Below are 120,258 nucleotides of genomic sequence, written 5' to 3'. Positions count from 1 at the left end.
CCGCTCCTCCTAAGCTTCAACCCTCTCGTTCTCGTACCACTTCCTCTGTCAAAGTAGTGGACCCTCCTGTTCGCCCTGAAGTTGACCGCCCCGAGAAGCCCAACGAGGATCCTTCAGCCGGCGAGAAGAAGAAACAAATGGCTTCGTCGGCTATGTCTGACCTTATTTACGACCCTGACATGAAGTTTCTACAGGAGGTTTACGACAAAGCTCCATCTCTGAAGTCCCGTGCCTTAGAATCCTTAGTAACCTTTAGCTCCAACAATTTTCTTGCCCAAGATCCTCTGTGATGCTGAATGTCTCTATGAACTTGTCTCTCCAGCAACATTCCACCTTAATGTGCCAGGTAAATCTCTTGTACCTCCTTAGTTCGACCTCCCTCTTGCTCCGAGGTTTATTTCTAACTGGGTTCTTTGATTTTCAGGAGGTCAATCGACATATGGCCAGCCTCGTGGAGATTAGACTGATCCGTGAGAAAGCCAAGAAGGATGAAGCTCAAATAAAAACCTTGGAAAAGGAACTCAAAGAGGAGAAGGAGCACTCCATAAAGCAAAGCCAGAAGATAGAGAAGCTTTTAAGTAAGTTCCCTAACTTCGCAGATTCGTTTTCGACTTTATCTTTACTTCTGTTATTTTCTTATTTCGTATTTAGTCAAGCTCGGTGCATGCAACGCCAACCGAGTGCCTCTGAAGCATCTGCCTCATTAGAAGATCTTCGTGCCGAGAACATGAATCTTGTGACCCAGAATGAATGTTACGTATCCGAGAACACAATTTTAAATGAGAAAGTCGAAACTCTTTTTCGCAAGTGGATCGTTTGTCCATTGATTGTTCTCGGAATGAGGAGCTGAATCTCCATCTTCATGACGATAATGAGCGCCTCAAGCTGGAACTTCAACGAGTCAACAATTCCCTCCTTACTTCAAGGAGTCTCCACCTCTCATCATCCACTGCCTACAAGATACTGGAAGGAAAGTAGAACTCCTCCAGGCTCAGCTAGATAACTCATCTCGCCCGAAGTCCATCAAATCTTCCTCTCAATCCAAGTCCATCGAACCTTGCAAAAACAAGGGTGCTCTTGTCATTAAATTCGGCAAAGATACCTCGAAGTCGGGTGATAGACACATTTTTGTGACCAAATTGTCCTCAATTTTCAGTATTGTTGGTACTCGATTTTCTACTTATTATGGTGTTTTATGTGTTTGTAGGTATTTTTGGAAAATAAACATTTTTGGAATATTCGGCTCGAAAAGTTGGTATAGGCACCCGGAGGACACATGTTATTCGAACTCTCAGTTTTGGATAAGGGGCACCTAACTGATAAGGGGCACTCCAGGGAGCCAACTGCTAATCGCACCCCATTACTGGTTAAGGGGGCTCCATCTTCTTCCTTGATTTGAAAAGAAAAATTGGCGCGAAATTTGGTTTCAACGGTAAAGGATTTATTATCTTTAAGATAAGAATATCTTCTTGCCTTACAAACATGAAGTTTTGAAGAAAAAGGAAGTTATCTTGTATTAAACAAGAAAGATATCCTTAGAAGATTTTATCTTGGATTTTATTCTGCGAATTAAAGAAGATATAGGTTTGGTAAAGACATATATAGAATAAAGAGAAGGAAAAATTCCTGAAGATATTTTTAATTAAAAAGAAGAAGATTTTGGAGTTATGGAAGAATATATTTGAGTGATGTATATTTGTGTGTATAAATAGAGAGCTAGAGAGCACATTTGGGGACGGAGAGTTTTGGGAGAGAAAAGAAAATCACTGCTTTAATAATTTTCTCACATTTTCATCATTTGTAAACCACTTTTTGAGCCATGAATAAATATTTTAAGTGTGTTTTCGACGTGATGAGCTAATCCCCAACACTGGGACGACGGAGGAAGACGAGTGTCATACATGGATAAAACTATTTAATTCTTTTTAAGACTTTTGCATTAATTTTAATTGAAATATGATTTGAATTAATTGGTTGTCATTTAATTTGATGAAGTATGCTTAGCTTAAATGTTTTGATACATCATGCTTAGGATTTACAACTAATCTTTTGAGAATCTACCTTGGCAAAATCAGAGTCCATGTTAATTTTATTTATTGAGATTTACTTGTTGAGAATAAATAAATCGAACCCTATGTTATGAATTCGACGAAATCCTAGCCTCAGTAACTCTCTTCGTCTTGTGACAATATTTTGTATATATTTTTATTTTATTTTAGTTTATTAATTCTTAAACTCAATCTCATCAAGTCCGAATGAACGACAACCTATTTACCACTACATAAAATATCATCAATTTTGGCGCCGCCGGCACGGACTTGTTTATAGATTTGTTTTTAGGTTTTATTTTTATTATTTCTGTTATTTTTAACGACTTTTAGTATTTCTTGTTTGATTTCAGATTTGGAGCTGAGCTAAAGAAAAAGGGAGAAAGTGCTGAAAACAAAAGCGAAACCGAAGAAGGAAAGAAAAGAGGAATCCAAAAGGAGTGAAGAAGAAGATTTTTTGTATATATATATTTTATTTTATTTTTAGAAACTGTAAATAGAGAATTAATTTTTGTAATTTTTTATTTTTGGACCTTTTGAACTTTATTTTTGGAACATTGGACATTATTATTTTTTAAGCCCTAAGGAAGGGTTTATTTAAATAAAACTGCTGCAGGGAAGGACGACAGTTATGATACTGTCTCGGCCCCTCAGGTTCGTACACTGGCATTGGAGTCGGTGGCCTGAGTCGACTTCAACGGTTCATCGCCCGTTTGGTACGAGAGGTAAGACTCTATCCACCCACGAATCCCCTGTCAGTGGGTTTTATTTTGTGTTAAAAATGTCGAACTGGTATTATAATAGCCAATACAACGAATATCCGACTGAAAAAAATGGACATTACTACTTTGACCATAGTGTGAATAGTGATTGGGAACATCAACCTATTGAAAGTTGCTCATACCATGGTGAGCCCAATTACTATTCGCACACCTCCGGGTTATACGAGCAAAACGATCCTCCTATTTATCTAGAAGAGTCTCTCAAGAGTTTCAGTGAGTCAGCACAGAAGTTTCACTTATTTATGAAAAAGACTTATAATATTCCGCTTCCAGAAGAGTCCGTAGAGCAGTCAACTAAGATGTCTCTAGAAGAGTCCCTCAAGCAATTTACTGAGAGTACAAATAGGATTGTGGAAATTTTTTCTCAAGATAGTCTTAAATTCCAATATAGTGTGCCCAATACCACCCTTAAAAATAAGGATAGTTTTTATTCACATAATCAAGATGACGAGGTTAGAATTGGTAACACTGCTTGTTTAGATGAGGTTCGATCATTTTCATATGATGATGATTATGATGAGGATAGTATTGATGAAGAATCTGAAATATGTAGGCATAGTGATCAGGAATTTGTTACTCTGGTTGAGTTTTATAATGATAATATTATTTCTAGTACAAATCCAAATAATTTTAATAATTATTCACGTATTCAAAAGGAAGAGGATTTGACTAAAAATATCCCCGTTTGAGACGATGTAGTTTTTCCTTTTCACGAAGCCAATGAAGGTTTAGAGGAACGAGTTTATTTTGAGTCTAGCGATTTAGAAACAATAGTCTTAGACAAAGAAAGTGAACTCGTAGAGATGAGTGAGGATGAACCTGACTTAGAAGAATCAATTGACCATTTCCCGGAATCTGATGACCTAGAAATTAGGGAAGTTGTGACTAGTCTTTCTAGAGACACTGAAAACTCTAAGTTTGGGGTGATTATCATTCTCTGTGTGCTTTAACTCTTAGAAAGGTCCCTCACTTGGGACTTGATATATGTGCCTCAACCATTGTGCCAGATTACCGTCATACTAGCTCTCCCAAACCTAATAATGTTTAGGAAGAAGTTCAGTTGTTAGAAACCCATCTTCTGGTTGATGTGGTTTACCCAGGCTATGATACCCAGATTGATTTTGTTTTCCCACCAAAAACTTTTATTCCAACTATGGGAACGTTTGAATTTGAAATGTGTCAGTTATTGAGTTTTGAGACTAAACCTATACTTTAAGAGATTAGGGTCGACACATTTATTTAAGGAACACCGCGACTCTCATTGTGGTCAGATGTGTGTGTCAAATCTGATTAACTTAGAGGATCCCCAGTTATTCAGGTTATTATTATGTGCTTCTAAGTTTTTATTTGAGTTTTTCCTGACTCTAGAACCTGAACATTCGGATCTAACTTATGAGGAAACACAACCTATGGAAATATTTTATCTAGACCCTGTTATAGAACCTGAACATGAACCACAGCTAGATGTAGTTGTCTTAAACAAAAAGGTTGTGCTTTATTTGTTAATTTTCTTGGCATGTTGCAGATTCATTTTACTTGTGATAGTTCTATTTGGTTTTGGTGATCCGCAGTTATTCCGGCTATTACTTTATGATTCTATAAGGTGACTGATCCTTTCTTGGTATGGTTGAAGACGTTAAACTTAGCACTTCTTGGGAGGTAACCCGATCTCATGCAATACAGTAATATCTTTCCTTAACTCTTTTGCTTCAAATGGTAACAGTTTCTCCTTGTTCATATGCTTTTAATTTTATCTTTAGAACATTGAGGACAATGTTAGATTTAAGTTTGGGGGAATTGGAGAAACTTTTTAGTTGCAATAAATAAACTCCAGATCCTAGAAATTTATGTTTATTAAGGATGGCACTAACCAATCTAAGTGGATGGAAGCATCTTGATTATAGGATTTGAGGAACCAATCTGATTAGATGGAAACATATAAAGAGTCTATTCATAAAAGCACAGAGCTCAGGTGTTAGAATTTTTTTTTTAAAAAAACATGGTAGTTTCGCCATATCTCGTTGAATCCTTTTCACCTTCTATTTTTATTTTCTTATAAGTGATTGGGTGAAATAGAGTGATTGAGAAAAAAAAAATGAGACCAGACCATCAGACTAACCGGAATAAATTCAATAAAGTCGAACACTGGAGTCCTTGTATATGCCAGTTGTGTTGACCTAGAGTTAGGATTATCACCCGCTGGTTCCCTTGTATATGCCAGCTATGTTGATATTAGTCAGACCGGTATCTCAGTCAATTAGGATAGGTTCACCTTAGCCAACATCACAACCATCTATGTTTTTCTCTACATCCATCTTCTTAATCTTTCCATGTGATTGGTTGACTCCAGTTATGATGTACAGAAACTATCCGAGTAGAGCTCTGTCACTTATATGAATTTTAGTATGCTTGAGTGCAAACTCGTGTACAACAATTGGAATTTCGCATCAGGGTACTTCCTCCAGTAGTCAATGAGAGTATGCCAACCAAGGGGATTCTTTAGTGCCTTCCAATGTTTTGCGTAGATAGCTAGGGTCCGGAGTAAAGGTTTTGTGGGTACACCTCTGGTAAACACTCCGGAGACAACACTCCGCCGCTAGGGCCACCTGCGGTTTAACGGCTTGCTGCACGTGCTAAGTGTAGTCATTTTTGTTTTTCTAGATTAGATTTGCTCGAGGACTAGAAAATAATAAGATTGAGGGTATTAGGTAGTGGAATATTGGAACAAATAAATGGGTCCACATGAATATCTTATTGGAGGGAGAAAAATGAATTAAAAAGATTTTGCTTTCTCACCCGTGGGATTCTTTTTAAGTCTACCAAATATGCACGCAAGCAAAATGAAGAAGAATATATATGGGGAGATCACATTGATGACCACCATGAAAGTTTCAATTAAGAGAATGACGACACGCCTTTATTTGGTATATATTTTCTGTATTCTGAAGAAGAAAAAGGTGGGTTCTGGTGACTGTTTTGGGAGGCCAGTTTTGGGAGCTCTCTCTTGCGAGAGGCCGAAACCAGAGAAGAGAAAAGAGAGGCACGGGTATGGAAGTGAAAATAAGGGTTTGCAATTCTTGTGATTTCATTTCCATTTTGATTTGCTAGTGGTTCTCTTTGATTTGTTTATGCCTTTTGAGAAAGTCATGTCTAGCTGAATCCTTATAACTATGGTTTATGTTGAAACCACTTAGAGTATTAAGCTATTTTCATTTGAATAATATTTAGAAAAAGACTATTATGATTTGATTAGATTAATTCTTGAATAATATTTATTGATTAATCGAAATACAAGTTGTTGCTTCACCGGTTTTAAAACCTATGTGCGTAATCGATAGTTTTACAAATATGTTTGTCTTATTATTTGATGATCCATGATTGGTTAATTTCTTTGATGGGTTCTGCTTAGAAAAGCCAAATAAAATTTGTGAACTTATATTTAGTTTCGTGTAATTTTATCGCTAACGCAATTTGATGGTGCATGCTTTGGTTTAGTCTTTTGATGTACCATGCTTAGGGTGTCCCAGCGATATTTGCGACTCGAATACTTATAATAGGTGATGTCGATAGAACGAACAATAGACAAATATTCATGGATTATGTTTCATTTCAGTAATTGAATAAAAGTTGTAGTGGATACTATAAACCCTGGTTACTGACTCTCCCATTGAATTTATTTTAATACTTTAGTTTAATTTTATTATTTCATTTTACATTTCTCAATTATAAAAATCTCAAAAAAAAACATTATTTCTGATTATTAGAGATATTGATTACAGTATTTCCACCGCTCTTCGTGGGAACGACCTGTACTTTCCTCTGTCTACTAGTTAGACACCGTGCGATTGGGGTTATCATATAGGATTTCCCGAAATCCTAACAATTTTTGGCGCCGCTGCCGGGGAGCGGCTGAGGAATATTGTGATTAGTATTTTTTATTTTGTAAATAGTTAGGTTTTTTATTTATTTATTTATTTTTATACAGTATTTTTATTTTAGTATTTCTTTTTTAATTTGACTTGTTTTATTTTTTAGAATTTTGTTTCAGGTACCTTTTTGAGGATGATGGCTTTTTTTTTCAGGAGACGTCACCTAATATGACATTGGCGGAATATAAGCGTAGAAATTCAAATTATCAGACAACCTCATCTGAGATGACGCTTGGTGAATATATGCATAGGCAACAGTATGGAGTTTTTGCTCCACATGTAGTAAGTGAAGAATCGCCTTTAACGATACATGAAAAGTATTACAAGCATACACCACTTAGTTTGGAGCAAAGGTTGAGAATTCTGGCATGCCAAGAGTTATATGCAAATGATAATTTAGAGGAACCTGTTTATACAGAGGATACTATTGTTGAGTCTAACGACTTAGAGACAGTAGACATTCATAATGAGGTACCTTCTAGTCATTTGAATAGTGAGATTCCTATAAATAACTTAGTCGATGAGTCGATTATTCATGATATTGTTGCTCCATTGAGCTCATGTGATGCTGACCCATCTTATGATCTTCTAATTGCTGATATGAATGTTAAACAGGTTGATACTGGTATTGCTGATTTTGAACCAATCTCAGTTTGTTTAGACCATTTTGCAGACTCCGAAGACCCCATGCTTATTGACATTGTCAATGCATTGAGGTCTCCAATAAATAATATAGGCAACTCAGTAAAGGAAGCTATTTTCTCGGATTTAGAACCAGATTTAGAGTGTACAACGATTGTTGAATTCTCTAAACAATTTTTACTCACTATCCGTGATTCCGATTTACTTCAGATAACCACATACGACGAGGAAGGTTCAAATTGTTTTTCGAGTAAGACTGAATTCAGTTTTCGCTCTCTGGGTACTAATCAATATTATTGTTACAGGGTCATCTTTTCAACTAACCTGATTTGTTGGATTGATCCCAACTTTTCAGACTGTATATATATGCTTTGCAACTTAATTTGGTGTATCATCACCTTGTTCGAGAGAGCAGATACACAAAGATTATGCTTTATGGGAGTCAACCCATACGATTTCGCTTCATGGGAGTCAACCCATCATATTTGCTTTCTTTCCTCTATCTTTTATTTGTTTGCTTGAATTTCCCATCTTAATTTCTACGTTGGATGATTCAATTACATTGAGGACAATGTAATGTTTAAGTTTGGGGGAGTGGCATTTTCGTTAGGCTTAAAAAAAAACATATTATGACCAGCTGTTTAGCGGGTCTACATAAAAAAATAATCATTTTTAGAGTATTTTCTATGACGACCTGTTTAGAAGGTCTTTCTGTCTAGCTGTTTAGCAGACATATCTTGATCTTGTTGTTTAGCAGACATCTCCCGGTCTTGATATTTAGCGGATCCTTCTCGCTGTTTAGCAGACACACTCTTCATATCCAGCTGTATAGCAGATATAATTTTCTTTGTTTTGCTCGAGGACTAGCAAAATATAAGTGTGGGGGTGTTGATAAGTACGTATGTGCTACATTTTGTACCCATATTTATATTAGCTAGGACTCGATATTGTTGCTAATAATACTATTTTAATGCTTTTGTAGAAAGTAGAAGTAAATCCAATCATCCAAAAATAAATGGCGAAATGTGAAACTAAAACAGTGCTTGCCACAAAAAAAAACCCAGCAAGGTTACCCGAGACACCAAAACGAGATAGAGAAGGGATGATACACAAGTGGGACGGTCTAATTGAAAACAAGGAGGTCAAGCACGTACACATGCTTTCCCCTGAATCATGGTTTTGTGGGGCTCATAAGAACAGTCGTGTGATTTTCAGCAAATTGCAAGCAGAAAACATTATAGTGGGTTACTATGCCATGTGTCGTCGCATATTTACACATCCAGTTTTGGGAAGTTGAAAAGGCATTAGCTGTTAAGGAAATCTTGTTAGGTAGTGGAATATTGGAAAAAATAAATAGGTCCACGTGAATATCTTATTGAAGGGAGAAAAATGAATTAAAAAGATTTCGCTTTCTCACCCGTGGGATTCTTTTTAAGTCTACCAAATATGCATGCAAGCAAAATGAAGAAGAATATATATGGGGAGATCACATTGATGACCACCATGCAAGTTTCAATTAAGTCTAATTAAGATAATGACGACACGCCTTTATTTGGTATATATTTTTTGTATTGTGAAGAAGAAAAAGGTGGGTTCTGGTGACTGTTTTAGGAGGCCGGTTTTGGGAGCTCTCTCTTGCGAGAGGCTGAAACCAGAGAAGAGAAAAGAGAGGTGCGACTACGGAAGTGAAAAGAAGGGTTTGCAATTCTTGTGATTTCATTTCTATTTTGATTTGATAGTGATTCTCTTTAATTTGTTTATGGATTTTGAGAAAGTCATGTCTATCTAAATCCTTGTAACTAGGGTTTATGTTGAAACCACTTAGAGTATTATGCTATTTTCATTTGAATAATATTTAGCAAAAGACTATTATGATTTAATTAGATTAATTCTTAAATAATATTTATTGATTAATCGAAATACAAGTTGTTGCTTCACCGGTTTTAAAACATATGTGCGTAATCGATAGTTTTAAAAATATGTTTGTCTTATTATTTGATGATCCATGCTTGGTTAGTTTCTTTGATGGGTTATGCTTAGAAAAGCAAAATAAAATTTGTGAACTTATATTTAGTTTCGTGTAATTTTCTCGCTAACGCAATTTGATGGTGCATGCTTTGGTTTACTCTTTTGATGTACCATGCTTAGGGTGTCCCAGCGATATTTGCGACTCTAATACTTATAATAGGTGATGTCGATAGAATGAACAATAGTCAAATATTCATGGATTATGTTTCATTTCAGTAATTGAATAGAAGTTGTGGTTGATACTATAAACCCTGGTTACCGACACTCCCATTGAATTTCTTTTATTTATTTAGTTTAATTTTATTATTTCATTTTACATTTCTCAATTATAAAAATCTAAAAAAAAACATTATTTCTGATTATTAGAGATATTGATTACAGTATTTTCACCACTCCTAGTGGGAACGACCCGTACTTGCCTATGTCTACTAGTTAGACACTGTGCGATTGTGGTTATCATATAGGGTTTCCCGAAATCCTAACATCGGGTCATGGTAAAGGCTGGGACAATGCATATCACAAATTATGTGTCCGACTTCAAGAATCGGATCTAGCGATCTCCAAGCTGGATCATTTGTATGCTGACATTCAAGAAACCTTGAACACTACTATCTTGCAGATGGAAGGTAGATTTAGGTGCCACGCATAACATCGCTGATTACGTCGAACTTTTAGTTTCTGATGAAGTTCTGTTTGGTTTTGCAGAGTCCGAAGAGCGTCATAAGAGCCAAGTCCTTCGCCTTTCCAGGAAAGGGATGAATTTCGCACGGAGGTTTCTCGCCTCAAGACTGAGATCGATGATTTGAATGTCGATACGGATGAGATGATTGAGACTTCTGCGAAGGTAGCGAAGGCATCTCGCAAGAATACTCATAACTACCTGACCTTTCTCTTCGGCAACTACTGCGACGAGCAAGGCATCCCTCATCCTACTTTTCCTCTGGAGGTATTCTTCGATGACGAGCAACCAAAGGATGATATGGTCATCTTGGGTGAAGAGGATAGACTCTCTGAAGATGGCGAGGAGCGGAAGGTTGATAATGCAAAAGTTGAGGAGGAATAGTCTAGGGGTGCTTCTGCTAGTACTGGTGCTGGTCTTGCTGGAATGGATGATGAAATCCATGGGACAACAGTTACTGACGACGTCCTTCCTCAACAACAGTCTTAGTTTTCTTCTTTCATATTTTGGTTTTATGCTTGACATACCTTGGTTTTATGCTTGACTATCTTGGAAACAATTTGTCTTTCTGGGCGCTCCCAATCTTGGGGGGCAAAACATCTTAACCTTTTGGGTGGAACTTTTGATTAAATTTTATGTCCATGATTTTTATCATCCATGATTTTTATTTCTCCAAGTATATACTTACCGAGGGAATACTCAAAAGAATAATGAATTTTGAAGTATATACTTGCCTCTTATTCTTTTGTGTGTTTCCGAAGTGGGGTAAGTGGTATCTCGCCGCATCTTATTTTTTACTTCTCCTCCATATGTCATGTCTATCTTCAATTTTTTTATTTATTTTGCCCTTGCCTTTGTTTCTGGGCTTTGCCTTCGCTCTTCTCGTCGAGGTGAAAAGTCAAGTCCTTCAAGGACATAAAACGTAAAATCATTGCCTATTCTTTATCATTTTGTTTCCACCACACAAGCTTTGAAATCCGTGAAGCATCTTGCATTAATTCATTTTCTGACTGTTTTGTGTTACTTTATACAAGGTATTATCTTGCCTCCTAATTAAGGTCTTATTTTGCCTCATCCTTTTTGAAGGAGTTTAATTCGACGAAGTATCAGACGCTTATTACCCTTGCGAATAATAATCCATCTTCCTCGCCTTAACATTTGTTTTATTTTTCTCCGCGACAATGCGACAGGCCTAGCTATTCCCATGAATATTAGCCCCATGACATTTCCGTCTTTTTTGGTCACACATCTCCCTAATCTGGAGGGTGCCATCCCTTTATATTCCCCCTGATTTCCCCTTCAAGGAGGGTAACCCTAACATGAATGTTGGTCTCCTCCCATCCAGTTATTACGACAGTCAGTTGTTTTCGTGGCTTCTTATCTCCTTCGCCGATATGGCTTGGGGTTACGAAGCCACACCCTAAGTGGAGTTTCTTTGGGATTGAGTGCATCGTAGCCAAGACTTGCCAAAAAGACATGGTCGGTAACGCTCCAGACGTCCCAGGCACCCGCAGCTCAACCGAATACGTCGGCGCCTTGGTCATATTTCTGCACCCCTTACTGAAGGCTATCATAAAAAGGGACCCTCAGCGTATATGCCTTATCATTGCCCCTAGCTTATCTCTCTGAGAGTTGTTCACGACATTCGTTAGGTCTTTCCTCTTGCACTTTCATGCGAACTAGGGTGCATGCCGTGGATTCTCAGCCTTCCTAGGCGAAGGTTTTAAGTTTCCCTAGAAACTGTTTATTCATGAATTTTATTTGCCTCCTAATGTGAGGTCTTACCTTGCTCTTGTGAAATTCATGTTCATAATACGATTTATCAAAATTCATAAAATTTTCATTGATATCCTTTTGAAATTCGATACATTATCAATTGATAGATTGAATTAAGTATATTCATCTGGTTTCTATCACTCTTCCTCCATTATCAGCGTTCTTCTTCCATGCGAATGTGCTCATAATGATACCTTTTTAATTCCTTCATCTTTATTTCGTTTCTGATCTTAAACAACGTCATGAATAATGGCTGCCTAGTTGATAACGCATAGATAAATGAGCGCACTAACTTCTGAAATTCTCCCTTTTAGATCCCTGCAAATCGCGTCCCATCTTGCCACTAGACTTCGCAGATTTTCATTTTCTCTTTGCCTTAACGAGAACAGTGTTGCTACTTCTGGTTTGCATGGTTTGCTATTTGCACACTTGTTTGTTAGCTTGGGTTGCGGCCCGGTTGCCTTTTCTTTTATTTGGGTGTTGTTTCCTCTCCTGCCGGCCATCATCGATTGCTGCGTTAAATACTCTCCTTCTCTGAATTCCCTCCTGCTATTCTCTATATCTCTCTTTAAGTCTTCTCGTTCGTTTTGTTCCCCTCGCCCCTTGCTATCTCGCCGGTAATCACGACATCCTTCAGCTACCCTTTTTGGAGCATAATTTCCTCTTTGCGTACTACTCCCCTCTTGCTTCCTTTTTAAATGATTATTCTTAATTATAAGTTTCTCATTTTGTCTTTCCAACCTTATGCGTTCCTTCACTAAGTTTTCCTTCTTCCGTATCTCTTGGTAGAGTTCTTCCTTCAATCGCTCCATTTCTTCTTCTTCGCTAGCCTTCTTCCCTTTAACATGCAATTTGACGTTTTCATCAGCCTCTCGTTTCAACGCCTTTTTACGCTTAGAAGTGTCTGTCTTTACTCCTCCTCTCGGGGTTCGTTTTTCTTTAACGGCTTCTTTCTCACTTCTCGATGCCTCGCCATCTTCAGTCGTTTTTCTTTATTTACCTTTCCACTCTACTTTATCTCAGCTTGACCTTCCTTTTCTGGAGTCATCTCGTTCTCCTTCTCGTCATCACTTATCTTTTCTACATCCTCGTCTAAGTCCCTTGGTGTTGCGCTCAATTCTTCACATGTCCCGATTGTATATACCATCAGTTGCGCAACTCTTCTTTCTTGGCATGCCTTCTTACTTTGTTCGATTTTATTTCTTTGTTTCTCCTCATAGTTATGGACATCCTTCCTAATGCAATCTTGCGCGTCTAAGATATCTCCTCTTATCTCACCAATTCCACTTGGCATAGGAAATCGTATTGCTTGATGATATGTAGACGCAATCCCTTTTATTCCATGTATCCAGGGTCTCCCTATGAGGAGCATTGTAAGGTGAATCTATGTCTATCACGCAGACTGTGACTTTCGTTTCCAGCTCGCCAACAAACTTTTTTACCACTATTTCTCCTTTCGGCTTAGATGCAACTCCATTAAACCCATAAATGTTGTACGTCGATGGCACGAGATCAGAGTCTTTGTACCCCATGGTTCTGAAGGCGTGGTAAAAGTGTATATCGACCGAGCTCCCTATATCCACTAAGATTCTGTCAATTTCCCAGATTTTCTTCTTTTCGGCTTGATCTTCTTCCCACTTTGAGTACTTGCCAAAATTCAGGGTTACAACCAAAGGGTTCGTGTGGGAGTTTCCTCCTTCAGGTGCATCCTTTGCTGAGAATGTTATCTCCCTTTTCTACCATTCTTCTAATGGTTCTTTTGTTGTAACATTGAATATTTCATTTCCCTCAAAATCCCTCTTATGTACTCTTTTAAGTATGTTGTCATGGAAATTTTGGATGCTCTTCGCTGCATGTATTATTGTATTACAATTCAGCTTTTCTGTTCCCCGATCTATTTCAATTCGGTATATTTTCTGGTTGTCACGAGGTGGTGGTGGTGGTAGTACATAGCCTTCCAGAAAATGTGCGAGTTTTCCCTGCTCTATCAAACGAAGTATAATCCGTCGAATGTTTCGACAGTCCATTGTGTGATGCCAATGAAAATGATGATATCTGCAGAACTCATGACTCCTGGTCCCTGGGGGTGGTTCTCTTTCCAAATTGGGTGGTGGTGGGATCTCCTCTGTTAATACTATTTCCTCCCATATCTTTTCTACAGTTGTGTTAAGCCTAGGGAGCTTCAAATCTTCAAAATCTGGTGCATTTGGTCTTCGTTCTCCAAATCTAGGTCCTTGATTATTCCTTTGTTGATATCCTGTATTGTAACTTCGCAGCTCATAATTCCTTCGTCTTGACTCCTCGTACCTCTGTTGATCGATCCATTCTTGATCTCCACTTGACACATCTACAAGCTTCGTTGGAATTGGATTTGAAGGTTCTCCCTTCTCTGGATTTGAATCATTCTTCACGGCATGCACTGTCCTCGGTAATAACCTTGAATTTCCTTCTTTTGCTGGAATCCACGCCACTTCGCTAACTTGCCTCTGCTTTTCTTCCAAGGCTATGTATTCCTCTTGGTACTCTCTCAATTCATTCATCGTTAGAGAGTTTCGAATAATGAATATTTGAGTGTATAACAAGTCAGTTGGGATCAAAGCGTTCACGAAAGCTAAGATGAAATTTTTCTCGTCAACTCTCCCTGCAAGCTCGCTACATACCGTTCTCCACCTCGTCACCAATCCTCGCAGGCTTTCTGTGGGTCTCCTTATCAAATTGAAGAGAGTCTCAATTCCTGGCCTCAACATGTTGTTTGTTATATAAGTGGTCAGAAATATCTTTTGTAAGTCTTTGAATGACGAAATTGATCTTTCCGGTAGTCCATCAAACCAAGCTAACGCTTCCCCGGCCAAGCTCTCGGAGAAGTATCGACAAAGTACCGCATCATTTCGCCCCCATTGCATCAACGAAAGGGTATATTGTTTCAAGTGTTGCACAACGCTTTCAGACCCGCTGAATATGCTCGTTAGCGTCGATAGCACGCATTTCTCTAGGATATCCGCATGCATTATCTCATAGGTAAATGGAGATTTATCGGCCTCTTCTATTGCCTCCACCAGCTGCACTCTGCTGCCTCTTCACGAATTTTTTATCAGTGCTCTCATATCTCGAAGTTCGTCCAAGACTTCCTGGTTCAGGTTCCCTTCGTTTCTCTCTCCCTAGGATCTCTTCTCATCACACTGAGCCTTCCTTCACCGTGTCTCCTTTCTTCCCCATCTTCCCGGTTTTAATTCGCTTTCATTTTCTCTTCTCCTCTCATTTTTCCGTGCCTCCGTTCTTCTTCGTACCTACGCCTTTGATCTTCCCACCTTGATATTTCCAATGCTCTCCCCAACTCTCTCTCTTCGCTGATTTCTCTTTGTTTCCGTTTTCTTCGTTCTCCTCCGTCTTCCTTGCGAGTGTTCCTTCCTTGTCGTAACTCCCTTTCCCCTGATGATGTCGTGTTCACCTCTGAATCCGTGACTTCGGCTGCCATTTTCTCGTTCCGCTGGCGATTCTGCAACACTAATATGGCATTTTGTCTTGTCAATCGGGCATGTTGCTATGCTAAATTCCTATCTCGCTCCCTCTCAAGACGGAGCGTCTCCCTTAGTTGCTCCAACGTCATGTCTTCTTCACCAATGTTCTCCTCTACTTCCTCACGAGTCATCTCTTCTCCTGCAACAGTTTTCGTGTCGGAAGTATGTACAGAACCCTCTCGAAAACGATCTTCGTTGACCTCCTCAGTCTCCCGCTGGTTCACGTGTTGTCTCTCTCTTGCAGCTGATGTTCCTCCCCTTTCCAATCTTCCTCATCTTTTGGCCTCCAATCGTTTTCTCCTCCTCGTCGCTATCATGTGTGCCGCTTGATCTGGTGTTCTAGTCATCAATCTATCCTAGTTTCACTACCGGATATCCTTTAAACCCTAGTCTTAAATAGGATGTCTCACTAAGATCTCTCTCTCCTACAACTTCAGCTTCTCTCCACTCCTTAGATGAGGATGAATCCCCAATCTAAGTTCCCTGTTTCTGGACGCCAAAATGTAACTACTGGAAACCCAGTAGCACACCCAAAGTGATAGTAACCAAGATCTAAGTTATGCTAAGTAATATAAACACAAAGATTTTTATTGATGAAATCATTCAAAGTAACAAAGATACAAGTTCTTCAATACAAGGAAACCCTAATCTCACTCTAGACTTAGCTCCCCCACTCCACTAAAATCCGATCACCCTAATCTTGCCCAAGGGCCTTTATTTATAGGCTAATCAACCCTAATGGGTTACAACTCATTTTACTTCGCAACATTCTCACGGAGATGCTTTATACTTCGCCCGGACCATTTTCCATAAAGTTTTTCCCCTTCTTTCGCTATTCTCACATGGGTCTGTCGGGACACCTGTCTCTTTTCTTGCTCCATAATTTATCTATCTCGCGGATTATCTTTTCAGCCAAGTAATCCTACTTCGTCCGTTACGACTTCGTCTTTGATATCTTGTTGGATACTTCAACTTAGTGCGGGTTTCTTCGCTTCAGCACTCACTCTTTTCGTACTTCGTAGGGACGATCAACTGACGAGATAACTCTGACACTTGAATTGACAAGTCTCTGACTGTAACCTTTCAGTGAGATTTTCCATCCCCATCTCTTCCCTTTATGTTCAACACGTGGAAAACCTATTTCGTGTACCTACACTACCAGTAAAAGTAAGGATGTACGGTATCACCAATATACTTTTTCTCTGGAAAGGGTTCGTCTTAATGCAACCAAAAGCGCGTGCACAGTGCAAATTTTAGTATATATACTAAGAATTATGGTAGTGAACTGTTATCCACAAAAAGGATATTGCGTATCCAAATATGGCCCTAGAAACTGGTACACAATATCCAAAAGATTCAGTGCAATTGAAAGAGCAAGTTGTTTTGGAGAAAAAGGGTGACTTCTGGAATCGTGTGAACTTAGGGACACTCATAGTGGAACATATAGCGGTTTTGTTTGCTCCTTTCTACTTCACTTGGAATGCATTTTGGATGGCAGTGATCCTGTACCTAGTGACATTAAATCTAGGAATAAGTCTTTCTTATCATAGAAACCTTACCCACAAGAGTCTTAAGCTCACGAAATCACTTGAATACTTGTTTGCTTATATTGGACTTCATTGTGCACAGGTTAGCTAGCTAGTTACATTTCTCTTTTAGTAACTCATTTCTTTCTGTGTTTGCTCTGCATGCATGTTTATTGTTGACGTCGTTGAACTTGCTCATCAGGGAGACCCTATGTTTTGGGTAAGCAATCATCGTTATCACCATCAGTTCACAGATTCTGTTCGAGATCCTCATAGCCCTATCGAGGGATTTTGGTTCAGCCACATAGGTTGGGCTGCATAACAACTATCTCCGAGAGAAGGTCTGATTCTATCCCCGTTGTTTAATAGTATTAGCGCAAAACAAAAGCGGTTTTTTTACTTTAGGTTATGAATGGTATACATCTCTCAACTATATCGGTATCTGTTTGATCGACAAAGGTACAATATTGATGATATGATTCAAAAATATGATAATTCTTTGGTGATATTGTCATCGATATCATGTTTTGCAGGTCGGAAAATCAAACAATGTCGTGGATTTAAAGAAACAAGCCTACTACCGGTTCCTTAGGAGAACACATCTACTTCATCTTGTTGGACTGGCTCTTCTTTTGTACGTCTTTGGAGGGTTACCCCACCTTATCTGGGGAAGGGTAAGTTAGTAATTAACAGTCTACATGTAGATGGGTACGATTCGATTCGGGTACGAAATTTTTCCTGTTTGGACTTCAGTACAGTACTGCACGTTGACTGTTACTATATCCTTTGATCCGACTTTAATCTTACTTGTTAAACTCCTGTTTAGACAATCTTTTGAGACTTTTGGAATAGAATTGATTTTACAGTTTTGTTTTAATTAATGTTGTACAGGGTGTTAGAATAGCTGCTGTGCACCATAGCACGTTCATAGTGAATTCATTGTGTCATACATGGGGAAAAGGCCATGGACCACTGAAGATCTATCCAAAAACAACTGGGCTGTGGGCTTATTAGGATTCGGGGAAGGTTGGCACAACAACCATCACGCCTTTCAGTTCTCAGCTCGGATAGGGCTGGAATGGTGGCAGCTTGACATTCCTTTTTTTTTTCTTTTTTATAACTGGAGAATTTTATTTATTATATTTTGTCAGCCTCAAAATACCTGGATAACAAAGGTACTATAAGCAGTTTATCATGACTAAATTCCTCAATCACTAATCTATTTTTCCTAACTGACTTCAAAATAGAATCAGCTATTTGATTGAGATTTCTACTAACATGACTAATCTTCGAAAACTGAAACGAATCTAATAAGAGTTTTATATCTCTTAAAATTTTCCTATTTTCCCATCTCACAAGAAGGGAATTATTAACAACAGTTTCCGCGTCTACAACCAGGTGAATCTTGTCTATCTCCATCGCTTTAGCCAATTGAAAACCTTCCAACACTGCTCTACATTCTCCAGCTTCAGCATCGATCACTCCAGCTACATAGGATCCTTTGAAGACGGCGCAATCACCAGTAGTATTGAATAAAACAATACCAGAACCACAATCATTAGTATCTTGATCAAAAGAAGCGTCAACATGAAATTTAAAAACTTCTTCCTCTTTCCCTGAAGTGCACATTAGAGTTATTGCTAATATGACTATCATGTGATTCTAAACCTGAATGATCAGTTGGAATACTATTAACACTATCCTGCACAAAAGAACTGAAGCTATGCAGATGAAACACTGATTCCTATAATGGCATTAGACTCAAAATGCTCAAGTAGATTTATAATATACCAAGCAATGTCAATCGTTTCAGATGCATTAGAAACTGTCTAGCTAGTTGATTATTATTCGAATGTATGAGAATGGAATTCCTCCAATCATTCATCTGCATGATAACGGCATTAGCTACAGAATCAATATTAGGATTAACACCATCAAAGTTTTTAGCACATCTTGCCTTCCATATATACCACATACAAAAAGCTACGATTTCATACTTTTTAAAATCTAGAACTAAAGAGTTACTACCTGTTGAAAAGAACTGACACACCCATTGATGCAAATCATTAGCTAAGAGCAGATTAAACATGCTAGTATCAACCTTGTTCCAGATATCCATTGCAACACTACGGGAGATAAATAGATGTGTAGATTTTACATTCTGATTACACATAGGAAAAAGATTGCACTGGTACTTAATGATTCTAGCAAGTTTATACTTAGTTGGCAGACATTTATGTAGAAATTTCCACATAAAATGTTGGACTCTAGGTAGCAGGTTATGTTTCCAGAAGGAACTCCATTTAATACTCATGTCATTTTTACTGGGTTTGAGTAAGAGTCTATCAGTTAATATCACTTTATAAGAAGATTTAACTGTAAAACTATCATTACTACTTGGTTACCATCTAAGCTTATCTTCTCCATTGAAAGGGATTCTAATCTTTAGAATTTCTGTCACAGTATTTCTATCAAAGAAAGCATTAACGATATCCAGCTTCCAACACTTCATATCCTGATCAATTAATTGACTCACATGCACCATATTAGAAGAGTAAAATTGAGTTGAGGGAGGTCTGTGCATATTTGGAATCCAGTTGTCTTTCCAAATATGTACAGACTTACCATTACCAATTTCCCAGACATAAAATTTTTTGATTATGTCCGGGCATGTGCAGATTCCCTTCATATCCAAGAGCCCCGTTTAGAAACACTGCCACACAATGAATTAGAATTCATAAAGTACTTACCCCTAAGAATACAGGCCCATTTATCATCAGGATTCTCCACCATTCTCCAAGTTAATTTTGCTAGAAGAGCAAGATTTAAAATATAAGTTTTCCTGATATTCAGACCTCCTGGCTCTTTTGGAAGAACTATGTCAGTCCAACCCTTAGTAAAACAACCTTTTTCTCCTTCTTTTTTACCCCACCAAATCTCATATGAATACTGCCCAACTTGTTAGTAAGCTCCTTTGGCATAGGAAAAACAGCTAAGTGATGGATAGCTAAACTTCTTAGTACTGGTTGGTTCTGTTGATGGTGGTTTTTAGTTCAGGGATAAATTTGTAAAGCCTTACATTTAATGTGTCGTCATTCTGCAAGGAAACGAATCCATGTGAAAGTGATGAGTGTTCAACCTCTTCACTGGCGCATTTATTAAGCAACTCAATATTTTCTCATGAAATTTGTCCAGAATGGTGCATGTTGCAACAATCCCAGATATTCTGTAAATTTTGGCACCTTGCTTGTATTATTCAATTAATATAAGTTCCTTTGAATGCATTTTGTGCTATGTTCCCCGGCTGAACCCTTAATGTTGATATGGCATGACAATTTGTGTTCACTCGCAGCAGAGTAGCATGAATTTCCAAGTATCAAGGATAAGGTCTTTTCATAAAGTATTCAATCGGAAAGCATACTGCTCTCTGGAAATGAACTTAAAGAACTCTGTATCAACACGTATAATTCAATCAATTTTGTGATAATTCACAAGATTCAGATATTACCCTGACTAATTTGCAAAAATTAGGGTTTTGCGCCTCGCGCAGTATATCAGACCTTGCCTGTCGAAATTAAGCCTAGGCAAACTAGATAATTAAATCTGCCATGGATTAGTGGGCGCAAAATCTTTCCCAGAATCAGAAAACAAGAAATAAAGGAGCCGCAGAATAGGAGCAGCAACAAAGGGAGGCGTAGCCATGCTTTAGGCCAGCCGACGCCATTTGCCATTGGCCACACCCCATGTTGCCGAAACCGGCCCTACTTCCCTCGACCAATCAGGTTGCCTTAAATCTGCCACACGCACATAAGTTGTGGTTGGGCCCATACTTGCCGGCCCTATTTCCTATCGACCAATCAGGTCACTTTAAACTTGCCACACCCACGTTAGAAGTGTGTCCACGCCCATGCTTGGCCGCTCTCTCTTTTTATTGACCAATTAGGTTGCTATAAACCTGCTACAACATTAAGAGAGGTAGAATTGCGCCATAGGGTCATAAAGCCAATTGGATTCCCAAAAACCGCACCAACATGCCAATGGCATGCTAAATGCACCATTCCATTCCGCATACTAATGACATGACAAACATGCCATGCCGAGCCGATGCGCTAAATGTGCATGCCAAAGGTGCTACTTTGCTGCAGTAGCAAGCCAAACGTGGCAACATACCATAATTAGTGCACTAACGTGCCAATCCACCTTCTGTTCGTGGCCAACGCCATAACAGACTTCAACGTGGTTCTCCTATCCAGTAGCACGACCTTTCTCTAGTGGTGATGGATGAAACCCTAATTTCCAGTCGTGGCGTAAATTATGCCACTTCGGGCCCCACAACATTCCACGAGACGTACAGACTTATAAAACCCTAATAAAGGCGCCATACCATAGCCACTCGTGGAAATACTTGCTCCTGTGGTAATTTCCACATGATGGCCTGGATATGATTCCTTTGGCATGGCTCTGGCATCACTTGCACAAAACTCCATTGTGCCACGGTCACATGCCGCACGCCGCATGTGCTAATTAGGGTTTCGGCATGCCAAACCCTAATTTAGGTAAAGTTTCTACGCAACCAATCCAAATAATGTTCCACAGAACATTAGGATTGATATGGATACTGGAACTGATGTTTCCACACCACATTTGAGTCCAACACCAATGTGCCAAAATATGGCGGCCACGGCTACGCCAGGCGCCACTTGCACCATTGTGTTACTGGCATGCGCTGACCATGCCAACCATGCCACCGTGCCACTGGCATGCGCTAAAAGCGCCACTATGCCATTAACATGTATCAATGGCGCCACTGTGCTATTGACAGGAGCCAACAGGATGTGGCCATAATCAATGGCCACCCTTTCTCATGAGATAAAATCTTATCCGTCCAAATTCGCCATGGAATTGACAGGCTTGTGGAAAGTTTCTGGCGACTAGCCAAGACAAGCCTAATCGCACCACATGCTATTTTCCTATGCCAAGTCTCTTGACTTTGACTTGCCACATGTAGCAGACTGCTACACGTTTTCCACGAAAAAACTCGAGACATCAAACATGTCAGAAACTGGGGGATACTCATCAGGGTATTGCTCTGGCGGTTTACAGCGTGCGGCGTGCAACACGCCCATTATAAGAAAGTGTCAGGAAACATGGCAGTTAGAGGTGGCAAGAAGTAATGGTTGTAAACAAATCTGTTTCCTTCATCGTGGAAGCCTGGTTTCTGGCGGTTACACATTACTCTACTATTTCATCACTCAATCACTCCCACTTCCTACGAGACCAGGGTGCGTTCAATTATGACTTGTATAAATAGATTTCACCTATTTCCACAAAACAACAAGTTTTGGGGAGAACAAAAACACAGTATCCAGAAAAATACCAAAGAACTGATAGCTTTCATTCCGCAAGCCAGTTCCAAATTCGGATACAAGTCATAAAATAGCCACGCCTTCAGAATTAACCATTCTGGTCTCAACACCTTCTTCGCTTCCCTCCCTAAGACCAACCCTTCTCCTTCACTTTGTGACCGAAGCAAGACTGGAACGACCATTTCTTGGTTTAGTCCAGGATTGTACAGATTGATTTCTCGAATCTAAAAGTACTCCCATGCAGTGCATTTGTTTTAGGTTTAGACTCGTTTCTCATCCACGCACCCAAATTACTAAAATCAGCAGAAATAGTTTTTAACCATAAACAACTGGCGACCACAGCGGGAGATTAAACTCTCGGTTGCAATTCCAATTTAAAAAAGATGGTTGGTCTTAGAACTGAATCCACAAATTCATGTTCCGCTCAGAACCTGGAAAATGACGACATATCCCTTCCTAACGCTATACCCAATGGTGCAGCCAATGAAAAAAATCCCAAGACTGATCGAGTTGGCACGAGTTCAGGAGATCCACACAAGAAACATGGACCTGATAAAGGAGGCGATAAACAACATACTCGATTTTCTTGTCAGATTGACATCATATTGGAGCGGTTCATGATGCGTGTCGTGAGTGCAATCAAATTAAATCACTTATTTCCACATAATTAACTGGTAATATAATGGAATCAAGGATCGTTCCCACGAATAGCAAGGAGTTTAGTTGTCAAAAAGGTCACAAATGGGGGGTTTTGGCTTTTAGATTTCAAAGTAAATAAACAAAGCAATTGAAAGATTAAGTTGTAAGCAATAGAGAGAGAGAGAGTTGATCGAGGAATCCTTCTTCGTTACTAAACCGTCATCCGGTTATTATATCAATCCATTCATCCTTAGTACAGATTATCACCAACCGTAAAAAAATAGCTAAATTAGTGTTATCTCCTAAATCCCTTAAGTCACTGGACACGGAAGTTCTCGACTACCAGATTCTATTCAATAAGCCACCAAGTAGTAGAAAACTCAAGGTGTAACCCAATCAAATTATTTAAGCTCTATGAATTTATAGATTAATCCTACTAGTTAGAGTCTTAGATCAAGGTCCACTTTTTAGTGTTGTTTATACACACAATTTCTCTACAGAATCCCTTTGCAAGGTCTCGTGTTTTCTACTTATGTACGATTTTTTCGACGATTACTTACCTCCTAACTCAATACTAGTATTAGATTAAATCAACTAATCAATTCAGTTGTCCACCTAAACGATCAATCAATCAATCATAAAAATTCTTTTTAGTATGAGCAAACGATAATCATATGAAGAACTTCAAAATAGATTAATATAATAACTCAAATCTTGTCTAGAACTTAGAATTCATCCTCAATCAATTATGGGTTTAGCTACTCATGGATGTAGAAGCATCCATGTTAAACATATAATAAAAGTAAAGAGATATCGTTACGATTGATGAGAAGCGCTCCGAAACCCTAGCTCCGTTGTTGTTTCTCCTCTCCAAATTTGCAAAGTTGTGTAAAAGATATCTTCTTAATGTTTGAGAGGTCCTCTTATATAGTTTTCAAGAGATCCAGGTATTAGAATCCATCCGGGACCAAGTTTCCTTGATTTGGAAGTCAAAATACGTCAAAACGAACCCAATAAGCTTGTCTCAAGTTTATTGTCGAATTCCCCAATGCAATACCGAAAGTCGGTATCTAAAATACACCTTCTCTGCCCTAAATATGGTTACTTTCGGTAATTCTTTACCAATGCCGAAAGTGGGGGTCTAAAATACATCATCTCTGCCCGAAATATGGTTACTTTCGGTATTGCTTTATCAATGCCGAAAGTGGTGTTGTAGATTGCCAATTTTCGTCTCAACTGTTTTGGCCGTAACTTGTTCGCCCAAACTCGGAATGACCTCATTATTTAGCCGTTCTCTTTATAATTGAATTCTCTTCAATATGGTGATAAGAAATCCCGAATTTGGATGAGTTGAACTTGTTCTTCTAGTCCTTATTATGGTTTCGACCTTCTTTGCTTCTTTTCGTCGCTCTTCTTCCACTTCTTTCGGCTTTAGACACTTGGATCTTTGGAGAACTTCACTTTATAGCTATTTTGTAGCCTTTTCCATTGTCTTTGAATGATTCACCTAAAGAAACAAATAAAATGGAAAACAAGAGTAATACAAAGATAATATGCAAGAAATCTAACTAACACAAGCATGGAATTAACACTAAAATCATGTGAATTATGTACTTATCAAATTCCCCCATACTTAGATTTTGCTAGTCCTCGAGCGAACTACCTAAAATACAAAAACTCCATGTCGTCGAGGATACAGATGCACTTAGCAAATGAAACATTCCTTTAAACCCCTAGGTGTCCCTAGTGGACGAGTTATAGTCTCGTGAGGGCTTACGAGAGATATACCCACAAAACCTACTCCAACTTCAAAGCGTTCCAGCTTCCCAAACATCCAAAGAGCTATGAGGACATAGAGTTTCTGCATGATAGTAATAAGAAGTTAGAAATACCAAAGAACATATTCTCATTCTTAAATGTTGAGTGAGAAATAACCACACCATAATGAGAGAACGCGTGTTTGAGAGCGATCAATAAGCATTTCGCTTCGACTTCTGCCTCACTTAAAAGGATTTTATGATAATTGCACTCAATAAGACGGCTTTTTTATGGGTCTCACATGTGTGTAGGTAGGAATGAAGAGATAATTCTACATACGTTGAATGGTGGGAAGGAAACCTTCCGAATTATTTCTGGAGACCCCACAAGATCGTGGGAAATAAAAAACTTTTTCTGATGATCTCTAAGAAAGGAAATCAACCATTATTATTAAAAATAGAGGATGAGAGTACTTACCACCTTCACATATGATTGCAATGATGATAACATCACTCTCACAGCATCCAATAGAAACGTAGTCTTCAGCTCGTCTTTTTCATCTTCTTGGTCTTCGGTCTTCAATTATTGATGATAAACTCTTGAACTTCATAAAACTTTGACAATTTGTAACTCTTTCTCTTCAATTTCCTTGTTGCCTGAAACTTTCTTATATATATATATATATTTTTTGAATAAAAAGATTGCAACTACAATAATAACAAAATTAAAATTAACATGGCCATGAAAGAAGTACTTTACCACTTTGTTCTTCACAACTTGTATTGTCTTCGTATCATAAACTTCAATAACTCTCATATTTTGATTTTCTCCGCTCTTGTACTTAGTCTTCCACTTTGATATAGAATTTTTCTCCTTGTATTGTAAGTCTTCAACATGTATATAAAAATCTGCTCATTGTATGTTGCTTTACTTGGATATGAAATTTTGCTCTTCCTTGTATTGTTGCTTGTAAATCTCAAACGTCTTCAACTTTCCTTGTAGATTTTGATGTCGCTCCCATGCTGATGATGATGGTGTTTCTATGGATATGTTGTTGATGAGAGAGAGAATGGTGCTAACTGCAAATCAAACTACAAGAAGGGGGTCTTCATCTATAGACGTCACCCTCATGATTGACAAAATTAGCACTCAAGAGATCAAAGAGTAGTGCTTCTATTGGTGGGAGGTTGGGTATCTCACCATTCTACCCGGAATTAACGTACGTTGACACACACTCAAAAGAAAGCTCTTTAGTCAGCTACAAAGAAATCTGGTCTGGTGCCTCAGTTGATTTGAAAATAGGTAGTCTCCACTAATGATTGATCAACAACTCTAATAATGCATTTCTCCCTGCTCCTAATTTGCATCACCGGCATGATTAAATCCATTATTTAACACTCTAACAAGCAAGAAATCCAATGTAGTTCCCTAACACTTCCAAGTTCAGTTATGTCGGTCAGAATTCTCTATGTAAACATACCTAGAAGTATGATAATGACTCTAAAATCTCTACAAGTTGGAGGTTTTATGCAATTTTTTTGAAAAACTCTATATGAAAAATATCCAAACACTCTCCCACACTTAAACTTTACATTGTCCTCAATGTAATTGACTCTTCCTAAGTAAATTCAAGGTGGGAAATCCTAATATGATATGTAAAACGAAGAAAAATAAATAAGATAAAGATAGAAATACAAAACCGATGGGTTGCCTCCCAGTTAGCGCTTAGTTTTACGTCCTCGGCCCGACTTGGCATTCTTCAAACTACTCCTCCAGAGGGAGTAAATCACGAAATTCGAGCACATCCATATCTACATACGCAATGCTTTCGTAATAAGGTTTCAATATGTGGCCGTTGACCTTCGAAGTTGTCCCATCTCGGAGACTAGTTATATCAACTACACCATGAGGATAAACATTAGTAACAACATATGATCCAATCCATCTGGACCTTAGCTTACCAGGAAATAGTTTAAGACGAGAATAAAATAAAAGAACTTTTTTCCCCACAACAAAATTCTTTCGAGAAATTATCTTGTCATGGAAAAACTTAATATTTTCTTTGTAAATCCGGGAACTTTCGTAAGCATCATTACGTATCTCCTCGAGCTCATTAAGTTGTAGATTTCTTTGCTTCCCCGCATTGTCATAATCCATGTTGCACATCTTTATCGCCCAATAAGCCTTGTGCTCAAGTTCAACCGGAAGATGACAAGCTTTGCCATAAACCAACCGATATGGAGACATACCAATTGGTGTTTTATGTGCCATTATATATGCCAAAAGTGCATCGTTGAGTCTATAACTCCAATCTTTCCGTGTTGTGTTAACGGTTTTCTCCAAGATGGATTTAATCTCACGGTTTAAAATTTCAGCTAGCCCACTAGTTTGTGGGTGATACGGCGTACCTACCTTGTGAGTTATGTTGTACTTCTTGAGAAGAGCATGAAAGGATTTCTTGAAGTGCGAGCCTCTATCAATGATAACCACTCTTGGTGTACCATGTCTAGAGAAAATATATTCCTTCACAAACTCACAAACAACTTGAGAATCATCAGTAGGGGTGGGTTTAGCTTCCACACATTTTGAAACATAATCCATAGCAAGAAGTATATAAAATTTTCCATTCGAATTGACAAAAGGGCCCATAAAATCAATTCCCCACACATCGAAAATTTCTACAGCAAGAATCGGTGTGAGTGGCATTTGATCTCGAGCACCTAGATTGCCCGTTCGTTGACATTTATCACAAGATTTACAAAAGATATATGCATCCTCAAATAAGGTGGGCCAATAAAATCCAGTCTCAAGAACTTTGAGAGCGGTACGCTTAGAACAAAAATGACCTCCACATGCATAGGTATGGCAAAAAGTAAGGATGGAATGGAATTCAGAATTAGGTACGCACCTGCGGATTATTTGATCGGAACCATATTTCCACAAGTAAGGATCATCCCACACATATTTCTTGGATATCTTCTTAAGCTTAAGATTTTGAAAATTAGAAATTGTACTACGTACTTGCCTTTTAACCAAGTAATTCACTATATCAGCGTACCAAGGTGTTGAATCTTCAATTGAGAAAAGTTGTTCGTCTGGAAAATGATCTTGTAAAGGAAGTTCTTCTTCGGAAACAACAAGTCTACTGAGATGATCCGCAACAGTATTCTCAACACCTCTCTTATCCTTGATTTCATAATCAAATTCTTGCAATAACAAAATCCACCGTATAAGTCTTGGCTTAGCTTCTTTCTTATTAAGTAGGTACCTAAGTGTTGTATGATCGGAATGTACAACCACTTTTGTACCCACCAAATATGATCTCAATTTTTCAAGTGCAAATATTATAGCCAAAAATTCTTTCTCGGTGATAGAATAGTTGATTTGAGCATCATTTAGGGTCCTAAATGCATAGTAAATCACATGGGACAACTTGTCCACTCTTTGACCCAAAACAGCTCCAACCACGTAATCACTTGCGTCACACATCAATTCAAATGGCAAACTCCAATTCGGTGACTTGGTAATCATCACAGTTGTCATTAATTTTTTCAATTTGTCAACGGATTCTTTGCACTCCTTGTTGAAGTCAAAAGCAACCTCTTTTTGCAACAATTTGCACATCAACATTGAGATTTTGGAGAAATCTTTGATAAACCGCCTGTAAAAACCTGCATGACCAAGAAACGAGCGAATATCTCTCACCGAAGTGGGGTATTGTAAGTTCCTTATTAGGTCTATCTTTGCTTTGTTGACTTTGAGACCTCGAGAGGAAACACTGTGACCTAGCACTATACCATGGTTTGCCATAAAGTGAAATTTCTCCCAATTCAAAACAAGATTAATGTCTATGCATCTTTTTATCACAAATTCAAGATCGTGAAAACAAATATCAAATGAATTTCTATAAACACTAAAGTCGTCCATAAATACCTCAATGATGTTTTCCATGTAATCATAAAATATACTAACCATACATCTCTGAAAAGTGGCAGGCGCATTGCAAAGACCAAACGGCAACCGTCTAAGGAAAACGTACCAAAAGGACAAGTAAAAGTGGTCTTATCTTGATCCTCCGGTGCAATAACAATCTGATTATACCCCGAATAACTTCCCAAAAAGCAATAATGTGAATGTCCCGTTAACCTCTCTAGCATTTGATCACTGAAAGGCAAAGGAAAGTGATCCTTTCTTGTTGCGGCATTAAGCTTTCTGTAATCTATGCATACTCTCCATCCTGTTTGAAATCTTGTAGGAACAAGTTCATCATATCGATTTCTAACAATAGTTACACCCGATTTCTTAGGCACCACTTGTACCAGACTAACCCATTTGCTGTCAGAAATTGGGTAAATTACCCCCACAGTTAGTAATTTGAGGATCTCTTTCTTTACGACCTCCATCATTGGGGGATTAAGCCTATGCTGAGCATCACGTACCGGCTTGCTATCATCTTCCACAAGGATTCTATGCATGCAAATTGATGGACTAATGCCTTTGATGTCAGCAATAATCCAACCAATGGCCGTCTTGTGCTCTTTCAGAACCCAGAGTAGACGTTCTTCTTGTATGGCAGTGAGGTTCTTTGCAATAATCACCTGAATCTCCTCTTTATCACCCAAATATGCATACTTTAAGTGATCGGGAAGAGGCTTCAATTATAGCTTAGGTGCCTGCACAATAGAAGGTAAAGGAACCTCATTAGAGTAAAGAAATATAAGAGATTTTACCCGTTTTAGATTCTTGTAATGTTGTTAAAGCACCACACATATCCACTAGCTCCTTGACTAAATCGACGTCCAAATTCGGCTGCCCATGAATGCCCAAATCAATGCTATTTCGAAACACGTCTCCAAGTTCATCTTCATTGCTCAAATCAAACATTTGTTGTGCTAACGAATCAATAACATCAATAGAAAAAGCGGAGTGCACATCACTAGGATAACGAATGGATTCAAATATGTTGAAGCGAATGATCTCCTTATCAAATTTCATAATGAGTGTACCATTGTCAACATCAATCTTCGTCTTTGCAGTTTTCATAAATGGTCTCCCAAGTAATAACGAAGTAGATGAACAATTATCTCCATTATGCATATCCACAATGTAGAAATAAACCAGAAAAATTAACTGATTCACTTGAACTAATACGTCCTCCACGACTCCTTTAGGATATATATTGGACTTGTTTGCCAATTGAATAGTAATCTTTGCTTCTTTCAAAGGTCCAAGATTTAAAGAATCATAAACATCGGCTGGCATAAAAATTATGGATGCTCCCAAATCAAGCAAAGGACGCTCAAATCGTCGTTTACCAATAGAAATTGGCACTGTGAATCCAACCAGATCTTCACATTTTGCAGGCATCTTCTTTAGTAACTTAGCTGTAGCACTTTCGCCCACTTGTGTAATCTCGTTGGAAATCAACTTATCCTTCCTTGTGCACAAATCCTTCAAAACCTTAGCATACTTGGGTACTGTTTTGATGGCCTCAATAAATGGGATGTTGATTTGTATCTTGCTAAAAATATCCATGATCTCCTTGTCTTGAGCTTGCTTCTTTGACTTGGCAAAACGACTAGGGAAAGGAGGTGGTATGGTAAAAGTGGGAACCGTATCATTAGGTTGGCCGGTTGAGGTTGTCTTTTCCTTTGGGACAGTTTCCTCCTCTACTTCCTTTTCGATGTCGTTACTAACCACTTTTTATTGATGTTGTTGTGGTTCCTCAGTTTGTCTCCCACTTGTTTGAGGGTGAAAACTTTTTCTGCTGATTTTGGTAATTTTGGGTGTGTGGGTGAGAAACGAATCTAAACCCTAAAGAATGTACTGCACGGGAGTACTTTTGATTCGAGAGATCAATCTGTACAATCCTGGCCTAAACCAAGAAATGGTCGTTCCAGGATTGCTTCGATCACAAAGTGAAGGATAAGGGTTGGTCTTAGGGAGGGAAGCGAAGAAAGTGCTGAGACCAGAATAGTTGATTCTGGAAGTGTGGGTGTATTGTGACTTGTATTAGAAAGTAGAAATGGTGAGCCGGATGGAAAGCTACCAGGTGATTTCTAGATACTGTGTGCTGCCAACCAAAAAACTTGTGTTTTGGTGGAAATAGGTGAGACCTATTTATACAAGTCATAGTGAAACGTACCATGGTCTCGTAGGAAGCGAAAACAATTGAGTGGTGGGAGAAAAGAGTAACGTGTAACTGCCAGACATTATGTTTCCATGATGAAGAAAGTGAATTCGTGTAACCACCGGTCATTACTCTTCCATGATGAAGGAAATGAATTGTTTACACTGTTACTTTTCACCACCACTAATTATCCTACTTCATGACACTTTCTTGTAACGGGCGCATTGCACGCCGCACGCTGTAATACCCTGATAAGCATCCCTCAGTTTGTGACATATTTTGATGTCTCGAGTGTTTTCGTGGAAAACATGTAGCACTTTGCTACATGTGGCAAGTTAAAATTGAGAGGCTTGCCGCAGGTAAATAGCATGTAATGCTAGGCTCGTCTTGGATAGTTGCCTAAAACTTTTCGTGAGCTCATCAGTTTGGTGGCGAACTTGGATGGCTGAGATTGCATCTCATGAAGAAGGATGGCCATTGATTACGGTCACATCTTGTTGTATAGTGAAGTGGCGTCAGCCACATGCTAATGGCATGCTAGTAGCCGCGGCATAGTGGTATGCTAGTGATGTTGCGGCATGGACAAAGCTAAAAATTGGCTCCGCAGCCAAAGTTAGGGTTTGGCGTCGTGGAAGGATTTGGCGTGGCCAAGTCTTGGCGCTGTTGGAAGGACTTGGGCGTGGAAAAGTCTTGGCGCTGCACAAATATGGAGTCTGGTGATATGGTTTTTGCAGTGTATGTGGTGGTTGAAGTTAATTAGAAGTAAGTCAGTTTGGTGGCCATAGCTTGGAGTTGAACCACAGTTGGTGGTGATAAACTGATATGGAAGTGGTGATGTTCCAAGTGTTGATTCAGATTCCACACTACATCAAATTCCCGGATTAGTAACAATAATTCGTAACGGCTTATAGGTCGTTACAAATTTTCCGTTACAAATGGCCGTTACAAAAAATTCGTAACATGCTGAAGTCGTTACTAATTTTTAAGAAATTCCTAACAGGGCTAAGACGTTACGAAATTTTTTATAGCCATGCCATTCACACGCTTGGTCACACTAGGGTCATAACAGGCATATTGTCGCATGTGCCATTCACTTGTGTGCCATATTTTTTTCCACCCAATATTGGTTGAACTAGTGGATATCTCCTCCCCCTACTTAGGTATTCCCTTCTCGACCATTCATTTCCTTCCTCTTCATTTCTCCCTGATAGTCACATTTTTGTGTCCGATTTGTCTCGATTGTATATATTGTTAGGGCTCATTTTTTGTACTTATTATGGTGTTTTATTTATTTGTAGGTATTTTTGGCCAATACACATTTTTGGAAAAAATTGGCTCGAAAAGTTATCGGAAAGCACCCGGAAGACATTTGCTATTCGGACTCTCACTTTGGATAAGGGGTAACCTAATTACTAAGGGGCATACCATTTCCAGGCAGTTGCTAATCGCACCTCTACCCTGGATAAGGGGCAGCCATCTTCAACATTTCAAAAACCAGGTTTTGCGGGAAAATAGGTGCAGTGAAGAACAGTTTTGGCAATCGTGATTTGGAGGAGTTTGAGGTCGATTAAACCTCTGATTTTCATAGGATAGACTCCTTATGGGTCTAGGAATCTGATATGGGTGTTTAAATCGATTAGACTGGGCTCAATCGACGGATTTTTCTCACAACAGAAAATATGGAAAGTCACGTGTGTGACCTGTTTTAGGGAATTTTAGAGAGATTAAAGTGCTGTAAACTTTCCCAAAGATTTGTATCTAACTAAGTAAGAGTTTAGAATAAAAAGGAAAGCTCAAAAACGCGTAGAAATTCTAAAACAAGAAATTGCCGCAACTTGGCCGTGAAGAGAAGGAAAGAGATTTTGGAAGATTTGGGAGAGATTTAATCGGTATTTTTGATATAAATAGATGTCTTGGGTCATATAGAAGAGGTGTCGAGAGTTGGGGAACCTAAGGAGAGCCAGAGAAGAAGAAATCAGAGCTTTACCAAACTCTGTTTCTGCTGCTGCTGCTGAAGAGGAAGAACGCGAAGAACATTGACGCACAGGAAACAGTCGCAGAACAGTGTCGTTTTTTAACAGCTGAAGAACATTAAGCTGTGCAGGACAGTCGTATTCTAGGGTCTTAAAATCAGCGACAAAGCAACAGTAGTTACAACAGTTTTCTGTAACAGTTCCATTATAACAGCTGTTTTGCAACACCAATACACTGTTGCAAACAGTCTGTGTTATTACTTTTCACTCTTTTAATCATCTTTTGGGCAACAAACACATATTTTGAGGTCATGATTAATATGAGGAGCTAAACCCCATTGCTGAGGCGATAGAGGAATCTATTTGTCCAACAAAAAGTGGTATATTCTATTTTATCTTTTTATTTGCAATAATTATATGATTATTTTCCTTGAACTATTATTGAATATGATTTTTATTTGAGTGATTGTGATCTATTTTGATGGAGTATGCTTAGTTTTAAGACTTTTGATGCTTCATACTTGGTATTTACAATTACTACTTTTGAAAAAATACTTGTTGCAATATTTTAGAATCAAATTAAACGAGAAATTGCATAAATATAAGTATTGGTTTAATCACTTTGAACTTGGAAAATAGTGGAATCTTAGCCTCAGTGTTTCTTTTAGTATTGATATCATCTTTGATTGAGTTTGCTATAATTTTTAGTGAGTTTTCTATTTTAATATTAGAATTTAAGTCTAATTAATATCCTTCACAAGTCTGAGAATCGAACCACTTTTACCACTATCTACAAATCACATCAATTTTTGGCGCCGCCTACGCGGACTTGTTTTTAGGGTTTTAGATTTTATTTATTTATTTTATTTATTTATTTTTATTAGTTTTGTCCTTTTTTATGTTTTTGGGCATTTATCTTGTGTCTACAGGTTCTGGATCATAAAGAAAATTGAGCCAAGGAGTTTGGTGATTTCATAAAGACTTGGAGCTAAAGATTAAAGCAAAAAGAACAGAAAAGAATACAATTTTATTTTAGACAATTTTAGTTTAGGGTTTGTTTATTTTATTTAAAAAAAAAACAGTATTAGGATTTATTATTTTTGTAATTTTTCTTTATTTTTTTGGACTTTTGGACTTTGGGACATTATTTTTTTTATTACCCTACAGAAGGATACTTTAAATATAAATTGTTTGCAGAGAAGGAGGACAATTACGATATTGTCTCTGCACCTTGGGTTCGTACACTAGACATCGGAGTCAGTGGCCCGAGTCGACTTCAACCGATTCATCCCCCGTCTGGAACGGGAGGTAATATTCTAAACACTCGCGAATCCCCTGTGAGCGAGTTTCTGGACTCCTTCGTATGCATATATGTTGAGGACTGAATACGGAAATTTATTTTTCTAGTAAAGGGCAAGGCCTGACCATACAAGATAAGGGTTCGGATTTCATCACCGTTCTCTTCTTGCCCGCTTTAGGAACACGTAACCTACGCGAACCTAAGCTTAAAATTTTGACTAGAACGAGACCGATAGGGTAACGAGCTTAAAAGGAAAGTCATTCGAAAAATATTGGTTACTCTTTTAAGCATACTTCGAAGTTCTTGACGGTTTCTGTAAGTTGAATGCGTGACTGTGCCGCCTTGTAATACCGTTGAGGCCTTGGGTATCAAAGCTCCACCGAGCTTCCCTCGCCTCTATTCAACTTACGTTAACTCGGATTGATTCCAGAGGGGTTTGCTTAAATTGTAACGAATTCCCGTTCGAAGGATTAGAAGCTGGTCTATAAACAATCTAAGTGGAGCCATCATGCTTTTTGTTTGATATAAATCAATTGGTTTGATTTGGTTGAGTCGGCCATGATCTGTGTTTGCTTACCCTTCCAATTTAGAAAATTCTATTGTATGCCTGAACGTAAAAGAGACGCACTAGGTAGATTTGTTAAAGAGAAACTTAGTAGTTCGAAGCGTCTCGATTACCTTAATCTAGAAAGTCTGACTTTTGAAGAGTCTGTTTTTGAACGTCCTTTGACTGAGGAGAGAATCCATGTTGCTCCGATAGCGCCAGAAATGGAAACTTTGTTGAATCCAACTAGGACTACCCGTCCTTCGTGTATTGAGTTAGCTGAAACGGAGGCACCCTATGAACTGAAACCTGGGACCTTACAGATGCTCCCAATCTTTTTAGGGAAAGAAAATGAAAACCCTTATTACCATGTTAGAGATTTTGAGGAAATTTGTAGTACTCTAAGAATAAGAGGCTTAGATGATGATGCTTTGAAACTTAGGTTATTCCCATTTTCCCTGAAAGATAAGGCCAAGTCGTGGCTGTATAGTTTGGACTCCGAGTCAATTGAGACATATGAACAACTTACATCTGCCTTTTTCAATAAGTTTTTCCCTAGGCACAAAACATCGTCTATTAGGACGCAAATATGCACATTTTCACAACAAGAGGGAGAATCTTTATATAGGTATTTGGAAAGATTCAATGATTTATTATCCCAGTGTCTTCATCATGGTTTAGAAAAGGTTAGGCTAGTTCAGATCCTTTATGAGGGTTTAGATTATTCCACAACGACCATGGTTGAGTCTCTATGCACTGGTGGATTTGAAAACCAAACTGTTGATGCGACGATGAAATTTTTGAATGAAATCGCCGAAAAAACCCAGCAATGGGAAAATAGTAGGGCACCCCAGAAAACAATTCTTTTAAGTAGAGGAAACGTTAATAGGGTAGAAGGAGGCTATGAATCAGATGCTAAAATTGCTGCTATAGCAAAAAGGTTAGAAGCTTTAGAAGTGGGCCAGACTAGTGGTAGAGTGGAGCCTTTTTGGGAAGGTCATAATATTGAAGAGCAAGCCAATGCTCTTTATAATAACACTAGATTTGATAACCGTCAAAAGATTGACCCATATTCAGAAACCTGTAATCCTGGTTGGAGAAACCATCCGAACCTTTCGTGGTCTAAGGGCCAAAGTCAAGGTCAGTTTAGTAATTCTAATGCTCCCCCAGGTTTTGGCTATACTAAGAATCCTTCAGGACTAGCACAGTTTCAGAATCAATCAGATAAGAAAATCCTAAGTTTAGAGGGATATCTCGCGTTGTTAACTCAGCAAACTGCAAAATTCCAGTTATCCGTAGAACATAGTCTACAAGTTAGTAACAATATAGGACAAGAAAATAGTCAGGCTCTTACCGAGTTAAAAACCTAGGTTGGTCTGATAAGTGATTCTTTGAGAGAAAAAGGTAAGTTTCCTAGTCAAACACAACCCAACCCTAGAGGAGTTCATGAATTAGGTGCAAAACCATCGAATCAATTGAATGTTGTTAGAACCCTTAGAAGTGGTAGAGTTGTAGACAATAAGGTAACCATGCCCGATAGTGAACATACTGTAGTTCACCCCTCAGGATCTCACCTCTCAGGACCAGTAGCTGAAGAGACTGATAAAGTTTCTGATGGTGAATTCGGTTCCTGAAAGGTCTGATTTTAGGCCTAGAGCCCCATTTCCTCAGCTATTAGTACCAACAAAGAAGGAATCGAACTTTAATGACATAGTGGAGGTTTTTAAGCAAGTTACCATAAACCTTCCCTTATTAGATGCAATTAGGCAAATTCCTGCTTATGCCAAGTTCCTTAAGGATATGTGTACGCGAAAGCGAAAACTTAGCGTCCATAAGAAAGCCTTTTTAGCTAGTCACGTAAGTTCAATCATTCAGAACACCACAACTCCAAAGTACAAAGACCCAGGTTCTCCTACCATTGCTTGCACAATAGGTAACTTCCGGGTAGAAAAAGCTTTACTTGACTTAGGAGCCAGTGTGAACTTACTGCCATTCCATGTATACTTACAGCTAGGACTTGGTGAAATGAAACCTACTCAGATGACACTGCAGTTAGCTGATAGGTCTGTTAAAATCCCTCGAGGTGTTATCGAGGATGTTCTTATTGAGGTCGACAAGTTTATTTATCCAGTGGATTTCGTGGTCCTAGATACCCAACCTGTCCCTGACCCAGAGAACCAGATACCTGTGATTTTAGGTCGCCCATTTTTAGCTACGTCTAATGCGATCATTAACTGTCGAAATGGTGTGATGAGTTTATCTTTTGGTAATATGACTATGGAGATGAACATTTTTAATGTCAGTAAGCAACCTCATGAGCTAGATGACACATGTGTTGAGGAGGTGAACATGATAGAAGCCTTAGTTCAGGAGTCATTACCAAACATCTTGTCTGAAGACCCATTAGAAAGTTGTCTATCCCATTTTGGTTTAGATTTTGACGACGATAGCACTATTGAACAGGTGAATGCTCTATTAGATTCTACCCCTGTGTTAGACACTGATAGATGGAAAGCTAGGTTCGAACCGTTACCAGTTTCTGAGACTACCCTAATTCCTTCTTTAGAAGAGCCCCCAAAGTTGGACCTTAAACCACTACCCGATACTCTAAAGTATGTGTTTTTAGGCCCATCTGAGACTTTACTTACTGTGATTGTAGCTTCCAATTTGGATAGTGATCAGGAAAGTAGGCTAGTAAATGTACTTCAAGACAATAAGGAAGCTTTAGGGTGGACTATAGCAGACATTAAGGGTATAAGTCCTACTGTGTGTATGCATCAGATTCATTTAGAGGAAGACTCCAAACCTTCTAGGGAGATGCAACGTCGACTGAACCCTAACATGAAAGAGGTAGTTCGAAAAGAGGTGCTTAAGTTGTTAGATGCGGGTATTATTTACCCAATTTCAGACAGTAAGTGGGTCAGCCCTGTTCAGGTTGTCCCCAAGAAATCAGGTATCATTGTAGTCCAGAATGATAATAATGAATTAATCCCAACCCGAGTGACCACGGGATGGCGTGTGTGTATTGACTATAGGAAATTGAACAAGGTCACAAGGAAGGATCACTTTCCCCTTCCTTTTATCGACCAAATGCTAGAGCGATTAGCTGGACATAGTCACTATTGCTTCTTAGATGGCTACTCCGGTTATAATCAGATCGTTATTGCCCCAGAAGACCAAGAGAAAACCACTTTTACCTGTCCCTTTGGTACCTTTGCGTATAGACGCATGCCTTTCGGGCTATGTAATGCCCCTGCAACTTTTCAGCGTTGTATGATGAGCATATTTTCTGATATGGTAGAACGGTTCTTAGAGGTCTTTATGGATGATTTTTCAGTGTTTGGTTCATCTTTCGATGAGTGCTTGCATCATTTGACATTAGTGTTGACTAGGTGTAAGGAAAAAAATTTAGTGCTTAATTGGGAAAAATGCCATTTCATGGTTAAATCAGGAATTGTTAGGGCACATCGTCTCTTCAAAGGGTATAGAGGTAGACAAAGCCAAAGTTGACCTTATTAAGACTTTACAGGTCCCAAAAACCGTAAAAGATATTAGGTCATTCCTAGGGCATGCAGGTTTTTACCGTCGATTCATTAAGGATTTTAGCTTGATTTCTAGACCTCTTTGCAATTTGCTTGCAAAAGATGTTAAGTTTGTCTTTGATGATGCTTGTTTAGAGGCTTTTGAGAAGCTTAAAACTTTACTCACTACTGCCCCGATAGTCCAGGCACCTAACTGGAACCTACCCTTTGAGATTATGTGTGATTCTTCAGATTATGCTATAGGCGTCGTTTTAGGACAACGAGAAAACAAATTACTTCATGTGATTTATTATGCTAGCAAAACTCTGAATGATGCCCAAATGAACTACACAACTACCGAGAAGGAACTTTTAGCCATCGTGTTTGCCTTGGATAAGTTTAGGTCCTACCTATTAGGTTCTAAGATCATAATCTATACAGATCATGCTGCTTTGAAATACCTTTATCTAAGAAGGATACCAAACCTAGATTGATTAGATGGATCCTATTGTTACAGGAATTTTACTCAGACATTAGAGAAAAAGGGTGCAGAAAATGTAGTAGCAGAGAACAGTCTAGGCTAGTTGTTAGTTCCCCTAGTGATTCCCTTCCTATAAGGGATAGCTTTCCTGATGAACAATTGTTCTCTGTTTCCCAATCACCTTGGTATGCAAATATAGTGAATTATCTTGTTACTGGTCGAACCCCTCAACATTGGGGTAAGCAAGATCGTTCTAGGTTTTTAGCCGAGGTTAAGCATTTCTTTTGGGACGATCCTTATCTGTTTAAGTATTGTCCGGACCAGATTATTAGGAGATGTGTATCTGAGAGTGACCAGTCTAGTATTATCTCCTTTTGTCATGAACATGCATGTGGGGGTCATTTTAGTGCTAAGAAGACTGCTGCTAAGATTTTGCAGTGTGGATTTTACTGGCCTTCGTTGTTTAAAGATTCCCATAGTCATTGTGTTTCTTGTGAGCGTTGCCAGAAGTTAGGAACCATTTCCCGTAGAAATATGATGCCTTTGAACCCTATTTTAGTGATTGAGGTCTTTGATGTGTGGGGCATTGATTTTATGGGTCCATTTCCTATTTCGTTTGGTTATCTTTACATACTTGTCGTTAGACTATGTGTCTAAGTGGGTTGAGGCGGTTCCGTGTAAACGAATGACCACAGGGTCGTAGTCCAGTTTTTGAAAGAGAATATACTTACACGTTTTGGTACGCCGCGAGCTATAATTAGTGATGGAGGTTCACACTTTTGTAATAGACCGTTTTCTCTTTTAATGAAACAATACGGTATTACCCATAAGTAGCAACCCCATATCACCCTCAGACTAGTGGTCAGGTAGAGGTTTCCAATAGGGAAATTAAACGTATTCTAGAGAAAACAGTTAATCCAAATAGGAAAGACTGGTCGTCGAGGCTTACTGATGCCTTATGGGCTTACCGTACTGCGTTTAAGACACCCATTGGAATGTCACCTTATCGTTTAGTGTTTGGCAAGGCATGTCACCTGCCTGTTGAGTTAGAGCATCGAGCCTATTGGGCTATTAAGAACTTAAACTTTTCACTTGACAAGGCAGGAGCTCAAAGAAAGCTCCAGCTCAATGAGTTGGACGAGATTCGTAGAGATGCATACGATAGTGCTAAGGAGTATAAGAACAAAATGAAACTTGTGCATGATAGGAATATTTTACGAAAGTCATTTTCTCCAGGTCAAAAAGTTCTTCTGTATGACACTCGTTTGCATCTATTCCCCGGGAAGTTGCGCTCTCGGTGGACCGGTCCTTTTGTGGTCCGTACTGTTTTTCCTCATGGCGCTGTTGAGATTGAGACACCAGATGGTAGTAGTTCTTCGAAGGTTAACGGTCAGCGATTGAAGCCCTTTTTAGAGCCTTTTCCTACAGGTGATGTTGAGGAGGTCCCTCTGGAGGACCCTGTTTACCTTGATTGACCATCGAGGCGATTTTGTATGTTGTATAATATTTTTGTAGGTTTTTGGTTACACTTCACCCAGGTACTATCTTTCCGACTTCTCTCTTTACTATTTCCTCATGTTACTTATATTTTTGGTACTGTTCTTTGATTAGAAACATTGAGGACAATGTTAGATTTAAGTTTGGGGGTGGGGTAGAACTTTTTGTTACCTTTTCGTTGCAATAAATAAACTCCAGAGCCTAGAAATTTATCCCTATTAAGGATGGCACTAACCAATCTAAGTGGATGGAAGCATTTTGTAGGAGTTGAGGAACCAATCTGACTAGATGGCAACATCTAAAGAGTCTATTCATAAAAGCACAGAGCTCAGGTGTTAGAAATAACATGATAGTTTCACCATATCTCGTTGAGTCCTTTTCACTTCTGTTTTTATTTTGTTTTGTTTTTAAACTATGTTTCTCTAAGTGATTAGGTGGGGCTCACGATTCAAGTTGTTACCAATGCTAGGGTGAATTAGAGTGATTGAGATACAAAAAAAAAAAAAAAAAGAGACCAGACCATCAGACCAACTGGAATAAATTCAATAAAGTCGACCACTGGAACCCTTGTATATGCCAGTTGTGTTGACCTAGAGTTAGGATTATCGACACTGGTTCCCTTGTATATGCCAGTGTGTTGATATTAGTCAGACGTATCTCAGTCCATTAGGATAGGTTCATTTTGGCGGAGGCCTTCAGACAGATATGAGAAACACCGTTCACCTAGTAAACATCAAAACCATCTATGTTTTTCTATATCCATCTTCTTGATCTATCCATGTGATTAGTTTTGACTCCGGATATTGATGTCCATAGTGCGACTATCTGAGTAGAGCTTTGTCACTTCATATGAATTTTAGTATGATTGAGTGCAAACTCGTGTACAACAATTGGAATTTTGTATCAGGGTACTTCCTCCTGTAGTCAATAAGTATGCCAACCAAGGAGATTCTTTAGTGCCTTCCAAGGTTCTGTGTAGATAGCTAGGGTCTGGATTATAAAAGTTTTGTGGGTATACCTCTGGTAAGCCCTCCGGAGACAACACTCCGCCACTAGGGACACCTAGGGGTTTAAAGGATTATTGCATACGGTAAATGCAATCGCCGATGCCTGCGACAGTGAGTTAGGATTTTATTTCTATTTTATTTTTGCTCGAGGACTAGAAAATAATAGGTTTGGGGGTATTTGATAGACACATTTTTGTGTCCGATTTGTCTCGATTCTCTATATTGTTACGGCTCATTTTTGTACTTATTATGGTGTTTTATTTATTTGTAGGTATTTTTGGCCAATAAACATTTTTGGAAAAAATTGGCTCGAAAAGTTGTCGGAAAGCACCCGGAGGACATTTGCTGTTCGGACTCTCACTTTGGATAAGGGGTAACCTAATTACTAAGGGGCATCCCATTTCCAGGCAGTTGCTAATCGCACCCCTACCCTGGATAAGGGGCAACCATCTTCAACATTTCAAAAACCAGGTTTTGGCGGGAAAATAGGTGCAGTGAAGAACAGTTTTGGCAACGTGATTTGGAGGAGTTTGAGGTCGATTAAACCTCTGATTTTCATAGGATAGACTCCTTATGGTTCTAGGAATCTGATATTGGTGTTTAAATCGATTAGACTGGGCTCAATCGACGGATTTTTCTCACAACAGAAAATATGGAAAGTCACGTGTGTGACCTGTTTTAGGGAATTTTAGAGAGATTAAAGTGCTGTAAACTTTCCCAAAGATTTGTATCTATTTAAGGAAGAGTTTAGAATAAAAAAGAAAGCTCAGAAACGCGTAGATTCTAAAACAAGAAATTTCCGCAACTTGGCCGTGAAGAGAAGGAAAGAGATTTTGGAAGATTTGGGAGAGATTTATTCGGTATTTTTGATATAAATAGATGTCTTGGGTCATATAGAAGAGGTGTCGAGAGTTTGGGAACCTAAGGAGAGCCAGAGAAGAAGAAATCAGAGCTTTACCAAACTCTGTTTCTGTTGCTACTGCTGCTGAAGATGAAGAACGCGAAGAACATTAACGCACGGGAAACAGTCGCAAAACAATGTCGTTGTTTAACAGCTGAAGAACATTAAGCTGTGCAGGACATTCGTATTCTAGGGTCTTAAAATCAGCGACAAAGCAACAGTAGTTACAACAGTTTTCTGTAATAGTTCCATTGTAACAGCTGTTTTGCAACACCAATACACTGTTGCAAACAGTCTGTGTTATTACTTTCCACTCTTTTAATCATCTTTTGAGCAACAAACACATATTTTGAGGTCATGATTAATATGAGGATCTAAACCCCATTGCTGAGGCGATAGAGGAATCTATTTTTCCAACAAAAAGTGGTATATTCTATTTTATCTTTTTATTTGCAATAATTATATGATTATTTTCCTTGAACTATTATTGAATATGATTTTTATTTGAGTGATTGTGATCTATTTTGATGGAGTATGTTTAGTTTTAAGACTTTTGATGCTTCATACTTGGTATTTACAATTACTACTTTTGAAAATCTACTTGTTGCAATATTTTAGAATCAAATTAAACGAGAAAATTGCATAAATATAAGTATTGGTTTAATCACTTTGAACTTGGAAAATAGTGGAATCTTAGCCTCAGTGTTTCTTTTAGTATTGATATCATCTTTGATTGAGTTTGCTATAATTTTTAGTGAGTTTTCTATTTTAATATTAGAATTTAAGTCTAATTAATATCCTTCACAAGTCTGAGAATCGAACCACTTTTACCACTATCTACAAATCACATCACTCCCCTCCTCCCAAACTTCATTCCTCATCTCCTCCTCCCAAACCCTAGAGCGGCGGCAACTGATGGAGAGATTGTTCTTCAACGATTCTGATTTTTCTTGAGCAATCAATTATCAGCATCGAAGGTTATGTAAAGGATGGAGATTGTTCGAGAAAGATTTGGAAATCGACAGATAAACTTAGATCTAGTTTTTCTGTTAGAGATAAAGTTTGTTTTATTAGATTAGTTTTATTTGAATTATCTTACTATGCAAAGGTTTGATTTCTATTTATCTCGATTTTATTAATTGATTTTTGGAGATGAAAGTGTTTGCGTGTTTAATCGAGGGTTATAAGTTTCTGATGCAGTGATTCTGATTCAACGATGTTTGCTTGCATAGCATTTCATGTCCGAAATTCAATCGACGGAGATTCATTTTAACCGATAAGAGTGATTGAACAAGAAACCCTAATTGCTGGTAATCAAACTTACCTTTATTTGTGTGTTTAGAGGTTTGGGGCTGGTTTGATTTTTTAGTTTAGGTTGCGGTTAGATACAATTTTGCTGTTCATATCTGACGCCAAGTGTGGTGGTTGTTTTGGTAGAATCATGACTTGGGTGTATTTTACGGAAGTGAATGGTTTATTGCCAGCTACATCTTATGATAATAAGCCTCTAACTGACACTCTTCGCAGGAAACCGTCCTTCTAGTATCACCTGAGTGAGTGACAGGGCCTGGGGGGAGAAGTGTTCAAAATATCTGGATATTCTTGTGTTTCTAATCTACAAAGAATAAACAATGGTCAAGAGCGCTTAACTTTGAGGTAAGTGTTTTTATTTTTCACATGAATTTTAACTTTGAGGGCTTAGTAATCTGTTCTCCTTTTACTCTAATTAAGACTTCTGAGAATTATTTGAAATGAACGCAGGTTTCGTGCTAGGGGAAGTCATCACTCCGGCAGTTGTTGCATTTGTGGCATCAATGCAGGTTCCTTTTACTCTAATTAGGACTTAGTACATTACTTTATTTCTTTGTAAGTATATCAAATGCTTAATATAGTTAGTGAATCTTACTCTTTTGACTCTATGTTATTGAATCTGATATATGCCTTCAATGCTACCTATAACAGTGATGTGAGAGGCAACAATATAACTGGTACAATCCCTGAAAACATCAGAAAATGTACAAGTTTCGAGATCTTGTAAGTTGCTTTACTGTTTGAGATTTTCTAGGTAATTATGTCTAAATGTGTGTTTGTTAGGTTTTGTTATAGATCTTTGAGTATAATGGAAGTGCAATTGCTGCTATGGTGGAAAAGAACAGTTTCACTATTGCTAGTGATCATCGTTTAGGTGTTCAACTTCCAACTATTGCAACAAATTTTCATTATATCTTCAAAATTCATGAGAAACTCTATTTTGGTGTAGCTGGACTTGCAACTGATGCTAAAATTCTATTCATAAATTCCACTCTTTGAATTTTAGGGTTACATTAGTGAAGATTATATAATGGAAATAATATCTATTTGTTGTTTTTATAGGTTTGGTTCATATTTCTGTTAGCCTGTCATTGCTAGTTTAGGAGAATATGGTAAGCCCTTTATCTGCAGAGTGGATTCAATTGGTGCCAAGTATGCTGACATCCCTTTATCTCCATATATTGAAGCTACAATTTCTGTAATTTTCTTTAACACTTTTCTGTTTTGGGCATTACTTAGATGGTTCAGTTGGTTGATTCAATTTCCTTTCAGGGGTTTGCCTTGAAGTTCAGTGAGCTTGTTAAATACATCCATGGGTATTCAACAATGTTGCTGAAATTATGGATGATGGTTCCGCACATGTATGCTTTTCTTTGGTATAAAAGTACCACTGTCTCAATGCTTTGGTACTTACATTCCTCCATGCTTTTCTCTGCTACGTGGTTCTAGTAGAGGCTTATGTAGGCAATGATGTCCTCTACCATGCATAACCGTGGGCTGTTAACTTGTTGGTTTGGCTAAGAAAGTGTTTATGGACTGTTTTTCATTGAATTTCTCTAACTGAAATAATTTGAAATCCTTGGCACCAGTTGGACGTAACTTTGTTCTCTTTTTTGTATTGGCTTAGGTATCAACTCATTTCCTCTAGGTGCTGAGTCGTATTGTTGGAGCAGGTGAGGTGAAGTGCTGCAGATTTGCAATAGAAACATTATGCAAGAGAATGCAGAGACTGTTATGCGGTGCTACAGATTTTCAATAGAACCATTACGCAAGAGAAGGAAGAGACTGTTATGTGAGTTCCGCATTTGTTAGTTTTATCTTATATGCTCTTAAGTTATAAACAAATGTTGTATGAGCTTTGGGCCGCACATAACTTAGGCATTCTCTTATATAAGTTTCTAAGCAGATGTTGCATTCCCTCAAAACTTAAGAATTCTCTCAAGTTGTTGAAAGAATAGAACAAGTTATTATTATTATAAAATGTATAATAGAATTTGTATGGATTGAATGGCAGACTTGTGCAGCTAATTGAATTTAGAATTCCGACAAAAAATGAACTGTCGGTCATCCTTGACCTGGTCAAAATTGGTCAATATTGACCAGGTCAATGTTGACTGGCAGTAATTTTTTACTGTCACGAAAAAATTCGTAACGACTGTAAGTTGTTTCAACCTGCCACGTAGTAACGGCTTTGGCCTGTTACTAATTTGCCACATAATAACTGCTCTGGCATGTTACGACCTCGTTGTTACAAAAAAATTCGTAAAGGCCCTGAGCTGTTACCACGTGTCAATTTGTAACGGCTCGCAGCTGTTACTAAGGCCGTTACAACCAAAATTCGCAACCTGTTGCCGTTACAAAAAAAAAATGTAACACCCATTTTTGCAACAGGCAAGAGCTTTTAGTAACCGCTCATTTCTGTTTCTAATCCCAGAATTTGGTGTAGTGCCAGAAGAATCAAACAAGGTGTTATTGGAATGGGGATTATAGTTTAGGTTTATGTTGATGCTTAAGGTTTTGGTGGCTTGCTTTGGAGATGGTTGGATTACTGACAGATGCAGGGAAGAAATTTTGGTTGTAGTTTAAATTATAATTAAAGGGTCATGATGGTGAAAGTTTGTAAATGTAGGTGTTGGATTAAACTGAATTGCAGGTAGGATGAAGATGGTAATAAGGTCAGTTTGAAATGTTATTGCAGGTGTTGGTGTTGTCTGTTAAATCATGAAGTTGGAAGGCTTGTACAGTAGGTGCTGTTGTAAGAAATGAGATTAAGTCGGGGTATTGTGCAATTGGAAGTGGAGATGGAGATAGTGATGAAATTTTGGTAGAATCAGTTGTGTGTGTAAGATGTTAAGTGTTGTGTTAGTCGAGAGGTTTTGGATATTGCTTAAAGCTGCAAGTGCAGGTAGGCATACTTTTGTTTGTAAAACATTTTGAATTATAATTTGAGTGAATGTTTGATTCAATGAATAGATTGAAATTGAACTTGAGATAGAGCTGTAGAATTAGAGTTGCAGTTGTGTGAGAAGAACCTTTAGCCTGTTTGACTGAGCTTATTCAGTCTGACTCAATTATGTTATTGTCTGACTTAGATCATCTGACTGAGTTAACTCGTGTGACCATTTACCAGGACATTGACTTGACTTTGGACGTTGACCGTGAGTTGACCTCGTTGACCGTTAGTTTGACTGTTGATTAACCCTAGTGGACCAGGCCTTGTGTAATAGGCTTATTTAGTGGATTTGGGCTTAGGATTAGTTATCTTACTTTTATATTTTGGACCTCTTGTGGTCTGAATTAGTCTTTGGCTTATTCTACAAGTTGTAGATATTCATAAGACTTACCTAATGGACTATAGAACAAACCCAACTCAATTAATAAACCTTAGTTATGCTAAAGATAGATAAATAAAAGATGTAGAACCTTAAATGGGCCTAGAATCATTAGAAAGACTTGTATGATTCTTGTGTGAGCCTTTTGGCTAGATTCTTAGAGTGATTAACAGTTAGTTATTAACAATGATCGATTCAAAGGATGAACTAGTGTATCGTGGATCTCGAGGTAGGCGTGGCTTGTCATCAAAAGAGGTGGGAATGCATTTAACTCTTTCGAAACCATTGTTGTGTCTTTTACAAAAATTTATGTTTAATGAACTCATGCATTGTCAGTTTGTGCTTTCCATGCGTTGGTTATTTGTATTATGATTATTCTGTTGATTCTTTGTAATCTTTCCATGGTTTGGAAAGAACTTGTAATGTTTGAATGTCAATATGAATTTTTATGGGAAATAAGAATTTCCACTTGTGGTATATAGGATACGCTCCTTCACATTTATACCTAGAGATTTTATGATATATTGGTCGGCAGTTTGCGAGTTCGGAACTGTCGACATCCATACATACGATTAGGTGTGGATTTGCGAGTTCGGAATTTCAAAACCATAGTATACATTGTTTAAAGAAGTAGTTTGTCCATATACATGTTTGTGTATTTCATGTGACTTGGTCACTTGTTGATGTTTGGGAGAACATGAATTGTTTTCCAAATCTTGCTCATGATTTCTTTAAAGTTAAATGTTATTCCTGCTGGGCACCCCTTCTAGGGATGATGTTCTCACCCTTTCCCACTTTCAGTTTCAGAGACATATCAGAGTTGCGCAGCGAAATCTTCGAGGAGTTGACTCCGTTAATTAGTTAACTTCTGCTATGTTTATTATGTTGTGTATTCTATTTGCAAACCAAATGACTATTTTATATGTATCACTTGAGAGTGGTTCTTGTATAAGTATTACGGAGAGGGGATAGTTTTTGGGTTAAGTTTTATAGCAGATTTCTTAATTGAATGTCTAAGAATATGATTTAGATTCTTATTGCCTCTGTTTTTAGTTAATCTCTTGGATTAGTCACCTGCTAGCTTTGGGGGCGCTTGGAAGAATTCTTCGTGGAAGAATTAGGGCTTGGCGTGGCCAAGGCGTCGTAGAAGAATTAGGGCTTGACGTGGCCAAGGCGCCGTGGAAGAATTCTTCGTGGAAGAATTAGGGCTTGGCGTGGCCAAGGCGTCGTGGAAGAATTCTCCGTGGAAGAATTAGGGCTTGGTGTGTCCAAGGTGTCGTGGAGTCGGACCCACATGTGGCGTGGCAACGTTGGCCTTGTTGCCACGCCAATCCCGTTGCTCTGGGAACATTATTTGGCTTTGGTAGAAATTTTCTTAAATTAGGGTTTGTGAATACCCTAATTAGTGCATGTGGCGTGCGTCTGCGGCATGGCGCTACTTTTGTGCAAATGGCGCCATGGCTATGCCAAAGGGACCATGGAAAGGCCATAGTGTGGAGACGGACACATGATAGGAATTGTGGTGTGATGGCTATTTAAGGCAGGTTGCCACGAAGTGGCATATTTGCGAGGTAGCATGTTGCGAAGTTGTCGCGGTAGGGTGCATTTGGCCTTTAATATATGGTGGAAAGTTTAGAGCAACCAGATTGGCCACAAAAGGGGGCCGGCTAAACATAAGGCACGACCACACTTCTGGTGAGAGTGTGGCGCCTTTAGGGCGACCTGATTGGTCAATGGGAAGTGGGGACGGCAAGCTAGGGCGTGGCCGCAATCCAGTGCGTTGCGGCAAATTTAATTAATTTTGACAAGCAAGGTCTGGTGTATTGGGCGAGGCGCGAAACCCTAACTTATGCAAGTTAGTCAGGATGATTGATTGAATTCTATGTGTCGACACGGACTTCTTTTAAGTTCGTTACAAGAGAGCAGCATGCTTTTCTGAATGAATACCTTATGCAAATATCTTATTCTTGATAATTGAAGATTCGTGCTACTCTGCTTCAAGTGAACACAAATCGTCATGCCATATCAACATTAAGAATTCATCCGGGGAACATAGCATAAAAGGCATTCAGAGGAACTTATATTAAGTGAATATACGCGAGGCGCCGAAATTTACAAAACATCTGGGATTCGCCAGTCTGGATAAATTTCATGTAAGTATGTTGAGCGACTCAATAAATTTTCCATTGGAGAGGTCAGCACACGTGGCTCTGTTTCCTTGCAGAGTGACGTCACATCAGATGCAAGGTTTTACGATTTTGACCCTAAGCTAAAAGCCACCATCAAAATTAAGTCCCCTGCTTAGCACGTAACAGTGGCGTTGTTGCGGGGTAAGCATGAGATGGTGACGGACAAGAGCAAAATCGAAGAGGGAAAGGCATGAAGAGTTTTCCAGGGAAATTCAACTAACCTTTAGCGTATGACATGAGGAATCTGTGATCCTTGTATTGACGACTTGGCGCATTTTGACCAGGGGGTGTTGGCATAGAGTTTTTCTTCCAAGAACATTGGTGACAATTTGGGCCATGGGGTGGTGAAGATGGCGCTTCCGGCTTGGGAATGGCAGACGGCGCGGCTTTGAACGGCGAAGATGGTGCTTCAATCTTGGCCGAGCGAAGATGATTATGCGAAATTGCGAGTAGCGCGGCTAGATTGGAAAGGCCGATGGCATGACTAGCTTGGAAGGGCCAATGGCATGGATGGCTCGGAAGGGCCGATGACGTGGCTAAGAGGGACCATGGAGCGTTGGAGATGGAGCCATGGAGTATTGGCTTGGGATGCGGATATTTCGCTGTCTTGAACGGCCAAGATGGCGCCGCTTTGAACGGAGAAGGTGGCGCTGCTTTGATCTTGGATGTGCGGAGATGGCGCGACTAGTTTTAGAATAGCGCTATTAGCTTGGACGCGTACTTCTGGCACAGGCCTGGTGCGACTTACTTGGAGTAGCGGATGGCGCAGCTAGCTTAGAGTGGCGGATGGACGCGACTAGCTTTTAATGACAATGGAGAGTTGGCTTGGGAAGGACAATGGAGCGTTGTCTTGGGAAGGAGAGGATAGCGCTGGTTAGGGCTCGGTTGCAATGTGGAGATGGCGCTGGCTAGGAGCGAATTCTTGGGGCTTGAACGCGGACCGTTGGCGTTGGCGTGGAGCAGTAGAGATGGCCGTTTGGGAGTGAACTGTTTGGCATTGTCTTGGCCGCGGACAGGTGGCGCCATGGAGCGTTTCCTTCGCGGGTCCGGCTGCCTTTTTCCGTGCATAGCTTAAACGAGAAACCTTCCTTCTTTCTAATTCCAAAAGTGCGGTGCTTATAAAAAGAAACCTTATTCCACCCAAACTCCAAAGTAATATGTGTATAAAAGGGGTCGCACATCTTTTTTTTTCTTTTTTTTTTTGTAATATTGGCTTTGTTTTCACCTCTCCGCATTAGCAGCAAAGCAGAGAAGTAGGCGAGCGCACTCCAGGTATGTGTCCCAATGTTTCTTCTCTTCTCTTTTTTTTTTGTTGTTGGTGTAAACCCTATCCATAGACATATTCTCCATGAACTCGTAGAAATACTTTTGTATGAATGATTCTTCCCTGCTAGCAGTATCGTAGTAATATTAGTCATCACAATAGTAAGGAGGCCAATTATTATGCAAAATAGGCGCGCGTGAATGGGTGGATGCCGTTAGTTCTTCTCCCGTAAAAACCTAGCTTCAGGGTTTCCTATTCCTCTTGTGGCCGTGTGCACAGTTTCCGTGGTGGAAACATTCTCCTTTTGACCGCGAGCATATTTCCCATGACCAAACGTAACTTGGTCGAGGTCATACTTTTCGCGGCTTCGCATGTTCCATGCGGCATTGCCTAGTTTCGGCCAAGAGCGTACTTCCCGCGACGTCACGTGCATCTCGTTGAGAAGTCCCCATTCCTTTAGTCGTGAATGCCATGACACGTAGCCAAAAGAGAAATTTTCGTAGCAAATGTGTTGTTGACCCTTGATTGTGGTAACCAATTTTTGATAAAATATCCATGTATGCTTTTATTCAAAGTAGTAATTCTTTGCCTTTGCTTCATTGTAGTTACTTCAAAAGCATAAGGGATTTTGTTAATGTGTCACCTAAAAGTAGTTCCGCCGCCGTGTTGAGGAGTGTCAACAACTCCAAACCGAACACAGATGATGAGTTCTTTATGAAGTCTGCTACGATTACAAGGACCCATCCCAAATTCGTGGCAACTCTTCTGACCGATTCAGAGAATGATGGAAGAGTCCAATCAGTCTTCCCAGGGCGTATAATGAGGTTTTGCCTTCAGAAGAAAGAATATCTGGCTTCTCCCATAGACTTCAAAATCTTCCTTAGTCCATTGCGCTCTTATGATAAATGGATGAAGTTCATGATGAGCCGCGATCACGTGAAGGCCAACTTAACTGAGGCGCAAATCATGCATGCTGTCATGGCGCCTGCGGTACTTCAAATTAGAAAAGATGTTGCAGGCTTGATTACTTTCATCTCAAGGTGGTGCCTAGAAACTCACACGGTTATATGTAGATGGGGTGAGATGACTATTTCTTTGGAAAGCGTAGCCATTCTGTTGAGTCTCCCGATAATTGGTAATCTTGATGTTGTTTTGTCTGGGGAAGAAGAAAAAATACATGCCACTTTGGTCACAAAAGCAACGGGATATGTTCGAAATAATTATGAGGAGAAGTGCTTCTATAACTGGTGGGTGTCTGAATGGTTCCCTGCAGAGCCGGAGTTGGATCTAGTGCTAGATGATACGCTCCATGTCGCTGCATTTTTAGCTCTGTGGCTGTCCAGAGATATTTTCGACGATGGCTCTGGTAAGAAGAAGATAAGACAGGATCTTATCAAATTTGCCATCAAATTGGCGAAATGCGTCGTTCTTCTCATTGGTGTCTTGTTTCTTGGCTCTTTGTACACCCATTTGGATCATCTGGTCGCGGACATGTATGCTTCAAATGGTCATATAAAAGTGGACTCATACGTTCACGTCGCTTTTCTTCAAGCGTGGTTGTGGGAGCATTTCAAAAATTACGCTCCTAACCCGAGAACCTTTTTTCCTGATGCATATGGAGGTTCTAGGATACTCCGTTGGTTGGAGAGGCGTCCAAGACCTGGCATAAAGCTCATTGATTTCCTTGAAAAATCACATGCAGTTAAATTTCATCCTTGGGCCCCGGACCATGCCTCCATAGTTCAGCCGAATACTTTTGCCGCTGCTCCGAACTTGACTTTGTTATTTGCTGGAGAGAACATGAGCGTTGAAAGGTTGTATTTATGCGAAGCTGTATCTCCGGACACGTGCCATCCTTCTTCCGGGGTTTTTCAAGGAGGTCCCTTATAATATTGATAGAACGGCCCGGCATATGGGATTTGACCAAGGGGTCCCATTTATTCGTCGGCCGGTTGCTCCGAAAGAATTGTTACCAGCTTTTCTTGATGCCAGTGTTCTTGCGCCATGTAAAAGCCTTCCTTTCTTGCTCTCTGAACGAATACCTGTGACGACTCCCAAATATAATGTCTTATGGAAAGATGAATTCCTAGCCATTCATCAGTTCGTGCAGGATGTTGTGACAAATCCGCGTGGTAAACCTTCCTCTGCGGTTCTAGCGAAGCATAAGTTGTTGAAAGAACTTCCTTCGGGCAAACAAAAATCCTTTATCTTGGATGCAGACAGTCCCCAGAAGAAGGGGAGAAGGTTGAAAAATCGTGCAGGTGGCTTCGAATCAGATTCGACGGCCCTTGTGACCTTCAGTTCTTTCAACACGCAGGTGTGTATGATTCTCTTCACAGACTTGGCTGAATTCCATAAATTTTCCATTTCGTTACTGACTCTTCTTTTTGACTCAGGGTCTCGGCAACTCGAATATCTTCACTAGACTTGCCCACGGCCAAAAGACGGCGCCTCTTGAGGGAGGAAGCAACAAGACTGAATCTCTTGAAGAAGAATCCGAAAAAAAGGAAAATTCAAGATCCGGTGATGAGAGGAGTACTTGTGAATACAACAGCGAGTCTTCTTCCAGTGGGACAACAAATGAGTCGGTGAGTTTTCCACATCCTTCTTTTCTTCAGGTCATTTATTTATTTATTTATTTATAACGAATAAATAATTGATTGGCGATATTTACAGGAAGAGGATGCTCCCAAAAATAACTCTGAGATGGAGATCCACGGTAATGAGGGTGTAACGGTATCTCCAGTCACCGGCTGCGGGCGCGATTGTAACCAAAGAATTCTTGCTGGCCGTAGAACCGATTGCAGGCGCCACTTTCGACCCTCCATTCTTGATTCCTCATGAAGATCACGTGTTGATTGGAGGCTTCAGTGTGCTGGCTAAGCATGAGGAGTTTTATACCAGAATATGGGAGAGACATGGAAACATCGCAACAGCCAATAAGATCACTAGAAGGTTCTCGTTGGTTAAGCGAGTGGAAGAAATATTATCTTCAATTCGTGATATGTGCAAGGTGACTGGTCACACCGATTCTGGAGATGTAATCTCAAACTGGTAGTTCCACCGGGATATGTGTGTAAATTTTGAGTTTAACGCTTCCTGGTTCTGTGAAGGATTTTCCGAGATCCAAAGGATGCAGGCTGAAGCGGTTGATGGTCCTTCCGCAGATTTAATTAATCAACAGGAGGTAGAAGTCGAGAAGTTGTCCCAGGAATTGAAGCTGAAGCATGCGGCTCTTCAAAGTATGAAGGAAATTTTCTCCAAGAAGAACGAGTCGTTATTAGGAAACTTTCCTTGAATATTTTCTGAACTTCTTTTCTTAGGTTTTTTTTTTAAAAGGCAGAAGAAACGCCTAGTTTATGGTATGGTTTTCTGGTTTTTGGATTGATAGATGATTTTTTTTGTAAGAGTTTTTGGATTATTTTTGGAGTAATGGCTTTTTGATCAATTGATATGTCAAAATCTGTATTACGAATGTAAGTAGCAAAATCATTCAGGACCGTGAACGTTGCATGAGAAAGGAAGAGACATGAAATCTTGGGATGATTGGGTCATCGGCTTCCATGATAAATGTGGAAATCTAAACAATAGGTCGTGTAAACATCATCTGGCAAACTTACTCGCTTTAGGGTCTTTCACCAAAACCGAGTCTTCAGGTAGTAAATCCGAGTCTTTACGTAATTCCCTTGTCGCCACCGGAAGTCCCCGGACGTTCTTTATTGTCGGTGGAACATCTTTATGTTGATCCGTAGTAAGATGGAGAATCTCTAGTTCCCAGACGTAATTCTCCTGAAACCACTATTTTCTTGGATGATGCGCTTCAAAGCATGGCATTCACTGGTAGGATGATGGAAACGAGAGTTGGATTTGTAACCGAGAGATTAATATCCCACTGTGGTCGCCAATTGTTTGAGGGTGAAAACTGTTTCTGCTGATTTTGGTAATTTTGGGTGTGTGGGTGAGAAACGAATCTAAACCCTAAACAATGTACTGTACGAGAGTACTTTTGATTCGAGAGATCAATATGTACAATCCTGGCCTAAACTAAGAAATGGCCGTTCCAGGCTTGCTTCGGTCACAAAGTGAAGGATAAGGGTTGGTCTTAGGGAGGGAATCTAAGAAAGTATTGAGACCAGAATAGTTGATTCTGGAAGTGTGGGTGTTTTGTGACTTGTATCAGAAAGTAGAACTGGTGAGCCGGATGGAAAGCTACTAGGTGATTTCTAGATACTGTGTGTTACCGACCAAAAAACTTGTGTTTTGGTGGAAATAGGTGAGACCTATTTATACAAGTCATAGTGAAACGTACCCTGGTCTCATAGGAAGCGGAAACGATTGAGTGGTGGGAGAAAAGAGTAACCTGTAACTGCCAGACGTTATGTTTCCATGATGAAGAAAGTGAATTCGTGTACCCGCCGGTCATTACTCTTCCATGATGAAGGAAATGAATTATTTACACCGTTATTTTTCACCACCACTAATTATCCTACTTCATGACATTTTCTTATAACGGCCGCATTGCACGCCGTATGCTGTAAACCACCAGACCAATACCCTGATGAGCATCCCCCAGTTTGTGACATATTTTGATGTCTCGAGTGTTTTCATGGAAAACATGTAGCACTTTGCTGCGTGTGGCAAGTTAAAATTGAGAGGCTTGCCGCAGGTAAATAGCATGTAATACTAGGCTCGTCTTGGCTAGTCGCATAAAACTTGTCGCTAGCTCATCAGTTCGGTGGCGAACTTGGATGGATGAGATTGCATCTCATGAAGAAGGATGGACATTAATTATGGCCACATCTTGTTGTATAGTGAAGTGGCGTCAGCCACATGCTAATGGCATGCCAGTGGCGTAAATAGCGGCATGCTAGTATCCGTGGCATAGTGGTATGCCAGTGATGTTGTGGCATGGAAAAAGCTAAAAATTGGCTCCGCAACCAAAGTTAGGGTTTGGCGTCATGGAAGGATTTGGTGTGGCCAAGTCTTGGCGCCGTGAGAAGGAATTGGCATGGCCAATTATTGGCGCCGTTGGAAGGATTTGTCGTGGCCAAGTCTTGGCGCCGTTGGAAGGATTTGGCGTGTCCAAGTCTTGGCTCCGTTGGAAGGACTTGGGTGTGGCCAAGTCTTGGCACTGTTGGAAGGACTTGGGCGTGGCCAAGTCTTGGCGCCGTTGAAAGGACTTGTGCGTGGCCAAGTCTTGGTGCCGTTGGGAGAATTCTTCGTGGAAGAATTAGGGATTGGCGTGGCGAAGGCGTCGTGGAAGAATTCTCCGTGGAAGAATTAGGGCTTGGCTTTGCCAAGGCGCCGTGGAAGAATTAGGGCTTGGCGTTGCCAAGGCGCCGTGAAAGAATTAGGGCTTGGCGTGGCCAAGGAATCATGGAATAATTAGGGCTTGGCGTGGCCAAGGCGTCGTGGAGTCGGACCCTCGTGTGGAATGGCAATGTTATCCCTGTTGCCACGCCAATCCCGTTGCTCTGGGAACGTTATTTGGCTTTGGAATCAATTTGCTCAAATTAGGGTTTGTCGAATATCCTAATTAGTCACGTGGTGTGCGGCTAAGGCATGGCGCTAATTTTTGCAAATGGCGCCATGGCTGTGCCAAAGGGACCATGGCAAGGCCATAGTTTGGAAATGGCCACAGAAGTAGGAATTGCTGTGTGGTGGCTATTTAAGGCAGGTTTCCACGATGTGGCATGTTTTCGAGGTAGCATGTTGCGAAGTTGCCGCGGTAGGGTGCGTTTGGCCTTTAATGTATGGTGGAAAGTTTAGAGCAATCTGATTGGCCACAAAAGGGGGATGGACAAACATAAGGCGCGGCCACACTTCTGGTGAGAGTGTGGCGCCTTTAGGGCGACCTGATTTTTCAATGGGAAGTGGGGACGGCAAGCTAGGGCGTGGCCGCACTTCCAGTGCGCTGCGGCGAATTTAATTAATTTTGACAAGCAAGGTCTGGTGTATTGTGCGAGGTGCGAAACCCTAACTTCTGCAAGTTAGTCAGGACGATTGACTGAATTCTATGTGTCGACACAGAGTTCTTTTAAGTTCTTTACAAGAAAGCAGCATGCTTTTCTGAATGAATACCTTATGCAAAGATCTTATTCTTGATACTTGGAGATTCGTGCTACTCTGCTGCGAGTGAACACAAATCGTCCATATCAACATTAAGAGTTCAGCCGGGGAACATAGCATAGAAGGCATTCAGAGGAACTTATATTAAGTGAATATACACGAGGCGCCGAAATTTAAAGAACATCTGGGATTCGCCAGTCTGGATAAATTTCATGTAAGTATGTTGGGCGACTCAATAAATTTTCCAGTGGAGAGGTTAGCACACGTGGATCTGTTTCCTTGTAGAGTGATGTCACATCAGATTCAAGGTTTTACGATTTTGACCCTAAGTTAAAAACCACCATCAACACCACTTCTTAAAGTCACTGCAGTAGCGTGCTCTATTGGGTTCACAAAAGGTTGTGATGGTAATTTTGTTGATTTTTGTGCTTTTAGTAAATTCACATCCGTAGCCAATTGTCCCATCTGCATCCTTAAGTCCTTAATATCCATTTATGTTATTGGTGATTTTGTTGAACCGTTTCCTTTAGACTTTGGGTTGTAGATGCGACACCCTGCATTCTTTGCATTAGCATGTTGAACTTTTCATCGATATAAGTCCCCTGCTCTTTAACTTGTTGTGGTTGTTGAAAGTGTTGTTGAAAACCACATTGTCTTACATAAGGATTAGGAACTGCAGCTTACTTATTTACATAACTGAAATTAGGATGATCTTTCCAACCAGGGTTATAAGTATTTGAGTATGGATCATACCTTGGCCTCTAAATAGGGAATAAAGCATTTACCTCGGCCTCCTCTTCGTATGGTGGAGCAACCACCGAAGCTATACGATGAATTGCCTTTTCAATGGTGTTTAACCGGTGCTCTATATTTGGAGATTCTCCCATCTCGCTAACTCTTCTAACATTTGAGTCATTCCTTGTATAAAATTGTTGTGCACTTGAGGCCATACTCTCAATCAGACTAGTTGCTTGCGAGATTGTCTTCTCAGTGAGTGAACCACCGGCTGCAGCATCAATCAAATTCCTATGTTCTGTAAGTAATCCTTCATAGAAGTATTGAATGATAACTGTTGAGGATATATTGTGGTGAGGGCAACTCGCCAGTAACCTCTTGTATCTCTCCCGGTATTCATAAAGAGATTCTCCGGTGATCTGTAGAATACCACTAATCTCTTTACGAGCAGCAGACGCCTTAGAAACAGGAAAGTACTTCTCCATAAATAGCTTTTTCATCACAGTCCATGTTGTAACACTCCCTGAAGGAAGATAATACAACCATTCTTCTTCTAAGTCTTGTAAGGAGAATGGAAAGGCTTGTAACAAAGTAGTATCCCTATCTTCGGTACTTTGCCTAAGACTTGTCATCTTGTGTTGAAACACTTGAAGATGACGGTTCGGATCTTCACCAGGATTCCCCTTGAATTTCGGTAGATGATGAAGTAGATTCGACTTCAGCTCCACTGGGTTAATGATTGTAATGCCCAGTGGTTGCGAATCTAAGCATTGAGATGTCAACTCTCCTAACTTCCTCTCTGCAGGTGGAGGTGGTGGTTGATTATTTGTACCACCTACCATTGTTGATGTAGAAGGTTAATCTTACAACTTTGGACGTGCTTGTAGTATCGTTCCTTTTAGAGTTCGAATTCCGCACCTCGGGTAATCCCAATCCTTCGATGCCAGAGATTAAGTACCTAAAACAAAAATCTAAAAGAAAAAAAAATTAAAAACTAAAAACAAAATCTAAAAACAAAATAAAACTAAAAGAAACAACTAAAGCTACCGACTGTTCCCCAGCAGCGGCGCCAAAATTTGATGCGTGTCGTGAGTGCAATCAAATAAAATCACTTATTTCCACATGATTAACTGGTAATATAATGGAAGCAAGGATCGTTCCCACGAAGAGCAGGGAGTTTAGTTGTCAAAAAGGTCACAAATGGGGGGGTTTTGGTTTTTAGATTTCAAAGTAAATAAACAAAGCAATTGAAAGATTAAGTTGTAAGCAATAGAGAGAGAGAGAGTGATCGAGGAATCCTTCTTCGATACTAAACCGTCATCAAGTCATTATATCAATCTATTCATCCTTAATACATATTATCACCAACCATAGAAAAGCATCTAGATCGGTGTTATCCCCTAAATCCCTTAAGTCACTGGACACAGAAGTTATCGACTACCAGATTATATTCGACTAAGACACCAAGTAGTAGATCACTCAAGGTGTAACCCAATCAAATGAGTTAAGATCTATGAATTTATAGATTGATCCTACTAGTTAGACTCTTAGATCAAGTTCCACTTTTTAGTGTTGTTTATACACACAATTGCTCTGGAATCCCTCTGCAAGGTCTCGTGTTTTCTACTTATGTACAATTTATTCGACGATTACTTATCTCCTAACTCAATACTAGCATTAGATTAAATCAACTAATCAATTCATTTGGCCACCTAAACGATCAATCAATCAATCATAAACATTCTTTTTAGTATGAACAAACAATAATCATATGAAGAACTTCAAAATAGATTAATATAATAACTCAAATCTTGTCTAGAACTTAGAATTCATCCTCAATCAATTATGGGTTTAGCTACTCATGGATGTAGGAGCATCCATGTTAAACATATAAGAAAAGTAAAGAGATATCGTTACGATTGGTGAGAACCGCTCCGAAACCCTAGCTCCGTTGTTGTTTCTCCTCTCCAAAGTTGCAAAGTTGTGTAAAATATATCTTCTTAATGTTTGAAAGGTCCTATTATATAGTTTCCAAGAGATCTAGTTATTAGAATCCATCCGGGACCAAGTTTCCTTTATTTGGAAGTCAAAATACATTAAAGGGACCCAATAGGCTTGTCTCAGTCGGCATTGTTGAATTCCCCAATGCAATACTGAAAGTCAGTGTCTAAAATACACCTTCTCTACCCGAAATATGTTTACTTTCGGTATTTCTTTACCAATGCCGAAAGTGGTGGTCTAAAATACATCATCTCTGCACGAAATATGGTTACTTTCGGTATTGCTTTATCAATGCCGAAAGTGGTGTTGTAGATTGCCAATTTTCGTCTCAACTGTTTTGGCCGTAACTTGTTCGCCCAAACTCGGAATGAACTCATTCTTTTGTCGTTATCTTTATAATTGAATGCTCTTCAATATGGTGATAAAAAATCCCGAATTTGGATGAGTTGAACTTGGTATTCTAGTCCTTCTTATGGTTTCGACCTTCTTTGCTCCTTTCCGTCGCACTTCTTCCACTTCTTTCGGATTTAGACACTTGGATCTTTGGAGAACTTCACTTTATAGATATTTTGAAGACTTTTCCATTGTCTTTGAATGATTCACCTAAAGAAACAAATAAAATGGAAAACAAGAGTAATACAAGGATAATATGCAAGAAATCTAACTAAAACAAGCATGGAATTAACACTAAAATCATGTGAATTATGCACTTATCAGTTCACCTGTCCAAGAAATTCCAATGTTGGGGACTGATGCCCCAGATGATCGCCCTCAGATCAATAGTTTCACTACCAAACAGAGGCCAGTGGACCAGGAAGCAGCCTCTTTGGTAGAAAGTTTATGTGAAATTCTACACCTTTCAAGGGATCAGCGAGCTGAGACATTTGCTGCAATCAATCAAATAGCCTTGGATGCGGATTTGGCTCCTTCACATCCAGAGACCTCAATAATGTCAGATATGTCCGTCAACAACGTTACATTTACCGAAGATGACATGATGGTAGAAGAAGGCCATAATAGAGACCTACATGTCACCGCACGAATTAAGGTTTCAGAATTCAAAAGAGCTCTCATCGGCACAGGAGCATCCTCGAATGTTATTACTCTTAAAACACTCAAGACATCCAAGGTGTGGCCAAATGAAATCGTACGACAGACTACCACAATGACAGATTTCGAAGGAAACCAGACCAGCGCATATGGACATATCAGTCTGAATCTGTTAGTAGGACCAGTCCAGTCGAAGGTAAAATTCGAAGTAATAGAGAACGATCCGGACTACCACATGATACTGGGAAGACCGTGGATCCATGAAAACAGGATCATCCCTTCAACGTATCACCAATGCCTGAACACCATAATGAACGAAGAAGTTGTCCGCATTCCCGCGCCATTGTATCCTTATGCACCTATTTGTGGCGTGGAGCTGTTTGGGCCAAAGGAAAATTCACGAATCTCGTCAGGAAAGGTTTACTGCACTCCGTTCCCTACACGGACATCAATTGAGGAGGAGGACAGACTTGCCTCTCTAAACAAAGGGACCCAGTCTTATGGCACACCTCCACCCACAAGGCACGCCAATTTCCCCTCATCAAACGTAATTGTGGCTCATCCTCATACAAAAAGAGTGCGGGCTTTTTTTGCAAGACGTGATGAGAAAGGGAAAACTATATATCGGCGCCGCTGTTAGCAATTAGCAGGGGAAACTACCATCCAGTCTCTCCGTTCAATGGAATGCAATCATAATGACAAGATACAAGAAGAAGTACCAGACGCTCCTCGACAGTTACAAGACGGCACGAATTCCACCACGGATGAACTCGAGATTGTCAACAAAGGAAGTGAAGAATCCCCGCGGCCCGTCTCTATCAGCTCGGCTCTATGTACAGACGAACGCACAAAACTTGTGAACCTTCTTAAGGAATATCAAGATGTATTCGCATGGACATACGAAGAAATGCCCGGCTTGGATGAAAAACTGGTTACTCATCATCTACACATAATACCCGGATCCAAACCAGTCAAGCAATCTCCAAGGAAGTTCAGACACGATGTGGAGGAACAAATCAAGACTGAGATTCAGAAATTTCTAGCCGCCGGTTTCGTAAAACCCATTCACCATCCTACCTGGTTGGCCAATGTGGTCCCTGTAAATAAGAATAACGGTCAAATCAGGTGTTGTGTCGATTTTAGGGATCTGAAGAAATGTTGCCCCATGAACGGGTACAGCGGATATAATCAGATAAAGATGTATGAGCATGACGCAAGTAAGACAGCTTTTCGAACCCCTCTCGGGAATTTTTATTACAGCGTGATGCCTTTCGGTTTAAAAAATGCTGGTATTACTTACCAACGCGCCATGACCGCAATTTTCCACGACATGATGCATCAGCAAGTTGAGTATTACGTGTATGATATAGTGGTCAAATCAACAACCCGAGCGGCACACACAGAGGTTCTGCGGCAAGTGTTTGAAAGATGTCGCGAGTACAAACTGAAAATGAACCCTTTGAAGTGTGCTTTTGGCGTCTCTTCAGGCAAATTTCTGGGATTCCAAGTGACTGCTGAGGGAATCAAGATGGACCCAACCAAGACCCAAGCCATCCTCACGATTCCGCCTCCTCGAACGGTGAAAGAACTCCAGAGCTTCATGGGAAAGGTAAATTACATTCGGCGCTTTATACCTGGTTTAGCGCAGCTTATCTCTTCGTTCACCCCCTTATTGAAGAAAGGATAAAGTTTCGTTTGGACCGCGCTACAGCAAGAGGCGTTTCAGAAGATCCAACAAATATTGTCATCCCCAGCAGTCATGAAGTCTCATGTACAAGGAAGACCATTGTGTCTCTACTCCGCTTTCAGTGATATTGTCGTTGGATCTCTCCTCGCTCAAGAATATGATGAAGGAATTGAACATCCTATACACTATTTAAGCCGAACTTTAAGGGATGCTGAAGTCAGATATCCCAAGGCAGAAAAAGCGTGCTTAGCCCTAATTTACTCCATTCAGAAGTTTAGACATTATTTGATGTCGAACAAACTGGTGCTGATATCTAAGGCTGACCCCATCAAATTTTTGCTTTCAAAACCGGCCTTGATGGGAAGGCCGGCATAATGGCTCCTCCAAATGTCAGAGTTGGATATAACATGCGCTTCCCCAAGGGCCATCAAAAGATAAGAATTCGCTAATTTACTAGTAGCTTTCCCGGGAGAAGGAACCACCGCACTACATGAAGACCTTCCTAGAGAATTCCCGGAAATCTCTTTTGTTAAATAAGAAGCGTGGCTACTGTATTTCGATGGGTCTGCCACCCCTAGCAATAATACGGAAAGAGCGGGTGTAATTCTGGTGTCTACTACTGGTGAAGTCTTTTTCGCATTCCTTCAAGTTGGACTTTCAGTGCACCAATAATTCAGCGGAATATGAAGCATTTCTCATAGGGCTGTCGCTAGCCAAACAAGCAGGCTCCATGCACCTGGAAGTTAGAGGCGACTCTAAGTTATTGGTTAACCAGGTGAATGGAGTATACGCACTAAAAGAGGTAACGTTGGCTCCATATAGGTCTGAGGCGCAAAAGTTATTGAATTACTTTGTTGATGCAACCATAACTCATGTCGTTCGAATTAACAACAAACACGCTGATGTCCTAGCCACATTGGCCTCGAAGCTGCAATTCGAAGGTTTAAAATAAACCCTAACAGTGAGGAGACGGACTGTAGCATCCACATGGATCTTACATTCCAAGGATGCTGAAACAAATGATTGGAAAATACCGATTATCCAAGAGCTCAACAGTTCACTTTCCCAAGGAAAGGTTAGTCTCAAAACCCTACAGAATTTCTTCATGCTTCACGGAGTATTGTATCATCGAAACCCAGATGGCTCCCTGTATAGATGTCTCGGCGATGAAGAAGCAAAGCTAGAGCTTAACCACGTTCATGGAGAAGTTAGTGGATAAATGTTGGTGGTAACTCTTTACCGTCGTCTCAAACGCCTTGGCTACTAATGGTAGGATATGGAAGTTCAGTCTTGATTGCTCCAAGGGTCTTGCTCCAACTGTCAAGCACCGCCACATCAATTGGAGATCTTTAACATTGACCATGCTGGGGACTGGCGAGATCCATACATCAATTACCTCCACGACGGTGTACTCCCTGCTAATAAGAAGGACACAGCCAAGATGAATCAAAGAGCCAAAAGATTTGTGTTTCATGAAGGAACTTTGTACCGTAAAAGCTTTGTAGGTTATCTTTTACGATGTCTGGCAAAGGTAGAGATCCCAATTAAGTTGAAAAAGACGCATGAAGGTGAACACCAAGGAAAGAAAAAACTATTCCTCTAGATACACGAGAAATATTACTGGCCATTTTACAGCTGGAAGATGATGCAGCGACGTTTTTTCAAAAATATCACGAGTGCCAAATTCACGGAAGCTTCATCCACGCACCTTCTACTCCCTTGCACTCAGTGAGTAGTCCGTGGCCATTTTACAGCTGGGGACTTGACATCATTAGGAAGATTAACCCGTCATTATCAAAGCAACATGAATATATCATAACCTCAACATAGTACTTTACTAAATGGGTTGAAGCCATTCCTTTGAGAGGAACTACTGGAGCGACAATTGCAGCATTTATTAAGAAATACATCATTTGTCGTTTTGGCGTGCCTAAGCACATCATTACTGATAATGGCACTCCCTTCGTCAACAAGCAAGTACAATAGTTACTCGAAGAATACAGAATTAAGCAAGTCTTATATACTCCTTACTATCCCCAAGACAATGGGAAAGCTGAGAGTACCAACAAGACTTTAATCTGAATTCTCAGTCGAACAGTGCATGATAATCCACAGACATGGCACGAACAACAACCCATGGCACTATGGGCATATCGAGCGGCACCTAGAATCTCCACAGGCATCTCCCCATATTCACTTGTCTATGGCGCGGATGCAGTTCTCTCGGCAGAGATTAAAATTTCGTTGTCCAGAATTGCAGCAGCAAGTGGAGTTCAATGGGATGAAGCCGCAGCATCAAGTGCCAGAATAGCAGAGCTAGATACTCTGGACTCCAAGAGAACTAAGGTGGAAGAACATACTCAGGTATACAAAAATAGGGTTTCCAGGGAGTACGATAAGGCCGTAAAACCTCGAGTTTTTCAAATAGGAGATCAGATATTGAAGACTGCTAAGAACATTCAATAAGACATGTCTGCACCGAAGTTCTCTCCAAAACGGGAAGGGCCTTATATGGTTACCAAAGCGTATATAAGTGGGTACTACAAGATTGTCAAAGAAAATAGAGGCAAATTGGAAGCGGTCATCAATGGAAAATGGCTCAAGGCGTACTACGTGTGACCATCACTCTATCTCTCGACGTTTCACGACACGGCCAGCTAGGTATTTTCCGTTTCCCTCGTTTTTGAGTTATAAAAATTTTCATTTAGTCAGAACGTATTAATGAAAATTCCATTTGCTTTTCCAAAAACCAATACAATTCAAAAAAAAAAATGTTCAGAACCCAAAATAAAAATCAGATATTCTCATGGCTGCACATTCAAAATAACAACTCAGAAAAGATCATCCAATAAGTTGTAGTTTCTTGAAAGCATCATTTTCAGCCTGTTTTGGTACATTCAAGTCCTACTCTTCAAGTCCCGTATTGCCTGTTCCACCTTTTAAGATTCAGCAGTCAGAGCCTTTTCCTCTTCCATAATAGCCTTTGTAGCAGGAACGACGTTGGAAAATATGCCAGCTCGATCAACTTTAACGATGTTAAGACGGTGTCGTAGCCAGCTTACATTAAACTTCAGGGATTCGCAGGTAGATACCATGTTTTCCCACTCTTCAACAGTTATTTCAGTGACATCGTGAATGGATGTGCCTTCCATTTCAACAATCATGGGCAGAAGACAGTTCACTGTGGTGACCAACGCAGACGATCAATGTTGCACCACGTTCCTAGTTGCAATGTGGCCGTATCTCCTCCATATTCTCATGTACAAAGCCAAGAAATCCTTCCGCACCAAGAATCTACCTACAATTAGGTAGCTAGAAGATAAACACTTCATGTGGATATCGAACGACAAACCTGCATTGGGATATTCGTAGCAAGAAATACCCAAATCAGCATTTTCCAGGTCTGCAGCAGTTGGCGTACTCGAGTTTGAAGGAAGAGGTGTGTTCAGATCGTCGTCATCAACCATCGTCACGCATGTTCCAACTGGGTACCTCTACAAAAAAAAAAACTCTATTTGTTAACTACTGATGGTGGCAAGCAAATGTCTATTTGTCAGAGAAAAGCATACCGTAATGATCTTCTTCACTCAGATGACCCGGATGGGGGAGTTGTCACAAGACCCGGGAGTTTTCCCACTCTGAAAGAAATATAAGCAGCGATGTTATGAGTAAAAGAGGAATTATCACTTCAAAAGCAGGCGATAATTAGAATCATACTCTGGAAACGAGCCGCCTGTGTTTGACTGAGGAATCTGGCTGACTCGAGGATGATTCACTTATGTTCGACATAATGAAGATATATGGATTCAATAAGAAGGGACTTTATTCTGAACTGAGAGGAACAATCTAGTTTCATCTGTGTATATATTGAGGAATCCCTAAGAAGAAACGGATGCTGAACAACCCCAACGGGACTTATCCGATAGCCGAGGGTTCAATCCTGACTGGGTAACGTTTCTCATCGAAACCCTAAGGAAGACCGGAAGGAAACGGCCAGATAGTCAAAGGACAGATGCGTCTCCAGTTTGAAGCCCTGACAGCCACTTTCCTGGTAATATTTACTTACTCTAGCTAGGCCTTTTATCGCTTGTCTGTCACCATCTCATTCTTACCCCGCAACAATGCCACTGTTACGTGCTAAGCAGTGGACTTAATATTGACGGTGGTTTTTAGTTCAGGGCTAAATTTGTAAAGCCTTGCATTTAATGTGTCGTCATTCTGCAAGGAAACGGAGCCATGTGAAAGTGATGAGTGTTCAACCTCTTCACTGGCGCATTTATTGAGCAACTCAATATTTTCTCATGAAATTTGTCCAGAGTGGTGCATGTAGCAAAAATCCCAGATATTCTATAAATTTTGGCACCTTGCATGTATTCCTCAATTAATATAAGTTCCTTTGAATGCGTTATGTGCTATGTTCCCCGGCTGAACCCTTAATGTTGATATGGTATGACAAATTGTGTTCACTCGCAGCAGAGTAGCACGAATTTCCAAGTATCAAGGATAAGGTCTTTGCATAAATTATTCAATCGGAAAGCATACTGCTCTCTGGAAATGAACTTAAATAACTCTGTGTCAACACGTAGAATTCAATCAATGTTGTGATAATTCACAAGATTCAGATATTACCCTGACTAATTTTCAAAAATTAAGGTTTTGCGCCTCGCGCAGCATATCAGACTTTGCCTGTCGAAATTAAGCCTAGGAAAACTAGGTAATTAAATCCACCATGGATTAGTGGGCTCAAAATCTTGCCCAGAATCAGAAAACAAGAAATAAAGGAGTCTCAGAATATGAGCAGCAACAAAGGGAGGTGTGGACATGCCTTAGGCCAGCCGGCGCCATTTGCCATTGGCCACACCCCATGTTTCCAAAACCAGCCCTATTTTCCTCGACCAATCAGGTCGCCTAAAATCCGCCACACGCATATAAGTTGTGGATGGGCTCATACTTGCCTGCCCTATTTCCCATCGACCAATCAGGTCGCTTTAAACTTTCCACACCCACGTTAGAAGTGTGGCCACGCCCATGCTTGGCCTCCCTCTTTTTTTATTGACCAATCAGGTTGCTCTAAACCTGCCACAACATTAAGAGAGGTAGAATTGCGCCAGAGGGTCATAAAGCCAATTGACTTCCCAAAAATCGCACCAACATGCCAATGGCATGCCAAACGTGCCAATGGAATGCTAAATGCATCATTCCGTTGCATACTAATGACATGCCAAACATTACATGCCGAGCCGATGCACTAAACGTGCATGCAAAAGGTGCTACTTTGCCGCAGTAGCAAGCGAAACGTGGCAACATACCATAAATAGTGCACTAACGTGCCAACCCATCTTCTGTTCGTGGCCAACGCCATAACAGACTTCAACGTAGTTCTCCTATCCAGTAGCATGACCTTGCTCCAGTGGCGATGGATGAAACCCTAATTTCCAGTCGTGGCGTAAATTATGCCACTTCGGTCCCCACAACATGCCACGAGCATACGGACTTAGGAAACTCTAATAAAGGCGTCATACCATAGCCACTCGTGGCAATACTTTCTCATGTGGCCATTTCCACATGATGGCCTGGATATGGTTCCTTTGGCGTGGATCGGGCATCACTTGCACAAAACACTATTGTGCCACGGTCACGTGCCGCATGTCTCATGTGCTAATTAGGGTTTCGGCATGCCAAACCCTAATTTAGGCAAAGTTGCTACGCCAACCAAGCCAAATAATGTTCCACAGAACATTGGGATTGATGTGGCTACTGGAACTTATGTTGCCACACCACATTTGAGTCCAACACCAATGTGCCAAAATCTGGCGGCCATGGCTACGCCAGGCGCCACTTGCACCATTGTGCTACTGACATGCGCTGACCATGCCACCGTGCCACTGGCATGCGCTAAAAGCGCCACTATGCCATTAACATGTATCAATGGTGCCACTGTGCTATTGATAGGCGCCAACAGGCTGTGGCCATAATCAATGGCCATCCTTTCTCATGAGATACAATCTTAGTCGTCCAAATTCGCCATGGAATTGACAGGTGGCAAGTTTCTGGCGACCAGCCAAGACAAGCCTAATCGCATCACATGTTACTTTCCCATGACAAATATCTTTAATTTGACTTGGCACACGTAGCAGACTGCTACACGTTTTCCACGAAAACACTGGAGACATCAAATATGTCAAAAACTGGGGGATACTCATCAGGGTATTGGTCTGGCGGTTTACAGTGTGCGGCGTGCAACACGCCCATTATAAGAAAGTGTCAGGAAACAGGGCAGTTAGTGGTGTAAAGAAGTAATGGGTGTAAACAAATTATTTTCCTTCATCGTGGAAGTGTGGTTTCTGGCGGTTATACATTACTCCACTCTTCCATCACTCAATAACTCCCACTTCCTACGAGACCAGGGTGCGTTCAATTATGACTTGTATAAATAGGTTTCACCTATTTCCACAAAACAACAAGTTTTGGGGAGAACAACAATACAGTATCTAGAAAAATACCAAAGAACTGATAGCTTTCATTCCGAAAGCAGTTCCAAGGATACAAGTCATAAAATAGCCACGCCTTCAGAATTAACCATTCTGATCTCAACACCTTCTTCGCTTCCCTCCCTAACACCAACCCTTCTCCTTCACTTTGTGACCGAAGCAAGATTGGAACCGCCATTTCTTGATTTAGGCCAGGATTGTACAGATTCATCTCTCGAATCTAAAAGGATTCCCGTGTAGTGCATTTGTTTTAGGTTTATACTCGTTTCTCATCCACACACCCAAATTACTAAATTCAGCAGAAACAGTGTTTACCCATAAACAGGTTCATAACAGTTATTCCTGGTGGTGCTAGGTAAGTTGGTTTCCTTTGAGCAAGTCTACCCTTAGAATTTTCAATCAAATGTTTGAAAGAATCAAATTTTATTTTTTGTAAAAGAAGAGGAACACCTAGATATTTCTCATTTAAAGACATTCTTCTAATTCTAAGAATATTGGCAATCTCATTCTTCACATTATTAGGGACTTTTTTACTAAACCTAAAGCTGATTTCTCAAAGTTAGCAGCTTGCCCTGAAAACTTACTAAATTGCTCAATGATACTTGCTAAGTTTCTAGCATCTATAGCTCTTGCATTTATAAAAATAAGGCAATCATCAACAAAGAACAAATGGGAGATTGAGGGACAATGTTTATTGGCTTTAAAACCATGGATGAGATTATCATGTTCAGCTTGTATTAAACTTCTAGACAAAGCTTCCGTACACAGGATAAAGAGGTATGGAGACAAGGGATCTCCTTGTCTCAACCCTCTTTGGGGATAATAAACTTTACCTGGAGCGCCATTGACAAGGATGGAGTTGGAGATAGTGGAGATGCACTGGTTGATCATACTGCACCAATCTGAAGAGAAACCTAGCTTCTTGAGACTTTCTAGGAGGAAAGACCATTTTATTCTGTCAAAAGCCTTAAACATATCAATTTTGATAGCAACACAACCATCTTTAGCCTTAGTTTTCTTCATAGAATGAATCAATTCATGTGCAAGGACTATATTATCATGTATTATCCTACCAGATATGAAATTTGTCTGAGATGGAGATATAATTCTTTGTAAAACTTTCTTAAGTCTAGAGGCTAACAACTTAGATATTATTTTATAAGACACATTGCATAGGCTAATGGGCCTAAAATCTACAGCATTTCTAGGGCAATTACTCTTAGGAATGAGGGTGGTGAAGTTATGGTTCAATTGTTTCAGAATGTACTTAGAATGGAAAAATGATTTCACCATTTTGACAACTTCGGGTCCTACTGTTTCCCACATTAACTGATAGAAACCAGGTGGAAAACCATCTGGACCCGGGGTTGTCCAAGGCTTCATATCAAAGATAATTCTTTCAATTTCTTCACTAGAAGGAATTTCAATTAACATAAGGTTATCATGTTCAGTTATGATATTTTCTAGGCTAGCAAGATAAGTATCAGAGCTAGGGGGATGTGTTTTTCAACTCATGTCACTGAAATGTCTAAGAAGCTCAGTTTCAATTTCTTGTATTTCATCAAGCCAAATACCTATATTGTTTTGTAGAGACTCATTTTGAGTTTTTTGTTTTCTAAAATTGGCTTTTTGATGAAAATAAGTTGTGTTCCTATACTTATAAATGTTATAAAATCACTGTTACAAAAGCGGTTACAAATTGCGTCACAACGAACAAGCCCCCTACTTTAGTCGTCACACCACTGCTGAAGCAGTCATCTAGTATTTATATATAGATAACTGGTCTTGGAGGAGCCAGATATCTCTTCCTATTTTACCTTGATTTGTTTGTGTGTTTTAAATTTATCAATATGGTTGTATTAAATATAATTTGTATGATTTGATTTTTCAATAGCACCATTCTCTATGTTTTAAATTTCTATTGCTTGGTACATTATAAAGCTACTTGAGCATCTTGGATCAGGAACAAATGTGAAAGTCCCTACGGAGATTTAGAAACTAAAATTACCTTTCAGATTTCATAATAAATCTTCTCAGTCATGAAAAGCTTTTGTCAAATTAGATTACCCCTCTTTTGTACGAGTGAAAGTGGGAAAATATGAGATATATATTCTAATCACCAAAGAATGATAAAAAAGTACGAATCTCAAATAGTAAGCACTTCTTATGAATTTGACACATTTAACAACTTTTTAATTTGAAGAAAAGGATCATTCAAATCTCTACTGGTAGTTTCCAAGGTAGCTAAATTACTCTTTTCTTGCGTTCATGAATGTTTTTCCCTCTCTATTCTCCTTATTTTTTATAAATCATCGGGTTTTGTTCATCATTTTTCTCACTTTTGGATTTTCAGGCACACCTAGCGGTCCAAGCTCGTCATCTGGCTCTTCGGTGTCCCGCGACAAAGATATCAATACCTCTCAGCACCAAGTCGCGTCTAAGGTTAGAGGAAGGGCCTGATATTTTTACTTTATTCTTTCATAAATCCGCGTCTTTATTAATAACTGGCTTTATTATCAGACTATGGGTAGTAACCGCAAGGAAGGGAGCAAACCTGAAACCCCTGGAATTGATGTCGGCCGCCGCATAATCGCCAGTAGTGATATCGGCTCCAAGTGCCCTCGTAAAGATGGCGTCGGATCTCAAGCGAATGTGCAGCCACCCGATGTCCAAGCAGAAGTCTCTCATACTGATACAGGTGCGGAGCTCCAATTCCCCATGGTGGTGGAGTCCGTTGTAGTTGGGGTCGACCCTTTCACTCATACTCTGGTTTATGGGTTTTGGGTTCTGTACCCTTTCGCTGCTGCGTACAAGGATATTGTCGAGCGCACTGGTGGAAATATGGTCAGTGTCGGACTATTGGATATGAGGACGCTATGCTATATGACCAAAAATCTGTTGGAGGTCGCCGAAGAGCTTACTAAAGTGGGAGATGGTCCCATTTATGTAGCTAAGATTAGCAGCTGGGAAGCGTCTTTGCGGACATCCACCAACTTGAAGTTTCCGATAGGTTGGCTGGAGGCATTGTTAGTGCAGGTGAAGAATCGTAAAGACCCCCGCGTTCAACTTACCGCTCGGGTAACCAAGCTCGAGGAAGAATTGAAGAAGTGTTCTAGGGTGACCAAGCAGAGGAAAGAGGTGCTGCACCAGCTTCTTACCCAGGTGGGGGCGGCGAGCGATGAGCTACTTCGTGCAGAAACTGCAGAGAAGGGTGCCCGAGACGCTCTTGAGCAGGCGCAGCAAGAGTTGTCCTCCCTTCAATCAATCTGATGCACTTTCTTTACTTTTTATCTTATGAACAATTTCATCTTTTCCGGCCAATCTATTTTTAAGCCGGGTTGTTGTATTACTTCTTCTTTTTTTTCATTTTAGACTCTTGACGTTTTTTTAAGTTGATGGTGGTTGAATCTTTTGATTGTGCATGCTTCCTATTATGCTTTGTTATTTATTGTTTTGAAAACCTCAAGCCATAGATGATTGTCGTCTTTCTATTTCTGAGCGGGGTTTTCCTCACTTGCGCGGTTGTACTTTAGGCCTTGTAGCGGTTTCCGCGCTTGTTCGCTCCTTTGATATTCCTGGAAAATTGAGGCGCTTGCTCCTTCTGAGGAGGGAGATAGATATGTTGTTGGATTCTCGAGTAGCGCACGTGGACAAGATTCCATGATTTACCATGGTCGAGACGAAATGCTAGCTGTTTCTCGCAAATCAAAGGTTCCCAGCGAAATAAAGGGGCTCGCTGAATTGGCTAGTGAGGCCGATTATGCATTAGCTACTGATATTGATCAGCGTGAGGAAACGCTCTTAATGGTGCAGTCTGTAGGTGCATATGTTGATCATTATCGCGCGTTACTATCAAATGATGAATGAGTGACGGACGACTTTGGATTTGTACTCAGGGAATTTATTCTATAGAGTGTATTTCACTTCAACGGGAACTGGAAGGACGGTGTGTGTATGTTAAACGCGCTTATTCTCTCTTCTTTTTTTCTCAATTGGGAGGGCGGGATATATGTTAAACGCGCCTACTCCCCCCTCTGTTTTTCTTAAGGGTAACTGGGAGGGAGAGGTGTATATGTCGAACGCGCCTACCCCCCCTCTTTTTTTTCACAACGGTAACTGGGAGGGCGGGGTGTATGTGTTGAACGAGCCTATTCCCCCTCTGTTTTTTTTTCAACAGGGAACTAGGAGGGCGAGGTGTATGTGTTGAACGCGCCTACTCCCTCCTTTTATGGATTAGCTTGAGGTGTGGGTGGGTGGGTGGGGCATAATATGAATGCGCCTACTTCTTTTCCTCTCCTTTATCCATTATCCGAGTCGTTATTTTTTAGTTGAGCAGGCGTGATTGGCGTTCCTACTACCTTTCATTAGTCAACCGTACACCATTGGCGTTCCTGAAAATGTTTAGTAAATCGATCGGACGTCATTGACGTTCCGCAATCTTTTGTCAGTCGATCGGGTGCCCTTGGCATTCCCGCAACCTTTTGTCAGTCGATCGGACGTCATTAATATTCCGCAACCTTTTGTCAGTCAATCGGGCGCCATTGGCTTTCGCTCAACCTTTTGTCAGTCGATCAGACGTTATTAACGTTCCGCAACCTTTTGTCAGTCAATTGGACGTCATTAACGTTCCTCGACCTTTTGTCAGTCGATTGGGCGACATTGGATTTCCCGCAACCTTTTGTCAGTCGATCGGACGTCATTAACATTCCGCAACCTTTTGTCAGTCGATCGGACGTCATTAACGTTCCTTAACCTTTTGCCAGTCGATCGGGCGTCATTAACGTTGTGAGACCTTTTGTCAGTCGATCGGGCGCTATTGGCTTTCCCGCAACCAATTATCAGTCGATCGGACGTCATTAACGTTCTGCAACCTTTTGTCAGTCGATCGGACGTCATTAACGTTCTGCGACCTTTTGTCAGTCGATCGGACGTCAACATTCCGCAAGCTTCTGACAGTCGATCGGACGTCATTAACGTTCCTCGACCCCCCCCCCCCCCCCCCCCCCCCGTCAACTCTAGAGAGATTTATTTTTCTTTTGGAATTTTATTTTATAAGGGAAATACATTACAAATTATATATATATATATTATTTTATTTTTTTTCTTTTACCCGTTGGTTGCTATCGAGCTCTTACATTTAGCTCATCGGCTTCCTTCATTCTTAGTGACGCGGGAAAGAGTCTCGCTCGATCATTTGCCTTGCTTCCTCAAGCCCTCCAGACTCGCGTTTCCTTTCAAATATGCTTCTTATCGCGAGACATTCCACTGTCGGATGTCATATTCTCCTATGATAATGGCAATACCTTGAAGCGTCCTTATTCATTTTATTGACATCCACCACTGTCGGCGGAAATTGAACCTCACCCTAGGCTACCCATTTGTTGAGGAGACGAACAGTCTGTTCTCTTCCATACTGTAGTAGAGGAGGGGACGATCTCGAATCCCTTCTAATCCATCTATTTTTCCTTTGGGTGAGGTATCCTCCTTGTTGTCGGCTTCCGCTTCCCTCTTTGTTATTAGGCTTGTAGGGGATTACGGATGTGGTACTTACAATATGACGCCAGTTAACCTCTGCGGGTAACTCTTCCATGCAGTCAGCGATTCTTTCAGCAGCTTCTTCTAGTTCGACGAAGGTTTGAAATCTGAAGTTGATCAAACTCCCTTTGAAGGACTGAATCATTCCTCGTACACATATTTACACGAGTGCTTCTTCACTAATATCTTCATGACAATCCAGTGCCGTCCATCGGAACCTTGTTACATATGTCCCTATTTATTCACCTGTCCTCTGTCCGCTTCTACTCAGGTCTATGGACGTAACTTTCCGCTTGGCTGAATAGAATTTTCCCATAAACATCGAGTACATAATGGGCCAAGAATATATGCTTCTTTCCTTTAGGTTATCGTACCAAATAAAGGTTGTTCCTGCCAGTGATTTGGGTAATTCTCTCAAACACAGTTTCTCGTCGGAAATTCTATCATTCATGGCTGAGAGAAAACGGCTGACATGTTCCCGCACATTTTCCTGTCCATAGTAAGTCTTAAACTTGGGAGAAACATAGCCCTCGGGTATTGATATTCCCGGATACTTAAAGGATATGGGTTGTTTATTTGTTGGCGGTTATCTTGCTTCATGATATGATGCCTATGCTCCAGCTACTCCGCCATTTCCTCTTGTGTGATTACTGTAGCCTTGGTATTCTGATGTTTTTCCGCTTCGGTTGCTTCCCTAGGGGCACTTTGGCTTGCAATCACAGCTTGTGTTATCCATTCTTCCAATGCTTGCCTCTTTTGCAATCGCTCTTCTAATTCTTTCTGAATACCTTGCATGCCTGGGGTTGCATGTCTTGATTGTTGAACCATTTGTACATCTTCTTTGCGCGTGGTATATTGGTGAGCGTCTTCAGATCGTTTGTTTGCGCTTTGATGTGGTGTTTCTTCCTCGCTATCCACTTCTTCTATGATGACCTCGTAGAGATCCATAGGGCGGTTAGCTGATTGATTTCCTGCCGCGCCAGGATTACTGTTATTTGGCTGCATTATGGTGGGCGAGGCACGAGTCTCCGGGTGTGGTCGCCAAATATTAATACCGGAATTCTCGTTGGGTTCTACCCGTCCTAGTGTACCAAGATGACCTCACTTTTCATAGAATAATGAGGGAGAGTTGTCTTTTCATTGTACCTTGTCCTTCCTTATATAGACTTTCCAAAAGCCCCTTCTTTTATGACATCTTGTCATGTGTCCTAAACCTCCTTAATTACTGCTAATGCGATATCTTTTCTAATATAACCTCCTTTTTCCTTGTTAATTTCTCCATTGACCCTTCCAACTCATGGATACTTCTTCGGTGGACTTGGGCCTTAGTCCCCATGTCTCATATGTGGCCTTTCCCCTCTTTGGGGCACCCTCACCTAGTTAAGGAGAATTATTTTTCATGTATCAACAGGTAACATCTTTCACTTTAGTCAACATTTGCACACTTCACTTTTCTATTTCCATCTTCTTATCTATCCATGTGATTTCAGTATGCGAGTGTTGTGGCAAACATCACAACAAGTACGATGACTATCTTAGTAGAGTTTTGCAATCAGGTTGAATGACACACATAAGTAATTATTTATGTGTGATGATTGGAATGTATGTGGGATGTTTGCAGCTAAAGAACATATGCAAGCTAATTATTTGGCTTTTTTCTTTGTGTCTATCCTTAGTGGTTCTTACAAGGCGAGAAATTGGAGTAGGTTTTGTGGTTATACCTCTTGTAAGACCTCACGAGACTATAACTCGTCCACTAGGGACACCTAGGGGTTTAAAGGCCTGTTATTCATGCTAAGAGTAACCGTATCCTCACGACATGGAGTTGTTGTATTTAGGATTAGTTTTATTTAGTTTGCTCGAGGACTAGCAAAATCTAAGTTTGGGGGAATTTGATAAGTGCATAATTCATATGATTTTAGTGTCCATTCCATACTTGCTTTAGCTATTATTCTTGCATATTTTCGTATTATTACTTTGGTTTTCTATTATTTGCCTCTATTAGGTGAATCATCCAAAAAGGAGATACAAAGTGCTGAAAAGAGCTAAGAAGAGAAGTATTCCAAGTATCCAAGTCCCAAGTCCAAGAGAAGTGGAAGAAGTGCGATGAAAGGAGCAAAACGCTCAAAATCAAGAGAAGGGACAAAGACTGATCTTAACTCATTCAAATTAAGGATTTATCATCATCATATTGAAGAGAATTGAAAGATAAAAATAATTCAAAAAGAATGAGGTCATTCTGAGTTCGGATGAAGAAGTTGTGGCCAAAACAAGCTTTTATTGAATAACGAAGATAGTAAAGTTCGGGGACGGGTTTCATACTTTAATTCAGAAAATATCTGCTGGAATCTGAAGTTCGCGGACTGGGTTTGCGTACTTAGCAAGTGGAAAACGTTTATGCACACCTTGGAAATCCTAAGGGCACGTTTGGAGTCGTTATTTCATATTTCGGGTCGGGTTCTTGAACCGAACTAAATACTTGAAGACCAAGAAATGTACACCTATAAAAAGGTATTAGGTTACGTAAAAATAATTGATGATCGATCTCATATCACAAGTTCTACATCAAAACCTAGGGTTTACCCCTTTAGGGGGGAACCACCATTATTCATCTTCTTTGTAATATGAGTAGCTAAATCCTTTGTTGATTAAGGATGAATTCAATGTTCTAAGCGTGAAGCTTTATTAATAATACAAACATATTCAGAGTTTTTATCATCATCGTTTGTCTTTACCATATCTAGGGTTTATGAGTTATTCTTAGATTGATTTGGGATGCATAATAGATTAGTCTATTGATTATTCTATTGCTAGTAGAAGTTATGAGATAAGTAATCGTCGATTAACTCTCTACACAAGTAGAAATCGCGAGACCTTAGAGAAGGATTCTGTGGAGAAATCGTGTGTGAAGACAACACCAGAAAGTAAACCTTGATCTAAGAGTTTAACTAATGGGATCAACCTAAATTCACAAAGATTAAGGCGTTCGTTAGATTACACCTTGAGTGATCTACTACTTGGTGGTTCGTTGAATAGAATCTGGTAGTCGAGAACTTCTGTATTCAGTGATTGAAGGAGTTTTGGGGATAACACTAATCTAGATGTTATTCCACAGTTGGTGATGAATGGTTCTAACGAAAGATAGATAAGTATACTAATCCGGCTGTCGCTTGGTAACGGCGAAGGATTCCTTAATCATCTTCTTTATTATTGTCTTTATATTTATCTCACAACCAATCCCCCATTGTTATTTACTTTATTTTGTTGATCAAATAACCTATCAATTACAAAGCTCTCTGTGGGAACGACTTCTTACTACCGCTATATTACCAGTTAATTAGTGGAAAATATATTTATTAATTTGTTGAGCCTACGACAGCCCATACACTCATTGACGGTTTATTAACGAAGAAGGATTCCTCGATCATATTTCTCTCTATTGCTTACAACTTAATATTTTCAATTACTTTTATTTACTTTGTTCAAAATATAAAACAAAACTCCCTCTTTGTGACACTTCGACAACTAAAACTCACTGCTCTTCGTGGGAACGATCCTTACTTCCATTATATTACCAGTTAATTGTATGGAAATAAGATTATTAATTTGATTGTACTAACGACAACCATGAAATTTTGGCGTCGATTCCGGGGAGCAGTCGGTAGTTTTAGTTGTTATTTCTTTTAGTTTTATTGTTTTTAGAGTTTATTTGTAGTTTTTAATTTCGTTTTCTAGAATTTTGGTTTCAGGTACTTCATCTCTGGCACCGAAAGATTGGGATTATTTGAGGTGCGGTATTTAAACTCGCAGGGGAATGGTACTACAAGCACTTCAGCAAACACAACAAGAACCTCCTTCAGAAGAGATGGTAGATGGTACAAATCCACTTCCTCCTACGCCTCAGGAGAGGAAGCTGCGATAGCTGACATCTCCATGCTTAGATTCGCAACCACTATGTATTACAATCACTAACCCAGTGGAGCTGAAGTCGAATATACTTCATCATCTACCAAAGTTCAAGGGACTTCCAGGTGAAGATTTGAATTGTCATCTTAAAAAATTTCAACAGAAGATGACGAGTCTTAGGAAAAGTACCGAAGACAGTGATACAACATTGTTGCAAGCTTTTCAATTCTCTTTAATAGATGCAGCGGAAGAATGGTTGTATTACCTTTCCCCTGGGAGTATTACAACATGGAATGAGATGAAAAAACTATTTTTAGAGAAGTATTTTCCTACTTCTAAGGCAACCTCTGTTCGTAAGGAGATTAGCGGTATTCTTCAGATTACTGGGGAGTCTCCTATGAATACTGGGATAGGTACGAAAAGTTAGTGGCAAGATGCCCTATCACAACATATCCCCAACACTCATCATTCAATAATTATATGAAGGGTTACTTCCAGAGCAAAGGAACTTGATTGATGCAGCCGCTGGTGGTTCACTTACTGAAAAGACAATCTCGCAGGAAACCAGTTTGATTGAGAGCATGGATTCGAATGCTCAACAATTTTATACCAGCAATGACTCAAACTTCAGAAAAGTTAGCAATATGGAGGAAACTTCACAGTCATAGCAACGGATGAACAATATAGAGAATGTAGTACAAAAGATGGAAGCAGTGATTATTCCATCATACGAAGATGAAGCCGAGTTAAATGCCATATTTCCTAATCAGAGGCCAAGGTATGATCCCTACTCTAATACTTACAATCCGGGTTGGAAATACCACCCAAATTTTAGTTATGCTAACAAGCAAGCTGCAGTTCTTAATCCTTATGTGAGACAAAATGGATTTCAACAACAATAATTCCAACAGCCTCAACAACCTCAGAATCAAAGCTCCAGCCTTGAAGATTTTCTGAAAACCTACATACAGAAACAAGATATAATTTTGCAAAGACAGGATATGGCGATTAAGAACATTGAGACACAAATTGGTCAATTAGCCACTTCCGTAGGTAAGTTAGAAGCACAGGCGGCTGGGAAACTACCATCTCAACCGTTTGTGAACCCAAGAGAGCAGGTCAATGCAGTGACATTAAGAAGTGGAAGGCAAGTTGAGGAGCCTCAAAAACAAGGTTCTAATCCGGATACAGGGACAGTATGCGTACCTAGTAACGATGTTGAGAAGGAAGTAGAAGCGAAAACCATACCTAAGGAAAAGCCAACCTAAGGACACGGTTCCCACTTTTACCATACCACCTCCTTTTCCAAGTCGTTTTTCCAAATCCAATAAAGAATCTCAAGACAAGGAGATCATGGATATTTTCAGCAAGATACACATCAACATTCCATTTATTGAGGCCATCAGAACCGTACCCAGGTATGCCAAGGTTTTGAAGGATTTGTATACAAGGAAGGATAGGTTGATTTCTAATGATATTACTCCGGTGGATAAAGTTCTACAGCTATGTTACTAAAGAAAATGCTTACAAAGTGTGAACATCCCGACGGTTTCACAGTTACCGTTACCATTGGTAACCGACGATCTAAGCGTGCTTTGCTTGATTAGGGAGCTTCCATAAGTGTTATGTCAGCCGATTTTTATGATTCTTTGAATCTAGGACTTTAAAAGAGGCAAAGATCACTATTCAATTGTCTAACAAGTCCAATATATATCCTAAGGGAGTCGTGGAGGACGTGTTAGTTCAAGTGAATCAGTTAATCTTTCCGGTTAATTTATACATTGTGGATATGAACAATGGAGATAATTGCTCATCTACTTTGTTACTTCTTGGGAGACCATTCATGAAGATTGCAGAGACGAAGATTGATGTTGATAGTGGCTCACTCACTATGGAATTTGATAAAGAGATCATTCGCTTCAATATTTTTGAAACCATGCGCTATCCTAGTGATTCTCACTCCGTTTTTTTCTATTGATGTTATTGGTTCGTTAGCGCAACAAATGTTTGAGTTAAACAGTGAAGATGAACTTGCAGTTGTGTTGCGCAATAGCATTGATTTAGACGTTCATGGGCAACCCAACCTGGACGTTTTATCCAAAGAGCTAGTGGAGATATGTGGTTCTTTAACAGCATTACAAGAAGCTAAACCGGGTAATATTTTTTATATTTCTTTACCCATAACTAATGAGGTTCCATTACCTTCTATTGTGCATGCGCCGAAACTAGAATTGAAGCCGCTTCCAGACCACCTAAAGTACGCGTACTTGGGTGATAAAGAAGAACTTCCGGCGATTATTGAAAATAATCTCACCCCAATACAACAAGAACGTCTACTTAGGGTTCTGAAAGAGCACAAAACGGCTATTGGTTGGACAATTGCTGATATCAAAGGCATTAGTCCATCCATTTGCATGCATAGAATTCTAATGGAAGATAATATTAAGCCTGTACGTGGTTCTCAACGTAAGCTTAACCCCCCAATGATGGAGGTCGTGAAGAAAGAGATCCTTAAATTACTAAGTGTGGGGGTGATTTACCCAATTTCTGACAGCAAATGGGTTAGCCCGGTACAGGTGGTACCTAAGAAAGCAGGTGTCACTGCTATTAGAAATCAAGATGATGAACTTGTTCCTACAAGAGTTCAAACAGGATGGAGAGTGTGCATAGACTACAGAAAGCTTAATGTCGCAACGCGAAAGGATCACTTTCCTTTGCCTTTCATTGATCAAATGTTAGAGAGATTAGAGGGACACTCACATTATTGCTTTTTGGACGGTTATTCCGGGTACAATCTGCAGATTGTTATTGCACCATAGGATCAAGAGAAGACTACTTTCACTTGTCCTTTTGGTACGTTAGCCTATAGACGGATGTCGTTTGGTCTTCGCAATGCGCCTGCCACTTTTCAGAGATGTATGGTCAGTATATTTTCTGACTATGTAGAACGCATAATTGAGGTATTTATGGATGATTTTAGTGTTTATGGTGATTCATTTGATATTTGTTTACAAAATCTTGAACTAGTGCTTAAAAGATGAATAGACACTAATCTTGTTTAAAATTGGGAGAAATGTCACTTTATGGTAAACCATGGAATAGTGCTCGGTCACATTGTGTCCTCTCGAGGGCTTGAAGTTGACAAATCCAAGATAGACTTGATAAGAAACTTACAGTATCCCACTTCGGTGAAGGAAATTCGTTATTTTCTTGGTCATGCAGGTATTTACAGGCGGTTTACCAAGGATTTCTCCAAAATATCAATGCCGATGTGCAAATATTGCAAAAAGAGGTTTTTTTTACCTCAACAAGGAGTGCAAGGATGCCTTTGATAAATTGAAAGAGTTGTTGACAACTGCACCAATTATCAAGTCACCGGATTGGAGTTTGCCATTTGAATTAATGTGTGATGCAAGTGACCATGCAGTTGGAGCCATTTTTGGTCAAAGAGTACACAAGCTGTCTCATGTGATTTATTATGCATCGAGGGCCCTAAACGATGCACAAATCAACTATTCTACCACCGAGAAAGAATTTTTGGCTATAGTGTTTGCACTAAAAAAATTTAGGCCCTATTTGGTGGGTTTAAAAGTCGTTGTGTATTTTGATCACGCAACACTTAGGTACCTATTAAAGAAGAAGGAAGCTAAGCCAAGACTGATAAGGTGGATTCTACTATTGCAAGAATTTGATTATGAAATAAAGGATAAAAGAGGTGTTGAAAATACTATTGTTGATCATCTTAGTAGACTTGTTGCTTCCGAAGAAGAACTTCCCTTACAAGATCTTTTTCCAGACGAACAACTTTTCTCAATTGAAGATTCAACATCTTAGTACGCGGATATAGTGAACTATTTGGTTACAAGACAAGTACCTAGTACAATGTCTAATTTTAAAAAGCTTAAACTTAAGAAAATAGCCAAGCAGTATGTGTGGGATGAGCCCTACTTGTGGAAATACGGCTCTGATCAAATCATCCGCAGGTGCGTGCCTAATTCTGAATTTCAATCTATTCTTACTTTTTGTCATACTTATGCATGTGGTGGTCTCTTTGGTTCTAAACGTACCACTTTCAAAGTACTTGAAAGTGGCTTTTATTGGCCTACCCTATTTGAGGATGCAGATATTTTTTGCAAATCTTGTGATAGATGTCAAAGAACGGGCAATATAGGTGCTCGAAATCAAATGCCACTCACACCAATTCTTGTTGTTGAAGTATTTGATGTGTGGGGAATTGATTTTATGGATCCTTTTGTCAATTCTAATGGAAAATTTTATATACTTCTTGATGTGGATTATGTTTCTAAATGGGTGGAAGCTAAATCCACCCCTACTAATGATTCTCAAGTTGTTTGTGAGTTTGTGAAGGAATATATTTTTTCTAGACATGGTACACCAAGAATGGTTATCAGTGATGGAGGTTTCCATTTTCAGAAATCCTTCCATGCTCTACTCAAGAAGTACAACATAACACACAAGGTTGGTACGCCGTATCACCCACAAACTAGCGGGAAAGCTGAAATCTCGAACCGTGAGATTAAGTTCATTCTTGAGAAAACCGTAAACACTACACGGAAATATTGGAGTTATAGGCTTAATGATGCACTTTGGGCATATAGAACGGCGTACAAAACACCGATTGGTATGTCTCCATATCGGTTGGTCTATGGCAAAGCTTGTCATCTTCCGGTTGAACTTGAACACGAGGCATATTGGGCGATAAAGATGTGCAACATGGATTATGACAATGCGGGGAAACAAAGGAAGTTACAACTTAACGAGCTAGAGGAGATACATAATAATGCGTACGAGAGCTCTCGTATTTACAAGGAAAAGACGAAACTTTTTCATGATAAGATGATTTCTCGAAAGAGTTTTGTTGTGGGTCAAAAAGTTATTTTATTTTATTCTCGTCTTAAACTATTTCCTGGTAAGCTAAGGTCCAGATGGATTGGACCGTTTGTTGTTACTAATGTTTTCTCTTATGATGCAGTTGAAATTTCTAGTCATAGAGATGGGACGACTTCAAAAGTAAACGGCCATAGATTCAAGCCATATTATGAAAACGTTGCCTATGTGAATATGGATGAAATTGAGCTTCGTGACTTACTCCCTCTGGAGGAGTAGCATAATTGGAATGCCAAGTCGGGATGAGGACATTAAACTAAGTGCTACTTGGGAGGCAACCCATCGGTTTTGTATCTCTATCCCTTTTGTTTTTAATTTTCTTAGTTTTGCATATCATATCTTGCATTCCCATCTTATATTTACAAAGTCCTATATCTATAATGAAAGTCTTGACGAATTATCGTCAGAAAATTCTGATTGCGCACTTATCACGAGAATAGCTCTCGAGACTTCATACGGAGTCCGATTTGAGTGGATGACCCCAACTTTTAAATAGGACAGAAATACCTTTCGTTTCCAAAAAGAAAATTTGAATTTAGAGTCTGTTAAGTTGGAGATATAGGCCTGGACATTTGAGTTTCGATATTTTTACAGAACTTTTTCAGATTGCATGTCAGTCAGTCCGGAGGCCATAAAAGTCAGACCATTTAACGAAACACTGTTCCCTTTTGAAACCTTATATATAATACATAGGAGAACAAATTTTATTTAGGATGTTTTTCCTAGTTCCCTACCCATTTGTACAATTTTTGAGTACTTCAGGGCTGTTATGTCATAAATCAGAATTTTCGGTTTTGAACATTGAGGACAATGTTGAGTTTAAGTGTGGGGGAGCATTTGGTATCTACTATTTGCATATACACATAAAAAAATAATACTCTTTGATTTCTTGCACTCTTGAGACTTCATTTTTTGGAGTTAATTATGAGCTATTTAGGATGATACTTTATACCTTTTCAGGTTGAAACAGTTCTCATGGATGTAGATTGAGTTCCACTTTATCGTTCTAAAATACTTAAATTTATACGTTCATAATTGAATGCAAAACGCAACTATGGTAGTCGTTTGAAAGATTCATCCTCGCAATTAATCATTACTGAATCACTTTATTTTTATTTTTGTAGTTATATGTTTTTCTAAAGTGATTTGGTGGGATCCTGATACTACTGTGGATGTTGCAGCAAGGTAATCATTGGTTGAGTATATAAAAGCCCCATAAGACAATTGTCTTACACTCATAAACAGTGAGCCAAAAAAAAAATATATATATAAGGCTCCTCTTCTTTTATCGACACTAATAAATGATAGGTCCGGAATTGCGGATTAATCATGTAGTCGATGAAAACAAAAACCTATCATCATTATATAGCAAGTCAAATAGACTATTGATGAGGTTCTTGACACATTTTTTATAGCAGTATGTGTGAAACGTTGTCCCTGTCTCCGTCGCCTAAACAAGAGCGGAAAGCAGGATCCAAGGCAACTATCACATACTTGCTGAAAAGGAACATGCGCTTAGAGTATCTAATCATGTGGTCGAGTTAAATGGGTGCTTCTCTCAATTATTGTGATATAAATAAGAATCCTTTGACGAAATTCATACAAGTATTGTGGGTAACATCTTTCACTTAAGACAACATTTGCACACTTCACCTTTCTATTTCCATTTTCTTATCTATCCATGTGATTTCAGTACGCGAGTGTTGTGACAAACGTTGCAACAAGTACGATGACTATCTTAGTAGAGTTATGTAATCAGGTTGAATGTCACACGTAAGTAATTGCTTGTGTGTGACGATTGGAATGTATGTGGGATGTTTGCAGCTAAAGAACGTATGCAAGATAATTATTTGTCTTTCTACTTTGTGTCTATCCTTAGTGGTTCTTCCAAGGCGAGAAATTGGAGTAGGTTTTGTGGGTATACCTATTGTAAGCCCTCACGAGACTATAACTCGTCCACTAGGGACACCTAGGGGTTTAAAGGCTTGTTATACATGCTAAGTGTAAACGTATTCTCAACGAGATGGAGTTGTTGTAATTAGGATTAGTTTTATTTAGTTTACTCGAGGACTAGCAAAAGTTAAGTGTGAGGGAATTTGATAAGTGCATAATTCATATGATTTTAGTGTCCATCCCATACTTGTTTTAGCTATTATTCTTGCATATTTTCGTATTATTATTCTTGTTTTCTCTTATTTGTATCTATTAGGTGAATCGTCCAAAAAGGAGTGTGACTACTTTTTTTCCCGTAGTCTACGTAATGTATACATCTCAGAGGATCTGATGCTAAGTAGTATCGATACCTCTGTTGAACTGATAATGCTAAGTAATAAAAGATATTCAAGATTACAATAATAACGAAGAACACAAATATAATATAAATCTTCTAAGTTATCATGAGACACAAGAGATTACGTGGTTCGGCATTTGTCTACGTCCACGGGGTAATGAGTGATTGTTTTGTATTAAGTTATGGTGGTTACAAGAGAACTTAAATGCTTCCCAAAGTAATAGAGAAAACTCAAGTTGAAGTAATACTTAAGTTCTAAACATTAAAGAGGTATAATCTTAAGACTAGATCATCTCTCCTAGATATTGAATGCCTTTAGTTTGTTGGTGAGGCTTGGTATTTATGGCCTCTTCTGCTCCAGGTATCTCTTTGCTGCCTCTGGGTCCATCGTTTGCTGATATACCTTTCATACCAATGGTAACTTCGTCCACCGCATACCTTCTCCAGTCGTATTCCGCCACCTCAGATGGCCCACGTTCCTTCGGGAACTACCCAACCTTAGTACAGGTTGTACCTTCGTTCACCGCTAGCTTCTGCCAATCGGGTTCTGTCACGCCTTCTCTCTCCACGTTCCTTGATTCATGCGTGTATATAAGAGATTTGTGCATTTAATGTTGATTAGATGCGTCACCTACCTCTGTCCCTTCGCCAGCTGCCTCTTTGTAGACTAGGATTTTACTCTTCTCATTTTAACCGTTTAGGCCTTCTTTCTTGGGATGAGATAAAGTAGATCTGCGGAGGTATCCTTTGCTACTCAGGCTTCTCTGTCTAGCGAAGGCTGCACAGTTGAATTCGTATGTGGCCACTAATATCGTGACACGTGCTCCACGGAATATTGGTATTCACAGTTTGCCCCTTTTCTTTCATATTCTACCGTTTGGTAGATGTGGAAGAAAACTTCCGTTACGCCGCCATTTTTGCACGTACCAATTGGGTGGTCCCTACATGTCGTTTCATGCAATAACTTCTGCTTGAATTTCGGGACATCCAAATTTTTAGATTCTCCAGCCGCCTATAAGAGGGGAACAAAGAGAAGGAATTTTTATTAATTCCCTTTCTTCTTCTTCGAAATTTCGCTCTCTATCTCTTTCATTGAGATTCTTCTCCTGCTGCTAACTGCTCCTTATTCCTTTTGATTCTTCGACTGCTTTGGCTCCACAGTTGATCGTACAAGTAAGTGATACTCGCCTTTTAGTTTTGATTTTCTTCATGCTTGTCCCTGTGTCTCTTTATTTGACTAGGGGATTACTGATGTTGATGTTATAATTGCATGTGAGAATTATCGTTCTTTTTTACTTGCTCATGTTGTATGGGACCTTGGGTTTTGTTCCATTTTGATTTTTGATGATGATTTCGCCATGATCGTTCTTTGCCTACAATCTTGATTTTCTTGATGTATGATATTCATTTTCGCCTTATGATATGTTCAAACCGTTTCCTTTGGTTGGTTTAGTAAAACCCATGCCCAAAGTATGTCGGTTTTTGCCCTTTTTCTGCTTTTGGAATGAACTGTGATTTTCTTCTGCCATTGTTGATGAAGATATTCTTCCTGTTGATGTTAGGTATTATGACGATCCCAAAGAAGCCTACGCGTAAAGGTACGAAGATATCCTCGTCGAAGGATCCTCCTCCTCGAATGGATCTTTCTGATGCTACGCCATCCCCTCCCCCTGAGGACTCAGAGGTGCCTGCTGGTACTGAGGTGGCTACGCTCCCTGAGGATGTTGTGGACCTTAATGTTGAAGTATTTGTTATCGAGGATCTTCCACCTCCTCCTCCTTATTATGAACTGCAAAGGCTGACACTTCGTGACAAGGATAGTTATTCTCATCTGACTTTGGATGAGATTCTAAGTCTTTTCGTCTTCACAAATTTGAGATTTCCTTTGCCAACGGCCCTGATGTTCTCACCGAGTCTCTTATTCGATATTTTCCTTTCGATGAGAATAATCTTCTGATTAGTGTTGGCCAATTGGCCACAGGTATGCTCCTTCTTTTGTTTAGTAGAAAGGATCCTTTCTACTACGACGTCTTGTCTACCAGGGATGACCCGGAAAATAAGACTCAGGTCCGAGGAGTCATGCAGTATACTGGTAATCACTTGTGTTCCCTTCGTGAGAGTTGGTATCGTACCAAGGGAAAGACTACTTTGAAGTCTTATGACCCCTTTGCTGAAGGGAGATCTAAGAAGGAGGATTATACCCTCGCCAACTTCAATGCTACATATGTCGATGCCATTAAGAAAAGTAGCCTTCTTCCTTGGAGTGTTGTCCCTCGTCGTATTCATGTTACTGCTAGGCAGATTAGGGAGGGTAACAGCCTTCGCTTGCTGGAGGAGATTGATAAGACTGGTTTGAATACCATCCCTTATTCTGCTAGGCTACCTTTTCCGAAGTCTGACCGCATCCGTCTTGATCATGATGATCTTTGGGCTCGTAATCCTCTTCGTGTTGTTGGTTCTTGGGCCTATGGTTTCACCACCACAGATCCCTCTATCCCTCGTTCAGCTCGTTCTTTGCCCGAGAAGTATGATGCGTATCGGCCTTGGATTTTTAATCCTGTTGCTTCTCATGAGGTACCTTTGCTTTTAATATCTTTGTCTGCTTTGATATCTTTGTCTGCTTAGGTGTCTTTGGATGCTTAGGCGCCAAGCTATTTTTCTGATGGTTTTCTTTTGCAGTTTGCCCTGCTTCTTCTGCTGGGACTGCTCCAGGCTCTGCTGGTAACTCTGTAGCCACAAGGACTAGGAAGAGGAATGCTTTGGTTGAAACGCCTGCGGAGGTAAGGATCATTATCATACCTTTTTTCTTATAAGTTCCTTAGTGCATTGCCCCTGATTCTTAGCTGACGCATGTGTTTCTTTATAGTCTTCCCAAAGGAAGGGTAAATTGAAGACTGTTATTAATCTTGATGCTTTGGATGGGGATCCAAAGGCTGCTGGCGAAGTACCAGGAGACGAAGACATGGAGGATATCGAGGATACTGGCCTCAGTCCTCATTTGGATAATATTGAGGAGGATTTTTCCAAAGATAACCCTAGTCCTGTCCGAGCTGCCTCAGTTGAGGGTGGGAACCTTCTTGTTGGTACTGGTGCTCAGTTGGTCGAGCCTGTTAGCGTTCAAGCCCCTGCTCCTACACTGTCTTTGAAGATGCCTTCGTTTTCAGCTCCTAGAAAAGCTTTACCCGCTATTTCTGCCACTGCTGGAGTTTTTGTTGTGGCTTCTAAGAGTCTCTACTCGTTTCCCGCTACCTCCCTTTAATCGAGTGGTTCGTTTGCTAAGGTTGTTACCCCCACGGTGAGGGGTGGCAGCTCAGATTCGCAACCGAAGAAGAAGGTTGTGATTTCACTAGCTAGATTCTCCTTCAATACTGCTCCTGCTTCACTAGGGAGTGCTCAGTCTGTCTCTATTTCCCCTGTTAGCAAAGCTATTGGACCTCCACCTTCGTCACCAGACTGGACCGTACTGGGTAATGTTCCTTCTGCCGGTGACATGGATTTGGGCGGTTCTCAATCTTTTCCTTCTGTTCCTAGCTCATCCACCATGCCGTCGCTTCGTCGTGGTGAGGGTTCAGCAGTCGTGCCCCATGTTCGTGCTCAAATGAACGAGGGAGTTGCTGCTGAATCTAGCCAAGGTAAGCTGTCGGAGAGCCTGAGCTTAGGTAGTTCTGATGACGCTATTCTCGAAACCATCATGCGGGACTCCAAAGGTCCCTTTTCTGTTGGAGTTGATCATCATCATCTTGGTAGTTCTTTCGAGATAGCTTCGCAGATGGATGTGCTATCTGCCCTATATCGTGCAGCTAAAGACTTGTTCTTTGACCCTGATTGTCTTCGCTCCAGTCAGATTTTTGGTGAGATCCGCATGGGTAGCATTCAAGAGATGGAGGCTTTCATGGATACCTACGCCAATTTCCTCCCTCTTCTTTCAGCATTCTCAGTAAGTGGTTCTTACCTCATTGCTTTTCTACTTAATTTGATCCTCCGTATGCTCATACATCCCTTTGTTTTGCAGCTTTGCAAGCAGATCGATGTTGGCTATACCTTATTCAAGGTTTATAGAGCTAAGTGTACCCATTTGAGTGCTCTGTTGGAACATGCTCTTCAAGAATATGTGCTTGCTACCGCACAACTGCCTTCGTCGAATGATGTTGTTTCTGTTGCTAAGATATCTTCGTTGGAAGATGATCAGAGGAAGACTCGGACATCTCTGGAAGCTTGCTTATTGTCTCTTGAGAGAGCTAATAATGCTGCCAAGGTTGCTGAGGATGGGTGTAGAGCTGTTGATTCTTCCTTAGACGCTGAATCCTCTAAAGTCATAGGTTTGTTTCTTCTTCTCCTTAGCTTTTTCTCCATTCGTCTGCCAGACGGTAGCTCTATTGAACTTAGATATCTCCAAGATCAAGTGGCCATGTTAACCTCCGATGTTTGGTATTATCAAAAGAAATCTGATAGGCTGATGAACGTAACCTTCCATAATGAGGCCCAACTTTCCCTCGAGTCTGCCCATAATGCTGACTTAGTGAAGCAGATGGCTTTGCTTCGTAAGGAGTGTGACGAAGCCCTTAGATGGAAAGAGAGTCTCATTTTAAAGCAAAAGGAGGATATTTCCTTAGTCGAGAAACGTTTCTCATCTCAAGAAATTATTCGCAAGAAGTATCATGCAGATTTTGAAGATGCTTGTGCTTCCTTAGCTAAGGTTACTGCGGAGCGTAACGTCTTAACTTCTGAGGTCTGTTCTCTTAAGAACAAACTTGTTGATGCCAGCTCTGTGCCTTCTTTCATGTCTCATGCATCCTTAGTAAAAAGGTTTGAAGAGTTAGAGAGTGTGTACCAAGCTTTATCCTCTGAGAATGCTTCGCTCCGGATAGATATTGATGATCTTCGGACGGAAAGGGATATCCTTGTGGAAGATCTCAATGCGGCTGAGGTGGATCTTGTTGAGGCTCAACATAGTTTAGAAGAATCCCTTAGCCATGTCGTAGGTAGCTTAGGATAATTATTTTTCCGTAGTATCCTTTGTGTCTTCAACTGCTTTTTCTTGTTGTTGATACCCTTCATATCCGCAGGTTTCGAGGAGCAGTTGGCGGGTGCAAATGCCAAGATTAGCCGCCTTGAGGGTCAGGTATCTGCGTTGGAAATATCTTGCCAGTTTGATGCTGCTGCTAAGTTTAAAGCTGAGGCACTTCAGCAATCTAATGATCCGCTTAGTACTCAGATTATGGAGCTCCGTCAGAAGTCGGCTTCGGATCTAGAGGCTCAGGCTTCACAGATGAAGGTGCAATTTGAGCGTTCTGCCATTGATTATATCAATGATGCTTTTACGAAGGCCGAGCTCCAGGCTGAGGGAGTTGTCTTTCCCCGTCTTTCTTACCCATGATCACGTTACGCTGGCTTTGTTTCCAACTGAACTTCTTTGTTGTATTATGCCCCTACCTGAGGGGCCTTTGTTGTCTCCTTTCCTTGAAACAACTCTTTGTTACGTTTTGAACCTTTGTCATCTGCAAATTTTAAGACATGTTAGTCATATTTTGGTAACACAATTATGGTACCTTTATTATTATATGAATATATGTAGACGTGTTGTGTCTAATCGTGTTCTGTCGTATTTTGGTAACACAAGTATCCAAGTGCCCAAATCCAAGAAAAGTGGAAGAAGTGCGACGAAAATGAGAAAAACACTCAAAATCAAGAGAAGGGACAAACACCGATCTTAACTCATTCAAATTAATGATTTCTCATCACCATCGTGTAGAGAATTAAAATATAAAAAGAATTCAAAAAGAATTAAGTCATTCCGAGTTCGGACGAAGAAGTTGTGGCCAAAACAAGTTTTTATCGAATACCGAAGACGGTTAAGTATGCAAACGGGTACGCATACTTAAGTTCCGAAAATTTCTGCTGGAATTTGAAGTGCGCATACTTAAGGAGTACGAAAACGTGTATAAATACTCGTGAAGGCCTAAGGTCACGTTTGGGGTCGTTATTTCATATTTTCGGGCCGGGTTCTTGAACCGAACTAAATACGTGAAGGCCAAGCAATGTAAACCTATAAAAGTAGGTATTAGGTCATAAATTTAACATCATTGAGAGGTCACGAAATTGTAAGTCTTGGAGAGGAGAAACATCACACGGATCGAAAGCTAGGGTTTCGGAGCGATTCTTCAATCATAACGATATCTCTAAACTCTTCTTATATGTATATCATGGATGTTTCTACATCCATGAGTAGCTAAACACCTATTGATTGAGGATGAATTCTAAGTTGTAAACAAAATTTGAGTTATTATATTAATCTAGTTTGAAGTTCTTCATATGATTATCGTTTGTTTATATTATAATGAATATTTATGATTGATTGATAGATTGTTTAGGTGGGCAACTAAATTTATTTGTTGATTCAATTTATTGCTAGTATTGAGTTAGGAGATAAGTAATCGTCGAATAACTTGTACACAAGTAGAGAACACAAAACCTTACAGAGGGATTCTGCGGAGCGATTGTGTGTATAAACAACACTAAAAAGTGGACCTTGATCTAAGAGTCTAACTAGTAGGATCAATCGATAAATTCACAAAAGATAAAGCATTCGACTAAATTACACCTTGAGTGATCTACTACTAGGTGGTTTAGGTGAATAGAATCTGGCAGGCGAGAACTTCTGTATCCAGTGATATAAGGAATTTAGGGGATAGCACTGATCTTGCTGTTATTCCACGGTTGGTGATAATCTTTGATTAACGACGAGTAGGAAAGTATAATAACTTATTGACGGTTTATTAACGAAGAAGGATTCCTAGATCATATTTCTCTCTATTGCTTACAACTTAATATTTTCAATTACTTTTATTTACTTCGTTCAAAATCTAAAACAAAACCCCCCCTTTGTGACACTTCGACAACTAAAACTCACTTCTTTTCGTGGGAACGATCCTTACTTCCATTATATTACCAGTTAATTGTGTGGAAATAAGATTATTAATTTGATTGCACTTACGGCAGCCATCACTCCACCGTTAGATGGTCTTAGCTTGATATATATAAATGAAATATACCTATATTTAGATATGGGTAACCGTACCTAAACGTGTATATTAATTTGGATCAATAACAGTTAACTGAAGTTAGCCATATGAACACTTTTGGCTTAACCATATTCATCTAACATTTTTAGACCAAATATGATAATCAATTAATCATGATAGATAATCAAATGAGTCTAAATGTGTTTCAAGAGAGTTGTTCAAATGTTCACTATTTCATAAAATATTCAAAAACAATTTGAAGCAACAACAGTTTGGTTTTTAATTGTACAAAATACTTATACAAGAACCAATTCATGAACATAATGCCATGGTTTACAAAGTTAATTTTCATTCCTTAAATCATTAATCGTTCCAGGGACTTTAGTTCGCAAACTGAGTTCACAAACGAACCTGAGTTCATGAGTATGAGTTTTCATACTTACCGATTTTAGAACCCACCCATTGTGTTCTCCAATTGGGTAGGAGAACAACAGTTCTGGAATTTAGCATAGTATAGCCGTTCGCAAACCCAGTTCGCAAACAACAGTTCTAGACCTTTAACAGGTAAACTCTTTCGCATACAAGAGTTCCAGACTTGGTCACAAACAAACTCGTTCGCATACTAGGTAAGTATACAAGATTTCGGGACCTGAACTAGCACTTTCACAGTTCCCAAACTAGGTGTGCATACTGTGTTATTTCCAGATATTGGTAGTAGTTCTAAAACTCCCATTAATCATTGAAACATCCTTGGAAGACGACAATGGTGATCTTACACATACCACTAGCTTCAAGTAATTTTTAAGTCATTAATCAACCAATACGAAACTTCCCAAGCTAACATCAAATGATTGTCTCACACAATTCATGTAAGATGTTTAAGGTAATTTTCATATGATCATCTTGACTTAATATTTAGTTTCCAACAAATAAATTGTTTTCAACTAAACTAGTCAAGTAGATGATGAACTTAATCTAAATCTAGAAATCTTCTAACTTGTATTTCGGGAGATAGATATTCAAGATATACTCAGCTAGAAATTTTGCTTGTATATAACACAAAGTCTACATAGCTATACGACTTAGTATCATTAGAAGATAGAATAGAATAGACTTCTGAGTGATAGATAAGTTTTAGTCTCCAAATACCTTTTGTTGATGAAGTTTCTCCAAGCTCTTCAGTAGATATTCTTCTTCAATCGGTGAACGCCATGAAGTTTAAATCTCAACTACACATTATATCCTAATTCTAGATATTTCTATAAGTAGACTAGAAATCAAGTATATAGTTTTGATCAACTAAACTTGACAAACAAGCTTGAGATAGTAACGCTTGCGAGTTCGACCAAGCAGTGCTCTAACAGGTGCCTCCCATGTAGCGCTTGGTTTAACGTTGTCAGCCCGACACTATCGTTAAGGTTATTTAGTTTCTGGTACTGTCCAAAATTAGTGTTTGGTCTAATATTTGTCCAACTTAGTGTTTGGTACTTGAAAATAACATTGACTGGTTTTGACTGTCATGACCAAACTTTAAATGAATGTATAAAATAAAAATACCGAGTTTACAGATGTACCCCTGAAATAAGCCTATGATCCAATGACTTTATTGTTTTAGCATACGTAAAGATGAACATCCATCGCCCTTAAAAATATGATCAGGACCAAGCAAATTTAAAAATCGTTCTGATACGTTTGATTAGCCGAAGTTGAAATAGCATACTCGTTGGATGGTAAAACTGGAACACGTTCACGTAGACATGATAATAAATTAGATGAATGAATATTTACATCAAAACTTACACATAATGAAGATGCATCATCTTTGTAACAGAAGCTGGATTGGTCACAAACAAACTTCACGCATCCAAACTCGTTACCAAAACCCAAAATCCCAGATTGTTTACCAAGTCAGTAAAATCCCAGTAACCAAAACCTCAAATCCCCGAAAATAAATCCCAAATACGCAACCCTTAATCGTAATTCAATTAAATTTTTAAACAGACAAAATTTCAATCAACCATTCAAACTCTCCTGCTTTAACAAACCCAACAGTCAAAATTAAAAAAATAAATAAGGGTTACTACATTGAAAATATGGGGGTCTAACAACCACACCAAATATTTTGTTTAGGCAATATATATGGACAACTCCAATATACTTCCAAGAGAATCAACTAGACAGTCAGACTCAATCAAGGAAAATACATCCAAGAGTTGTATCTCAATTTCTCAAATCAATCTGCAATCGATCAGATAGAAATCTGTGAGCCAGATTAATATGAGAAAAAACTTGAATGGTATCAAATACCAATGTTCAAGTGTAAATCAATTTCAATCAACAACCAAAGGTTGGATTTACCAATTGATTGAACTACGCACAACATGTGATATTACAATTATATAAACAAATATAATGCGGAAAATAAATAACAAAGACACCAGAAGTTTTGTTAACAAGGAAACCGCAAACGCAGAAAAACCATGGGACCTAGTTCAGAATAAACACACACTGATTATAAGATGTTACACCAATTTCCTACAACCTATTCGGACTAGATGTAATACCTGCTTCAGTTGTATTCAAGCACTTGTAAAAATCCTAGTAGAGCACCGATTCTCTTTAGGAATTCTTCTAGTAAATCTTCTAGCAGAACACAAATTCTCTTTAGAAGTTATTCTCGAAAATATTCTGGCATAACAGAGTTCTCTTCAGAAGCACTCTCAAAAATCTTCTAGCAGAATGTTAGTTCTTATTAGAAGATACAACAACACGGTTGATGCATTCGTTCTTTTGTATTCACAAAAACGCCTATTTGATTCCCCTTTAGATGTGAATCAAGGTTTTGGAAATCTTGTATTTGTTTTGAGAAAAACAAATACTGGGTAAAAGTAATATTAAAACAAACTTGAAGATTAGGGTTTATCATACTCTTCAAAAATAGGAAGAGAAACCTAATTATTCTACAACAAGAACAACTAGAATAAATTTAGAGATATCTTGTTTAAAACTTCTTAAGGATTTTTACGAGATATCTTAATCGAAGTTTTCTTTCTAGTTCCGATTTCGACTACAAGTGTTGGTACACTATCGAGAACTGAAATCTATCAAAACCTAGGATTTATGATCAACAACTCTTGAATGGTCTTATATTAGAAGAGAAGACCTTAGAATAGATAAGAGGTGAAAAACCTAAATTACAAGTTGTGCAACGATCACTAAGATTATTATCAACTCGGCTTTGTGATCCCCAATACAAATATTTTTATCTCAATCTTGTTCATGAAGAAAAGAAGACATGGAAAACAACCTTATGAAGCTTACACCAATTTTCCAAAGGTGATAAAAAGTGTAGCACTCACGAACCCTTTATTTATAGTGAATAAGGTAGCTTGAAAGCTAAGCAAAGCTATTTTCCTTTTTCAAGACTCTCCTAATTTTGGGAGTCTTTCCTAATTTACAACTCTTTCCAAAATAATTAATTTAGCAAATATTGTATTGATGTGAATAAATTACAATTTATCTTAGGAAGGAATTAGAAGATATCACAAACACGTTAATATGGTAATCAAATATATTTGTAGTAATAGTTATCTTTCCTAGATAAGGAAACATAAAAAACTTGACTAAAAAAAAGGCTTCTAGTCACGTAATTGGGCTCAAGTCCGTGAACCGTTACAAACAATTCATGGATTGTTTCTTACTAACGAACTATAACAGTTACAGCAACACCTATAACTGTTACCTTAATAAATCACTCATAACTTCATCGTTATAACTCGAAATTGAGTGATTCTTGGCTCATTGAATTCGTAAGCACATTCACTATAACATGAGAACCTTTCCAGGGATAAAGGTTATTGTCACAAAATTCTTGGATCAAATAACCTCGAGTATATATACATAAATGTACATTTACCTCATCATATGAATTGTTCCATAGAGTGAGCATTTGTTTCGATAGATTAGAAAGGTAGAATTGAACAAGAATCTAAATGAAATCAATCACCACATACCTTTTTTGGTGAAGTCCTTGTTGATGTCTTCTTGTAGTCTTCAATCTTCATCCTTTAAGGATAGCTTCGGTTCTACTTCTTAGACCTAATCTAGTCTGAAACTAACCTTAGTATACTAAATCAAGAATGCATTTTTGCAACTAAATTTGACAACTAACTTGACATACCAACTCTAGTGGGTTCAACCGAGCAATGCTCTAATATACATGAATATGGTTTCCTTTTGATTTCAAACGAGAAGTGCAAGTTCAACCAATTCCCTCCACAAAAATCTAATAATATCTTTATCCAGTCCCTCCTGTATGTAGTAGATATGTCTTCTTATTCATAATATATATATCATAATCAAACCAGGCTATAAACAACTCTCCAATGAACAATTTAGATCTTCTGGAACTTTATTACAAACCATAGATTCAAACAAAAAGTATAAAAAAAAACTATGGATATATTTTCTGTAACAGATCTATGAATATGTTTTGGGACCACGCGTTTCATTGTGCTAAGGATGTTGGAAGTAAGTTTCGACATGACTTTGTACGGGATATAATCGTTGACATTTGTTACAAAGCTGGTGTGCCTGCGCGTAAGAAAGTTTCTCTTGGGTTTCTGTCGGATGATGACAAAGATTTACGGCCTGCTGATATTCTTGTTCTTAACTGGGAAAATGGTCAAGATGTTTGTATGGATGTCACAGGTGTCTCTCCCTTCACTGGTGATGGTACTTCTTTTGTCCCAGGTAAAGATATTTCTAGTGTTGTTTCGCGTAAACGCACTAAATACTTGGACAAATGTGTATCACATGGTTATGGTATGGGGGTTCTAGCCTTCTTTACCTTAGGGGAACTCGGTGAAGATACTTTGTGTTTTTTCAAGAGTCTGAAGAATTGTTTAGTTAGCAACGATGCTAGTAGTGGTTTTTCTAGTAGTGGTTTTGCTAGTTTTATTTTTCATAGATTAGGTATTCTTATTCAAAGAGGAGTGGGTACCCAGATTTTTGCTAGGTTTTCAACCAAAGTTGTATGTCAATCCTAAAAACAAATAAAAACTATTACATCTTGATTTATGCTTTAAAATTCCTGATTTTGGAATCGTCACTCTTATATCTTGATCCATTACAAACCCTAGCAGTTCAATCAACTGTAAGGGATTTAAGCTACATATACGTGGTATTGAATAATGAATTTGACTGAGACGGAGAAGAAAACAGGATTTAGCCGATCAAGCGTAATTTAGGATAATGGATGATAATAATGTAAATAGTAGTAAAATGAAGGTCATGATAGTACTTTTTTTATTAATTATGTTTTTATATTTTTTAGCAGAAGTCAAGATATAACTGAGTCAACAAGGGTCAACGTTATTTCCAAGTACTAAACACACAGTTTGACAAATATAAGACCAAATTCGGACAAAATGTAAATACCAAAAACCAAATATCCCTTATTGTTATCGTTCGAACACCAATAGTATGAAAATCTGGGGGTCCTCCCAAATAACAACTTGCAGCTCCAAAAACAACTTCACACAAGTGTTAGTGTAATAGGGTACTAGTGAAACTATTATTTGATGAAAGTTTCCCCACACTTAGCCTTTTCTACCTGGAAGCGTGTAGAGAACATATAATGTGGAAACTTCAATAGGTTCCTCTAGGTAAATATGCACAATGTTAAAATCAAACACATCAAGTGGTGGATACTTAGAAGCAAAATAATTTTTAAGAATTTTAATAGCACATATACCTAACCCTGAGTGAGGCAGTTCCCTAAAAACGTATTATCAACTCTTTAGGGAACAATTTCTATTCAAGGAGGAGGATCAAAAGATATAGAGATATGGAAATGATTATACAAACCTTCTACAATCTCTTGTATTATGAGATCCTCTTTAGGTAGATATAGAGATATGTAAGGAATTATTTACCTCATGTACATCGTGGTCATCTATCAAACTTTTTAACCATTCATCATCGGTTTCTGCCTCAACCAGAATCTCGACAGTAATGTTATCATTATAATCATCGGAAAGCTCGATAGGGTCTTCCACGAGTTCAATCAATTTGGTTTCATTCTCAAGAACCATCTCTTCAACACTCTTTTCATCTGAATCGGGCTATTCTGCAAGAAAATTTTCTTCAGTGCAAATTTGAAGATCTTCATTTAAGTACGTTACCTAATTTTTAAGAATAGCTATGTTTTACACAGTCTCCTCCTTTTGAATAGGCGAACGAACGATATTATGATCCTGAGTTGGAAGAACTTTATCATTGTTACAAGGACTTTATAAAAGTAGGTCATATTTTTTGATGATCTTGGAATGTATTCTGCATCACATGGTCATGCTCCTTTATATTTTTGTTGTGCTCTTCCAACTTATGATTTTGGTCTTCAAATTATCCAGGTATTGCTGCATTGAATCTGCCAGACTGGAAGAGTTGTGATTAGAAGCATATAACTATCTTCCCATCCTTATAGTTGTTCACTTGTATACCCACCATAAGGTTGTTGGTGTGTATGAGAGTAACTGTAAGGTTCCTTAGGATATTTATCATAACCAAAGGATTGTTTTCGATTATATCCACGGTATGGTTGGTAGTTCTCATAAGATTGATATTGAAAACTATATTTGATTATTATTATCATATGATTGATATTGAGCATTGTACATGTATTCTCGTAAAGAAACGTGACGATTCACAAGAGAAAAACAGAAATCTAAATAAAAATCTAAAAACAAAAATAAAAAAGGATACTTACAACCTGTTTTAAGAATATATCTCCCGCTTTTAATGAGCGATGAACACCTTCAACGAGTTGTTAACACCAAAAAAAAAAACAAAAAGCCTGAAAACACTAGAAAAACGTAAAAATATCCTAAACTACTTAAAAAAATAACAAATCAATTACCGACTGCTCTCCGACAGCAGCGCCAAAATGTGATGGGCAGTCGTAGGCACAACAAATTAATCAAAATATTTCCCACTAATTAACTAGTAATATATTGATAGTAAGGATCGTACCCACAGAGAGTTGTGTAATTGATAGGTTATTTGGATTAGCAAAACTATAATAAAAGCAAATACTAAAAATGGAGGATTAGATTGATTTATTAAAGCAATAAGAAGAAATAGATGGTTATGGAATCCTTCGTCGTTACCAAACATTAACCCAATTAACATTCTTGTTTACCTTTCATTTGAATCATATATCACCAACCGTAAAACAGCAAGGTACACTTAGCTATCCCTAAAACTACTTGTATCACCGGATAACATGTACCGTATTCTATCCAACTGAACCACCTTACAAGATATAATTCAATGGAACGCCTTTGGGTTTGTGAAGTTAGGTTGATCTCAGCAGTTAAACTCAGTATGCTTGGTTCACTTACTGATGTTATCTTCACACGCGATTGTTCCACAAAATCCCTATGTAAGGTCTTACGTTTTCTACTTATGTATAAGATGCTTGACAATTACTAATCACTCAACTCTCTACTAGCATTAGATTTATCAGTAGATTAATTTAGTTTCGTACCCAAACAGTGTAGAAATTAATCATACATATTAGATATAGTGAAGACATATTATAAGATGATTAAAACTCCAAATAAACTTGTATAACTAATAAGGCTTCATGTTAATACATTGAATTCACTCCATAATCAACAAAAGATTAGTTATTCATGGTACAAAGAAACAAGAAGAAGAAGATATCGCATGGTTTCCCCCTAAAAGGGTAAATCCTAAAACAAAGATGTAAAACCTAGCCTCTCCTCTATCTTTCTGTGATGAAACCCTAATAAAAACTTGTTCAGAAACTCTTGAGAAGTCTTCTTAAATATCCCCAACAATATTAGGGTTTGGGAATACTCCGAATTAATTTTTTCATATCTGGAAAGTATTTTCGCAACTTTTTGGAGGTGTGGACCGGTTCTGCCTTAGATCTCTAATAGGAATCCTTAACCTTTTCACTTACAACTTTTGCATACGAATTCGGAATGGCCTCATTCTTTTTTATTTCTTTTCCTCTCTTCATTCTCTACAATATAGAGTTGAATACTCCGTAATTTTGTTAAGTTCCACCTGGTCCTTAGTCCACGCTCACTTCTACATCAGTTTCAGCACTCTTTTCGCTCCTTTTGAATGATTCTACCTAAATAAGACAAAAAAAGGAAAACAAGACTAATACAAAGTGATATGCAAGAAATATAGCAAATATAAGCATGAAATTGATAATAAAAATATAGTAAATTATGCACTTATCAAGGGGGTAAAGCTAGATAAACAACATTTAAGTCTTCGTATCTACTTCTCTTTTTATGTTATGCAAACCGCCCTTGATGCCGCGACACATGACCTTGAATTAATTATGTAGCATCAACTACATTCGGCGAAACAAACTCTGCATCGGGATTTTGAGTAGAATCGACATTTCTAGCTGGCACTGGTATTTTTCGACTTTTTCGATCTCTTTTTTTTCCATAAACTATTTATGGAAGCCCTCATAACCATTATTTTATCCTACAAATTGTAAATAATATGTACAAGATTTTGTGTTTAGCGAAACTAGGAAGAAGAGCGTGGAGTGGTGTGAGTGAAAATGGTTGATGATGGAGGAATTTATAAGGTTTTGAAAATATAGTCATTGGGAAAAGAGCCGTTGGCTTTTTACCATCGGCGGATCCTCTGAAACCACTCATGCATCTTGTGCAACCGCCAGCGGATCTTGCGTGCCCACCAGCGGGTCTTTTGTATGCCCTGCCGCTTCTTTACCAATCGCCCGTTTCTTTTTCATAATATAATTACACTTTTATCCATCCACCTGGCTTTGTAAAAAAATATATAAATAAAAGGATGCTCTTGAAAGTACTTTGGCTTTTGAGATGCCGATTTGGTTTTTGGTGGTGTAGCCACCACAAAAAGATGCGCCATCGACAGGAAAAGATAACGCCGAAGGTGATTATCAGTCGAATCTCATTTCAGAAAAATCATCATTGAATTCTCTAATTGTCACTTGGTCCCACGTGCAAAATATAGGTATCATTCATAATTCACATATATTTCCCTTTAAAGAAACAATGCTGCAAATGAATCCACAGATCGACGGAAGGTGTGTGCGGCTGCTGGGGCCCTCCAACTTAACCATTGGAAGCAATCAGTAACACGTAGATTTTAAAGGCACAAGGACCCGATTTCATCTCGATTCATGTTTATCAAATTTTTCTTCAACGGCTTAGATTGTGTTAGAAGACAGGAATATATATTTTACGAAAAATTTGACTTTATCCTCGATTTCTGTTCTGTTTTATCACTATCTATATCCATCTTTCACAAGCTCATGTATCTTCTGTTCAACAAACTATCTCCGTAGTACTCTTAGTCTAAATTAAGAGGGAAATCACATCATAAAAATAAAATGGGTACGACTGATACATATACGAATTCAAAAAAGACGGATGATTATGATGTTGTTACACAGGCTGAAAGAAGAAATAAAGAACTAGGGTTTTTGAAGAGACAATGGGAGTTCAGAGATGCATTAACAGTTGGGCTGAAAATATTGGAACATACAGCAGTTTGTTTTGCACCATTTTATTTCACTTGGGATGCATTCTGGGTCTCAGTGGTTTTATATGTTATTACTCTACATCTTGGTATTAGTCTTTCTTATCATAGAAATCTTACTCATAGAAGTTTTAAACTTCCTCAATGGCTCGAGTATTTCTTTGCTTACTGTGGACTCCATGCTGCTCAGGTCAGATTATTAATACCCTTATCGTAAATTCTTGTTTGGGTTTTATTGATTTGTTTGTGTTTTTTTTTTCTGATTGTTTGTTTGTTGTTGCTGATGATCAGGGTGATCCAATGTTTTGGGCAAGTGTTCATCGATACCACCATCAGTATACAGATTCTGATCGAGACCCACATACTCCAAATGAAGGATTTTGGTTTAGTCATATCAATTGGGTTTTCTACTACAGCTATGTCTGCGAAAAGGTTCGATTTCTATCTCTTTTGAGTTTCGTTTCGTATTAGATGCAATTGATTTAACTTTTTATTTATTTTTAATGTTTTTGGTGTAGTGTGGAGATCCAACCAGTAACGTAATGGATTTATATAAGCAACCATTCTATAGGTTTATTCAGAAAACCTATCTTCTTCATCTGATTGGGTTAGGGGTTATCATGTACATGGTCGGAGGTTGGCCTTATGTTTTATGGGGCATGGTAAGTCTCAATCTTTCTTGCTGATTAGTTTTCATTTATGTGATTTTTTTCTTTCTTTTTTTTTGCAAAGTTTTTAGTAGATTTTGATTATTGATGTGATCAGGGAGTGAGGATTACACTGGGGCACCACAGTACGTTCATGGTGAATTCAGTATGTCATACATGGGGAAGTAGGCCATGGAATACAAAAGATTTATCAAAGAACAATTGGGTATTGGGGTTGATAGGTTATGGAGAAAACTGGCATAACAATCACCATGCTTTCCAAAACTCAGCTCGATTAGGTCTCGAATGGTGGCAGCTTGATTTCCCATGGTATGTTGTGAAGTCACTTGAATGCATGGGATTAGCAACAGATGTTAAAGTACCAACTGAGTTGCAGAAACAGAAAATGTCTTTCAAAAACAGTACTACTAATGGAGGATTCGGAGAAACTCATGAAAATGGCAATGGTAATGGTAAAACTTATTAGGTGATTAATTTTTCAATTTATTTGTTTAGTGTGATTTGATTAGAGTGTTACTAGGTTCATAAATATGTATATGAAGAGATTCATTCGATATTTTATGTGAAGACCATAAATAAGCTCTTGGTTTGATTATTATTTTGGTAATCAAGATTACAAATTCAGATTTAGAGTTAATAATAGTATCAGTAAAAAGAGTTCGTGTTAATGCACGCTTTGTTTGAAATATACCCATCTCAGCTACCGTTCTTTGTTTATATATATTAATTAATGCAATGCAAAAACGAATATAGCCTTTGTAAAGATATTTTGATTGGAAATGCTTGCTCAGATTTATTATTTTAGCCTAAATTGGCCACTGTGGAAATGGGTCCATCCTTTCCTGTCTACTTCGTGCTTCCAATCTATTTCATGTCCCAACAAGTGTTCACGATTTATAAAGGGATACCTCTTATTAAGTGTCGATACAATTTCATAGATCCAACGGGATCGGTGGGATCTTTTTGTCCTATATGAAACAGTATCAGCACTTGATAAAACTCAGTTTCCCTTTTATAAATCATGCAAGTATCGTGCCTTGGCACACCGGTTCCATCCACTTCACTCGAACAGATAGTGTTTTCTTTAAATCCAAACAACTCCACCTTATCTTATTTATTATTCTATGGATTTTTCAGAATTATTTCTGAAGGAGCTTCGTCATTTTATTTGTTTCTTTTGGAAATAGATAATGCAAGTTTCAAAGATTTGTTCTCCCTTTAAACTACTCCTCCATAGACATCAGTCGACGACAGTGGGGCTTTCTTTGGGTTATAAACAGGTACTAAAGTGAAAGTGATGATTTGGTACTTGTTAAGCGTATTGGGTTCGGTTGGATAGAAAAGAGTTGTTTTTGCTATCGTCTTCAAGAAAAATCATCACATCTTTATCAAAAAAAAGATTTATGGACCGACCAAAAAAACGAAGAGTTGTTTCTGGTATTATCTTGAAAGGATCCCACGCCACAACTTAATGTCATCATTACTCGTCTTCATTTCTGCTTGAAACTTTACGTAATGGGGCAGGCTCAATGGGGTCTTAAGACTACCGCCTATTTCTCAACGCTGATACAGCCTGTTGCAAGGGTTACCAAATACAACAGGGTTCGGGTTGCCAGTCTCTATTCCCAACCAGTTAATCACATAGTCTCTACTGTGTACCTGAAAGTTCCAGCAATACCATCAAATTCTGATGCCACTCCCACTCGAGTAGAATTGTAACGTCATTGATAACTATGAGCAGATACAGAATAATTCAATGATATTTTAGACGTTGATGGCGATCGTCAAATAATTCTAAGAGGGTCGTAGTTATGTAGAACAGACAAATCCTAAAGATAGAAATGGAAAATTAGGTGGGCATCCTGCTCCGTTACATTCAGCTTACTTATTATGGTTCACTGTTACCTACAGATAGGATAGCATTATACAGTTAGTATGTCAGTCTCAAGAAATGATTACATTTCTGAGAATAGGCAGATGGCCAAGATATTTGAAAATGGAACATTTCTGAAATTGCTCACTACACCAAAAAGAGAACGTCAGTGACAAAAATAGAACAGTAGTTTCAACTAGGCTTTGCAAAGTAAAATTTTATAAGCAACATCACGAAACCTATCATAGCAAGAATTGGCACACAGAACATTGCAGAAACTCTGTTAATCCCAACACCAAAAAGCGAATGAGGAGATGCATACAGAAAACTATGAAAGAGACCTGAAAGAACCAAAATCTTGAGAATCCCCATCATGTATTTTACAAACTTACAAAAGTACAGACTACAAGAATCAACCCTTGAGAAGAATTTCCAAAGCTTCAAAGAAGAGAGGGGCCATTTCAGGGCTTGGTGTCTTAATTGCACATTTAACGCCAGGGATCCCAATGACAGCTGTAAGTTCAATGAGCAACGGGATCCCTCGTGGAATCTTGGCAGACAGATACAACACTTCCTGGTTTGCATGCCTTCTCTTTGCAATGAAAAACATATTGGACGCAGCCAATTTGTCAAGAGTCGCCTCCACACTGTTCACCACAATGACTGGAAGGTCTTTTGTAACCTCATTCGAATCAGGAAGGGACTTCCATGTCTGCAAAGGGAGGAAGAGGATTGCAAAAGGAATTAGAAACAATAAAATTAAATGTAAAGAAGTCATTTCCTCCTCAATTTTGAAATAGTTATTCACATCAAGGCTGTGTTACAACGATACACCTAAAAATAATAATCAGCCGTATTGATACGTATTTACACCGATACGCGTACTAATACTCCCAATACTTCAAGATACAACTCAGTTAGAAAAAATTTGACTAAATATTAGAAAATTTAGATATTTTACTAGATTCTATGAGAAGTTTTAACTATAGTGACAAAATATTAGTTCCGAATCTGTCCACAGATCTTGCTCTAGACTTTCTTCCTTCTTATCCAGACTTTTTTTCTCTTCAGTGAGGTTAATCATACAGATTATATTTTAATCATGCAAACACATGTATGTATTTTGTTAAGTTTCTATCTTATATATAATATTTTTATGTTAAACTACTGATCAATATTGAGTATGCCGTATCGCGGTATTTTAGTTTTTCAAGTTGGTGTATCATAGTAGCGTATTGGTATCTTTTATCCGATACCGTATCCGTATCGTTGCAACACAGCATCAAGGTAAATAAAATTTGGCAAGACTTGAACAAAAAAACTAAAAAAACAAACATGAAAACTTACCTCGAGAAAGTTTGCACGCTCCATTCTACCATCTTCTGAGAACAACATTAACAAGGAAACTTTGTCATTGAAGTACCATACAGGCTGCTGATTGTTTTTCACTGCAACCTGCAACAGCGAGGTAGGGGGGCCAGGGGAGAGATTCTGGAGTAAAACCATAGGCAGAAGGACCGACGCGGTTGTGCCAGGTTGTAGTTGGGGAACCTAGTTATAGAACATATTCAAGCTCAAGATCAGCTTTCTACATGAATCGTAGAAAAACAAAAAATAAATCAAATAGAAGATAGAAGTAAGAACCTGTAATTGACCGGCAGCTGCAAGACCAAATGTGTTTTTGTTGAATTGAATCATGAATCCATCTAGAGGAACTTGTGTATTGTTCTCAAAAGACATGTTGTAAAATACTTGTCCATCTTGCCTTGTAACTTGGGCACTGATTTGTAAGCCTTGACCAGTTGCTGCTGGAAGCACAACAGGTAATGGCGGCCTGCGTAGACATAGTTTTAATATTATTAATACTCATGCTGAATTTATAAACGGCCAATTCAATAGCAAATCCAAAATTTACTCACCCACGAGGTGATGTCGGCTGGTCAGCAGGGACAAGAGCATTATCCAGACCCATCAGGTCACCAAGTAAATCAGGCACCGGGGCAGGTGCTGGTGCCGGGGCTGGTGCTGCTTGCCTTGTAGCAGCATATGAACCACTACTTGAACTAGCGGAAGGTGAGGCAATGCCTTCGTTGACAGATGATTCAGAAAACCCTGTCTCTGCACCATCAGGATACTCATCATCATCTGGTCTTTGAGCAGTAGCTTTAACACGGGTTACAAAGGCTTCTGGGGGCTTATGATAGACAGACGAAAGAGTTGCAATGTTTGCAAGAAGTTCATCAAGAAGTGAAGAATCAAGTTGGTTAGAATCATCGCTTATCACAGGTTTCTCAGCTAAGACCACATCTTTCGCTGCCTGCAATATAAGTAGGTTTTATTGAACGAATAAATAGTTAAAACGAGCCATATATGATCTATTAGATCGTGGATTAGAGTTCAATTATGAAGAACGGCTTTCAAAAAAGACTTGTTTTAAAGGATCCATCTAAAAGTGTTGTCATAGATTTAAAACTCATCCAGCTAACAAATGTATATACACATTGAACCTACCTCAGGATCTGTTGAAAGAAGACGCCAATAAATGTAGGCCCGATCACGCAGATCTGGATTGTCCGTCTCCACAGTAGCATTATTCAGGACTACCTGCAATGGTAATAAAAGGAAAATTTTAAATAGTAATAAAATGCGGGAGAATCAATAACAAGGGTACACATTTTAACACTGGACCAAGAATCCAAGCAACAGACCTGAATCATTTGTTGTGGGCCTTCTGTTGGCTTCTTCAGAAACAACTTAACAGTGGCTGTAAGCAATTGCAACTGAACCAAAGCTGGCTCTTCCGGGAAACTCTCCAAGAAGCTTTCAAGGAGCTCATCAGCATTGTCAATTCGTTCTGCATATTCACCAATTATCCAAATCATGGATGCCTGCGGAAAGAAAATTACAAACATATATATAAGAATTAATTTTAGATAAAGAGACCTCAACCCAGGACGTTGTAAGTTATCTAAGGAATGTGATTACCTTTGCTTCCGGCTCGTCTAAGGTGTCTAAGCTCTCACAAAGTGTTGCAATGATGGATTCGTAACTACAGGGAAATATGACTACAGTTAGCATTTAGAATGTGAACCATTAGTTACATAAACTTTGAGTGTTACCGTAACCTACGTGTTAGGATATCGCCTAAAGATATCCTTGATGACAATAATAGCCTCCTGGACGACATAGTTTACTTTAATCTTTATAAGCTCAAGCAAAACACTTATACACCGTTCAGCTGCTCTTTCTAACTTGATGGCACAGCGACCAATAGCACGGACAGCTTTTCTGACAAAATCCACGTCAACTTCGGTGGCATATTCCTTGAATTCTAACAGGACCTGGGGAAAGTACAGACACCGAGGGATATCACAAACCATAGTAGCACAACTGATTTTTTCAATTAGAAATTACAGTTAGAATAAAAAAATGCATTACCTGATCTATATTCCGGTCGGATGCAAGCTTAATCATGATCTCTAATTTTTCCATCTTCACATAAATTGGATCGTTGTATTTGCAGAAGAAAACCTAAAAAAGACAGTATCAGCACACATTGTAGCGGTATTCAAACTTGAGAACATAAGGGAATTAATGCTCATCAAAATCACCTTGATTTCGTGAGCAAGGATTGTGGGTCGCCTTTGGACTATAAGGTTAATGTTACGCAATGCAACAAATTGTATCTCAGGTTCAGCAGAAAGAAGAGTTACAAGAGGAGGGGCCATTTTCTTGCAAAGATTTCGAACAACATCGGTACTGGTGATGAGTTCCATTTGTTGAAGGATCATCTGCCACAAATTCATGACATAATTTAACACACAGTGTGAAGTAAAGTGGAAAAGAATGATATTGCAATGATGACGTATGGGAAATCACAAGTACTACTGAGATATACAAGGAGAACATTATGTAACCTTAACAGCTGATAGCACTACAGCACAGTTCGCATGCTGCAGTCGTGGAGTAACTCGTTCAACTATGTTTTCAGCTTCACGAGCATCAGCTGCCTTGTATTTGGAAAGGGCATCCAGAATGAAAACTTGACCCCATCTGCACAGTATGAAAGGTGACTTTGTTAGCAAGTTCTGGTGGCTTTTCTTTGACAAGCTTGCAATACAGCTACCTCTCAAAAAGGTACAGGATGATCAAGTCCGACCAACCAAAATACGGCTCTTATTTAATATACCCCCTAGATTTCCCCTATTTGAATTCATGCAAGTACCGTAATAAGTTGTGCCTTGTGTGTAAGGTTAAAATGTTGGCACTTCAAAACTGAAAGGTTTGAGTGATACATACTACTGTAAGAGTTGTATCCAGGATTGCTACTTTTAGATGTGTAACAAACAGAAAGGAATGGAGTGGCATTTCACATGATAAATATGCACAAGGCTGTGAAGAAAGAAAACTATAGATGAAACTATAGAGTTCAAATTAAGCTTTTACATGAGAACTTACTCAGTACATTCATTCAGAGCAGTCAAGAGCTTGGATAGTGTATGACTAGTGATTTCAAAGATTGGTTTACTACTATTCTCCTGAATTTCTGCAAGAGCTGCAACAGCATTTGCTACAACCATCGGATTGTTATCAGATATCAAATCCTTCAGAGTATCCAAGAATCCTCTATCTTCCACTAGCTCCGCATTAATATCATATAATTTAGCAACACAAATAGATGCTGTCTTGCGAACATAGGGATCATCATCCTGTGAGAGAAAAAAAAATCATAAACTCAAATTTCAGATCTCAAATCCATAAGATACAAAATACTGATGAAACAGAGGAACTTCGAAACTGGTAATGGAAAATTAACAGAAATGAAAGAAGATTATAATAAGCTACATGAAGTTCCAAAGTGGCCCAAATGAGCAAGAACTGTTACTGTTCAGATTGATCGACCTTGAGACATCTCTGAAGAGGATCGCAGAGATATTCTGTAATTTTATCAACACGGATGCATCCCATTGTTCGTACAGCTAATGCCCGGATCAAAGGATTTGGATCTTGTGAATCCTGAAAGTATAACCAGAAATGTTTCATATAGAATATATAAACAGAAATTGCTTAAAATCGTATTATTTACAAGTTACACATTATGACCATTTTATCTTTAGCTACAGTCTTGAATATTCAATAGTTGCATCAAAAAGGTGTTATAACCTCCCCAATATAAGCACATAATAGTACCAATGTAAATGACATGTGGCGCTACTATCTAGAGTTTCATGTTCTGCTCAAAACATAGTACATAGGTGGCTAGGCTCACAATTTAACACCAAAACCAGTTTCTTTGGGGTGTTTTAACAGGTCAAAACAAAATTGTCTGCATATATAAATCTCGGGAGTAAGTAGCTTGCAGAAGCATATTGGGTCTAAATGAAGGGATTAAAGTTGCAGGCGACCAACTGCCCATAAAGATCAATCTCAAAGGAAAGGTAAAAGGCCTAATGAATTTATACCTTCACGAATGTATTTACAGCAAGAATTGCAAGATCTGGCTGGCTTTTTGCATAATTAATAAGATACAAATAAACAAGCTTCTTCAGCTCCAAATTCTCCGTTTGCATGCAGTTCACCACATCTGTGAACAGCGAGGAAACATCCTTCCCAACGGTCATTGCAGCAATAACCTTCTTTACTGCATCCTTTTTCTTATCCTGAAAGACACATTAAATAGAGAAGGCTTCATACAAGTAAAAAATGTAGAACACATATCTATGAGGCTCCCAGAATCAGAGAATATCAATGCTCAGTAACTCTTATTTTGATCATTAAAAGGTGAAAGGAAGTATTAGAAGAACACGAAAGAGGAGCAAATTCGAGACAACCAATACAACCAGAAGTACAGCAATGCAATCTCAAAAGAGGTTATCCACATTAGCCCATGATTATATGCAACTTATAATTCTTTAATACAGTATCAACAGGTAATGTAAGTCCATCTATGTGATGTTATACTTATGAAGTCATGCATATTTCAAACACGAATCACCACAACCTCCAATTGTAATTCAACCCACTAAAACTATCCCACATTTTCTAAAATCCCCTCAATGCTCTACCTACTGCGTTTCTTCATGAATTTCTAGTTTACAGTTCAAACAACTAAATATGTGTCCCCTTGTACCTAAATTACAATGATAATACGCTTTTCCCATCAAATTAAGCTTACATTCCTCCAAATTCCTCAGTTATATGACATATCCTCCTACCATGTTAATTCATAGACCAGTTCATGTGCAATTCCCTAAAATTAATAGCAGAAACACAAATCTACCAAATTGATCTGCCTTGACATTTCCTATATTTCTAATCAAACTTTTAGGTTAAGTTGATGAGCTAAGATCATTTGTTTCACAAACAGATACAGAAAATCTTACACCCATTTCAGCTGAAAGTGATAATACACAGAATTAGATCTCCCATTTTCTAATCTATGAAAATCACAAACAGGAAATCGAGAGGGCAAAAGATCAATACAGATCTGGGTATCAAAAACCATAATTGGTCGAATAGAAATGTAAAGATCCGTAAAAACGAAACAGATCTGAGATTAAAACTGTGCAAATTGAAGGTAAAATCAAATAAACATAAAATATAAAGGAATACCTTATACTGAGAATTAAGTTCATCTTTAAGTTCAGGGATTTCTCCTTTCTTTGTAGTGGAGAAGTACTTAGAATCGTGCCCACTCATTTCTTCTTCTTCTTCTTCTTCTTCTTCTTCTTCTTCGTTGTTTTTGGGGCAAGACTAGGGAAGAAAAGAAAGAAAAAAAATATGTCCAAAGGAACGAAAAACCAGACTGGAAAATTAAATTTTTCAAAGAAAAAACGGAACCTCAGTGAATGATATTTTCTTTCTTTCTTCAGCTTCTTAATTGGACCACGATAAACCGGTTAGCGCAGCGCATAAGAACCTGACCCCGAGTGTAGAAGACCAGAAGGGAAGTGTAAAGTAAGTGGATTAGGCAAACGCGGCCTGTTCAAAAGGTCCATTGGTGCATCACAGTGGGCCGCAAGTTTGGCAAACATTCTCAAATTTCAATCACAGTTTGCTAATGGCAACTCTTGCTAGGGTGAGCATGGGCCGGAATGGATTGGTTTTCACTTCATCCGTATCCAATCCAATTAATTACGGATTTCAAATTATCATCCCCATCTAATCCGGCATCCAACGGATTTGCATCCAAAGACCGATTTTCCACAAAAAGCAGAAACAATATGGCTGACGATTCCGAAACCAGACAGAATGAGAATATAGATGTATAGATGCCCGAAGAACCAAAAGAAATGAAGTGGCTAGATCACATGTTTTGAGATTTCTCTTCTCTTGTTTGTTTCTTAGGTATACCTTTTTAGCGAAGCGATTAACAATACCATCGTCGTTTGCTGACTCCAACGGAAACATTTCTACAACAACTCAAAGGAGGATACGAAGAAGAAAGATCTAACCCTAATTAATGATTCCACTTCTACTATGGTGTTATTAGTCATTTGTACTACAACTCATGGTACAAGTATTCCCTAACTGATGAGATAGACGTTTTAACTAAGAATTCGAGGACTTAAAGATATGCTTGACACGAATCACTGTTTACCTATCCTTAGTCTTTCTTTATTAGAGCAGGGGAAGAGATAAGAATTGTATATGCTCTTTTTTAACCCTTGGTAAGAGCATCGGGATAAAAAGATCTCCCAAACGTGAAGAGGAATATGCCTAATAGCTTAGCTTCACACGTGAGTAGCCAAGAGCTTCATACTGAATTGACAAGTAAAGTATGGAAGAAGCCATAAGAGAAGATGATGAAATAGATGGATCCTACCGATTGTTGAGATTTTTAATCGTTGTTGATAAGATATAAAAAGAGCTCAAACCAGAAGACTTTTATTCACTCATATGTTATATAGTAAACTTGATTCTTGATTCAATTTCGACTGGTCGAAGTGAGTTAGAAAAATAGTCAAAGGATATCTCGAGCAGCGCATTTGTTCGCCTAATTTACCAGTTGTGTATGTAGGTGTAGTTGTTACTCTATCTCAAGTGTTGTTATTTCATCTCAAGTTGTCATGTCAGTAAATTAAGCGTTGAAAAAAGGTAGTTTAATTGCTTACTTGCTAGAGTAAGGTCAGAAGGAACTGTCTTTTACAAAAGAAATATAATGAAAGGTACTTTCTTGTTCAGAAAGGAAGTCTGAGAGGTCAAGAACTGAGCCTACGAATTAAACAGATATTGGAATATTTGCCTACGAAGGCCTCATTGGATTGCTAAAATTTTTGGATTCGATAAAGGTAAAAATAAAGATTTTGTAAAAAAAAAATATATAATCTAGAGATATATTGCCTTTTTCCAGTCGAGTTGACTAGATGATTCATTGCTGAAAAAGTAAAACTTTCTTACCAATGATTTTAGTTGGAATTTGAGTGAAAAACAGTTGGCTCGAGGTCATCTACATTGGGCATCAAATAAAGTAATTCCAGGTCCCTAAAGTAAGTTTTCCCAACTAAAATACTAAAGTTCGCTTCTCATAAAAAAAAGGGATCACCTATTTGCCACTCTCATCAGAATTTCAAAAGTAATTCTACTATTTAATTCTATATTTTCCTATTTACCACCTACACAAGTCAAATTCAATTTGACTATAATTATCACCACTTCTAATTTGTCTTATTCTCCATTACTCTCTATTTTCACTAAAAACCCATTAAAAAATATTAACCCTACGTTATACCTCTGTTCAATTGGTTCACTATTATGTATAAACCATTTATTATCTTTAACTCTTACCATTGAACCAGTAGAAATCAACGATTTAATCAGAAAATAATCCGTAAATCATTATTATGGAAGCTTCTACGATTGAAAATCTAGGGAAAAATATCCAAACCTTAAATGAAAGGAACAACTAACAAGATTTTTCTAATTTAGATGAAAATATATCTATTGAAGAAGATTTGGAGGTAAGTAACTGATTTATTTTCGTTTTATTAGTGTTTTTTCCGTTTTTGTTTTTCTAATTTTCGTTGAACTGGTCTCTAGTTTCTAGACGACCACAAAGTACTTCAGTCGTCCAAACAAGGACGACTGTGTACAGAAACCGTCGGATATAACTAGGCAACTATATACTTGGACACAAGATCGTTTCTGGATGACTGTAGTACCTTGTGATTATTTTTGAGTGAACGAATTTAACTGTCTGACATATTATTTCAGAGGTACTTCACAACTCATTAATCTGTCATTCCCAATTTGAATCAGCTGAAGAAATTATTTTAGATGAAGAAAATGGGACGGGACAGTTTTAGATGTCACGGACCAACATAATGTGGAGCAAGCATAACCTATCAATGTTGTTGGCTTCGATTCTACTAAATACTTTACTACATATATGGTAGTGTATATCCTTTTTCGCTAGTGATAAATCAGTTATTTTCTCGTTTTATAATGGTCGCGTTGATATATATATATAATATTTGTTGTGTGTAGACATTTGACTCAGGAGAAGACGTTATAGAATGGTGTCACAAGTTTTAGAGCATAGCTCGGTTGAACCCACCAAGCGTTGGTATGTCAAGTTTGGTTGTCATATTTTAGTGAGCCAAAACTCATTTAAGAGTCGCTTGATTATGTACTAGAGTCAATTTTGTATAGGTTAGCTTGAAAGTATTAGGATATGAGACATTACAAGTATTGTGAAGACTTGAAGAAGTGAATAAGTAAGGAGCTACAACGACAACATCATCCTTCCACTTGAGGTCAATGATATTTGACTTGAACTGTTTCATTCCCTAAACGTATCTTTCAAGTCGTACATATTGAAAACAAACCTGCGAAGCATGAATGATTATACTCTAGTTAGACATAGTATTAAGGAATACAATACGAGGTTTATTGCTTAACCATTAAACTTTGTAGATAAGACATTGACATAATCGTTTGAATGTTATTGTGATTATGTATGGGTATAAGGTGAAGATTTCATCCTGGGAAACAATGTTTTACATTTGTTTTAAGAAAGTAAATTCATGAACTTGTTTTGTGAATCGAAAGAGAAATCTCCAGGCATTATCGGTATTTTTTTGCATATCTTTTGAACTACCAATATGTGTGATTAGTATAACCGCTCATGACTTGTTTATGTTCTTGGTAAAACTATTCAAAAATGACTGACTTTTGTATTGGTATGACTTTTATTAGTGAAACCGATCTTAAGTAATCACCTGAGATGGTATGATCGATTTTTTGTTATTGGTATGACGACTCTGGGTAAAGGGTAACCGATCCTAGTAAGAGGTGCAACCTATCACAAAGGGGAATCGATCCTTGTATGAGGTGCAACAAGTTTTTAGCATAAAGGGAACCGATCCTATGAACATGCGCAACGCGTTTTTAGGCAAAGGGGGACCGACCCTATGGACATTTGCAACAAGTACAAGTTAGATACCATATATAGGTGGGGAACCGATCCTAGTACCTAGTCAACCGAATTTTGGAAATCTAGTATGACTATGCACAGTACTCACATGGAGGTAGAATCGAAACTTGTTTTGGTAGAACCGTTAAACCCATGATTTGTGATTGAGTGTTCTTGATCAATCACGTAGTTCTTGAAAGTCAAATGAACCAATTCTAAACATGTTTGGAAGTGTGGAAAATCGGTTTCAAGATTGTAAGTAGGAAAGAGGACTTACAAAGTAAGGATGTCGACATACTTTGAACATGTGTAGTAACGCTTATCTTTAATTGTTCAAAGTTATTCCTTAATAGCTAAAGGAAGAAAATACCAGATCGAATAAAATAAATTGATAATCTTTTATTTAAGATTTTTAATTTTGTTTTAGGAAAATGAAAATTAGTAATGTGCATTTACTAGTTGGATATTTTCCAAGAGATTTTCGGTCATTATTATGGACAAAGCATTTCCAAGAATTATGGAAACCGAATCTGGAATATATTGCATATCTTGAGAATATTTTCGGTTTTGGAAATTCCTTGGTGTCCAAACTTCCTTGGTCTATAAATATCAAAGTTTGCAATCTGAGCAAACTAATCCTCGTACAACAAGAACTATCTCAGTTGTGCTGCTACTGGTAAAGCCGCCTATTCGGAGAGGAGAGTAACCTAATTAGGCGAAAGCTCTTACGTCCGCTCAATTTAAAGCCTTCTTTGGTATTGAGAAGCTCTATTAGTAACGTTGGTGGGAAACTAGATAATTGCGGTTTATCTTTTGTTTTCGATTGATTTGATGGACTAACGGTGGTTTAACATTGATTGCACCTAGTTTGTTTATGCTTTAGAATATTCTCTTCTGATATAAGATTCACACAAACTAGATCGAAGTTTCGACGGGGATCTTTAGACTGTTCTTAGATCTAAAGACGTCTTGTGATAATCAGTTGTTAACAGACTCCATTCTGTGCGTGATTGATCACAAGAGATTCAAGTTGATTGTGTGCAGGTATTTATTAAAGATCTAAGAAGATTTAAAGACAAGGAAGACTTTGAAGATTTCTGATTTGGGATTCATAATCTGTAGTGTGCACAATAGGATCCAATTATAATCGATTTATCCTTATGGTAGACTAGATTGATTAGTTTTGTAGATCGGCATCAATAATGTTGATACATGAAAAATAATACTCCTCAACGGGGTTTGGAGTGCCCCCATAGGGGTTGCTTATGTAAAAAAGGAAATGTTGGGCTTGGGGACTAAGCCCAAGTCCAACAAGAAAGTACCCATTTAAATGTAGGATAAGAAAGGAATTAGTAAATAAGAAAGAGGTTATATTAAAGAAGGAGTGGCATTAGAAGTAATTAAAGAAGTTTAGGACACATGGCATGATGTTATAAAAGGAGGGGGATTTTGGAAAGTCTATATAAAGAAGGACAAGGTACAATGGAAGGACAACTCTCTCTCATACTATTCTTGGTAAAGTGAGGTCATTTGGTTAGTTGGGATGGGTAGAACCTCAAACCTAAAATCACCCCTCAATATTTGGCGACCACACCCGGAGGCTCATGCCTAGGTAACCATGACACACTTGGGAGGCGCTAACCCTGGTACAGTAGAGAATCAAGTAACCGACCGACCCATCAATTGGGAGGAAGTAGCAATAGAGGATGACATCGAGGAAGAAACACCGATCCAAGGCATTATCAAACGACCGGCAGGATATAGGTCCCAAAACAGAGAGGCAACAACAACACAAGGAAAGAACACGCAAGTAACCCAACCGCCAAAACCCATATCACCAACTCTGCAAAACATGCAAAAGGAACTAGAAGATCGCTCACGTAGAAAACAGGAGCTTGAAGACTGGATCGCACAAGCAGTAATAGCAGGACAAGACACTCCCGGAGGAAAGACGAAGGGAAAGGAGTACAAGGACGACGATACAATGGCGATGACACAAGAAGAAATGACGAAGTACTTGGAGAAAAATTATCATATGGTGAAACAAGACAATCACTGTCGCATAAGTATCCCATACCCGATGCATATCCGAAAATACCAATACCACGAAGACTACACATCTCCAAAATTCAAGAATATGGCGGACAAAGAAACGCCCGAGAGCATCTTAGCCGATTCCTATCAGTAATGAATGATAGACATCCGTTGGAAAGTTATGCCTAAAAGAATTCCCCAAATCGCTCACAGGCATGACATTCACTTGGTATGACAACTTAAAGGCAGAAAGTGTGGATTCCTGGTCAACCATGTCCACGCTCTTCCTTCGGAAATTCTATTCAGCTAAGAGGAAAATCACGACGATAGATTTAAGAAAGAATGGACAACGGATGAGGGAAGAAATAGGAAAGTATATCTTACGGTTCTGACGCCTGGCGCTAGACTGTCATGAAGAAATCAATGAGGAGACACTCATCGAAATTTGTGTACGAGGAATGATCCCAGCCTTCAAAGGGAATTTGATCAACTTCAGATTCCAAACCTTTTTCGAGCTAGAGGAAGCAGCTGAAAGGATCGCCGACTGTGTAGAAGAAATGCACATAGACTCTACTTGGCGCCATACAGTCAGTACCGTATCTGAGGGATCGCGCAACGTAAGACCCAACACTAACAAAGAAAAGAGAGATCAATTCTGAAATGGTGGAAGGGGACAAGGAAGAAACTGAGGGATTAGGAGCGACTCTAACCCACCGCCTCCTCTCCCTTGCAGTAAGGAGCGTGCGGTCGAATTACTAATTCAGTGGGTCACCAGAGGAGAAATCCAGCTCCCTCTGACGGTAGTAGACGTCAACAAGATGGATCATAACTCTTCCAGGTACTGCCACTATCCTCAGATATTAGGACACCCAATAGAAGAATGTCTCGCTATAAGAAGTATATTTGAATGGAAGCGCGCCTATGGAGAACTCGGGGCATCTAAGCAAACAATCGAGCATGACCTTTTCCCTCGCCACTGATGTGAAAGAGAGGAGAATAGGGAGAATGTGAGTGATAACACCAAAATTGTAAACAACCTCTTTTTGTGGTAAGGACAATTTTCCCTGTCACAACGAGTAGACATCTACAAAAGGTCTCAGGTCAGCCAAGGGCGCCTGATTGACTGACAGATCTACAAAAGGTCTCAGGTCAGCCAAGGGCGCTTGATTGACTGAAAAATCTACAAAAGGTCTCAGGTCGGCCAAGGGCGGCAGATTGACTGACAAATCTACAAAAGGTCTCATATCAGCCAAGGGCGCCTGATTGACTGACATCTACAAAAAGTCACAGGTCAGCCAAGGGCGCCTGATTGACTGACAAATCTACAAAAGGTCTCAGGTCAGCCAAAGGCGCCTGATTGACTAACAAATCTACAAAAGGTCTCAGGTCAGCCAAGGGTGCCTGATTGACTGACAAGTCTACAAAAGGTCCCAGGTCAGCCATGGGCGCCTGATTGACTGACAAGTCTACAAAAGGTCCCAGGTCAGCCAAGGGCGCCTGATTGACTGACAAGTCTACAAAAGGTCTCAAGTCAGCCAAGGGCGCCTGATTGACTGACAAACCTACAAAAGGTCTTAGGTCGGCCAAGGGCACCTTATTGACTGACAAATCTACAAAAGGTCTCAGGTCAGCCAAGGGCGCCTGATTGACCGACGTCTACAAAAATTCTCAGGTCAGTCAAGGGCGCCTGATTGACTGACGAATCTACAAAAGGTCTAAGGACAGCCAAGGCGCCTGATTGACTGACAAGTTTACAAAAGGTCTCAGGCCATCCAAAGACGCCTGATTGACTTAAAAATGTACAAAAGGTATCAGGTCAGCCAAAGGAGCCTGATTGACTGACAAATCTACAAAAGGTCTCAGGTCATCCAAGGGCGCCTGATAAATCTACAAAAGGTCTCAGGACAGCCAACGACGCCTGATTGACTGACAAATCTACAAAAGGTCTCAGGTCAGCCAAAGGCGCCTGATTGACTGGAAAATCTACAAAAGGTCTCAGGTCAGCCAAGGGCGCCTGATTGACTGAAAAATCTACAAAAGGTCTCAGGTCAGCCAAAGGCCCCTGATTGACTGACAAATCTACAAAAGGTCTCAGGTCAGCCAAAAGGCGCCCGATCGACTGACAAATTTGCAAACACTCTCGATAAAAAGAGGGAGAGTAGGCGCGTTTCACTAACGCCCACCCCACCCAACACCCTTTCAATAAAAAGAGGGGGAGTAGGCGTGTTTTACTAACGCCCACCCCACCCAACACTCTCTCGATAAAAAGAGGGGCGAGTATGCGCGTTTGACTAACGCCCACCCCACCCAACACTCTCGATAAAAAAAAGGGGGAGTAGGCGCATTTCACTAATGCCCACCACACACAACACTCTCTCGATAAAAAGAGGGGGAGTAGGCGTCTTTCACTGACACCCACCCCACCCAACACTCTCGATAAAAAGAGGGGGAGTAGGCGCGATTCACTAACGCCCACCCCACCTAACACCCTTTCAATAAAAAGAGGGGAAGTAGGCGTGTTTCACTAACGCCCACTTTACCCAACACTCTCGATAAAAATAGGGGGGAGTAGGCGCGTTTCACTAATGCCCACCCCACCCAACACTCTCTCGATAAAAAAGATGGGGGAGTAGGCGCGATTCACTAACGCCCACCCCACCTAACACCCTTTCAATAAAAAGAGGGTGAGTAGGCGTGTTTCACTAACACCCACCCTACCCAACACTCTTGATAAAAAGAGAGGGGAGTAGGCACATTTCACTAACGCCCACCCCACCCAACACTCTCGATAAAAAGAGGGGGTAGTAGGCGTTAATGCCCACCCCAACCAACACTCTCTCGATAAAGAGAGGGGGGAGTAGGCGCATTTCACTGACACCCACCCCACACAATACTCTCGATAAAAATAGGGGGAGTAGGCGTGATTCACTAACGCCCACCCCACCTAACACCCTTTCAATAAAAAGAGGGGTAGTAGGCGTGTTTCACTAACGCTCACCCTACCCAACATTCTCGATAAAAAGAGGAGGGAGTAGGCGCATTTCACTAACGCCCACCCCACCCAACACTCTCTCGATAAAAAGAGGGGGGAGTAGGCGCGTTCCACTAACGACCACCCCGCCCAACACCCTTTCAATAAAAAGAAGGGGAGTAGGCGCGTCTTACTAGGAAGTTAACCCTCTTTTATCAGTGGTAACCTCCTCATAAAAGAGGGAGGGATTACGCATACCCTTCTCAAAAAAAAAAGAGAAGTAAGAGGAAGGGAGTAGGTGCATTCAATCAAAAAAAAAAAGAAAAGAGAGAATGGGAAAAGAATAATACTTCAACCTAAAAGCAAAAACTATTCGCACTGATTTAGAACAAACATATAAAAGGAAACAGAAGAACTAAACGTCAAGAAAAAAAAACTTGTAGAGGGATGCGCAACCTAATCATCCATTAACGCCCGAAAACGAGCAATATCTGCATCCAAAGCTTCTACCATCAAACGTCCGTCATCACACTGGGAAGTAGCCAAATGAAGATCCTGATCAGCTTCATGCACTAAATGATAGATGTCTTGAATAACTTCATTCTCAGTTCCGGCTCCACGATCAAGCGAGAGAGTATCCTCATGTTCATCGTACTCTTTACGTGCTTTATCCTGACGAATTAACCGAAGCGTCCATAACAAATCTGCTTCTTTCTTTAGAACCAATAAACGCGCCAATTCATCCTCAAGGTAGGGGTGAGGTACGAACGTAAACGCAGCTACCAAGGTCAGAATATTCCCAAGAAGATATGAAGCTATCTGATCGTACATCCAGAGATCGCAATCGGAAATGGCGCGATCTATAGTAGCTGTCATCATCAAAG

The 120,258-nt window shown here is 39.2% G+C and overlaps 2 protein-coding genes, 1 long non-coding RNA gene and 1 pseudogene across 7 annotated transcripts; 3 read left to right on the top strand and 1 right to left on the bottom strand.

Annotated features, from left to right (window-relative positions):
* The first annotated feature begins 16,722 nt into the window (after positions 1 to 16,722).
* Positions 16,723 to 70,217, top strand: LOC113291364 (annotated as a pseudogene).
* On the top strand, positions 42,889 to 45,395 carry LOC113289009. 5 transcript variants are annotated; one of them, XR_003330800.1, is made up of 8 exons: positions 42,889 to 43,153; positions 43,278 to 43,355; positions 43,573 to 43,701; positions 43,807 to 43,865; positions 44,008 to 44,079; positions 44,419 to 44,468; positions 44,629 to 44,762; positions 44,984 to 45,128. It is a non-coding gene; the product is annotated as an uncharacterized LOC113289009 (long non-coding RNA). The 5 variants fall into 5 exon arrangements; XR_003330802.1 differs by having other exon boundaries at positions 43,246 to 43,355; XR_003330803.1 differs by having other exon boundaries at positions 42,889 to 43,355; positions 44,629 to 44,717; positions 44,984 to 45,395.
* A 30,938-nt stretch (positions 70,218 to 101,155) lies between the features above and the next one.
* Positions 101,156 to 102,712, top strand: LOC113286089 (acyl-CoA C20 Delta5-desaturase-like). Its single transcript, XM_026534802.1, has 4 exons — positions 101,156 to 101,604; positions 101,706 to 101,846; positions 101,933 to 102,076; positions 102,180 to 102,712. The coding sequence occupies exons 1-4, from the start codon at positions 101,266 to 101,268 to the stop codon at positions 102,546 to 102,548; spliced, it is 993 nt and encodes a 330-aa protein (XP_026390587.1). The 5' UTR covers positions 101,156 to 101,265; the 3' UTR covers positions 102,549 to 102,712.
* A 1,413-nt stretch (positions 102,713 to 104,125) lies between these two features.
* LOC113289008 (beta-adaptin-like protein C) lies at positions 104,126 to 110,816 on the bottom strand. The gene is made up of 15 exons (XM_026538165.1): positions 110,568 to 110,816; positions 109,418 to 109,615; positions 108,858 to 108,971; positions 108,414 to 108,664; positions 107,873 to 108,008; positions 107,567 to 107,746; positions 107,394 to 107,486; positions 107,085 to 107,296; positions 106,941 to 107,004; positions 106,664 to 106,843; positions 106,467 to 106,559; positions 105,875 to 106,272; positions 105,600 to 105,789; positions 105,303 to 105,506; positions 104,126 to 104,667 (listed from the first exon to the last, which is right to left on the bottom strand). The coding sequence occupies exons 1-15, from the start codon at positions 110,652 to 110,654 to the stop codon at positions 104,368 to 104,370; spliced, it is 2,700 nt and encodes an 899-aa protein (XP_026393950.1). The 5' UTR covers positions 110,655 to 110,816; the 3' UTR covers positions 104,126 to 104,367.
* Between the last annotated feature and the right edge of the window lie 9,442 nt (positions 110,817 to 120,258).

This window comes from Papaver somniferum, chromosome 6 (genome assembly GCF_003573695.1).
Source record: "Papaver somniferum cultivar HN1 chromosome 6, ASM357369v1, whole genome shotgun sequence".
In the NCBI taxonomy this organism is placed as follows: Eukaryota; Viridiplantae; Streptophyta; class Magnoliopsida; order Ranunculales; family Papaveraceae; genus Papaver; species Papaver somniferum.
Note: the sequence above shows the minus strand (reverse complement) of the source record. Positions and strands in the feature narration are given on the sequence as shown.

Excerpts from the sequence above, each read along its gene's own strand:
- LOC113286089 (XM_026534802.1), top strand. The coding sequence starts at position 101,266 with ATGGGTACGACTGATACATATACGAATTCAAAAAAGACGGATGATTAT. Across the intron at positions 101,605-101,705 it reads GTGGACTCCATGCTGCTCAG|GGTGATCCAATGTTTTGGGC; the intron begins GTCAGATTATTA and ends GCTGATGATCAG. Across the intron at positions 102,077-102,179 it reads CTTATGTTTTATGGGGCATG|GGAGTGAGGATTACACTGGG; the intron begins GTAAGTCTCAAT and ends TGATGTGATCAG.
- LOC113289008 (XM_026538165.1), bottom strand. The coding sequence starts at position 110,654 with ATGAGTGGGCACGATTCTAAGTACTTCTCCACTACAAAGAAAGGAGAA. Across the intron at positions 107,297-107,393 it reads CCGACCGGAATATAGATCAG|GTCCTGTTAGAATTCAAGGA; the intron begins GTAATGCATTTT and ends TACTTTCCCCAG. Across the intron at positions 104,668-105,302 it reads AGCGTGCAAACTTTCTCGAG|ACATGGAAGTCCCTTCCTGA; the intron begins GTAAGTTTTCAT and ends CTCCCTTTGCAG.